The sequence below is a fragment of the Astatotilapia calliptera genome, chromosome 23 (genome assembly GCF_964374335.1).
Source record: "Astatotilapia calliptera chromosome 23, fAstCal68.1, whole genome shotgun sequence".
NCBI lineage: Eukaryota > Metazoa > Chordata > Actinopteri > Cichliformes > Cichlidae > Astatotilapia > Astatotilapia calliptera.
In genome coordinates, this window is record NC_137443.1 from 38,484,139 (window position 1) to 38,628,317 (window position 144,179).

Genomic DNA, 144,179 nt, shown 5'->3' on the forward strand with positions numbered 1-144,179 from the left:
CTAATCCATAGAGAGAAAAAAGATAAAATATCATGGAGTAAGAGATTATTGATTTGGATTTTATGTCATTGTCCTTAAAAAAAGTATAGAATGTGAAGGCATTTCCTACTTGCTGCCATAATCTGATTTTAACATACAGGATTTAGAAGAGAATCCACTGTGAGCTTGTGGCTGTGCTTATCAGAATGAATTCAAGTTGAGAAAATTAGTTGGTCCTTTCCTCTTTAACCTGTTCATTGAAAGCATTACCGGTTTCAGTTTTTAATCATTTGTTTTCTTCCACCTCCTTCCTGCCCTCCAGCATTGTCTTATTAATTCGAGGTAACGGCTGAGTACCATGTCTAGTCCTTGGCTTAAAAGGTGCAGATGAATCTAAAGTGGATTTACAAAGCAGGTTAAAATACTCATCAGTTTTTCTGTGTCTGAGTTCCAGCCGTAGAATGTTATGCCGTCTTAGTCGCAGAATGCAAAAAACTCTTATTTATTTTTACTTCTGTGTGATTGAGGCACAAAGCTTACAGTGTTTGCTTCCTAAAATTCAGAGGTGTTTGTTGGATGGCACAGAGCACATACTGTACAGTATCTCACACAAAAAAATCAAATACTGGAGAAGGAAAAATAACACCAAACTACAGGGCAACCACCCCCACTCAATTTCTCCCTTTCTCACTCTCTGCCTATAACCCTTAAAGTTGCACGTTTTTCTTGATTTGAGTCTGGATAATCCTCCTAAGGGATTTGGTCGGTGATCACTGCGTGGGGTGGGGGTGGTGAGGGGCTGTGCCACATATCTCTCTCTTTCTCTTACCTCTCTGTCTGCTTCATATCGCAGCCCATCCATCCACTTATCCGTGTACTTTACCAGCTTGTAATTTAAACCAGGCACAGGTCCGCTTCGCAGGTGACCTGCACCTTTCAAATTGAAAGTGAGGTTGTTTCTGAGTTTATCAGTGTGTTGACATCTACTTTAAGATGTTTTTTGTTTATCTTAACATGTGATGTTGTGATGTTTTTCTTTTCCCCCTATTTCAGACGTTTAATTTCATCCCGGTCTATTACACATTAGTTATCTGTCAGTGCTTATTTGATAAAAGATACAAGCTCTGAAATGAAATGCTTTAATCAGTCCTGCATTCCGAACAGTGTCTTCTGCAGGGATTCATTTCCTGGTGAACACTAATGTTCTCTTGTGCCGTGATTACCACATTTTCTTTCCCATAATTCCATTCATTTCTCACAGCAGATAATACTGAATGGCTGTAGTGATGCGCGTCAGCTTCCGCCCCTCTTTGACGTGAGCCCCCAAATTCGATCTGTTATGCAAATGAAGTTTAACTCTCTCTCTCTTTTTTTTCAGATTGTAATTTCCCCCGTCTCTGCCTCACAAAAACAAATGGTTTTCAGAGCAAGCAGTTACACTTTTATTTTCAAATCACATTGAAACTGAAAAATAACATGCAGCGCGCATCAGTGACGCAAAAAGTGACGTTTTCATTGAGTTTCGCCCAGAGATGTGCGTCATGCATTTTGCAGATGTGATGCAGAAGCATCTGTTTCTCTTTTAGCTCTTTCATGTGTTATGTGTTCTGCATGGAAGCCTTGATAAGGATGCTTGGCGTGTTATTTAATGACACATGGGCACATAGGTCTCTGCTGTATCAGTGGATAACGGCCTTTTTGCCAGCCTATTTGCTGAGACCACCTTCTCATTTCCCTAACGCCAGTTTGCAATACTCAGGTGATAAGTGAGGTGTGTTAGGTGAATAATAAACTCTTAACCATAGTTAAACATTAGTTAGAAATATGCAAAGATTGGTCATCACAGTTGAAACAGAAATGTGCACAATGATTACACATCTTGGCATTATTTTAAGTGTAGCTATGAAAAACATTTAGCATAAAACCACTCCACATTATCTTAAAATCAGCCTATATGCCAATGATATCTTGTTATATATAGCAAGTCGACCATTTGTATACTACCTAATCATAACAATAACCATACAACCCAATCCATTTATTTATCTCAGAATCTATATTTTAACATGACCAAAAGTAAAAATTTAAACTCAGTTTAACTCAGTTTACTTTACCGTCACTCCCTTTAAACTGACTCCACCGTTTGTTAATCCACCAGGACATAAACTGCATTGAAAAGACAAACAATCTACGATTAAAATAACTACACTCTAAAACAGTATGACACTGAATTTTTACTACTTTCCTGTCCACCAACTTAACTACATTTCCCACTGGATAAACATCTCTATTACTCCTTGGATTGACATTGAACACACCATCTGCAAGTGTCTCTCCATTCAGCATAATGCATTTCTGTATTAATCAATTAACTCCCACAGCTGCTTCAGATTTACACTATAAACACACCCTTCACTGCCTGCTGGAAGCAAATTGCATACTTAACCTGAAAGTATGGCCTTCTACTTATGCTTTCTGTTTAAAATCAATAAAGAGCTCATTAACGTCCCTGCATGGAAATGGAGGGGGGTGACCATTATAGGCCCCCTTTCCAGTGCTAGCTCTGTCGTGACCTTTGACCTTACTTAAGCATGCATACAGCATAGCCCAATATTGTCACTTTTAGATCTACTATTTTAAGAAGAAAATGTGTTTTTTAAATACACTTCTCAGCAAGTCATTTTAACCCTTATAATAAACCCAGATATATTCTGTGAATAGTTCTCAATCTTCAAGCTGATTGGGTTTATTCAGTGGCCATACTGGTTCTTTGTTTCTTCTTCTTTTTCTTCTTTTCTCAGCAGCTTCCTTTCATGGTCACCTGAATCATCTGCCTCCATCTCACCCCATCTCTTGAATCCCTCAGCCATGTGCTCCTTCACTACATCCATGAATCTTCTCTGTGGTCATGCACTTTTCCTTCTTCCTGGGAGCTCCTTTATCCAATATAGCCTTCGTTTGCACATCTGTAAACCACTGGAAACTAAACCATCCTCTTTAGCTTTGTCTCCAAAACAACTCAACCCGAGCTGTCTCTCTGATGTACTGGTTTCTAATCTTGTCCATCCTGCTCACTCCCAATTAAAATCTTAGTGTCTTCAACTTTGTCACCTCCAGCTCAGCTTCCTGTCTTTTTGTCAGTGTAAATCCAACCTATCCACCATAGTGGGTCTCACTACGATCTTTTAAACCATCCCTGCTGCTATCCTGTCACAAATTACTCCCAAAACTCATCCACCCGACTTCCTTGTACAGCACCGCAGTTCATCTCCTGGCACCCCATCATATGCGTTCTCTAGATCCACAAAGACACAAAGCAGCTCCTTCTGACCTTTACCAAACACAAATGAACTCACTTGTACACCTCAGAATTGCTTCTGAGCTTCTGAGCATTTATTCTATTCTTAAGCCTGTGGCCTTTGAACCTACACACACAAAAAAACAGTGTATGCACATTGTGACCATCAGTGCCTCACGCCAACTTGATAATGGCGTGTGTGTCCTTGCATGTCTATGAGAGCAACAGGAATGACTGCTTGCATCACGTAAATACAGATATTGTTCTTCTATAAAAATCTATTTTAAGCTATATAAAACAAAAACTTTGACTAGTATATTTTTGCTTCACTCCTCTCTGACAACCAGAAACTAAAGCAGTCATGAGTCATGTTGTGAGTTGTAAGCTTCTGAGCTTCATAGACCACAGCACTTGTACAGAATGTTCCACTGCAGTGGACTACTGCTACTACTGCTTCCATGCATTCTGGCTCTGCACATGCTTAGTATTCCCCTCTCACCTTCAGTCTTCCTTTCAGTCAATATTTCCTCATTTACAATCCCACAGCATCTACAAATCTTCAACTTCAGCTTCAGCAGTGGCCGAGGGAAAAAACAAACAAACCCCAAAACATATTACTCAACTGGAAAGACAGAACAAAGTTATCTATAAGCTACCGCCCTGATATGTTTACAGGCCGTACACATAGCTCTCGTCAGCTCTAAAGGACAATCTCCCACCTGATCTCCATCCTGGCAGCTGATTTCTCTCCACGCCGCTTCGCTCAGGCAGATACGTCAACTCAAAACAACAAATAATCCCACCTCAGACACACAGATATACACCAGCACACAACACAGTTTTCACAATCTTAATAACTTATCTTTCTGTTCTTTTTCCATAAATTCTCTTTTTGCAAATACATTTTTAAAAAGTAGAACAACACATCCTTTTTTCCGAGCGGACGGTTAATAATTCATCACTTTGGCTTTGGTTTTACTCCGTGCACTGAGCGATTCTGAGGCCCTAGCAGGAAAAGCAAAGTGCAAAACATCTTGTATGTTGCATGTTTTCAAATTCCTGTCTCAGTCAAGCACCGGGAAACAAATAAATCAAACATGACAGCAAAATGTGCACTTGACGAGTGCTTGTCGTTTATCTTTAACGTCAAATGTACAAGTGGGGAAATGTTTTTATGAAGTTACATAAACTTGTTATGCACTTGCATTGAGCGTGTCGTTTCCTATTATGATGAGGGGTTTCCTACGTCAGTGTCACATACTGTAATTTGACTCAATTCGTTCATCTGCTAATTCATTTAGTCAAAGAATCCGATTCAGTGAAGGTTAAATGGAATTTTAAAAAATCCTGTTACAGTCAGTGAGTAAAACAGAAGCTAAAGATAAACCAAACCCTGAGTTCAGCCAGTTGTTTGTTTGCTAATACGTGTGTTTTCAAAAAAGAGGCTAGTGGAAGCATTAGTTCTGCTCCAAATACTGACACATAATACATAAGTGCCAATGTGTACTCTCAGAGCAGCATGGTCACACACACACACACACACACACACACACACACACACACACACACACACACACACACACACACACACACACACACACTAAATGTACTGTAAGCCTGCCGTACAGTTCGCACACATGAGCCCTCACATCACACAGCCTCGTGTGATGGTATAAACACACAGTCCTTTCCCTACTGACTGAGCACCGCTATTATTTCCCCTAATTAGCTTTAAATGAATTGACTAATTGAATTTCAGGTAAATTGAAAAACCGAACCAAACATTTTAATCGTGTCAGTGCGAGGCTGGTTGAAAATGTATCAAAGTTACTGTGGAGTTAAATTTTTTCACGTGTCCCTGCAACAAACTGGAAGCCGAGGAAAACTCCATAATGTTGGGTTCAGAACAGCTGACACGTGAAACCCGAAACAAACCGCAAAGCAAACTCCTAGCAAGGCACTCAATCAAAATCTGTGGTGTTATAAGGTATTACAGACCCTCTTTTACCCCTTTTTATGGGTCAACTATCACAAATGGCAACTGTTATGAAAAATGATTCCACATAAGACCAGACTGGTGCTTCAATTCAGTTTTATTTATATAGAAACCAAATCACAACAACAGTTGCCTCGAGGCGCAAACTGATATTACTGAGTTTATTGTATTTTTTGTTGCTTACACTTCTATGACTTCTGCATATACATTATAAAATACGCACACAGTTTCTGTAGTCATCAGAAATAGTTGTCCAGGCTTCTTGAGGACATTTAAAGCTCTTTTTTAGATGTTGGCTGGCGTTCTCTCTCAAGATGATTCCACACTGCTGCAATAATGTTGACGCCCAAGCTCTTGGGAGCCCAATCCATGACTGATAGTGTTTTTTTCTATCCAGGTATGCTTTAATACATTTTAAGATTATTTTCAGACAGAAAAATTGCTAGATGCTGGATCAATATCTGATGGTACTTTTCTGTGTTCATTATTCCATCCATTTTCATAAGATCCCAAGCACTACTGGCTGAAATGCGGCCCCAAAATGTGTTTCCTTTCTCAAGAATGGCTTCATGACAGCCACCCTTCCACTGAGACATTACTGATGAAGTATAAACAGTAGATGGATCAACTGAAAGGTCACATGTGACACAGATCCTGTGTCAAATCTTTGCTGGATTATTTCCTATTTCTTAAGGAAAGGACTTTCAGGTACTGCTCATCTGCTGTAGATAGCTTTTAGGCCTGTCACTTCTTCTTTTGTCTCTCATTTGTTCAGTGCCCTCAAATTTATTTAAGGGCACACTGCACACAGTGCCGAGATATGCCAAGTTTTCGGCTAGTAGCTCTCTGGGACTCACCTGTCAAACTAGGCTGTCTTTGGCATCAATTAGAAATGGGGAAACATCTGTTCTGTGACAGGCTGATAGTAACAAAGTGTCTAAAGATACAATTTAAAATTGGTTCATTGCTAAGTCGCCTGCTGTGTGTAACCACAACACTGGTTCATCCCTTTAGTTAGGTGGCTTTTTATGCTTGAGTGATTTGTAGGTCAGACATTACAAAGAAAAAACAGTCCTCTGAAAATAGTCAGGTACACGCTGGAGACTGGAAATGAGTTAAACAGAGATCAAGTAGCTTTATCGTCATTTGTGACTTGACATGTCGTCATGTGTGAAATATATAAGTTGCCGTTTCATCAGACAGTCATGTTCTCCAGGTCCTTTGTTCCACCTGGCACAATAATAAGCGCATGGTTTTCTGGGCATTGTGTTCCCAGTTGACCAGAAAAGCATGTAACACTCCAACAGCATCTCGATTTAAGAGAAGAATGAAAGCTCACTGCACCTCATTACACAGCAGATTCTCAATATGTGGAGTTAGAATTCTTTCAACATAGTTTAGCATTAGATCATAAATATAGGGGAGCAACTCTTTTGTCTGTAAAAACTTGTTGCATTTTTGCCATTTTTGTTAAGAAAAGATTTTTGATGGGAGCACTTGTGGCTTCATCACTGTGATGGGATTCATCCGTTACGTTATTATCAACGGCATAAACTACTTGATTGCAGTTTTTATTTTCTGTCTCTGTCTGGGGGTTTTTTTGTGCCTTTTTTTTGTGTAAATACAATCCGAGAGTGGAGAGAGATTTTCTTTCGGAAATTATGATTCAAGAAGCGAGACATGACCATAAGTGTTCCTTATTCATCCTAATGATCCCCATTCTCCCGAGTAATTTTATTTAGGGAGCGTTCGAGGGTATTTTTAGCCTGTGGAATTATGCTTCATTGTTGGGTGCAGATGTTCCAGTCAGATATAATGTTTTGCAGCCCGCGTGTGTTTTGACGTGGACTGAATGCACCCGGTGACGAACGGCTTTGCTCGATCGTATTTAGCGCCGTACATTTGCACATTCTGCAGCTATGGATTCTTTTCACACACGCTCCCTCGCTCGCTCTCCCTCTAACCTTTCCAATTGACTTGAACCAAATAGACGGAGAGTAGTCGAGGCTTTGCATCACGCGAGAGCCGCCAACCAACCAGAAACATAGTGATAGTGAAACTCCCCACAGGCATGGCCTCAGTTAAGAGCATAAAGAGCTCTGACACAGGGCGGAATGGATTTTAAGAAGATCTAGAACAAATACAAATGATTAAAACCAATTTTAGGAAATGCATACTTACAGAAATGATGCAGTTATTACAATTACAGAAACGTACATAATTATTTCATACGTGTGGTTTTCTGAGAATCTAAGAGCAAACCAGTTTCACTTGACTTTTAATTTCCAGAATATTCAATTGTTTTAAATGTGGAGTATTTCTTGAACCTTCTGCCATAGCAAAAAGAAACATTAAAAATGTATTTTTATATATGAGTTTTAAATTGTATCATATTTACAAATTTTTTGCTTAAAAATATATTGTCCAATCTGGGAGGAATCAGACTGGTCATCTAGAAGTCTCAAAAACCGAATAACATTGATATACTAAGGCTTATAAAACATTTCAAGGGCTTTGGTTGTCACAAAGTGTGAAAATAAGCTGACTGGTGAGTATAATTACCTCTGCCCCAGTGTTTAAGCATCTTCTTACTCTTGGTTCGGCAGCCATAAGGGTGCAAACTGCCATCAAAATGCTGAATCTCATTACAGGTTTTGGTTTTCTCTTCTAGCTCAACACATACAGTAAAGTTAAAGCAATTAAAGTTAAATTAAGGCTTTGGCAATTATTCTAACTTCAGACAACACCGGCGCTTTGTGATGTGGAATAAAATCTCTGTAATCATCCTAGTTTTGCCCTCGGTGAGTTCAAGTGATACTCCAGAGGGTGTTTCGGCCAAATGCAGAAATCATTGATCCACCAACGGCAGAAATATCATGTTAAAAACTATCATTTCTAACTTGCTCTGCTACCCTTTTGTATTTTCTGCCCCTTGATTCCACAGAGCTCTACGTGACATTTAGAGAATCAATGAGGTGTTGTGTTGTGGACTCTGTTGTCCAACAGAGACGCACCGCTGTGCCGCAAAGGTTGAAAAGCGACGCTGTAAAGTGTTTTGGGTCTGCTGCTGATACAGAGGACGCTATCTGCGTGCCACACTTTGACACAGTGTAGACACAAGAACAAGCATCACCGTTATCTTGTCCAGAAACAACTTAAGGCATTACACTTGTTCTCTGTTGTCCTTGTAGTTGCTCTGTTTTTGTTCTTCAGACTTATTACTGAAGAACAGTAATAAGTCTTTCCTAATCACAGTTTTACTTATTGACTACTGACTTTATTTGGTCCAGAATGAGTGGTTAATGAATAAAGGGGAACCATCTATATCGGAACATTTGAGGTAATATATGATCTAAAGCTATACTTGTTGCTAAACAGGCATTCAATTCAATTCAATTCAATTTTATTTATATAGCGCCAAATCACAACATAAGTCGCCTCAAGGCGCTTCATAGATACAGAGAAAAACCCAACAATCATATGACCCCCTATGAGCAAGCACTTTGGCAACAGTGGGAAGGAAAAACTCCCTTTTAACAGGAAGAAACCTCCGGCAGAACCAGGCTCAGGGAGGGGCGGGGCCATCTGCTGCGACCGGTTGGGGTGAGAGAAGGAAGACCTCCTGTTGAGCTGTAGGAGTCATGCTGCCTATTGATCTTTGTTTCAGCTCCCATTTTCAACACACTAAGATGACCCTGTTAGCTCATCAAGCTTTGGCTTACACAGAGCCCATAGTGCAGATGCCCTTTTACATTTATATTACTTCGCAAGAATTCAAAATGTATATTTACACAGGTATGGGGTTGGCATGTTAAAACCAAGCAAACTTCATGTTTTATTTACAGCACTTCCTGTGTAAGTGTTGTACATGGAGTAGACGCATTAAAATCCAATAAAAGAATCATTAACACAACGCAAAAATATAAAAATTCTCATGGGACCCTGAGGGGGAACATTATAGGGCATGTTTTGTTAAAACGTAAAGAAAAGCCCAGGTGAGCTTTCAGCCCCTTTTTAGAAACTAAAGCTTTACGTCCTGTCTTATCTTACTTCTGTTTAATAAGACAGCAACTGATTTGTGATTCTCAAGTATTCATTATAGCTCATTGCTGTATTACCACAGATTGCCAACTTTCAGCAGACTGATGGCTCTGAGTTGTTCTCATTTTATCACTACAGTTGGCACACCAACTGCCATCTTCAACCAACAGTTGAAGATGGCAACTGACTGTGAGTGGTTGCAGACTTGGTCCCCATTTTTCAAAACAATCATCTCACTGGAAACAATGTTTCAATTTCAATAATTACTGTGATCATGCTGTGGTCTTCAACCACTGTTGTCCTGAGTGTGACTCTGTCATCAGAGAACTGTTAGGGCAGGATGACAAACCCATTTTACAGCATGGGCCACATACAGCCCACTTTGATCTTAAGTGGGCTGAACGACCAGCAGAACTCCACCTTCCTTGTTTATTCATCATCAACTACTTTGGTATAGTATTAATGACAATGAGTGAGGTCTTTATCAGCAGGAAAAGCTGCAAAACTTGTGAAAATATAGTTAAAAGTCTAAAAATTCTATGCCCTCCTTCACATTTTCGAAAACTGTCCAGTGGGCCAGACTTTGCCAGGTCATTTAAGGACCTTACGTTTGATACTCATATCTAGGACGATGCTAGTAAGGCATCCTCCTAGATATGAGTAACTAAAAAGTGCACATGGGTGTTCACCCACCATATGCTTTCCATCTTAACTCCCTCACTGGGATCTTGAGCTTTCATCAGTGATCTCCTCATGTCTTATAACTGGACACTCCCTTGTAGAAATGTGACATTTCCACAAACTGACGCTTGCCAAATGCTGTAAAATGACATTTGGCAGTGCAGTTAAAGGCAGTCCCTGAGCAGAGATCTGTGTATAAATGCGTGTTTTTTATTGCAGTTAATCTTTACACAGGGAGAGGACGGGGCGTCCTCGCTTTGACTAAAGCTGCAAAGACGCAGAAAAGATAAAGAATGAGCAAACAAATAGCCGTGAAGCCCTTAAAAAGAGTTTACCCAATGTGGCATTTGTTGAGGCTGCTGTCACGCTGTCTGAGGTGATACCCGTGGCCTGCTTTCCAGCACAAGCTTCATTGTTAAATGAGGCTGCAGTGCCCCGAGGTTTCACCGGGCCGGACAGCTGTGATTGATGCAGCTGACTGTGTACATATTGACATAACCCTGACATCTCTGTCTGCTTATACAACGCGTATGTGCATCGACTTGAACGGCGAGCATTCACATTCTGTAGGCACCGTGGAATAAGACGGGAGCTGTCCCTGGTCCTGAAGTTGTCTGAGTGGCAAGCCTGAATAGGAGCAGCTCCCCCGCCTGCCTGCTTTGATGTCTTTGTTTGGAGTAGCATTTTTTTATGGCGAGCTATTAATTGATTCCATCATCACAGGCTGTTGGCATGTTTCCACATCAGTGAGACTAATGAGGGTTTGTAACGAGCCCGGTTTCATCTCCGAAGGACAGAATGATGCGAATCAAACTGATAACTGCAAGTAAAGTTCAGCATTTATTATGATCGGCGGGGACAATTTGTTTGCAGAGGGATGGCTTTATTGTGCACCACTGCGGCACGGCATGGCACCCGAAATCCAATGGTCACCCGCAACCATAAAACAGCAGAAGAGCAGTGACTCACTGCTTCGGCAGTTAGTGCCGCTAGGCTACAGACCGAGCAGCTTGGTTGGCTGACGGGGAAATACAAATGATTGTATCTGGTCGTTTAGAGTCATGGCAGCCTGAGAGGACATGGTCAAAACGAAATAAATCACCTTATTGTTAGAGAAAAAAACATTTTGATAAATGGCTTTAACACCAGCCTCTTCCAGTCCACTGAAAATTGCTGCAGATTATTTTTCGGTGATTTATGTAGCTCTGGTGTTGTTGCTCACAAACAGCAAAACAGTCATATTATAGCTTATTTGTTTGTGTAACTGCAAATTGTGACAGCAGCTTCCTGTTCCAGACACTGGTATGAAAGGTAGTAGCAACCAACGTGTAAAGGTGACAGGTCTAGGCCAGGTTGGGCTGTTCTAAGCGAGATGCACAAAAACATGGTCAGGCTACAGTTTATCTGGGGATAGATGATAAGCATGATTGGGAGGTTGTGATGTTGGATGGTTGTAAAGTTGTTGGTTGGAAGGTAAGCAGGGATCATCTGGATGTATTAATTCATTAACCGTGGAGTTGATGAGTCAATAAAATACTTCTTCCTGCATTCATTGAATTTGCATATGTGTAACTTCTATGAGTTTCCAAAGCCTTTGCTGCAAATTAGCAACTTTGTGAAACTCTTGCAGTGTTTTGTGTGTCTGTGTGCTTTGTTTGTTTTTTTTTTTATTTCTGTTATGCTTGTTTAAGCAAACTCTGAAAGATACTGGGGGAGCTTTCTGAATGGAGATTTAATATTCAACGGCTCACACAAAAAGAAGGCATTTGTGTGCGCACGTGTGTGGAAAATGCGCTGAGAGCCGAAGCATGTCGTGTTCAGATAGTAAAGCTGTATAAAGTGAGAGCACTTCTAGGGCAACTTTTAACAGCGTTCATCAATGTTTCATTTATGAACAGCGGGAAGACCGAATAAGTAGGAGAGATGAGGGGAAAGGCAGCAAATGGAATGAGAGAGGAGAGGGGGGTGAGGACGGCGCGGGAGGACATTCAGGAGCTGGAGTTATCTGGTTAGGACCCGAGACTGTGCAAACTCAGAGTTTTAATGAGTACAATCAGGAAGAGGGAGAAGCCATATTAGCAAGCCAATTAAGAAATTTCAAGTGACAGATCGATGCCAGATCAATGGACGCTCCTGTTTTACTGACAGTAGTGCAAATCCAGTTAATTTAGATGAGATGTTAACTTGACTGCAGTGTGCAAAGCGTGACTGCAGCTAACGATTATTTTGATAGTGGTCTAATCTGCCTAATTTTTCTTCGATTAGTCGATTGGTCAACTATTATTTCAATAACTCTCATCTCCGCTTCCTGTGGGCAAACTTCCTGTTCTAGGCTCCAGCCTGCCCACCTGTGAATATCACCCTGTTACCTCATCCCACACCAAATGAAAATAATAACCCGGGAATTTGAAAATAAGCAAATGCATTTTTAACTTTATTCAATGGGACTGTCAGGATAAAAATGAAACAAGTCAAAATATTAGGTAATACGGTTCAGTTCATGAATCCAAGATTGCAGTGGACATGCTCTGGAGTGAGGCTTGCTCTTATTTTTTGGATGATGATCCCAGCAGCTGGTAGCCATGGTAAAGATGCTCTCTGTCATGACTTCAGCCCTTTGAGAGGTTCATGAGCAGGTCAAACTCATCTATACGCTCATTGTTAACACTAGTAAAACAGAACAAAACAAAATTAGAGAAGACTGTTACTAATCAACTACCTAATGTTAAGTGGCAGAGGTTTACTATTCAGAATAAACACTAATATTAATGCGAGGAAAAAAACACCTAGGAAGCAGTGTAGCTACTCCTCTTTAATGGTTGTAATGGACGTCACAGCTCCAGGGTGCCGGCATTTAAATACTCATGCACTGCAGTAGTGCTGTCGTGGAAGGAAAGCTTCGCCTTACACAGTCTGCATTTAACTTTGTTTGTTTTGTGAGGAATGCTTTTAACAGTTTTTCAAATCTTCATTTCCATATTTTTCCATTCTTCTGTTTTGCCGTTCTCGCTACACTCTGCTTCGTTAGTAGCAGAATGTAGCGAGAGTGCAGTCTTGGTAGACCATATAGGCATTGCTGCCAACATAACTTCCTGTAGTCTGTTGCAGTTTACAAAAACACATTTACGTGACGTGCCGACAATAAAATTCCACATCGACGAATGCGGAATTTTATGAGATGATGTGTTTGCAGCCCTCGTGCAAACACATCATCTTTGATGAGACTGGCAGCTCTCACCAGACTTACACTGTATATTGTGCAATAGCATCTTAGATCAGGAGGTTAATTTTTCTGCTTTGCACTAAAGGTAGATATGATATAATGCAACGAACGAGGGTACAGCTATCGGGGATAAAATGTTACCTGTGGTTCCTCAAATGGCCACTTGAGGCTGCCTTCAAAAGCCACTCAATCCTCATATGCTCCTATGTTGAAATACACATTTTCTAAATTCAAGTTACATGGTTACTGCCTGATTGTCATCTCTGTAGCTATTTCATCTGTTTAGAACAAAAGTATGGGGGGTGAATTTCATGACAACTACCTCATTTAGATGGTTTAAGGCTTAAAAGTAGACCTAACTAATGGAACAACAAGTGGGAGCAGAAACAGGGAGTGATTACTCACAGCTAATTCAAATCACTGACCTGGACCTTTTTCTGTGTTTATGCCTGCTAATTCTACAAACAGACCATCCAAGAAGTGAGAGAAATTCTACCATTTTATTAGTATAGTATGTTGCTTAGTACTAATTAGCAGGTATCTATGTCTCTGAGATGTAATCATACACTATTGATTCACCGTACTAACCTAGCTTGCTAACGTTAACTGATAACTTGGCACGCCACCGTCTTATCCAAATATGGTCAGTTCTGGCTGTGTGCTCTTCTGACATGTTATACATTTAGAGATGCTCTTCTGCATACACTGGTTGTGATGAGTGTTTGTTTGAGTTGCTGTTCCATTAACAGTTGAACAGTTTGATTAATGCTGATTGACATTAAAAACAGACAGATCAACCAAAATGAGCACCGATACACAGCTTATACAGTGGCTTGCAAAAGTATTCGGCCCCCTTGAACTTTTCCACATTTTGTCACATTACAGCCACAAACATGAATCAGTTTTATTGGAATTCCACATGAAATACCAACACAAAGTGGTGTACAGAAGTGGAACGAAAATCATACATGATTCCAAACATTTTTTACAAATAAATAACTGCAAAGTGGGGTGTGTGTAATTATTCAGCCCCCTGAGTCAATACTTTGTAGAACCACCTTTTGCTGCAATTACAGCTGCCAGTCTTTTAGGGTCTGTCTCTACCAGCTTTGCACATCTAGCGACTGAAATTCTTGCCCATTCTTCTTTGCAAAACAGCTCCAGCTCAGTCAGATTAGATGAACAGCAGTTTTCAGATCTTGCCACAGATCCTCGATTGGATTTAGATCTGGACTTTGACTGGGCCATTCTAACACATGGATATGTTTTGTTTTAAACCATCCCATTGTTGCCCTGGCTTTATGTTTAGGGTCGTTGTCCTGCTGGAAGGTGAACCTCCGCCCCAGTCTCAAGTCTTTTGCAGACTTGAAGAGGTTTTCTTCCAAGATTGCCCTGTATTTAGCTCCATCCATCGTCCCATTAACTCTGACCAGCTTCCTGTCCCTGCTGAAGAGAAGCCCCCCCAGAGCATGATGCTGCCACCACCATATTTGACAGTGGCGATGGTGTGTTCAGAGTGATGAGCTGTAGAACTCTGCAGCTCGGCCAGAGTCACCATGGGCCTCTTGGCTGCATTTCTGATCAGCGCTCTCCTTGTTCGGCCTGTGAGTTTAGGTGGACGGCCTTGTCTTGGTAGGTTTACGGTTGTGCCATACTCCTTCCATTTCTGAATGATCGCTTGAACAGTGCTCCGTGGGATGTTCAAGGCTTGGGAAATCTTTTTGCAGCCTAAGCCTGCTTTAAATGTCTCAATAACTTTATCCCTGACCTGTCTGGTGTGTTCTTTGGACTTCATGATGTTGTTGCTCCCAATATTCTCTTAGACAACCTCTGAGGCCGTCACAGAGCAGCTGTATTTCTACTGATATTAGATTACACACAGGTGCACTCTATTTAGTCTATAACACTCATCAGGCAACGTCTATGGGCAACTGACTGCACTCAGACCAAAGGGGGCTGAATAATTATGCACACCCCACTTTGCAGTTATTTATTTGTTTGGAATCATGTATGATTTTTGTTCCACTTCTCACGTGTATACTTTTGCAAGCTACTGTATGTGAATACATATAGTAATGTAGCTGCGATGGTTAAAAGTTCCCTTTTGATAGACTACTGAGCCAAAGGATGATTTAGGATGATGATATTATGATACGTCTCTGTTTGCAATTTTTCTAAGTGATGCTGTCAAGCTCCAATTTCCCAGGCATCCATCACACAATCTGACACGCTCCAAAATTTATAGCACAACACGGCACAGATTGTGACCAAGATTTTATTACACGGTGCTTGCTTGCACAGTGTAAAACGCAACGAACCCACAAGCTGTTATCACAGTCTGTATGGGATTTAAGTCTGCTTCCCGCACTCCTCTTTATTTCTGAAACTTTAAACCAGAAGAAAGACAGCCAGCCTTCATCCCGTGCTTTTCTGCGGGACCTCTAAACCAGAGCCAGGGTGTTGTTAATGGAGCCTCCTGCTGAGTTAAAAGAAGGTGTTCTCGAAACATGCACACCGTTACTTCAGGCTAATTGTGAAGCTTTTGCAAAGGAGCCTTTGCGTGTTTGGTAGTGTGAAATCACAGAAAGTAAAAATACATTCTCTTTGCATGCCATCTCAAGTCCATTCAGGTGAAATACCTACGACCAGATTTTTTCCTAAATCACTTTAATAATTCTCTGTCTATGAAAGATAGATTGTGACGAACAATTTTTATTGAAGACTCGACTGGCATGTTATAACGTGAGGGAACTGAAGATGAAGGGAACTCACAAAGCTCCTCCCAACCACTTGACCTACACATCCTTGTATTCTGAGATGCATCCTGCTTAGCTTGTAAAAGAAAGAAAACAAGTCTCCCACAGAAGTGTGCTTGATCTGAAATTACCCTAGTTGTTCTATAGAGTGTAAAGTGGTGGGAACTGGCAAGGCCACTCAAGATGGGGGAGGTGGATTTTACCCTACTGACTGCAGTAAGTATTGTTATAATGTAGGCTAAAGCATCTTGGGAGAGCTTTGCCTTTGTGCAGTTTCACTCAGTCTGCCTAAAGATCTTGAGGGGATTTGAAAATGTAATATCTCCCCTTGTGGTTGTGCGTGTTGTGTGTCTATAGTCTATTCAAAAAAGGGAGGTCAAACAAAATTATTTTCACTCCATGCAGTAATAAGTAGACAGGCCACTGGCAGAGACGGTCCTTCAAATGGCCTCATTCTTGAGGCTGGATCATTGAAATGTTACAGCATCTTGTTTGAATCATAATTCTGCTGATTCGAAGTCAGAGCTGAAACTGTGTGTCAGTAAAGGCCAATGCAGAAATGGCTCAGTGACTCAGACCCTTCTTTGTACCCCATTTTCCTTCAAAGAGTGTCACATAGAGACCGATAATGTCAGGGTTTAGTGGTTCAAAGCAGACATATAAGGTAAGAGCGAATAGCAGAGAACCCGCTTAGACACGGCACATAAGCATAACGTAATTGAGAATCGAAGAGGACAAAAAAGAAAAGAAAATAACAGTATGGCTGATCTCTGATCTTAAAGTAATGCCTTTAAATGTCTTACGATTCTGTGGACTTAGCTGGTCTTAGCTGTTTCTCTTCATATAATCCCAGACTGCCTTCAGGATGTTAAGATCAGAGCTGTGTGGGGGCCATACCATCTGTTGTAGAATTTCTTGTTCTTTTTGTCGCTGAAATGGTTTTTTATGACTGATTGTTTGGGGTTGCTGTCATGATGCTGGATGAATTTGATGCTGACCAGAGAGCTCTATCATAGCATTGCTTGATGGATAAGAATCAAAACCTTTGAAGCGTCTAAAACTTTGACACAATATTGAATGTCATAAATTTCTTAGACTAGCTCGACTCTAACCCCAAGCCTAAGCCTTCAGTTTCAGGTTACCACTATCACAGATTCCAATAGTCAATAATCATTCAAGCTATTTTCTAGTGATTTTTGATTTGCACGATATTATACGAACTCTTCAACAATCATACTGGAGAAAAAAAAGAAGCATTTTAATCCAATCTGATAGACTACTGTATATAAGGCATACGTGCTGTCTGACCCTTAAGGATTATTTTACTGGACAGTAACAGCCCAAATAATCGCTGCAGGACATAAGAAATGAAACATTTGTTGAGCACAGTGTTTGGGGCTGTGCGTTATTGCTGACTGGAGCATGTGGCCGAGGAGCAAAGTCCGTGCCAGCTGGCTCTACCGTTTTCCGTGGGGGTTTGACATATGATACAGCAAAAAGCAATCTGACCAACCGCAGTCTTTGTTACTTTGCAAGCACAGACATTTATTCACCATGTCTGCAAATATATACAGGTGTAATAAGGTCCCACAAACTGATACTGTGCCTTTGTATATGTACGAGGATATAGACTGAGTCTAATAAATCACTCTTTGTTCTTAGTGTTTAAAACAGGCTAATGTAAAGACTGAGAGGATCGATATCTTTAATGAGAGTCAATGAAAGACCGGCCATAACAAATCACTGGCAGCAGAGATTAACTACAGGAAGAAAGCAAGGGGATTCTAATGCACTCAAAAATACCACCATAATCATGTGTCGATTACTTAATGCCAAATTACAAACAACTAATTAAGAAATATTCTATGTAAAGTCCTTTTAAGTACAGAAGAGTGGGGGCACTTTTAATATTTTTTTAATTTTTTCGTAACTCACAGATGACGTGAACTATATTAGTCATTGATAAAAGTAACATATATATTTACTAACAGCACAAGTTATTAGAACAAAAATACAATGTTCATTTTAGCAAGAGTGTTAAAATTTAAACTGAATGATATATTAATATATATCAATATGTAGGCTGATGTTTTTAATACATAAAAAACACACTGTTTTATTTTCATTTTCAGTGTTATTTTAAATGTAAATGTATTCTTTTTTTTCTAATAGTAAAATATGTTATCAGTAGAGTAAAAGGTAGCTGTAATTCTATACAGTAGAACTCCTGCTAAATATGGCATTCATGTTATCTAGCTAGCAACACTTCATGTGTTATCATGGGTTGTTCATGTTAGTTTTTAACAGATTACCTTGAGATAAAACTGATGTAAGTTAAAACTCACAGTCATCTAAACGTTGGGCAGCAGATGAAAAATATTGTTTTCCTCTGTTAAAATCTGTAGGTTTTGTCTTTCTAGTGTGATTTTTTTAACAGGCAACTAACTTTATAATTTGCCTTAAACTTTACTGATGTTATAAAATTCAGGAGCTTAATATGTAAAAAAAACAAAAAAAAGTTGTTATTTTTAGCATCAAAAGTGGGTTAACCTTCTTGGTAAAATATTTATTTAAGATAAATTGGTTAAATTTGTCACCAAATATGATATTCATAATCTCCCACATGATGGATTTCAAAAACCTTTGTAGGTAACATTTTTCATTGGGTGTTGAAAAAGTCAAAACTTAAAACAAAAACAAAAAAGCTCATGGTTATCAGAAAAGCTAAATGCATTCAGACAGCTAATATTTGTTTCCATTTTGATGTAAATACAAAATTTAGAAAGTGATACATTTCTGAAGAGATTCTCAAATGGAATATCTAGAAAACAAGCTAATTGTAGCATTTAGCTCTAGCATAAAGGTGGTCCATTTATAAACATTTTAATCAGCCTAAAATGATTTAATCAATAAAATATTGTTACAGTTTAATACCGTTTTAATCCATGCTTAATGGTCTTATTGTGATAAAGTCTGAAAGTTATCTTTTCACTCAGTTGTGGCTAACACTCTTTCGCTAAATACAGTTTTTGCCTGTACACATTTTTGAAAGACTGAGAAAGACTTTGATGGAGTTTGTAAAACGACTTTGAGGAGTGGTGTGAATGACTGAGAGAAATCAATCCCTTGGATAAAGTTTTGGAGAGAAACACGAGTTGATCAATTTAAAATAAAAGACACCTTTTTGAAGTCAATACACTGTCCTTTTCAGCAAAGGCAAACCTATGAACAAAGGACCCTGCTGTCTCTTTTGAATGCATATTGGATTGACCGCAGGTTGAAGTAAAACTCTTCAAAGGAGGAAACAGGAATGAGTGGGGGCTTGTGTACACAAACTAAGCTTTACCACTTCAATTAGACAGAGACATGGTGTGGTTTCAGGGTTAATTTTTATGTAAGTTTGTACGTTTCTCCACAGACGTTATTTAGTAAGAAATACCTTCCATTTTGGAAATATTAGGAATTATTGAGAGAAGCAATAAAGAAGCCTGAATCATATGTAGGGATAGAAAACATTTCAGTGCGGTTAATAATAAAAATGTTATCTTAAACATGCTGCTGTAACACTTGTGATGCCGAACAAAGTTACGAATGGTAATTTAGTGATTGAACATAGAATTAAAGGGTTATAATTTTCCATTTTGAAAAATTATTTTGACAGATTTTGATACAGAGCAGCAGAGATGGGCAGTAACGCGTTACGCGTTACTGTAATCTGATTACTTTTTCGAGTAACGAGTAAAGTAAGGGATTACTATTGCAAAAACGGTAATTAGATTACCGTTACTTTCCCCTAGGAACGCTGCGTTACTGCGTTACTAAAACCGTGATTTTTTGCGAGAATGTCTCACGACAGTGACATAAGCGAGTGCGCCGTTAGTGACAACAGCTGTGTGCAGACCAACAATGGATCACATATCGATTGTGGGAGAGAGTATGAGCGAGCGTTTAAAACGTGGAAGTACTGACCTTAGTTTGAGTTTGATTCCATAAAAAGTGACAAAAACATTAGCGTCCATCGTGCGTGGGAAGAAAACTTCTTTTTACAGCGAAAAAACCCCTAAACTTCCGAGCAAGCACCGAGTGCGCAACGACGTAATGGGAAACTCACAGAGAAACTCGCGGATTCTTCAACTGACCGTGGCACACCTGCACCAGGGTAAACCTCCGCCTACCGCAGTCCTGCTTTACAGGTGAAAATAGAGCAACAGGACCGCTGAGTCTTTGACTTTATTTATTTTCTGCTGTGTTTTACTTGCATCTATTTGAAAGAGTGAGTGTAAACACAAAAAATATTTTATTTTATGAGCTGGAATGTGTAGAAAATAGGTTTAAATGTTAAACTAATTTATTCAAGTCAGAGAATGGTGCATATAATTAAATTTTTGCTTGATTGCATAAAGTTAAAAGATTAAAACTGATAAAACAAGTTAAAAAAAGATACTTTTCTATTTGATTACATTTTGTATGATGGATTATGTAGAAAAAGTAGAATTGGGCTGAAAGATCTATCGCTTTATCACCTCGTCAGGTTGTAAATCGTGTTTTTAAAAAGTAACTAAGTAACTAAGTAACTAAGTAATTAATTACTTTTGAAAATAAGTAATCAGTAAAGTAACGGGATTAATTTTTTGGGGAAGTAATCAGTAATTAGTTACTGATTACTTTTTTCAAGTAACTTGACCAACACTGCAGAGCAGTAATGGTCCAGGTGTTACCCAGGCTGGACTGAATAAGATTGCTGGCTTTATTTTCCATGTTAGAGTTTGGTTATAAACCTAAATGTCTACAAAACTGTCTGATATACAGTAACTATGAAGTTTTTTATATTATACAGATATATGGTCCTTAATTTCAGTAACTCTGGCTTTACCTTTCCCAGCAAGTTGACATTTTTCATCTTTGAAGGATCTGAAAGACTCATTTAGCAGCAGTTGACAGTACGTATAATCCCACTTGGACACCTCCTTAGTGATTGTTTTATTTTCATTTTTACCCCCAGGTTAATTGTAGGTGCTATGAACTGCTTGGTTAGCTATAAAACGGTTCATTTGGGTTAGAGTTTCCCTTTCGTGGCATTAAGAATATGTGTTAAAAAATACCCAAATTCCCAAGGGTCATTTATAACTGTCCATGTTGTCCATACGTACAAAGTTAGTTGTAAAGTAACAGTGTAAAATGTAAGTTACTGTAACAGTTACTGAAAAGGTGTCACTAGTGTTGACAAAATTTCAATATTAGGAGGAGTAGAAGGGACAAAAGCTATCCAAACCCACCTAACCCTGTATAAAAAAGCAATTGTCCCCTTTGTGATTGTGGCGTGGGTGTGGTCTCTGGCCAGCTGCAGAAGAGGGGTGATGCAGTGAGCTCCCAGGGCGGCGCAGGGGCGGGGTGAACAGGTGTGCTGGGGACCTGTCACTGATTGTCTCTCTCTATATGTTGGCAGTGACAGTCGGAGAGAAGAGCGGACGTGACAGCAGTGGGAGAGAGCGGGAGTGTCTGTGTCCCGATGCAAAACCACAGTATTGAATAAAAGTTCTGCTGTCGCCATATTCGCCCGGCTTATGTTTCTTGGGTCCGACGTTACAGTGATTAATCAAATTTTTTGGGGAAGCAAAGTTCAGTTTCACCAGCTACACTCAGGCCCTGTTGAATGAAAGAGAAATAAGCTAAAGGATCTCAAAAAGCAACACATCAAGCGACTATCTAAAGAAACAGCTGAGAAACAAAGTCACTGACATCGATCAGTCTGGAAAGGTTTATGAAAAGTAAACAAACAATAAAATAAAGGTTTTGGAGTGGACTATCAAATTACAGACTTAAATCTGAATGAGACGCTTTAGCATGACTTCAAACAGGCTGTTCATGATTTTTAAAAAAGAATAAGCTCCAATGTGGTTGAATTAAAACAATACTTTAAAGAAAAGGGAGCCAAAATTCCTCCACGGTGATGTAAAAGACTCATTGCCAGTTAGAGCAAACACCTGATTGCAGTTCCTCCTGCCAAAGCGCGGCATAACCAGTTATTACGTTTAGAGAGCAATTACTTTTTCACACAGGCCTGGATAGGCTTGGATTAAATGAATGAAATCAGCAGTAAGAAACTGCATTTTGTATCTACTCAGGTTATCTTTGACAAATATTAAAAATATGTTTGATATGACATATCAAAACTACAAGGAATAAGAAATGGGGCAAGTACTCATTCACAGTATGTATGTTTGACATGTTTAATACAACAGGACAGATAATACAGAAATGATACTAGTGGGGTTTTTTTGTTTGTTTTTTTACACATATCACTTTTTGTAAAGCTAATGCTGCTTTTGAGCCATTAAAACTCCTCATGCACCCCCTTAAGTCTTGGCTGTACTTTGGCCACTGTGTATTACCAGAGGTTTGACACTAAGTAATCAAATTACAATTGCTAAATCATTATCTTTTGAGGGGTTGCATGCTAGCATTGTCATTCTAAGCACATTTAACTTCTTATGCTAACACTAGCATTTATTTTATAACTCGCTCATCTTTTTAGTTTTATTGTACGACATTCCTGTCTACTTAGGGAAAGTTCTTGGTTTTTTTTCCCCTTTTCTGCAAAAAGACCAAAAGTGGCAAGTAAAGCAGCGATGGCGTCCAGGTGAACTTTCAGTTTCCTCTTCCTGCTTCCTGCCGTGTGACTCCAGCTCTCAGCTGGAGCGGCGTTTCCATACACGCGGTGCTGGTCTCCCAAAATCCTCTTACTTCCCCCCTCCACACACACACACATCCTCACATAGTTATCTACAGCTGAACACGCTCACACACAGAAACACTCATGCTCACACTCGCAGACACACACAGCGTGGATTTGTTTTCTCTGTGATGAGAGGGATTATGGGATAAAGGAGACGAGGCCACAGCAGTTTAGTTCAGGTTGGACCAAAGCTGCTCTCAGCAGCAGCAGCACCAGCAGCAGCACAAAGACAAATAGATGAATGTCTGGCTGCACACTGGAGATCTGCACAGCCGTTAACGCCATGGCCAGTGTGTCTTCTGGGTGCAAGAGCTTCTGATTGGGATTCTAAAGTGGAGAGTGGATATGTTTTTCTTCCAGATGACTGAAGATCAGCAGAAACAGAAGCATCTAAGCGTAATCCGTGGAAGGAAACCGAATAGAGAGGAGTGGAACTCAAAAGCCGGAAAGTGTTGAAATGGATCTGTTGCTTCTAAGGATAACTCCAAAATCAGCTGTTCATCTTTTTAAGCTCTGCAAAATGTGAAATATTTGTCGGGAGACAGCTGAAACATCCCTTTTAGACTTTATTTAAGGCCAGCATACACTTTGAGTCAAAGGACAGTTTTCTGTTTCATATACAGCACGCTATGATATGACTGACTGATGTATTCAACCCATCAAGAGCACAATATGGGAATGGATTGGCTGGATTCGTACGGCGATGATGTCCTCATCTAGTATGCAATTTCACCTGCTTTAAAAATGTGTGTCAGATAGTGACTGAACAGCTTGCCTCAGTCACTTTTGAGAAAAGCAAGAGCGGGAACATTAAATGTGCAGAAAGCACTGGAGAATCAGCTGTTCGATCAAATACAAGTCTGCATTTTGCCACTGAAATGCCGCTAAGACTAATTCTTACCGTAGCTATGCTCCGGCAGGCATAAACTTCTCCTGGTTTGCGGCAGAGGGAGTAGTCTAAACAAAACAAATCAAACAGTAAAGATGAGCACATGCAGATGCTGCACATTATTTCCGTGGAGAGTTAGGGGATGGGTGCTTAATGATCTGTGTGCGATTAGTCACTGTAGCATGTGAGACTTACTGTAAAGTCACTGAGTCACTAGGATGATACATCCAGTTCTCATCATTTTCTTTTCTGGTATAATTCCCACTGAGGTGCCACAGTGGCTCTTCTCCCATCTCTTCCCCTTTGACTCCGTGGACTCCCACCCTCCTGAAACCCATAATGGCATTGTTAGCTTAATCTGCAATAAGAGAATCAGCTGTCACATCGGTGTGTTCCCTCACCGTGTGCGTACCGTTCTGCTGAGCGACCACCGCGGAGCCGCTCGTGCGTGCAGCCATCGATTGCCTATCTGCGGAGTCGATGAGCTGTTATTTGACTGCGGTCGATTGCACTAAGCAGTGCGATCTCACACCGGGAGAGAAGAAGTCTTACTAATTGGAATGAGCAAAAATCAAACTAGAGGTGCACAAAGTGTCTCTGAGAGTTTATTTTGAATATACTAGTTTTATTTAAATGCTGTATGATGATCGCATTTTCCAAATGGAGTAAAATATGGGTAAAATTGTTACACTGTAGTCTTGAAATCCAGTAATGCTATCCATCTTACCAGGTTTTCACTGTCTTGATTAAAGATGACGGTCGCTGTTTGTCTTTATTACCCAAAACAAAAGGCCAATCGATACTTAATCGAACAGTTATTTTTAGTCTGGAATACATTATTTGCTTTAATTCTCTCTTAAAATGTGCTTGCTTTTCCTTTGCTCCATTTCTTTAGCCATAAGAACAAAACATCAGGCTGGCCGCCTCCTGGCCCAGGCTCCTGGGGAGGACTGCAGGGGCCCCCATACAGTTGGGACAGCATGAACAGCGCCAGGGAGGGACGGGAATGCCTCACCAAGTATGTATGATGATAAGCACTGGCATGCATGTGTTTAAATGTGTGTTGTCATTCTGTTTATGCACAGTTATGCACTCATGCAATAATTGTGCATAAATTATTGCATGAGTGCATCACATGTGGATGCATCATGGAAAAACTACAGTATATGAACCATAAGTGTGAAAAAAGTCATGTTCAGTGAAGTCTAAATGTTTAAGGTTTTTGCAGTGCAATTATCTTTATATGGCTAGTTGCTTTGATGACTTACACTGTGGTTAATGTGATTAGGTTAACAGATGATCCTATGTTGGCCATAGGTGTGAATGTGAATTATGACCTGTCCTGGGTGTACCCCGCCTCTCGCCCTATGGCAGTTGGGATAGGTTTAATTGAATAAGTGGAAATGGATAGTAGGCTACTTTGGTAATGCTGATATACAACATCACAATGTAACAGTTTTAGAGTAGTTTACCAAGAGTTGTGAACAGAATCATTAATATAAAAAAAAACATCCCAATTGTGAGAAAAAAAGACTAGTATGTGGAATTTATAGTACAGGGTGGGCCATTTATATGGATACACCGTAATAAAATGGGAATGGTTGGTGATATTAAAGTCCTGTTTGTGGCACATTAGTATATGTGAGGGGGCAAACTCCTCAAGATGGGTGGTGACCATGGTGGCCATTTAGAAACCGGCCATCTTGGATACAACTTTTGTTTTTTCAATAGGAAGAGGACCATGTGACACATCAAACTGATTGGTAATGTCACAAGAAAAACAATGGTGTGCTTCAACGTAACTTTATTCTTTCATGAGTTATTTACAAGTTTCTGACCATTTAAAAAAAGTATTCAATGTGCTGCCCATTGTGTTGGATTGTCAATGCAACCCTCTTCTCCCACTTTTCACACACTGATAGCAACACCGCAGGAGAAATGCCAGCACAGGCATCCAGTATCCGTAGCTTCAGGTGCTGCACATCTCGTATCTTCACACCATAGACAATTGCTTTCAGATCACCCCAAAGATAAAAGTCTAAGGTGGTCAGATTGGGAGACCTTGGGCGCCATTCAACTGGCCCACGACGACCAATCCACTTTCCAGGAAACTGTTCATCTGAGAATGTTCGGACCTGGCACCCATAATGTGGTGGTGCACCATCTTGCTGGAATAAATCAGGGAACGTGCAAGCTTCAGTGCATAAAGAGGGAAACACATCATCATGTAGCAATTTCAAATATCCAGTAGCCTTGAGGTTTCCATTGATGAAGAATGGGCCCACTATCGTTGTACCCCATATACCACACCAAACCATCACTTTTGTTGTTCTAGCAGTCTTGGAGGGATCCATCCAATGTGGGTTAGTGTCAGACCAATAGCGGTGGTTTTGTTTGTTAACTTCACCATTCACATAAAAGTTTGCCTCATCACTGAACAAGCATTGAAATCTGCTGCAATGACCCGGTTACTGCGTTCACCAGATATCAACACAATTTCGATCCGCTCCTCACATGTTAACCTCTTCAACATGTCAATGGCTGTGAACAAAGAGAAACTTGTAAATAACTCATGAAAGAATAAAGTTACGTTGAAGCACACCATTGTTTTTCTTGTGACATTACCAATAAGTTTGATGTGTCACATGGTCCTCTTCCTATTGAAAAAACAAAAGTTGTATCCAAGATGGCCGACTTCTAAATGGCCACCATGGTCACCACCCATCTTGAGGAGTTTGCACCCTCACATATACTAATGTGCCAAAAACAGGACTTTAATATCACCAACCATTCCCATGTTATTACGGTGTATCCATATAAATGGCCCATCCTGTATATATAAACCATTAGCGTTAACCCGTTAATGGAAATTTGCCGCGTTAATGCGGTTATGGCGTTAACGTCATTTTAACAAGATTAACACTGGCAGCACTAATATATATATATGAACAGTTATATATTTAAATAGCTGTCAAAAAGGAATATAAACAACAGTGGAAATGCAGTATGCATGAAGCAGTGTAACAGTCCCAAAGCAGTGGGGTGGGCATTGTTTCAGCGGCCTACAAAAGTAGCCATTGTTTGAGGTAGTTTGCATTCCATCAGTGCATATGCAGGCTGTTGTCTCTGCAAATTTGTCATGCAGGAAAACACCTCCTGCCATAAGGACATGCTCAACTCACTGGCAGCGAGGTGCTGGCATAAAGAACACTATGCACATGCTCAGCTGCGTGTAGAGTCTGTGGGATTCTGTTAAGATTTCTGATTTCTCTATTAACATGAGACGAGTCCCTTCGGTCTCACAGACCTAGAGACCGGTCTCTGTAACCATCTTTTAACCTCCATTCACTAGGGAAGAATGTATATTTTCCCAACTGGCTAGGGACTGGTTACTGGAGGTTGGTGCCTGTCGCTGGCTGAAATTGGTGGTAAAACGGTGCTTGTGTAGAAGATGTTATCTGCAAATACTTGTCAACTATTCAGTGAATGATAAAAAGTGTGAAGCAAAGCAGAAACAGAAAACACAAGTCTTTCTTCATAGTAAAACTGTGCCTTCTTACTGCTGCCAACACATTTCAAAAGGCCCAGCTTTTACTTTTAAGGTGAACAGTCTCTGTTTGTTGTTTGCATCATACCCTTCACAAATTTACCACCGGTAAGCTAGCAGTTGGCAAGTGTTTGCAGATAACTTGGCGACTTCACAGGCAACCGTGGCAATACATTTTTCCATAGCAACCTGTAGTTCTAGTTTAACAATCAATTTAATCATTGGTTATTATGAATCTTTGGCTCTCTTCTACAGTGTGTCTTATATACTGTCATCTTCCCATCACCCCAGACAGCAGACCTGAGTCTGGATCTATCAGAGGTTCCTTCCTGTTAAAAGGGAGTTCTTCCTTCCCACTGTCACCAAGTTATTGATCAAAGGGGGGTTGTTTGATTTTTGGGGTTTTCTCTGTATTATTTTTGGGTCTTTACTTTCCAGCATTAAGTGCCTCGAGATCACTGCTGTTGACTGCTGTGATTTGACACTATATAAATAAAAATGAATTGATTTGAACTGATAGTTGCCGTGGGATCACTGACTGGTCTCTAGGCCTGTCTTACGAGGGCTTTAGTTTTCAGGATTTTGAAAACTTAGATTATTACAGTTGTTGCCCAAGAACCATTAAATACTATAATATATAAATAGCAAGCTAAACTATTTCTTAATTACATTTCATATTGTTTTTAATCAAATCTTGCCCATCACACTGGCCTTTTGCCCTTTCCTTGATTCATTTATAGTATGAGGCATTGGAAGTAAATTGGAAGTAAGTCAAAAGCTCGCCACAAACTTTGCTTTCATGAAGCGCAGCCTGTCAAGAGAAGAGAAGAGCCATGGCTTGCTCTGAGATGAGCTGCCAAGTTGCAGATATACCCATCACTCACCCATCCCTGCTGTCCTTTCCTTTGTGTTTCCCCAAAACAATTATAAATAATGTCAAAAATCCAAATAACAAATGAGTTTGTCTCTATTAGCCAGTATATACTTGCCATATTTTTGAACTGGTTTTGCGATAGTGTGTATTTTACAAACCATAGCATTTTCTATTAACTTCCAATATTAATTTGCTTTCTTTGGACAAGAGGTTTCTTTTTTTCAGTAATCAATAAGTCATATGTCCAATGACTCGATCCTAATCATTTAAACAGAGCAGAAAAACTGAATCAATAATTACACGTCTTTATAGCAGCATACACCTTTAAACTGTGTGGAACCTGATAGTCAATACTAGGTTAGCTGGGTCTGTTAAGCCTGTTATATAACTCTAATATGCTCTGCTTTGTTCTTGACTGTATTACATTTTTTTGCCCAGTTGTTGGGTATCTATTGAAATTAACTGATGAAAGATGACTCTATTGTTTAAATGCACTCACTTAAATCTGCGCTTGAAAGGAAGAGAGCCAACCATTGCTTCCAGGAATCGTGTTTTATTTTTTAATAAACTTCTTAAATTATTATTATTATTTTTTTGCTCAATCGTTCAGTTATTTCTCTAGCATCTATTACCATGTGTCACACTAGGCTGAGGCCTAGTGGTAGAAACCTCAGTAATGGCTACCGCGCCAGTAAGGCAAGAACCTGGAATTTCTGAAACATTACCAGGATCTGACCTTTTGTTTCCAGCTTTCCCTTGACCCCGTGATGCCCTCGTCTTTCCTTCTGCGGGATTAAATCCCACCGATCCTGACGGGGAATATGAACCGGCATTGCAGATTGGAACATGCTCTGTCACGGACAGATTTACTCTGAGATTTCTGTGCCGAATGTACAATAGAGATCAATGTGATAATGGGCTAGGGAATGAGAATGTGGAATAAATGGCATAAAAGAAGTGGGGCAGAGATTCAGATTGATTGGTCAGAGATGAAGGTATACTGTGGATGCTTGGAACATGTTTCATGCTCTGAGCAGATTTAGGCAAAGCTGTAGATATACTATAATAAATAGATATATTTCACTGGTTCCTAAATAAAAGTCTCAAACCACCTGAGACAGTAAAAGAAATTATTTTTGTGAGTATTCATATAGTTGCACATAAATGTCAGTATGCACGAGGCAGAAATTTCACATGATCTACTGTATGGATTGTAGGCACTGAACAATGGGATGGATGCTGGCCAGGCAACAATAGACACCCTGTACTGGACTTTATGTGCAGACAGGAAGCAGCAGCTGCCAAGGGAGCCTTTTAAGCTGCAAAAGAGAAAGGAAGCTAGGATAGAGACAGAGAGAATGAGTTAACCCCACTGAAAGTGTGTATCAGCTCTTAATTAACAGGCAGTCTGCATTCTCAGTGTCTCAGCTGAGACAGACGTCTGAGGTTCAGCGGGCAAGAAGTAATTTAATACAGTACATTTACATTTTAGTGGTGCTTTCACCCCGAGTGCAATGACTTGCAATAAGACAAAGAAAATGGCGATGTGAAAAATTTAATATTAACCTATATTTAATAGAGGTGACCGCATATAGCCGCCAACAGCAGAGAACTATTGATTCACAGCAAGAAGATCTGGCTGATGCAGGGTGTTTCTATTTGCATGTTCTCGTGCTTCCACTGGATTCCTCTCCAAGCGCCAAAACATGCACTAAAGCCCTCCTTAGAAGTAGTGTTGGTCCTGGGGGGCACGTGGCTGCTGACTGCTGCTAAACACACAGGGCAAGTTTCTTAATAATTTCTCTTTTTTTTCTGGTTGTTTCCATTTTCAAGCTTTTTGGAGAGAATTAAATCCTTTTATTTCACAGTAAATGTGAGAAAGGAGTAAGGGTATGACTAAGTACTCACTTCCAGTACTGAAAAACTAAACCTAATGGCCACATTTTTGTATAGCTTATTTGTTGGGATTTTCTTATGGCTTAAAATCCAGGGTGTTTCTGCCTAATTAACTCATTGAACTGGACCGCTCCATTGAGATTGTGTTGTTGGCATGTTTTAAGAGCATTTTTAATATAATTATCCAATAAAAAATATGCTTTATATGTGGAGCAGACAGTCTAAGAAGTTTGTATGCTAGTTTTGGTGAGTAAAAGCTAGTATTTTATTATCTTCTTAGGAAATATTTTGATGTTAAATACCCATTGGCCCGCTGCCTTTTCTAGATGTCTTGGCACGGTTGAAAGATCCCAAAATAAAAGCTGAACTGACATCGGTTCAAGTTGCTCCTTTAATATCTCCTGGATGTCATTGTTAGCAATAGAAAGCTAACATGCACTGTGTTAAAGAACTGTTTTATGCTATCTCATTACTGATTGGAATAAAATCAAATAAAACATTTCCTGATTAAAAAGAATGAGAAGAAATGAAAATCAGAGTCAAAACTTCAAACTTTTGGGTCCACCACTTATCTTCCTGAGCTAATGACTTTTATCTTTAAACAAAAGCATTTTGAGTTTGTGATGCTAGCATCGCTTACAGATGCTATAATTATAAAAGTCACGCAACAGATGAAATTTACATTTACAAAAAATATAAATAGCTTAAAAGTGTGTTTTTGTAATGCTAGTCGATGATGGGCGATCGTGGCTCAAGAGTTGGGAGTTCGCCTTGTAATCGGAAGGTTACCGGTTTGAGCCCCGGCTTGGACAGTCTCGGTCGTTGTGTCCTTGGGCAAGACACTTCACCCGTTGCCTACTGGTGGTGGTCAGAGGGCCCGGTGGCTCCAGTGTCCGGCAGCCTCGCCTCTGTCAGTGCGCCCCAGGGTGGCTGTGGCTACAATGTAGCCTGCCATCACCGGTGTGTGAATGGGTGGATGACTGGATATGTAAAGCGCTTTGGGGTCCTTAGGGACTAGTAAAGCGCTATATAAATACAGGCCATTTACCATTTTACCATTTAGTCTGTGTATGTGTGGTCACAACCATCTACTAACCACATTAGTTATCGTTGCTTCAAAATAAAACAAAGAAAGATACATTTGATCCCTTCTTTGCAACACTTATATTTCCTTACTTCCAAACAGTTTTCCACCTCAGTTATCTCTTGAGCTGCATCCGTGTGTCCCTGTTGCTTATGTTAGTTTGGAACTGGTGTTTCCCACTCCTCAGAAGGATTCAGGAAGGCTTAGGTCATCTATGAAAGAGATCTGCCAACTGTTCTTATCCTGAACAGCCTGCAGACTTTCATACAGCTTCAAAAGACAAATTGCCTCCAGACTGCAAATCTGAGCGATTAAGTGAACAGAAGACCTGTACTCTCTTCTATAAGTGGCTTTTAAGCATAAAATGTTTGAAACCTGAGCCAGAGCACTGATTTATGACCAGCTGACTGCACAGCTCATATCATTCATTCCAAGTTTAAGGATCTCTGTCTCAGCTAAAATGATTTCTTCTGTACAACTGAAATTTAGTGATTGAATTCTAATGTGCATTTAGTCATATTCTCCTAGAAAACCTTCTTTATCCTGCAGGACAGATTTGATCCCTGTAATAGTCATTGTGCCCATTATGTCATCGAGAAGAGAAACTATTTGGCAACTTATTTTATGTCACTCTTCGTAAGTAGGTCAGCAAATTGTCTGAACTGAAAGTGAATTGAAGCCAAAGTTAAAGGAAAGGCGTCCTTTTTTTTTTTTTTTTGCCTTTTTAAATAGTGTAATTAAATTTGAGATATTGAAAATTATATTATACAAAATGATATTTCTAAGCTTGTGTTTTTTGTGGGGTAGATTTACATAATCCCATCCAATCTTTTTACACCCAAACAACAAACAGTAACCTTCCTTTATTTACTCAATATAATTGCAAAGCAGGCAGCTTCGTGGGTAGCAGAACAATTTCCCCATCGCTTTTTTCTACATGGAATTTCTAATAATGCTGAACATAGAATTGACTGGAGTCTCTTGAATAAATGCTCTATTCTATTATCTCATGCAATGACCAGGGGCAGCTCTAGAATTTTTCCATAGGGTGCCTGGATGGAGGCCACTAAAAATATTGGGGTGGCACACCAAAAACAAAATTTCCAGTTTTATTATGCTGTTGTCAAATATAGGTTACTTGAAAAATATGTGAAGAAAGAGAGAAAGAAAAAATATATGCCTAGTTGATTTCCTGCTATTAATATAAATTGATATCACTGAGAAAATGGTAAATGGCCTGTATTTGTATAGCGCTTTACTAGTCCCTAAGGACCCCAAAGCGCTTTACACACTCAGTCATCCATCCATTCACACACTGTTGAAAAAGTACATATGAAAACCAAATAAGATTTTGAAACCCATAATAATCTATTTTGATTGATTGATTGATTGATTGATTGATTGATTGATTGATTGATTGATTGATTGATTGATTGATTGATTGATTGATTGATTGATTGATTGAAGGTCCCAACCATGCTTTAATGATTCTCAGCAGAGCTGACCAGAAGAAGCCAAAGATTCACTCTCTGAGAATGGAGTTAATGTTAAGAACAAACAAGCTTTCCTGCAACCTGATCAAATAACTATAAATAACATGGCAAACAAATGCTATCAATTACTTAGATCAGTAGTGCTTTCAGTGGAAATAAGACTTTTGAAACTTCAAACAGCACACAGAGACCTTCTTGTGTTTCAAAACCAACCATTTACTGGTTTTGGTATAGTCTTGCGGGGGGGGGGGGGGGGGGGGGGGCAAATTTTGGGGGATGGCCAGTGCCCCCCCCCACCCCCCCCAGCCCCACCTTGGTGACGCCCCTGGCACTGACCATGGCTTCTAACTGTTAGAAAATTTAGAAGTAATGTTTATTATGTCATAATAGCACTTAGTACTAAAATACAGTACCCATGAGCCTTGACTCAATTGGATTTTTTGCTTCTCAGCCTTTAAATCAGGCTGAAAACCAGCCAGCAGCTGTATGTCTGCTATAATTCAGTTCAGTTCACTTTTATTTACTGTATATAGCACCAAATCACAACAACTGTCACCTCAAGGTGCTTTAAATGGTAAGGTAAGAGAGAGAAAACTCCAACAATCAGACCATAGCAACTTCCTTTAAGATAAAATTTCAGTTTTTAGGGCGCTTTTTAACTTTTGCACCATGCAGACATATACCAAGTTTCAGTAAATAGCTCTTTGAAAATACTTTTGTAGATATAAAAATAGTATTTTATGTTTGTCAAACTGCGTTGTTTTTGACATGTTTATAGATTAAACTGAAGAAATGGGAACAAATTGGGAAATGGGAATAGTGAGTTGGAAAGTCCAAAGAAAAACTCTGAAAGACCTTCAGAAAGCTCAAGATCATTTGCACAGTACTATACATCAATCAGAAAACTGTTTATTAGTGTTGGAATTTTACTTGAATTTCCTTGCGCTCTGTATTTTCTAGCCAAGTATCGCAGAGCAGCTCCCTGGAGGAGGTCCACCTAGATGGGGTCCCTCCTGCCCCTCGTCTGGTGGAGATGAGACGGGACCCTGTCCTGGGCTTCGGCTTTGTGGCAGGCAGTGAGAAACCGGTGGTAGTCCGCTCTGTTACACCAGGTGGGTGTCAAGATTGGCTTAAACTAACAATCTTTAAAATGAATACTTTTATTTATTCATTTGGGCAACTGTTATAATTTTATTTAGTTGCAAACTAACTGTACACTTGCCTACCCCTAACACAGTAGTCAGTGATACACCTCTACTACACAAGTACAGCTTTATTCCGTGTGGGAGTTTTGACTCTCTCTCACTTTTTCGGCATGCCTGTCAAATAATCAGAGACAATACGATATGTCTTTTTATTTTGGAATATTTGAGTCAGTTTTGATTGGATTTTACCACTTGTCTCAGCTTAAAGTGTTCTAAATAATTGATTTAATATTATAATAAATAAGAATATAAAAATAAAATCACAATAAAGCATTTAGAGCAACAAAAACTTCATTCACAGTGCAAAGTCAGAAGTCCAGTGATGGAAAGCCAGGAGAGTAGTCCTCAGAGTCACTACTTACTGAAAGCAAATCTGCCTCTGCTAAGATTTGATAAGAAGGCCAATAATATAACTTAGAAACAAAATAGGAAAATGAGCCATCCAGCTAAGCTAGTGTAGTGTGCAGATTGACTTATTTTGTTAGTTCTTTCTCCCCATCTGATTGGTTCTGATCAGCACATCAAATAGCTGCTGCTGTAGGAAACCGTGCGCTCTGTTGGGCTGTGTTTGCCTCAAGTAAGCAGCCACAGGCAAGAAAAAGCATGAACACAAATTCATGTTTGGAAGTCTATTTTCCACTAAAACTTTGATTTGACTGGCAGCTTGCCACATTGCTGCCAAACAAACAGTTCACAAACCCTTATTAAGTGTCAGCTTCATTGGCTGCACGGACACAGACAGTGATTAGGCATCTCAATAATCAATCAGTGCTGAATCCTAAGCAGACAATTGAACTGATGAATATTCTATTTACAATGGTTGGCCAAGGAAGGAAACGCATGTGCTAGCAGAGAGTAGATTAATGCTTACACCTATTACACGTGTCTAGACGAGCACAAACAACAAAGTATTTGCAAATTAGCTGCATATTTCACATCTGCAAAAATCACACACACACTCATTCGCCTTGTCAATTTAGCTGTAATTACTCTTGATTTTATTTGCAGGTAATCTTTGGCTGGCTAGACGACATCTGTCTGCCTGCTGCTTTCATGGAGCGCTTTGATCAGCTGTTGCTTGTTTGCGTGTGTTTGTATGTTGGTAGGTGGTCCATCAGAGGGGAAGCTGCTGCCAGGTGATGAGATCATCATGATAAACGACGAACCCGTCAGTTCGGCTCCTAGAGAACGAGTCATCGATCTCGTCAGGTAGATACAAAATCCAGATTGGTGAAAAATAACATTTAGAGAACACTTTTCCCCCTCACACTTTATCCACTGCTGCTTTCCCTTGCTTCTTCTGATTGGCCGCCCCTCTTAAATGACAAGTCTGAACAGCCAGTGGGTGGGGCTGTTGAGCCCAAAGTTCGAGCCGTTTTCATTGGATGACTTCTCTATTTGACATCACACAGATACACCAGTAGAAAATACTGTCTGAAACCAGTGTTTAGAGTAGACTGGGATGACTTTTTGCGATGTGGGACTTGCTGTTTGAAAAATTGCTCATGTTTTTTGAATAATTTATATGAGCATCAACCAGGGTAATAGTGTATATAGTCTCACCAGCCACTTTGTATGGAAAATAGCTCCAAAAAAGATTAAATATCCAGTGAGCCACAGTTCTGTAGCTCACTGGATATGGCCAGGCTGCTTTGAGCTGACAGGAAGGCAACGGTAACTCCAGCTCTAAGAAGAGCGTCTCTGAACATAAAACATGTTGAACCTTGAAGTAGATGGGCTACAGCAGCAGAAGACCACATCGGGCCCCAGTCAGTGTCAGCTAAGAATAGGAAACTGAAATCTGTACAAGATCACCAAAATTGGAAAATAAATCTCAATTTCTGTGACATTCAGGTTGTAGTGTCAGAATTCAGCATAAACAACATGAAAGCATGGATCCATGTGGGTTTGTGTTAAATATTCAGGCTGCTGCTGGTAGTTTAATGGGGTGGGGATTATTTTCTCGGCAAACTTTGGGTATCTTAGTACCATTTGAGGACCACAAATTGCCTGTTGCTCACCATGTCCATTGTGTTATGACCACCCATCTGCTTCCAGCTGGATAACGCACCATGTCACAAAAGTCAGATCATCTCAAACTGGTATCTGATAACAAGTTAATTAAACTCAAATGGCCTCCACAGTCACCAAATCTCAATCCAGTGTATAGATGGAGGTATGGATGTGCAGTCAACAAATGTGCAGTCTTATGTCAATATGTACATAGACAGATAGATAGATCACATTGTTGGATAAAGTGAGTACAGTATGGGAGAATTTATACTGCAGACATGTGACAGAGTCACACAGAGTAGCGTAACATAATGTCACATTAAGCAACAATCTGTGCACTAGATTGCCCAAAAAAAGTAATTGAAACAAAAAGATAAATAAGCTCCAGGTAAAGTGTTTAGGGTCCCTTTAAATGGCAGGTTGAAAAAACTAAAAAGTTAATTACAAAAACACAACAACATTAGTGAAACGAAAGTCATAATCATTCATTTGCTTTTAAAATTATGAAGTTTATTTCCAAGTGTTAGCGATGCTTTCCACTCGCCTGCTCAGTAGTTAGTTAACTCAGTTCTGCTTGTCACCCCAACATATTCTGAATAAATAACAAGAAAAATGAGAATCCTTTTGAAAACAGTGCGCAACGAAACAAATCGTGTTTCACTTCACAGGAAGTACAACCCCTTTTTTTGTAATTAAATGGGGAAAGTAATGAGTGTCTGTGTGCTTTTGGTTTTAACTGTGTCTGTTGTAAGCAGTGTTTGCCCGAGGCGTTCAATTCCATTTCACCCAGGCTAATCAAGATCGTGTTGTTTATTTGCCGTTATTGTTGAGTGGAATCATTGGGTTTTTGTTGTTGTTTATTTCTTTTTTCATGATTTTGATGACTTTACGGTTTTCTGTCTTCTTGTTCCAGGAGCTGCAAAGAATCCATCATGTTGACTGTTGTCCAACCTTATCCTGTGAGTAGATCTCGCAATATATACAGATACATTTGTCAAAATGTGTTGGGATGATTTATAAATCTAGAAAAATGTTCTGTTTTTGGTGACACATACACAAACCACTTTTTCCATCCATTCGTATTTTAAAAATGTGTTACTTTATCATGTGTTAAATTTTTTTATTGTTTTCATATATATAAATATATATATATATGTATATATATATATATATATATATATATATATATATACAGTATATATATATATATACACACTGTATATGTAATAGTAGAACATGAAATGTGGTTTCTGCATTTTATTTTTGAAGGACTTTTTGTTTACTTTGTTCAACCAAATAAAAAAAATATTTAAAATCACACAAGACATCCTTCTGCAGGCCTCTAAAACTCACCTGCGTTTAAACAATAAGGTGATAGTGATATACAATATTTTTATTGCTGACAACAAATTACATAAAGAGACCAAAATCAACAGTGAAATGACAACACAGTGAAACCAGCTCCTGTATATAATTATAAACACCCATTACAGTATGATTATGAGTAATTTAAGTGCTACTTTAGTGTGTTCCTGATTCAGATGTGTTGTTGCTATGCAAAACAACGCAATGTTGGATGGTACCGGGAGAGAAGATTGGCTGTTATTGGCTCTTTTCCCCATGAAGGTCTCTCTGCTGCCCACTGTGTGTGTGCAGAGCCAAATTAAGAGAGCCATTCTATTTCTTATTCATCCAATTTTACCAAAATTGGCTACAATTCAGCCAAGGGCATAGAAGAGTTGCTCAGAAGATAGTCTTCAATTAATTGGAATGAATGCAGAAAAATGCCTAAAATCGGCAATACTGTGCAAAAGTCTTGAGCCACCCATCATTTCTTTTGATGCAGGGTCATTCTGTCTCAAATCAACCAAACCTTCTGTCTCTAATGTGCATACAAATTTCATGGTAGGAAATCTTTATACTTTTTAAGATATTTTTGAAGTATGGTCCGGTAACACACTTTCAGGACTTTTTCTTCTTTTTTGCACATTGAAATCTGAGGCACTGCTTAAATATGAATATAAGCAGTGAATATAAAACATAAAAGCCTGAAAATTCTTTCTTTCTTACCAACAAAATGAGTCAGAAAATGGAACTTGAAACAGATAGATAGAAATGTTTACGCATCAGCTGGTTAAAATATGAAAGAAAAAAATGTGTCATTCAACTTTCATGCTTGGAGTTCATGAATTGAGCAAATATAACAAGTTGTATTACAGAAAAAAAAAGATTCTACCATCACAGATTCTGACCATTTTTTCCAAAAGAATATATCATGGAAACTATCTGATATATGAAGCTAAAAGTTCACAGCAGATATTATATATAATCAGACTTTGTACCATAACATTTTTGAGACTGAATGATCCTGCACCAGTTTATTCAAACATGCGCTGTCATGAATGCAAGTATAGTTTTTGTCTAACGAGTTACAAAGTCACTATTTGGTATGAGCAACTTTCTTCTTTAACACACCCTCAATTCTTTTAGGACACCCAGATATGCTCTTTCTGGCAAGTTGTCTGATACATGTAGACACAGCATTGTTTCATACTTTGAGTTAAGTGTTTCTTCAGTGATTCATAGGTCAGTGTTACGTAGCTTAAAAGCAAATCAAGAAAAACATTCCTCTGAAAATGTCCAAAGACAAACTTTGATAGACTTTGAGAAAGCCTGGAGAACTATTGCCCAAGACCACTTTAGTTGTTGGAAGCAAACTATAAAGAATTTATCATGGCTCAAATACTGACTACCGCCTTCTAGACTTTTTCCAGAAGGGCTTTGTTCCCTTTAAAGCAATTTATTTTAATTGTCATTGGTAGAAACAGCATCACTGACTCAAACAGGAATGACAAGCGAACTAGCCTGATGTGCTTTTTTCTTCTGGCCCCAGGTCAGTCAAACCTTGTCTTTAACAGTAGAGGTTTCCAGTGTGTTACCTCAGCATAATCAGAAAATGAAGTCATCCCATTTGTCTGTGATTGCTTAGGGCCACATTTACAAATGTCTTGCACCAGCACAAACTGGGCTTTGGTACTAAAAAAAGTTGCTGGTATTTACAAAAAAGATCACAAAGTGCTTCACAAGGAATGACAGAGTATAAAGCAAAAACAGACAAAAGTTAACAAAATGTAAATTCTAAAAAGATGTGTTTTTAGTTGTCTAAAGTGTCACTAGCATTGACAAAATGGTAGTATTTTATAACCAAGTAGAGAAGAGGAGTCGCTCTGCAAGCTAACAGCTTACAAGCTAGCAGTTAAGTAGGCCTATAAAGTTCAGGAGTCTTCCAAGAGGAAATAAAAGTGAGACTTGTGGAAGAAAATCAAATTTTTGTGCGAGATTTTTGCAACTTACCCTGTTCTATGTGTATTTCTGGGAGTTTCTCTTTCAAGATCTAAATCATTTAGAGAATAATTTACTGCTATTTAACGTGGGGTTTTTTTGTTTTGTTTTGTTTTTTGGTGTGCTGGGACTGCACCTGGGTTTAGTGCAACTTTTTTAAAACAGTAAATCTGGCCCATAGTTTTTTAATTCCACTACCTAATGGCAAGAATAAACTTCAGCTTTCAGCCACTATAGAGAAAAAGTCCTGTAAATACAGTGTATGAATGTTTTTGGAAGTAGTTTGTAGTTTGTTTTTAGTTTGAGCTATTTTAGGGGGATATCTGTGTGTGCAGGTGACTATTACTGTGCATAATTATTAGGCAACTTAACAAAAAACAAATATATACCCATTTCAATTATTTATTTTTACCAGTGAAACCAATATAACATCTCCACATTCACAAATATACATTTCTGACATTCAAAAACGAAACAAAAACAAATCAGCGACCAATATAGCCACCTTTCTTTGCAAGGACACTCAAAAGCCTGCCATCCATGGATTCTGTCAGTGTTTTGATCTGTTCACCATCAACATTGCGTGCAGCAGCAACCACAGCCTCCCAGACACTGTTCAGAGAGGTGTACTGTTTTCCCTCCTTGTAAATCTCACATTTGATGATGGACCACAGGTTCTCAATGGGGTTCAGATCAGGTGAACGAGGTGGCCATGTCATTAGTTTTTCTTCTTTTATACCCTTTCTTGCCAGCCACGCTGTGGAGTACTTGGACGCGTGTGATGGAGCATTGTCCTGCATGAAAATCATGTTTTTCTTGAAGGATGCAGACTTCTTCCTGTACCACTGCTTGAAGAAGGTGTCTTCCAGAAACTGGCAGTAGGACTGGGAGTTGAGCTTGACTCCATCCTCAACCCGAAAAGGCCCCACAAGCTCATCTTTGATGATACCAGCCCAAACCAGTACTCCACCTCCACCTTGCTGGCGTCTGAGTCGGACTGGAGCTCTCTGCCCTTTACCAATCCAGCCACGGGCCCATCCATCTGGCCCATCAAGACTCACTCTCATTTCATCAGTCCATAAAACCTTAGAAAAACCAGTCTTGAGATATTTCTTGGCCCAGTCTTGACGTTTCAGCTTGTGTGTCTTGTTCAGTGGTGGTCGTCTTTCAGCCTTTCTTACCTTGGCCATGTCTCTGAGCATTGCACACCTTGTGCTTTTGGGCGCTCCAGTGATGTTGCAGCTCTGAAATATGGCCAAACTGGTGGCAAGTGGCATCTTGGCAGCTGCATGCTTGACTTTTCTCAGTTCATGGGCAGTTATTTTGCACCTTGGTTTTTCCACACGCTTCTTGCGACCCTGTTGACTATTTTGAATGAAACGCTTGATTGTTCGATGATCACGCTTCAGAAGCTTTGCAATTTTGAGACTGCTGCATCCCTCTGCAAGATATCTCACTATTTTTGACTTTTCTGAGCCTGTCAAGTCCTTCTTTTGATCCATTTTGCCAAAGGAAAGGACGTTGCCTAATAATTATGCACACCTGATATAGGGTGTTGATGTCATTAGACCACACCCCTTCTCATTACAGAGATGCACATCACCTAATATGCTTAATTGGTAGTAGGCTTTCGAGCCTATACAGCTTGGAGTAAGACAACATGCATGAAGAGGATGATGTGGACAAAATACTAATTTGCCTAATAATTCTGCACTCCCTGTAGCTCCTAACAGCTGCACCATTTCTTTCTCTTTAAAGAAAACATGTCCTCCTCCTTCCACTGGAGGAAATGTGCTCTAGGTGGAATGCAACAGAAAGGTTATGATGTCAGTGTTTTCATGGCATTTGTTACTGTCACGAACAAAGGAGTTTAAGTTTAATCGTTTAAAGGAGTGGAAGTGATGATCCTGTATTTCCTAACACTTCAGAATTTCCTCCTGGGTTACATTTCTGCTAAATAAAGTATGAAGAGTCTGCTGTAAAAGTGCTGTTTTTGATTGATTTTGGGGGGGGGGGGGAAGAGTCAAACATAGCTCTTATAGTCCATAAACTGGGACTGAAAACAGTTTTTTTTTTTTTGTTTGAACATCGATTTTCCTGTTGATCTCTTTCTCTCCATCTGTTTGTCTCTTTCTTCCCTTCCTCTCCTCTCTTGCTTGCTTTCTCTCTATCACTTTTTGGACGCTTGCCTCCTAGTCCCCTAAATCAGCGTTCATCAGTGCAGCCAAAAAAGCCATGCTCAAGTCCAATCCGGTCAAAGTACGCTTTGCTGAGGAGGTCATTATAAACGGCCAGGTTCCGGTCAGTTCTACCACACAAACACATGCACTCGCGCATACACACGAGCTTGTATGACCTATATAGGCAATGCCAGCTGGTTTCCACTTTAGACAGCGATTTCAATGGATGTAAGACAGTCACATAAATGAGTTACGACATGGCACTTTTATGAATTCCTTCCATGTATTGAACCCACGGCACGTGCACAGAATGAAAAGACTAATCCTGTCCCTCCTTTGCAGAACCCGATGAAGGACAACTCTCTTCTGTTCATGCCAAATGTCCTAAAGGTCTACCTGGAGAACGGGCAGACAAAGTCCTTTCGCTTTGACTGTAGTACCTCCATCAAGGTATGCGTGTGCAACAACTTAAGGCTTACGTCATGAAATAAGCAGCTTCTGCTGCATTTGTAATTACAGTAGGGGGATGTTATCAAGAGTCCAAATTAGTGAGTCTTAACACACGCGCGGACTGTGAAATTCACTTCCATTTGTTTGAGCTCTTTAGTTATTCAGTCAAGGCGACAAAGAGCGTATTCTCATTTTTTGACTTGTTAATTCTTATTCAGCTATGATCCTCTGAAACTCCCAGAGCGAATTCAGAAAGCAAGAGGCATAATGACTTTCTTTTCTCTCAACCTCACAGCAAAGGATGTCATCCTAACCTGGACAGAAATTGCCTTTTATCTTTCTTATTCACCACTCTCCAGTGGGTGGGACAGAAATGACCAGTAGAATAAAGCTGCCAGGTGATGCCAAATGATCAAGTTGGGGTATACAGTGAATAGGAGACAGCATTTACTGACTAAAGAGATTTTCGGGATCAGAATGAGGTGCTGCACCTGGTCAAAGTGGACGATTCTTTGATGAACTCAGTCACAGCTGCTACATTTTCTTTTAACCTGAGCTCACCTATTTGATCGCTGCACACTGCTACTGTTTGAACTGCTGCTGTTGAGGTACACCTCATGCAAATGTGTTACTACCAAAGCTCCAAAAGGAAGCAGTCAGATGAGTGACAGGCCTGCTGGAAGCAAGACACCTTACTTACTAAAACATGCTTTGACCTTTTTATATAAAGTTACCACCAGAATAAGTTATCCTGCACTCCACACCGCTTTGTTGCTTCTGTCATTTAGTTTATGTTACAAACACAGGAAAAATAACAGTTTTGCATAAAATTCAGGCGTAATGCCATCATATCTTCCCTGCATGGAACTGTAGTCATGACCTACTTAAACACTTAGATATGCTTATATTGTAATCCAGTGCAGAATATGTTAAGGAATTAAGAGGGTAATTAGCAGCATAAGTGTTGCTGATCAGATGCTAATCATCACCAAGTATGAGCACTTCTATATATTCACTCCAGAGTCAGGCCTTGCAATGATTCACCATGCACAAGACTTCAACAGCAATTTCCTTCGGACAGATGAGACCAAAATGGAGATGTTTACCATAATGCACAGCATCATGTCTGGTGGAAATCAAACGTAACACATCAGCACAAACACCTCATACCAACTATCAAGCACGGTGGTGGAGTGGTGATGATTTGGGCTTGTTTTGGAACTACAGGACCTGGGTATCTTGCAGTCACTGAGTCAGCCATGAACGTCTCTGTCTACCAAAGTATTTTAGAGTCAAATATGTATCTGTTCAAAAGCTAAAGCTTGGCCAAATTGGGTCATGCAACAGGACAATAAACCCAGGCAAGGCAATAAATCTATAACAGAATTACTGAAGGTTGAAGAGTTTTCTACAGACTTTTCTTCATCACTCAGTTTAAGACTGTTTTTCTTCTTTTGGCTATGTATGATGTCATAGAAAGTAATCTCAATAAGACATAGTTTTGGGTATGAGTGGAACCCTCACCCTTTAAATTGCTTTAAATTGTCTGATTGGCTGACTCTCACAAACAGGCAGCAAATCGGAAGATATTTGTCCTGAAGGGAAGGATGATAAAAAAAAAGACATATTTCAGACTCGCCAAATTAGTGAAACCTCTCTTTCTGTCAGTGTGAAGAAGTTTAACAACACATTTAAATTCTGAAATATAATATAAGAAAAAGAAGTGCAAATTCAATAGTATGTGTAAAACATATGAAAACACAATTAAAAGTCCAACATTTATGAACACCTTTGATCACCTTTGTCATATTTTGCAATACAGTCCAGTGGGTTGGACTGCTGTCTTTGTCTGGCCGATTATGGCCCTCATGCCTTATGTTTGACTGTCATGGGTGAAGCCCATGAGAGTCCCAGTATAAGAGCAGTAGGCTTTTTTGATAGCCAATGAAGAATAAAAAGCTTCAGTAGAACCCTAGACTTAAAATATTAAGTTGGAAATAACCGTAATAGGTCCCTTTTAAGTGTGCTTAAAAGTCTTTTTTATTTTAAAGGTATCCTGAGGAAGGTTTTCAAGAACAGTTAAAATCTGTTATTGTGAGTTTTTCTATTATTCTTTCAGGAAGTTATCCTGACCCTGCAAGAGAAGCTGTCAATCAAATGCATCGAGCACTTCTCCCTGGTGTTGGAACAGAGGACCGAAGGCTCTGAGAGTAAACTGCTTCTCCTGCACGAACAGGAGATGCTTACTCAGGTCGGGGATGTTGCCTTGTTCTTTTCACTTTCTTTGCCTTCTTTTCTGTCTTTCACACACAACAACTGGCACACACACACACACACACACACATTCCTGCTCAGTATTCAAGCAGCATTTAGACCCCAGTGTCATTTATCAGCACTTGCACAGCAGTGGCGACAGCTCACATTACACCTACACAACCACACACACATACACAGTGCCCAGTATATTCTAATAGGGTTCATCACAGGAGGACAATATTAATATTCATGCCACACAGTTCAGATGTGAAGAGCTCTGCACGTGGCACACACAATGGCTGAAGACTCTTTGAGAGTCTGAAAACTATTCTCTATACTGTAATACACCCGAGTGTCACTACTGAGGACAGGTGTGTTTGAGGAAGCTGGTAACTCTTGAAGTGTATAGATTAAAAGAAAAAAAAAACTCTTGCCCTTTCTACACGACGCAATATTAAATAATTTACAAAATATGATCAATATTTAAAAGACGATGCCAGTCTTGTGGTTTTGTCTTGAATGGAGGATGGAAGCAAATGCATGAACAACCACAGCAAGCAAAGTGAGGTTTTTCTAGGTTACTGCTGCTGGATTGCACAAGCATGTCTTTAGGTTGCAAAGTGGTCTTAATACAACTAATATGGCTATGAATATACAAAACAAAACAGTGCCGCTGCTGCTGTCGTTGCTTTTGTACCATTACTAATGTTTCTGCAGCCAATGCTATATATGTTCACCACTGGTCATAAATGTATTCATAAATTTAAGACTTTTACTTGAAGATTCACATTTTTGGCAGTTTGATTTTGCACTGGTTTGACACCCATGATAAGTGGTTATTTTTCAGAGTTTATTTAGTTTAATTGGTTTTTAAAATACGACGCCTGGTAAAAACTAGTTAACTACCCTATAGGTTGTCACAAAATGAACCTGAGCTTTTAAGCTGACATGCAGTCATTATTAATTATTAACTTATTTTCTCATATAACTATTTATTAACTTCATTTCTTTGAATTAGTTTGAGTTAGTTTTTTACATAGACACAAATGCCATTTTTTTACGTTCTGTATGTAGTAGTGACTCGAACAAAAATTTAATCGCAAATACAAATTTTAGTAAATGTGAAGTTTTGAACAGGTGACATAAGTAGGACATTTGAATCATATGGAAAGTAACATAACATTCACTCGGTTATGATGATGAAATAAACTAAAAATCAAAAGGACTGAGATTCATGATAACTCTTTTTTAAGAACATATAGATCTTAGTAATGTATGTGTGATGATGTCTGTGAAAGGCTTGCTTCAGATTGGCCCACCCATACCTACATACATATACAAACACTAAGATAACAGGACGTCCGTGCATTCCCAAAATCCGGGAAGTAGACTTAATTGGAGTGTCATCCTACTTTTTCACTACTTCTCTTTGAAATTGAAAGAATATTTGAGCAGCTTAGGCCCCAGTCACACAGGCCTAGAAACCAATGATTGACCCTTTGAATCTCCTTTTAAAAATGACCCTTCTTCTCACTTGAATGAATACAACAATAAGACTTTTCTTCTTGGGTTTATGATTTTATTTAATAAGACGTGAAGCCAGTCTTATTAAATCAAACTAGCTTCAAGTCTTTTTTTTAATTAAAGGATGATGTTCATCTTTGTCCCATGTAAAAGAAAAAAAAAGGCAATAAAATGGGACATGATTTAGGGTGTTGCACTTACTGAAAAACCCCACATGACCTCTGATAGTGATTGGTACGATGACTCTCAAAGCTCGTAATGATCCAACATGAACTTTTGAACAACTTGAGTTTCTGCATATACTTACACATAGCTTGTTTACTGTGTTTTCACATGTTCACACTTCTCTTTGTCTGTGCTTTTCAACCCCAGGTGACTCAGAGACCCGGCTGTGACAAGATGAAGTGTTTCTTTAGAATCAGCTTTGTTCCCAGGGACCCAGTGGAGCTGCTGCGGAGAGACGCTGTTGCGTTTGAATACCTCTATGTTCAGGTGAGCGGTGGCAACAGTAGCAGCATGAGCACGAGGTGAGACTTGTCGACTGTTAAATATAAATACATCCAAATCCTCTGCTGCCAGATGGTTTGGAAATTATTTTTCATGATCTACAGACTTACTTAGTTTTGTGGAGAATTAATCCTTTCAAGACAAAAATCCTCATTTGCAAATGAAGTCTTTATATCAACTGTTGTATGAACTACTTCCCTCTGAAATAATAAATTGCTTCCTGAGGATTCCTTTGATAATTAGTCAAGTGAAATAGCCTGAGAGAAGCCAAGTTAATCATCTTTTTTTTCTTTCTGTCAGAGTTCACTATTTTGTGTTTCCGAGTCCTTCATCTGGGACTGGAAGCTACAGCGCATCCCTTTGAAGGGATCTCTAGCCACAGAGGTTGTGAACAACTTATTACAGCTCAGTGGGGATGCGCTGGTGCTCGAATAGCTCTTTGTAGAGATGAAATGCGCTTCACAAGCCCCAAAAAACTTAAGGACTCTTACGTAACTTTCTCCTTTACTGCAGAGTTGTAACGATGTGGTCTTAGAGCGGTTTGGCCAGGAGCTCAAGTATGATGCTGCGCTGCGATTGGCTGCATTGCAGATGTACATCCTCACCATGACAACCAGACAGAGTCAGAAGGTCTCCCTGAAATACATCCAGTAAGTGTGCATGTAAATGCAGCTGTGGGTACGAGTGTGTTTTTGACACTCTTGACATGTCTGTAAATGTAAAACTCTTGTACAGGCTGCAGCTCATCATTAATAATAAATAACAGAGTTTTTTTTCTAAAAGTTTTCTGATGGTTTTGCAAAAGTTTATCTGGCATTATTCGAATTCGTTGCCCTTGTTCCCTTCTTGGATGAATGCATCTTTCTGGCTAAACAAAAAAAAATCACATAACAGAAAGAAATGTTTCCTTGAATAGTTTGCTGACACTGTCAGACTGTTGTTAATGGCAACTTGAGAAAATTTATGGCATTCTCAGATGTGCTTACATCAAAACTCATGGCTGATTATTAGTTTGAATATGATACGGGTAAAATAAAACTCCAAATAATACAAAAATATTTTCGAATAATCTTTGTACATGAATATATGACTAGCAGTGAGCACACTGTGTAGGGTTAGAAAATGTTCGCCTATAATGAAGAGACTTGAATTTAAAAGGTAATATTTTCTAGTTTCTTAAATTATGTTTTTTTCAGTATTCTGCAGTTCAGTGTTGAGATATTAACCCACCTCTAAATCGTCATCAGTGATTAAGTGATCAGCATTAATAATCACCATTGATGCAAGTTTTGCTCTAAAAAAGTTATCTTGTAAAAACCTGATACAGTTACAGTTGAGAATTGTAATCGAAGTCCATTCAATTACCAACAATTTGGACCCATTAGAAATACAATAGGAAGATGTAACTTAATAGTAGTCATACCCCATTGTGTATGTGGTACAACCAATATTGTCAGCTATTTATGTTGATTGTTATAGATATCTTTTCTGTTGCATGATCTACCCATAAAACCGTAAGAGCTTAATTACTACTAAATGACTGCTAAATGCATACCTGAAAATGGCATAGATTCTTGAACCTGCCCTAATCATGCAACTTCTATATCCAAATACAGATAAACAGAAACAGTTACTTTTTATGTGAGATAAATACTTTAATCAATCACCATGTTGATGTTATGGGGCGATCGTGGCTCAAGAGTTGGGAGTTCGCCTTGTAATCGGAAGGTTGCCGGTTTGAGCCCTGGCTTGGACAGTCTCGGTCGTTGTGTCCTTGGGCAAGACACTTCACCTGTTGCCTACTGGTGGTGGTCAGAGGGCCTGGTGGCGCCAGTGTCCGGCAGCCTCACCTCTGTCAGTGCGTCCCAGGGTGGCTGTGGCTACAATGTAGCTTGCCATCATCAATGGGTGAATGACTGGTTGTGTAAAGCGCTTTGGGGTACTTAGGGACTAGTAAAGTGCTATACAAATACATGCCATTTACCATTTATGAATCTTGGTACCCAAAGTAGTTTTTAGGCCAAGTTTAATCAAGATTGAGCCAGTTCTGGGAGGTCTGGGAACGATTATACATACATACATTGTAATAGTAGGATGATGATGCATCCAGAGGCACAGGTAAGGAGTGCCAAAGGAACCACGATAGAATAAAGTTTAGTCACCCAACACAAGCAAAGGTAAAAGAAATCAGTGTTCAGTACTCGAAGAGGCGGGGTTACATGGAGTAACTACTGTAACTACTACCCACGTAGACAAATTTTAACACTAAAGACACCTTTTTAAATGGTAAATTTCCTGTTTTTTGACAACAGTTAAACCGTTATTTTTAGTGGTGGATGCTCATATTAAAGATGGCCAAAGGATTAAATAATAAAATCATCATATTGCCCAAATGGGCTGAAGTCAGGTTGCGGCTGGATTTTATATGCCCTTTCACTCTGTTTCACACTTTATTTAATGTCACTCAGTGTGGATATCCCTAATATGAATGTTTTAAGGAAGCCCCACCCATCAATTAGAAAGCCAATTAAGAGAAACCTGGGTTAGAGGCAGGGTGGCCTTAAAGGCCACCAGTGTGTGAATGTGAGAGTGAATGAATAGTGGCATTGTAAAGCACTTTGGGTGCCTTGAAAAGCGCCATATAAATCCAATCCATTATTATTATTATTATTATTATTATTATTATTATTATTATTAAAGGGAGAGGAGCTAAAACAGGAGACAGTGGCTCAGTATGAGAAAAATGAAGAGTACTTCGAATTATGAAATATGCAAAGCTACCCTTGTAGAGTCTAAGTACAAAAAAATAGAGTTGTAAATGAGCATAACCGGTCACCTTTAGAAGAAGCGTGACTTTAGCAAACAGTCAGGATGTTTGTTTGTTTTTTAATCAATTGAGAGTTACAAGAAAATGCTGTTATTGTACTTTTATATGGCAATATAATGTTGACACATCTGTTTCTGTGCAGTCCCAGTGTAAGTAAGGGAATCCGCCTGGCTGCCCTTATTTAACTTGTCCTCCAGCACTGAGTAAAGCACTGTAAATATTAGGGTCTCAGCGCATATAGCTCTCTCACATTTTTAAGGTCCTGTTGAGGAAACACTTTCTCCTTTGACAAAGCTGTCCACCTGAAAGTCAATTCATCGTTTTGTTGTTACTAACAGCTTCCCTCCCAATTTGTAGCTGTTTTTTAACCACTGTGGAAGGATTTTTTTTTCTAAGGGCTGCTTTATGCTGAAATCAATCTTCTCTCGACAGAAAAGAGTGGGGTTTGTCACTGTTTCTGCCTCCTGCTGTGCTGTCCAGCATGAAGGAGAAAAACGTCAAGAAGGCTCTGACACACATCCTCAAAACCAACCAGAACCTCGTGCCTCCAGGGAAAAAAGTAACCAGCTCTCTTTGTCTTTCCTTGCCCTTGTTAATAAGCTGACACACTCTGACACACACACATGCACGCAAACACACTGCCTCTCCGTTTTCTGACGCAATATCCTAAAATAGCATCGTTGCCATACTCCACCTTGTAAAGGTTCTCACCCTTGTCAACCTAAGACCCTTTGTCAAGCTAGACCTTGAATGCTAATGTGAATAACAATGGATTGTCAAACTTTATGCATAATAAGATATTTAAATTTAAAAGCGCACACATGTTCCAGTCAGGGGAAGCTAATCAAACTTGGGCTGAACTTTTTAGCTTTTTAAAAAAACAAACAAACAAACAAAAACTGTTTCAATGATGCAAGCAGCTGCCAGTCTTCTCATTCTCCAGCACCCATATTAACTTTGACAAGTACAAATCAGCAGCCGACCCTTGCAAGAGTTTCAGCGGCACCCAGTGATTTACAATCAGCTGTCATGCAAATTCTGTTAGTGAATCAGAGTTAGATAGAGTGTATTCATGGTAAGCCATCGGCACTTGTTTGTGAGTTCTTGCGGACTTTAATGTCCCATAGAGTCATGGGATAGGCCATGGGCTCACATTTCTGAGCCTCGCTGCGTAAATCAACTCTGGACATGTTGTATTTGATGCATGATGTAGGAAGTAGATATTATTTCTTAAATTCTAAAAAAGCTCCAAAACAATGCTGTGAAACATCAAATTGAGCATGGCATTAGTTCAGACAGACCACCAGCTCAAGTTCAGCCACAATCCCAGCAGATCAGCTGATTTCGATACTAACCCATATCAGGTTATGGCTTCTCTTCTACACATAGAATGGACAAATCTCACATAGTGTGCAGCATTTAAGTTACACTGAACTAGGCCATGCTGTAGCTCATTTCTATAAATAACAAAAGCTAAATGTATTCAATTAAAAACACATGGATGAACCACAGCATTGCACTGATGGAAATTTTCATTTATTGCGATGAACATATATCCCTAATGCTCACAGCTGATCTCACATGCATAGTCGAGTCTCCACAAATGCTCACTGGAGCACCAAACATGTATTCATTCCGACTGAATATTATGTATGCGCAAGTTTCTCCTCGAGGATACACATATTTCATACCATTTTACGACCCCACAAAACAAGTCTCATATTGCAGCCGAGCTCTTGATCATTCATTTCTGTTATTTGCTATGAAATATGATGCATATTTAGAGTCAGATTCTCAGTTTTCTAAACTAATAAATGAAACCATTTGCATCTGACAGACAAATCAAAGCAAAACCTGAGCCTTTGACTCCTATAGGAAGGGGATTTAATGGCTGTCTTGTGCTATGGGATCATTTTGTGCTAACGTTTTAGGCCCAACTGTCATTATCTAAACACAAAGTGAGGCAATACCTAGAAGAATAGTGCGTCATCTGTCTGGATCCGTCATTTAATCCAGGGATGTCAAACTCATTTTACACGATGGGCTGTATGGAGCCCAATGTGATCTCCCATTTTCCAGAAGTTTAACTAAAAAAGTACAATTTTAACAGCATGTCTCAGTTTTTCTACATGATAAAGAAATGCTGTAGTAAATGAAAGCACTCTGACAGCTTTGGGCTTAAAGTGCAATAACTAAATGTGTAAAATTGTAGAAAAGGTCCTGGTACTTTGTTGTAATATGAATGGTGATGTGGGCCACCTTTATCAGCAGGAAATGCTTTAAAACTTCAATTAAGCAAATACAAAAATTTTCCTAAAGCTATCCAGTGGCCTGGATTGGAGTCTTTGCTGGGCTGATTTTAGCCCCTGGGTCATATGTTTACCACCCTTGACCTAATCCATCAAGAACCAACAGTAAGGTGCAAAGGCTATGTCCACCATGATTTTTTTTTTTTTTTCAAATGACCCCCATTCTCCACTCCAGAACACATCATAAGCTCATGTACAACTTCCCGAGCATGTTGAAACATGGGCTGGGTCTCAAAAAGCACCAAGCCAGGCACAGTGCCTGTGCTTATTTGATTTATAACACGTCTGTACATCATAATATACAAAGAGCCACTCTAAAGCAGAAGTGGGCAAAGAACCTGAATGCTGGCGACATCAATTATCAGCAGGCAAACTGATATTACTCCAGTTTAATCAAAGTAATGCAGCTTTATGTTGTAGGTGATGAATGTATATCAGTTGAAACACACCAAAGCTTCAGCCCATGTGCATAAGGCCAAGCGGCTCGATTGGCACTAGCTAATCAAATGTATTCACAGAGATCAGACGTTCCTATTAGCATTTTCTATGTGAGGCTGACTGCACAGTAAAATATTGCTGGACTACACTTTGGAATTAAGAGTGAAGGGATAAAACCTCAGGTCATGAATGAATGAACACTGGAGTAAAATGAAAGCAGCTGTAATGTTTGGCATCTCGAGTTTAAATCACACTCACAGGAGAGGCACAACTCCACAAAAGCAGGGTGTAAAGAGTGGCACTGCTGTGGAGCAGCTCTTTGGAACCTTATCAGATATAAATGACATGATGGGATATAATGGAAAATCAGCGGGCCAGATCAAAATAGTTTTGAGAGTGCTTTACATCCTGACATTAGAAGACAAATTGCATTTGCTTGTGGTGGAAGCTATTTCCTTTTCAGATTCTTACTAATGTCCTTGCTCCTCTCTGCACAGTTGACCGCTTTGCAGGCCAAGGTGCATTACCTGAGGTACCTCAGTGAACTCAGACTCTTTGGAGGGAGGGAGTTCAAATCAATACTGTTGGTAAGCCCATTTGATCCAGGAAGCCTTGTGAAAAATTTGAGAGTAAATGTCAGTTCTTCTTGAGCTTTTCGCTGATTTTAATTTGTTTGTTTGTTTTGAAATCCGTAGCAAGGTGAGAAACAGACAGAGGTGACGCTGTTAGTGGGCCCACGTTACGGCATCAGCCACGTCATCAATGCCCGCACAAACCTGGTGGCCCTATTGGCTGACTTCAGCCATGTGAATCGCATTGAGATCCTCACTGAGGATGAGACCAATGTCCGGCTGGAGCTGCATGTTCTGGACGTCAGGGTGAGAGCAGAGCACAGCTGTCTTTGAAAACAAGTCTCCCCCCACCCCAAAAATGCCTTGCATTAATTTTAGCATCTGTTGTTTTCTTTAACTATTTTTTTTCTGCACATCCTCCCTTTTTTGTTTTCACAGCCCATCACACTGATCATGGAGTCAAGTGATGCAATGAACCTGGCTTGTCTAACAGCAGGATACTATCGCCTCCTAGTGGACTCGAGAAGATCTATTTTCAGCATGGCCCACTGCAATAGCACAGGAGTGGATGACCTTAGTAAGTATGATCCATGTCTGTGTGTAGGGCAGGGCAATATGGCCAAAAATATTTATCACGATATATATTTGAAAATTTGCGATAACTTTATAACTGACGATATAATTGACACTAGACACAATACTTTGCAACTCTGCAACTTTATTAGTGCAAAAAAAAACAACAACAAAAAAAGCAAGCAGCTGTTTTTTAATGTGCATTAAAGCTACATAAAAATTTAACAGTGAAAATGCAAATTCCTTGCTGGCAGTTTAGCCAAAAGGCATTTCCAGTGGAAATTGGCCGACGTATCCTCAGCATAACCATGGATAATATCCACAAAACTTAAAAATGAGGTTATACACACACAATACGGTAATATTGAAGCACAGTACGTATCACTCTGCAAGGTTCCCGACTATGATAGCTGTAATGCTCCGACAATCCATCAAGCGGTGTGGCTTCGTAGCTTAGCAAAGTCGTACTAAAACATTTTTTTACAGATTTTTGAGCGCCGTGTACCACAAATCGGTTCGAGGTCAGTAAGTACAACCATAATTCATACAGAAGAATTATAAGGGGCACTGTCGATTTTTTCAGAAAATCAAAGGATTTTAAGAGCAACTTATTTTCCGAAAAATACGGTAATAACAACCAGTGTTGGGTAAGTTACTTTAAAATAGTAACTTAGTTACATTACTAGTTACTTCTCTCAAAAGTAACTCAGTTACTTCAAGTTACTCGTTACTTTCAAAGTAACTAGTTACTAGGGAAAGTAACTTTGGTTTTACTCAGAATTCTCTTGTTAATGTGTTGCTTCCATAACTTTGCCAGTCTTCTAGCTTGCTTACTTGCCACAAGTGCACTGTGCCACCTACCAATAGAAAGGAAAAGATAATGTGCATATTTCCACGAGAGAAATCCCACGCCTGGACCGTCATTGACTGCTGCCATGATTCTAGCCTACGTCACAGCATCATGTGCGCCTTTTACATCCAACACAAAAACTGCAGTCGTGGTGCTTTCGATTGTACTCAGAACTCGGAAATTCTGCCTTCTGAATAGGAAGATGTAGGTAACACCAGACTGCAGATGAGCTGCATACAGAGCTGGACTGGGACAAAAAAATCGTCCCGGGCATTTTGACTAGAGACCAGCCCACCATTATAGGAAAAATCATAAAGCCTTTGAATGAAAATAAACACTGTTGTGACAGTGATGTACACTGTTTTGATGGTATATACAGTGGGGCAAAAAAGTATTTAGTCAGCCACCGATTGTGCAAGTTCCCCCACTTAAAATGATGACAGAGGTCAGTAATTTGCACCAGAGGTACACTTCAACTGTGAGAGACAGAATGTGAAAAAAAAATCCATGAATCCACATGGTAGGATTTGTAAAGAATTTATTCGTAAATCAGGGTGGAAAATAAGTATTTGGTCAATAACAAAAATACAACTCAATACTTTGTAACATAACCTTTGTTGGCAATAACAGAGGTCAAACGTTTACTATAGGTCTTTACCAGGTTTGCACACACAGTAGCTGGTATTTTGGCCCATTCCTCCATGCAGATCTTCTCGAGAGCAGTGATGTTTTGGGGCTGTCGCCGAGAAACACGGACTTTCAACTCCCGCCACAGATTTTCTATGGGGTTGAGGTCTGGAGACTGGCTAGGCCACTCCAGGACTTTCAAATGCTTCTTACGGAGCCACTCCTTTGTTGCCCGGGCGGTGTGTTTTGGATCATTGTCATGTTGGAAGACCCAGCCTCGTTTCATCTTCAAAGTTCTCACTGATGGAAGGAGGTTTTGGCTCAAAATCTCACGATACATGGCCCCATTCATTCTGTCCTTAACACGGATCAGTCGTCCTGTCCCCTTGGCAGAAAAACAGCCCCATAGCATGATGTTTCCACCCCCATGCTTCACAGTAGGTATGGTGTTCTTGGGATGCAACTCAGTATTCTTCTTCCTCCAAACACGACGAGTTGAGTTTATACCAAAAAGTTCTACTTTGGTTTCATCTGACCACATGACATTCTCCCAATCCTCTGCTGTATCATCCATGTGCTCTCTGGCAAACTTCAGACGGGCCTGGACATGCACTGGCTTCAGCAGCGGAACACGTCTGGCACTGCGGGATTTGATTCCCTGCCGTTGTAGTGTGTTACTGATGGTGACCTTTGTTACTTTGGTCCCAGCTTTCTGCAGGTCATTCACCAGGTCCCCCCGTGTGGTTCTGGGATCTTTGCTCACCGTTCTCATGATCATTTTGACCCCACGGGATGAGATCTTGCGTGGAGCCCCAGATCGAGGGAGATTATCAGTGGTCTTGTATGTCTTCCATTTTCTGATGATTGCTCCCACAGTTGATTTTTTCACACCAAGCTGCTTGCCTATTGTAGATTCACTCTTCCCAGTCTGGTGCAGGTCTACAATACTTTTCCTGGTGTCCTTCTAAAGCTCTTTGGTCTTGGCCATGGCGGAGTTTGGAGTCTGACTGTTTGAGGCTGTGGACAGGTGTCTTTTATACAGATGATGAGTTCAAACAGGTGCCATTCATACAGGTAACGAGTGGGGGACAGAAAAGCTTCTTACAGAAGACGTTACAGGTCTGTGAGAGCCAGAGATTTTCCTTGTTTGAGGTGACCAAATACTTATTTTCCACCCTAATTTACGAATAAATTCTTTACAAATCCTACCATGTGGATTCATGGATTTTTTTTTCACATTCTGTCTCTCACAGTTGAAGTGTACCTCTGGTGCAAATTACTGACCTCTGTCATCATTTTAAGTGGGGGAACTTGCACAATCGGTGGCTGACTAAATACTTTTTTGCCCCACTGTATGCATCAATCTATCAATCGTTTGTTGTAAGATTCAGATAATTATTTTTTAAAAGCTAGACATTTTAAATGAGAATAAGAAAGAAAAGTATTTCTTTGTGCCCCCCTTTCCCCGTTAATGCCCTACCTGCCCCCCTGGCAACACTTCACTAGATCCGCACCTGCACAGTTACCAGCTGTCAGCTACCTAAAAAAGGATCCTGGGGTTATTTGTCTCTCAGAAACAGTTCATAACTTCCCTTCAACTCATTCATGTCACCTAAAAGGTAAACCTGTTTCTCCATCACCTGTTCAGCTCTCATGATTCAGTAAGGACATCTCCTGGTTTCATCTTCATGTTTCCCTCTCACCAGATAACCAAACCATATCATGACCAGCAGCTTTTGTGCAGCTGTTGCTCCAGCAAACATCAGCTGATACTAGAAATTAATATTAAATAAATTCTAACAACAGCTGATCAAGCTTAAACGTGCTGCTGTTGTTTAGCGCGACATCCGCTGGTTTCCTCTTTCGGCGCAAAGTGAGCGATAAACAAACAAGAGAGAAAAGACGATCAGCTGATCATTGATCAGTTTTCATGATTGAAGTAGAAACGGGAGAGGGAGGGGGAGAATGAAAGAAGAGGCAGCTGTGCAGCAAAGACACAGAATAACTGCAGCTTTGTGCCTTTTTCATTGTAGCTGAATTACGGGACAAACTGTTCCTTTTCACCTCAATACGAAACGCGTAATATTTTCTCTGAATACCAGACGGGACGGTTGGCAACTCTAATAACTTATGAACAAAATAAAGTTCAACATCATTAACTTCATAGCACCCACCCAGCTGTATAGAAACTCCGTCATGCTAGCTAGCACGCAGTACGGAAAAAGTCAGAATAACGAAAATAAACTCCACCTAAACTTGGTTTATATCTGACCCAGATAGACTGCAGGTCATAACTTCTTACCTGAAGTTCAGTTCACACTTGGACCGGCGGCCGCCTCGGGTCTCTTTTCCTTCTGCGTCCCCTTTCCTTCATCCACCTGCTGGCCTCCACCACTTGCTAATGTTACTGAATCTGTGGAAGCTCCACGATAGCCACCACATGAAGTAACGAGTAACGACCCTATCTAAATCCCAGTAACGAGTAACGCGTTCCTGGTTTTGGCATAATAACTAGTTACCATGCTCGTTACCACAATAATAACGTAGTTACTGTAACGCGTTACTTAATAACGCGTTAGTCCCAACACTGATAACAACGGCCCGCTTGCATGCGCTACCAAAAATTGTGCTTTGGTGTGTATCTAATGGACGAAAGCCAAACCAGTTCCACACCACTGAAGTTGCACCATTTTAACAAACCAATCCTGGTTCATCTGTTTCGTTCAACAAACCGCTTCTGTCCTTCCCATTCTGAGCGATCGTGGCTCAAGAGTTGGGAGTTCGCCTTGTAATCGGAAGGTTGCCGGTTCTCTTGGACAGTCTCGGTCGTTGTGTCCTTGGGCAAGACACTTCACCTGTTGCCTACTGGTGGTGGTCAGAGGGCCCGGTGGCGCCAGTGTCCGGCAGCCTCGCCTCTGTCAGTGCGCCCCAGGGTGGCTGTGGCTACAATGTAGCTTACCATCACCAGTGTGTGAATGTGTGTGTGAATGGGTGGATGACTGGATATGTAAAGCGCTTTGGGGTCCTTAGGGACTAGTAAAGCGCTATATAAATACAGGCCATTTACCATTCTCCGTTGCCGCCATGCTTTTTCTGCCATGTGCGTCTGAAAACAAAGGCACTGCGCAGGCGCGTTTTAACCATATTCCATTGCGATATTTCATTTTCTTATCGCCTAACATTATACCGGTATTACCGTGAATAGGATATGGTATGGTATGATATGGCCCAGCCCTGTCTGTGTGTATGTGACATAATATGGATTACAAGCCATCTGTTTAGGACAAATTGGTGGATATCTAAAGTTTCACTTGAGTAGTAGATGTTGATGGTCTGGAAAAATACTCCACATGAAACTATGAAAACTTGTTGCGAGGTCACACATTTAAAAATTGAACCCTGCTTTGAAATAGAGTGCTTAACTGAAACAGGTCTTTAAAGTTGAATCAAAATCAAATACAAAACAGGTAAAGCGATAAAATCTTGTGTTCCTTGCAGGTCAGGAACGTGTCCTGGAGTGGCCTTACAGCACATCTTTTGGGGACAATGAGGAGCCTGGTCAAGTAGAGATCTACAGCAGAGACTCTGAGTACTCAGACAATGGGCAAAGGGAAAACAGCATTTCTCCTTACTTCCACGAACCACCAAACCCTGACAGAGACCTTGAGAACCGAAGGAGTCCGTTGCCCCCTCCTCTGCCTCCAGCTACCAGACACAAAACTCAAGACTCACCTCGGAGCGCCAAAGTGTCATTTATTTTTGAGGGGAACCCACCCCTCAATAAATTTAAGAACTTACGCTATGAAAGACTGTTAGAGAGCCCGGAGGTACCCAACTACGGACCGCCCTACTTGCACAACAACACATACTTTCAGCAACAGGACAGAGAGCCATTTCAGCACGTCTATAGTAACATCATAAGCGAGGAAAGTAGTGAGGAGCTAAGGGAACTAGTTTATCGTGGCAATACAAGCGATCCAGACGAGGATTCTTGTGAAGAAGATTCCACTGGGGGGACGCCAGTGGGTGATGAGACACATGATGGTATCCAAGGGGAGGGCCTACCCACAGCAGCCGGCAAAGCTACCTTTCTCACACTTTCCGGTTCTACGGACGACATTATCGACCTGACGTCGCTGCCTCCTCCCGAGGGCGATGATGGTGTTGACGATGATGAAGACGACACCCTGCTGCAGACACTCAACCTTGCGATCGCAGCACCACCACCAGGCTTTCGCGACAGTTTGGATGAGGACGTTGCACCCGAGGGAAGGCCTCTAAGCACACGTGAAAATGACGATATTCCGGTTTCACTAATCGATGCCATTCCAACGCATGGGGAGGGGGAAGGGAGCAGGGGAGGGGAGAGAGGACTGGAAAATGCGGTCATGAATACACTGCAAGCGCTGCAAGCTCTCTCTGTCTCTGAACAGAAGCCTCCACCACCGCCACCACCCAGCGGTAACAATCCAGGTCTGTTGAATACTAATGCAGCAAAGTAATGTTGATGCCTTTATTTAGCACTGATTTTACAGCACTTTAACTTGACTGAGCCAGTGGTTACCAACTTTTCTTTGTCTTAAATTCTCCCTCCCTAGCTCTGTCAAATGGACTTTAAACTCATTTTAAACTAGATCTGAATTGCTTTCAGCTTACAATTTAGTCTTAACAATTACATATTTAGCAGCTATGGTCTGTAAACTGCCTCAATCATTAACCATAACTACTAGCTTGGTCAACATTGAGTAGCAACTAGTGGAGTAATTCAAACATTAATCCACTAGTTTTAGTTACAGTTCCACCCTAACCTTCAACATCCATTTAAGCTGTTAATTATGTTTACTGATACTTTCAAAAGTGTAACTATTACTTGTTGCTAAAAGTTTCATATGTTCATCTTCCGTTTTAGCTCAGTTTCAACTGCTGGCTACACATTTGCTAATTAAGGTTTTGCAGACAAGTGACCACGTGACATTAACTTGCCCACCATTTTGGATGTGTGACAACCATGATGACACTGTGGGATCAAGCATGTAAGACAGTCGCAAAGGTCTAAAGACTGGTCCAACCCTCTGAAAACCACCGATTATGAGGAAAAAGTTTATATTCTCAACTGGTCACAAGGAGCGGCTGGAAGTTAATGGCAGTCTCTGAGAAAATTATTGCTAAAGTACTAGTCACGCAAGCCTAAAGACTGATCAATGACCTCTTGGCATCCACCTGTCACTAAGGAAAAATGCATATTCCCTAACCAGTTGGCAAAAACAAATATCTAGTTATGTCTTTCTAGGTTCCCAGTCATCTAGGGCATAGTAGTCTTGAGAGCTTGAAAAAGAAGACAACTGGACAGTTTCATTAGTTCTTAAAAATGATGGAGTGTCAACCTTCAGCGACCCCAATATGTTGCCTCAGTGATCTCCATAGGCCACATGATGGATTGGGGCAAGGTCTTGCAGTGGTTTCACCCATAACCCCATGTGATGATACTCATGCCCTTTTTCATACCTCAGCTCATGTGATGACTCATATGATCTACAGTGCTCAGGACTACTTCCAAAGGGGACAACTCCCACTAGGGGTTAAATACCTGAGACTCTACACCATTTTATAGAACTCAGAAAGGTTCTGGGATGAGAGGTGAAACATCTTGTAGAAGTACACTTGCCTTCTTTTTCAAGCTCTCAAGACTTTTAGCTAGGAATTTCGACAGTTAGCCATACCTTGGCTTAAAAATTAAAAATCAATCATATTCCTATTTTCAGACATCTATGTCAATTTCTTGTATATTTAGCTTGCATTTTATTTTTTTAACTATACTTTTAGCTACTACATCAAACTACTTCAACCATTTTCCTTACTTTTTGACCACTATGTATCTATTTACATCATATATCAGTGCAAACTATTTTAAATGTTTTACCATTTGCTTGCTTTTTTTTTCTTTCATATTTAGATTTACGACAATTAATTGCTAACTTTTAATGCTACCTGCCAGTCAGGGCCTTTGTTTAGGAGTCTATGGAGCAGAGTTAGCTGTTAGCCATATCAGGTACATGTGTTGTGCATTGTGCCTGCTAAATAGAATTAACAATATGTTTAGCTTGGTTCTCTGTCACTACTGTCTAAGATTTCATATTAACTGCTACTTCTGCACAAAATTGTTTTGGTGTAGATTCACAAGTTCATTTGGGATTCACTATAAGCTATGGAAAAAAAACCCAAAGATGTTCAGAGTTCTAACTGTCAAAGCTTTCAGCAGCAGATAAATTGAGATTGAATGATCTACATTTAACTTTGTATCTCTTATCACCTAGGTGTTTATATATCTCATGGCTTTAGTCCAGAGTCATCCTCAGACTCTGGTAATGAGACCAACTCCTCAGAGATGACTGAGATCTCTGAACTAGCTGCTACTCACCGACTGAGCGAGAGCCACATGCGTCTTCTGGTGGCCACAAGGGAAGGATACCAACCTTTAATTGAAGAAAAAACTGAATTTCCTGTCTCCCCCAGTACCGGAGGAACAATACAAAAGAAACCTCGCAGTCCAACACGACACCTTCATCCTCCAGCAGTTCCTCCAAGACGGAGCCCTCAATTAAGCACCACATCATCACGGCCGGACAGCTCAGAAGTAAGGCCCCAGACTAATCTCTCAGCCACTCTTCAGCGCCCAAGCTCCACCACACCAGGAGGCAAGCACCATAAAAAATCAGCAGACTCCAGCGGAAAGTATAACACCTTCAGCACAAGGGAAGGATATCGAGGAGAGAGCATTGGGAGCCGCAGCCATCTTGACTTGGACCAGCGCACCTCATTCTGCGAACGAGAAGACAGCCAAAGAAGGCAGGATTCTTTTTTAGCAGAAAACTCTGTAGCCGAGAGCCATGGAGTCAACAGCCTCCCTCGTGATCATCATAGAAGTCCCCGCCCTTCCTCCGTTATCTCTGACCGCTTCTCAGATGTTGTCAACTTGGGGGGCTGTGATGCAGATAACGGAGCTTCAGCTGCTGAGCAAGATGAACATCTAGTTGTAGCATCGTTGCTATCCCCAACCAAAAAATCTAGATCAGGGGGATCAGACCAGGGATCAGACCTACAGAGTGACCATCAGCCCATTTCGAGACAACAGAGTGTGGCCCGGCTGTGTGAATACCATCTAGCAAAAAGGATTTCAAATCTGCAAGGAGAAGCACACAGTTCACTGCAGGGCTCTCTGTGCTCATCACTGGATGCTGGTGGCAGCACGAACAGTAGCGTTTGTGCTACCCCAAATGATTCACCCCTTGGCCCTGGTGCCATTGAATCAAAACACCACCATCTGCAAAGGCACCCGCTTTCTAGTTCCTCCTCCTCGTTACTCAGGGTGTTAAACTATGAAGATAACAAACCCGGAACCCCCTTTGGCACCCCTGCCCAGAGTACTCAGGGAAAAGACCTCCACCCTCATGCAGATCCTGCCCTCCTTCGGAAAATGCTGCCCAATATTCACCAACCTTCCCCTGGGTCAGAACCGGGCCGGCCGTCCTCAGCCACACCATCTAAGCATAAAGACCCTTTAGGAAACAAGCGACTCCAGAATGATCAGCATGCTAAACAACAGGCCTGTCTGAAAGGGCTGAACCAGAAGGAAGGCAGCGAGGCCTACAGGCAATTGATTAACTATCTAACAGTCAGCCAGATGCATCAGGGAGGGAAGTTGCAGAGTGCGGGCATGGGAGGAGGAGTTAAAAAGGACACAAGGCGTTTTATTACTAGCAACCCCCAGCTTGTTGAAATGGTTAAAAATAGGGGAAACACCATCGCTCGCTGCCCGTGTATGCCTTCATCCATATCATCTCCATTCCTCAGCCCAAATGTAGTTAACCCTAATGCTGCTGCCATGCAGGCAGCAAACAAAAATGCACGGTCATACTATTCTGCAACACTTCCTACCAAACTCAAGAGAAGTCCTGATATGCATGCTCAGAGAAGGAATGAGACTTTAGATTTCAGGAAAGCTACTTCTGAGAGGAGGAGCTCCTTTTCTGGCCTAGAAAGTGAGCTAGAGAGGAGTGGTCTGGACCCAGAGCACTTTCTGTCCCTCTATAAGAGAGAGGGCTGTAACAGCCGCGACGGAGGACTTGCTACAGGCGGAAACCGTGAGGGGGGAGGTACCACTAGCCGTCATCCACCTCGATCAAGAAGCCAAGTTAGCAGCAAAGAGGAATGGTTCAGATCAGACCTGAAGTCAAAGCATGCAGTTCGTCAGTCCCGCCCTAACGATTCTCTTTGTTTCTCTGCTGCCCCCGGTGGTCAAAGAGCAGACCTCAACACTATCTCACTAGGAAGGGGAGACCACCCTTCTGCTTTTGTCAGGCAGGCATCAGCTGGTCCAAGAGCTTGCATTACATCTCCAACACCCAATCCTCAGAATCCACCTCCCCCACCACCTCCCCCACCACCTCCTTCTTTTTCCCAGCCTGTTCAAGTCAACACTAGTTCCAGCAATTCAGGATGCACACAGGACCCCAATCATTCTGTCCAGTCCCGGCCGAGTCAGAACCACATTCAGGCTGTCACCCCGACGCTACCACACACAGATCCCTTCAGTAGCCTGCAACGGGGCCGGGAGCTTAAACGGAGCTCTAGCAATGTAACTGCAAGTTCTGGTAGTGTTGAAGCTCTATTTGAGAAGCCCACCCGAAGCCGGAGCCAGCAGCCCCTGTCACTGTCTCTGCCCCCGCAAGGTGACACCAAAGTCCAGCGGAGACCAACTAGGAAGAGGCTCTCCAAGAGCTACTCCCAAGGCTCTGTGTCTTCCCACACCACGTGCTGGTCCACAGGCAGTAGGGTAGACAGTAGAAGGGCATCTGTGGCTTTTCCATTGCAGAAAGATGCGAAACAAATGAAGGGCTCTCAAAAACTGGACACAAGTCCCTGGAGATGTAATGGGCCCTTTAGTTACTGTTTCTTTAAACGTAAGAGTGAGGGCGAAGAGGATGAGATCGAATGGGAGAGGCCCAGACGAAGTCGCAGTGGACCTGATTTCGAGGATAACGGTGCTGCTTCAGCCATATTCCCCTGCGGTTCCGCACTGGACGCTGCTGGCGAGCAGCTGTATGGCGAGGTCCTTAATAACATGAGCTTCAGTGACCGACTGGCACGAATCAACGCCCTCAAAGACCACATGTACGGTTTCCCTTCCGGCTTCACTGATGCCCGCCGTGATGCCAGCGAGCTCATCGCATTAGTGAGATCCAGCATAGGTCGCTGTGAGCGCGGCATCCAGATGCCTAACCAGGATGTATCACAGTATAAACAGCTCCTCTCCGTTGAGTCAAAAGAATTAGGCCGGGCGTGCCGGAGGATGGCACAGGCCCACAGCAGTCCAGAGGAAATGCTGCTAGCCGTGACTTGTAGCTTTCAGGTGCTTTGTTGTCTCTGCGAAGCTTGCATGTGTCTGGTTAGGGGACTCGGAGCCTCAGCCTCACACCAACAGAGAGAAGTCGTGGCAAAGGTTGACGAGGTTGTTATGAACTATATCTGTTTGCTCAAAGCAGCTGAGGCTGCCACTGTTGGAGCGCCAGGGGAGCACAGCATGAAAGCCCTGGTCCGCCACTCTAGTACCATGTCAGCCATTGCTAACGCACTCACCCGCTCCCTTAAAACGCTGCTTAGCAAGTAGAGGCTACTCCTTATAATTTATAGTGTGGCCTCTGCTGTCAGCGGGAGTATGTCTTTAAGCGTCTTGTCGTCTTTGAGTCAGCTGTAAGAGTCATGTATTTTTCATAAAGGTTTAGAGCTGTCTCCATATCAAAGTTTAAAAAGCAAAAGGCAGGAGTTAGACTAAACATTAAAGTTACATAACATTTACAATGAATAGATGTATAAGATGCTTAAAGAGTCCTCTGACTGCACTTGCTTTTTTTCTGATGACAATATTGTAATGCATATTTACAAAGCCATACTGTCACAGACCTTTGTAATATGATATGTACCTAATAGAAATTATACCCTTTTAAGTGTGCATTATGTAAGTTATTTAGAAAATGTGTATATAATGTACATAATTAATTATCAAATTTACTGTAGCAGTTTCAAGAAGCCATCGAGTATTCAGTTTAACCCTCTCAGGCTCAGATTAAACTTTTTGTTGCTAATGCACAACCAAGTCCTGCAGTGGTACATCTGAGTAAAAAAAACCTCATAAAATATGTATGTGGGGTAATCAGGTTGTTAGTTTTTAAATGTTGCAAATCAGCAACGCCTGCCTGGAGAGGGTTAATTTGCTTTGATACTGTGCAGGGCTAGGGGTGACTTCACTTTCAGTTCAATCAGTTCACGAGCAGCAGTTTTACAATAACTGTATTTATTTTAAAAGAAAATGTACCTCTAGACATGTAAGTAAAAAAACAAGTTTCATTGTCAGTCCAGTGAGGAAGCGGTATAGTTATATTTAAATGCTCTAAAATGACTGTGTAACAGTGAGCTGATTTTAACAGATTACATTATGATGCTTGTTTTTCTTTCTTTGGTTTTTGTTTATTTTACAAGATGACTGGAAAATTCAGTAAAAGTGTTGAACATACAGGTTACACTAAACATTGCACTTCATTCACACAACCACTTTGTATTGTACCACTAATCTACTACCACTTAGATTATTTTGCTATATATATATTTAAAAAAAGAAATATATAATTTCCCCCAACATCAAATATAAACTTTGCTAAACTTTTGCTAACTTAGCAAAAGTTTAGCAAAGTTTATATTTGATGTTGGGGGAACATCAACATCAACATACATATATATATATATATATATATATATATATATATATATAACTTAGCAAAGTTTAAAGGCATATTTCAGATTGAACACACTGTGTGGATTATATCCGATTACTTTTTTAGTTTGTTTTTTTATTACCATCGCTTTTGGAATGAGTTTTGTGCGTGAATGATTTACTAAACCACGCTGTGTATCAAGATGTGGTTATGTCTCTCAACAAAGAAGAAATCACTGCTTTTTTTCAGCAACCCACCAACCAACCTATTAAAAGATATTTTGCAGAAAAACTTGTCTTATTCCATGCAGCTTTGGTTTGAATGAGTTACTACAACATGCAATCATGCTGTGATTTGTTTTGTAAAGTTTGCCATCCTAAAATCAACAGCCATTTATTTTAATGTCTGTTTCATAAAAGGTACTGTCTGTCAGTTTACATGCGATTTATTGGGGGATATATTAAAATACCCCCCTTTTTAAACTGACAGTGAAATGTGAATCTATTTAAACTAATGTCTAGTGTAAAACTACTCATTTTCCTGATATTTCTCTCACACAGTGGAAATTTTAAGTTGTCTTTTCACAGTAATATTTCAGTCTTTATATCAGTTGAGGAGGTATGGATTGGGTGTTAAAGCACATTGCTATATATTACAGGTAATTTGACATACATGCATCAACAATCAACTGGTACAGACAGGAGAGGATGCTAGGGATAGGGTGAATGGATGCAGATGGCTTGCTGTGTTTACCCTTAAGGGGAGGAGCCAAAAGAAGAAGAGGAGTGTTATCTTAATGCATGCTCAATCATCCAGGTAAGTAAATCTCCAAAAGTTGATTCTGTTCCAGGTAGGAACGCTGGTTTGAGCAGGGAGTCAAGGAGGCCATTTACGTGAAAAGGGAAAGACCATCTCTGAATCGAGGAGGGGGCTTAAGAGTACATCTTTTGCCATCTTGCAATGCTGTGATTGCAGCAATTCCCCCACTCTCTGTGAATGGTATTCATGGCCATTGATCAGTGGGCTTTGATCAGTGGGCTTTGATCAGTGGTTGTTTATCAATGGTCATGAGAATTTGCCCATTGTTCCTTCAGTGGTGCTAGTTTCAGTCATTATGCAAATGTACTGTTTATAAGATTGGGGAAACCTGCAGTCAGCTGAGACTGACGAAGTCACTTGGATGAGTGACGAAACGTTTCTCCCACTGAAAACACTACATCCAGATGAATAGAATCAACTCGGGAGAAGAGGAGAGATAGTGTCATCCTGCTGAGACAGACGGACCTTCCAGCAGAGAACCCAGGTTAATGTGCCTGCAGTATCCTTCTAGTCCACTTTGACTTTGGTCAAAAGCAGCCTAGTAGCATTAAAATGAAAAGATATCCAAGTATAGTTTAGCTAGTTTTAAAACTACAAATCTGGCGATTTGTAACTGTAACTGTAAGGTAAGAAATTAAGTATCTAACTACTTCTGACAATCATACACAATCCTAAATGAAGAGACCTCTGCTAACCAAGTGTCTCTATTAGAACCCCATAGCAGCAGCTGGTGTTATCGGTACTGACCCATAAATGGAAATTAAAAAGTAAAGAAGAGACAGGAGATACACCCGTCAAACTTATGGTGAGCGTTGACCCCAATTGTTGCATAGTTTGTCCACCAGAGGTCACTCTGCAACTTCCTAGTTGGTAATACAAGTTTGTAATACTACAAAAACAACAACCAGGCGATCAGTATGTAAATAACTACAGATAAAGAACAGTCGGGAAATCTACTTGTGTTTTGTGTATTGGAAAGAAAAAGAAAATCGGCCAATATATGGGAGTATCCAATTTTTAAATCACCAAATATCGGCATTGATGTCAGCCTTAAAAACCCTATTTTGTTTGTACTATAGTCTCTGTAACCCTATGTCTGTGTGTAAGAGAAGAGATATGACATTTAAAAATACCAATAATAATAATAACCAAATGGAAGTTCGGGGTCGCCATGCAAAACTATCCCCATATCAAATGTTCGAATCTGCAAGATTCTTACAGGCCTACAAGTAAGCATTGCCTCACATATGCTATATGTACTGCACTTCCTCTCTCCGTCCATGGCAGAGATGTATCATGCACGCGGGTCTCAAGCCATGCAGTTTACTACCTAAAGGGCTCTGGGTTCAGCCACAGCTGGCTGTTCGTTCACGTGATGTTTTCCCCAAGAGCCAAAGAGAAGTAGAGAAGAGTACGTGCAGGACGGAGAAGTATGTTTAATTTGCATACTGGGCGCCTGTTCTGAGCATGTCGTGACGTCTAACCAATCAGGTCAGCGAATCCCACAAACCACGCCCGCGCGGTAACTCGTGTCGCGCGCTTCACAATCAGCATTGTACTAGTGTGCAAGTGAAAGAACCAAAAGTTACAAGCGTCTTTTTGTCACCGTTTCAGCAGGTTTACCTGACAGGAGGACTTTTTGTGTAGCAAGTTAAACTCAGGCAGAGCTCAAAGAACTGCGAGGACGTCTTCGGAACAAGCTCGTGGCTGCCGAGTTTAAACTGCTACCAGCGTGGAGAAGTTATTGTTCGCCACTCCGTGGGGTTTAAATTTCGGCTAACAGAAGCGCCCCAGGCCGAAGCAGGTTGTAAGCCCCGAGTGTTATAAACCGTAAGTTAAGTCGCAATGGCAGCTGTGTGCCAGCCACGACGGGCCTTGGCGGAAATACCTGCTCCACAGCCCAAAATTGCCGGTGAGTTTTTAGCTTTTCATTTAACATGTGTAACTTGTTGTTTGGAGAGAGGCGCCACCCTGCTCGAGCTATCGAGGCGCTCGCGCCCACTACATGTCGATAACAGCGCCAAATTTGAAAAAACAATTAAAAGTATTTCTGGTAGTTTCGTATCATGCTGTGAGTGTAAAATTATGTTAAATATTTTAACAATGCAACTTTTAAAAATATTAAATTCTTTACAGCTCGAATGAGGAGGTCCTACTTGGAAATATTAAGTTCACGTATGGTCCCGACCCCGTCCCCACTTCCAAGAGGAAGAAACACAGCCGCAAGCACAAAGCGTATGCAGTCATGTAAGTTACGCTGTTAACCTTAAGTTAATTGTAGCTATACTTGCTGAGCTGATATGCGGTTGATTTTGTGATCTGACCTTATTGGAAGCTACATGGCAAAAAACAAAACGCGCTTGATATTAGAAAGGGAGTTAAGGGCTAACTTTGCTTGGTGTTCCCTGGTTTTGCAGTGGACTTGGCAGTTGGTGGCGCGTGGAGAGGAAGGCTAGAGGAGCAGTGTGAGAAGATGGATGAGCACCACACACCGCTCTCCAAACAGCAGCTTGTGCAGCTCATTAGATCCCTCATCTTGGTCGAACAGGTATTCATCAGTGGACAATTGAGCTTATAGTAAAGCTAATGCGGCAGTGTTTTTGAAGAAACGCTGCGATTGACATAATTTAACAAGGCGTGCATTCCTGTTGTACCCTAGAGCCAAGAGCCCAGGGTCATGGCATCAGACCTGAAGTATCTACAGGAAGACCTGCAGCTAAAGAAGGCCAATGTTTACAGGTCCATACCTTACTCACGGTTTGGATCCAACAGGGACGCTCACTGTTACAGAAAGGCATACCCTCACCTGGTGGCATTCAAAGTGAGTCTTTGTCATGCACAGTTGTGTTTTTAGGCCTTTAAAAGTAGGTTCTTTAAGGCTGCTATTTGTGTCCAGTGGAGATCTCCTTTTGCTATTCTTAAGTAAATTTATGTCACATTAAACACCTCCTCGTCTTCCACCTCAGGTTTCGTGTCAGGAGTGGGGCCAAGTTCTGCTGAGGAACAAAGATTGGGACGCCGTGTTGGAGCACTCACTGATGGCGTGGCGTTACACCAGTGAGCTGCCGCAGTGGGACACTGCGAGCCACAACGCCCTTCGAGAGCAGTGTTACAGCATCCTGGTGGCTCACAGCCTCACCGCTCTCCAGCACTATTCCCCCGAACCCAACAGAGGACGCGAGCTGCTCAGAAGGTAACACTCATTTTGCTCTGATGCGGGATGCCACGGCACCCACCCGCCCCCTTCCTTGTAGTGAGGTTTAGGCAGAGGATTGCACTATAAACACCTCAGTTTGGTTAGAACATAATACTTGTACATGCATGTGGGTGGTGTTTATATACACCAACGGCTTTCCGCAACCTCTCTGCTGATGGGCTGGCAACAAACTATTGACTTGAATATCAAGTTTAAGCAAAGCATCATGGACATCCTACTGAAGTCTGTCACCTGTTGAGTGCAAGTTTACACACCTTTCAACACCGATTCACAGATCACGAATGTGTTTGCCTCTCCACTTTCTTCCATGCGCCTGTCAGTCATTTTAGCAGCTAAAGTGAATTGAGCTTCACTTTGTGTTCTGAGGTTGTTGCTAACATTTGCTAATGTTCTGTTGGCACTGTGTAGACTCTAAATAAACTTGGTGCAAAAAAGCTTTTATTTATAGATTTAAGATTATTTAAGAGCAAAAAATAATATATAACAGGGAGTTATTAGTGCAAGTGTGACTAGATGTTTTTCAATCAACCCTAACAGATGGCTCTAATCTTTTTGTCTCTAGAATGAAGATGGCTCAGCTGTATAGCCAGTCAATTGTTCCCTGCATACAGGAGTTGCAGAGGATAATGGAATGTCTCGATGACTCATCCATGGATACAAAATGAAAGGAGAAACCGGCAAAAGAGTGCAAACTGTGGATGACCAAAAAAAAAAAAAGTGCTTTATGTGTGGTGATGGGCCAGAAACATTGAACACATTAGTGTTTGTGTTAAACCACTACAATGTTCTTCCAAAGGGCACGGTGGCAAGTGCAAAATGAACAAAATGAATAATGCCGGTTTCAAAGGGTAATAAATAATACTTCCTAAATGGCTGAAAATGGCATTTTAACAGCATGTGGAAAGTGTTATTTTAAGAGTTGTTGCACTGCACAATGGCAGAGTATTAATTAATGTAACAGTTTGTTCATACATTACCAGCCTATATGAAAATGGAGAAGGAGCATTTACATCCACTTGGTGCTTACTGTTAAAATGTTTGTATACTTTTAGACATATAGTTTCATCTGTGTCGAGGGCTGAAATATAAAAAGTATGAAATTTCCCCTGCTTGTTGTTTTTGCAGGGTAGTGTATATATGTTCTTGTTACTGTTTACATTACTTGAAGCTGTGGCCTTTGTCTTAGACTATAGTAATCTATCTTGTGTGTACAGATACTCATCTGTCAATGATTGCACTGTTGTTTGTCCTGAAAACTTGAACAATTTTGATAAGACTCCTAATTTAATTAAAGACGTTCTTTAAACTGCACTCATGTGTCTTTGTTTTGTGCGAGTGCTTTGCATGCATGCCAAGCACTGTGAACCTAGACGATCTGAGGACAGTGCTGTTTTCATGTAGTAACTCTAAAGTTTCTAAGTGTGGTGTGTTTTGTTTTTTTGTTTCTTTTGGTTTTTTTTGTTTTGTTTTGGGGGTTCCCCCCCCCCCAACCTCTCTGTTTCTATGCCCACAGTTTTATCTGAAATGGATCATAGGCTGTGGCTTGTAGGCTCCGAGAGTTGATTTGTATTGTTCAGTTTGTAAAGTTGATTGGAAACAGTTTCTCAAAGATAGGCCATTATAGAATTAATTGACCAATAAGTTGATCGTAAGTCTATCTTGGCAGTGTCAGAGTTGTCGTGCTCTTTGAGTTCCCATTTTGTACCACTAGGTGGAGCCCATGTAGCACGATTCTCCACAGGTGTTTGTGTTTCCAGAGTCAGGCTTGTGACTTCAGAGGAGAGGCAATTTTAATGCCACTGGAGAAACAGCTGTTGCCATGGCACTCTGTAAAGTGAATATTAAATAATTTTAAATGCTATTTACGGTTTGAGATAATGAATGGGCGGATGATAGGGTGAGAGGCTGCTGGATGACAAGCAGACTTCCTGCTGCAGCAATGTTATTTCTGTTTGGAGAGTTGGATCTCCTGTTATAGCTTCAGCTTTTGTAAGAGGATATCACAAAATCCAAGATTAATACAATTATTTGTCTCCATGGTGTTGCAGAGTGGAACCTATTAATATTACTGCCTATGGCAACTCATGCAAATGTGGCTAACCCACTCACGTAACTTTGGTGTTAATTTATTATCCGTAGGCTGGAAGTGAAATGGCTAGGCTCACGATAGTCCTGGTTCTGTTAACATAGCCCACATACAGACCTCCAACCTACAAAACAAATAATACCAAAGAAGAGAACAGTGCCATCCCAACAATTTAGCTTTCAGAGACTGCACTGATAGAAAAAAGAAAAGCTTAGCAGTAATACAGAAATTTCATGTTGTGCATTTTGTTCAATCTGTAAGCGTTGAGCTTTTTCACAAATACCCTAAAGGCATGATGGGGTTCTCACCTTTCACTAGCACTACAAGAAAATGGGTCTCAAAGGATCTCTGGAGAAGCCACCATGAAATCCTTAGCAAGATCAGAAACTTGGAATCAAATGCACAATGTTGAATGTGTGTAATATTCTGTGATCTTGTAGAGGAAATATTGTTTAAAGAAGTCCACACCGATGCAGTGCACACACACACAAAAACAACTATCAGTGCATTACAGCTCCCCTGTGCCTTGGATGTGTTTTTGAGGTTGTCTTCACTACAGTGCCAGCATCACAGAGGTTTGAGCTACAAAGAAAGACCTCCCTGTTTGCTTGCCTCTCTGCATAGCAGTAAATTCTGTATTTTATCTCCACACTATAAACACCCCAAACAGTGCCCGCTTATATCCCCAATAGATTCTGTCACTCGAGGTTAGTCCGAGAGGGAATGAAAGAATATTTCACATTTTCAATTATTGCCTTCGAATTCGGGCTTAAGGAGCCGCATTACTCTACGGAGCTAAGATTTTTATGTTTATGTTGAACTGTTTCCAGTGTGTCTCTTATATCAAATTGGAAATGCAGAGTACTTTGTTTTCCACAGCAAAGGAAACATCCACCCTGAAACACTATCTGTACCTAGTCTTCATGGTTCTGGTGTCTCATCTTACAAAAGATAATAAAGCTAAAACAAAACAGTGAAATATTGAAATATCTGTCTTAAAAGAAGCACAAATTAGTGTATAAATTTATTTCTACACATGCATGGGTGTCTTTTAAACAGGAAGTTTTCCTTTAAAAAAAACCCCATCTTCATCCATAATGATGTCAAGAACTTGACAAAGAAAAGTCTTTTATTCCTAACTGTACAGAAATGTTTCCATGTAAAACACACAGAAAAGCTAAGCTAACAAAAATACCCATGTATGTGTGTACAGGCCATCAGGTAACAGGAGTTAAGATGTGCAGTTATATTTTAAAATAAAAAAACGTTTATGGAGGCTACAGTAGCAACACTAAAGTAGGAGTAGCACTGCTAACAAACAGCTAACAGTATTGTACAACAGAGTACTGTAACTGTTTTAACATTAAAAAGATGTAATGTTGTAATTTAACACAGAAAATTCTTACAGTACCTGCTCAAACATAATAGAGCCATAATAAACAGTGTGTCTGCTTATGAGATGGAAGAGGCAGTTCCTCCAGTATTGCTGCTACTTTTGTTCTTTCCACCTGCACATTCAAACCAAAGCTGTGAGGCTCCAGGTCTCCGAGTGGCATAAACGTGTTATCCTGGATGGCAGGTACTAGCACAATTTGTTATTTAAATTGGAAGGCTTGTTGTTTATACTAGCACATACTTGTAGCCAATCTGGAAATAAGATACCCATATGCTATTTAAATTTTTAGATAGCAACATTTACCTGAACTGACCTTTAAATACGGACCATTCATTAGCTTAAGGATTAGGGATGGGTACCGGTGTCCGGTGCCATGATGGCACCGGTTCTGACATAAACGGTAGTAACCAGACCGAAAAGCAGCGCACATTTCGGTGCTTTATTTCGGTGCTTTTTTTTCCTGAGCTGTGATACACTTCTAGCCAATCATTTTACGTTTCCCAGGATAGTAGGCGGGGCCAGGTACGTACGTTCTGTTAGAGCAGAGCTACAGATTAAAAATGTCCAAGGCGAAGCGGTCAAAAGTCTGGCTGTACTTCATAGCAAAATATGCAAACTCAGCAGCCTGCAACAAGTGCTTTAAGCTGATACTGTGATACTGTCAAAGGAGGTAACACCTCAAATCCGATGAAACACCTGGCGACGCATAGCGTTTTTTTTAAAAGCCGAGAAATGCGCCGTATTTGATAGCTTGCTGCGAGACCTCACACTGTGCACGTTGGGTGGGTTGCCAGTTATCGGACCCGGAGCAACATCCCCCAAAAACCCGAAGAATAGAGTCCTGGTCCCTAGCCCTGCCAGTGTAGCAGAAATGATGAGGATATTGATGCAGCAGCAGCCGTTCTTCTCTGCGTGAGTCGCTTAATGTTGTTCGAGTGTAATTTACGTTGAGTAGGCTAACCACGTTATTACATTAATGCATGTAAGGTGAACTAGCAAACATCATCATAGTTACATGCGGCTGTCCTCTTGTTTGATGGCAGATACTCCCTTCACCCTGGACAAAAAGGCTAAAATGACCAAAGAAAAAGTGGGAAACAGCTGAACATGAGAGGTTTTTGGACAAAGTTTGTGTTTTTTCCATTGTTTAAGCACTGCTTCCAGCCAAGAGTGATACCATATATGCCCCATAGCTGCAGAAAAGGCTAACATTGTTATCTTTTTACAAAAAACAAACAAACAGCTGAACATGAGAGGTTTTTGGACAAAGTTTGTGTTCTCCATTCTTTAAGCACCGGTTCGAGCACCGTTTAAGCACCGGCACCGTTTCAAAAGTACCGATTTGGCACCGGTATCGGATAAAACCTAAACGATATCCATCCCTATTAAGGATTAACACCTTTTTGCTATATGTAGCGCCTGAATTAGAAAAACAAGTAGCAAATTTGTAAACCATAAAAAGAAATGCAGCATAAAATAAATACGCAGGATAAAGAAAACTGAATGTACCAAAAGAAAAAAAAGCTACAACACTTCATCCTAAAATAGCTCCTGCAATGCCCTGGACATCACAGATGGATTGTGCACCCAAGGAATGACTAATTCCCGCTGCTAGAATGTCAGGTTTGCATTGGTGGGTTTTATCTTCTTGCAGAGCTTCTTTTCATTCCTCTCTAGCCGTCTAATATGGGACTGATTTACACCTGGGATGCCAGGTGAGTGTAATTAACAGTAATTAACTAGCTGTGAGGATGGAAAACCAACACCCGTGAGTCCCAAGGACTTACAGAAGGGGCTCAGAATGAGCGAACACAGTGACAGAGTGTTTGCACATGACTTCAATAGTCCTAACATAGCTAAATTCCTCTCATAGACATCTGCACTCGCATTCAAACATCTGTCACTTCAGCTTGGGCAAATAGAGCTGGAAGGGGGGGAGAAAGAGCACTTTGGATTTATCATTATAATTCCAGCTACATGGCTTCAAAGACCTGAGCAGGTACCAAGGACGGTGATAAGAAAAGCAAGGACAAAACCTGCTGCCTCAGTCCTAGAGATGCCCTTTACAGTCTTACACCGTTCAACTTTAATAATGCTGTATAAGTGTAGTCTCCTTCAAAACAATAAACATTGTCTTTTTTTCTCTTCGTGCTAGCAGAGCTATGAGCTAGTTTTTCCTGTTGCTAGTAATCTCTGAAAGGGATAAAAGTTAATAACTCAATGGGTAAAAAAGAAAAAAAGGAAGGAACACCATGTACAATTTTGAGAACCCTATGAGAATTGAGCTTTAAGATAAGTTTTCAGACCCTAATTAGCCTGTTAGGGCTATGGCTTGTTAACAATCATTATAAGGAAAGGCCAAGCTATGAAAGTTTCAAAGCAAGTGGTGCCGAATGTCACGAAAAGATTATCTTTCCTAGGTTTAAGCATGGGGTTGAATCAGTCGGGCTGCTGGCTTGAGTTGCAGCCTGTGGCAATGGTAGAGAGAAGGATAGATTCAGTTAAAAACCAGCAAAATTCTGGAAGGATCTCATTGTGATAATGATCCAAAACAGAGCCAGGAATCTTCCATGGGCTACCTCAAAACATGCAAGATCAAGGTTTTATCATGGCCGGCAGGGGCAGTCAATTCTTTCTCTTAGTTTTTTTGAAACTATGAGTTGTTGCTTTAACTATTTAAAAAGTCATCTGGCATTGTATAATACAGATCGCCGCTAATTACTGTTTGCAGGGGAATATTATTGATTGTCGGAATTTTAATGAAATTCTTACTGAATGTTGATTTGGATTTGAAGCTAATCATTTCTGTCTGATAAGATTTAAAGCGCTGAGGCTGCAGCGCTCACAGGCAAAGGTGTTTGAAATAGAACAAAAATAAGCGAAACCGTTTTCTATAAATGGCGTGAACTCTGAATCCTGACACCTGAAACATTTATTTTTTCATCTTTGGTCTAAATTATCTGGTAAACCTTTCTCCCAGCAAATATTTTGACATGTCACAGCAGGAGAACGTGCAGGTAACAACAACAGGGTTTCATTCCATTGAAGTTACCCAGGAAGCTAATTGTGCTTTTTCAGCAATGTTAAGTCTTTTTTAAGACAATGCCTGCTGTGTTACTCTGATTTCATATGACATATTGTTGTGTTGCATAACACATAATTCTAAATGGGGTTCTGATATATATTAAAAATATCTATAGTCTTTAACCTTGGCTCCTCCACGAGAGGCCCGTGGAGGGTCCTGTGAAGTATCTTAGCTGTTTCTAGGACTGAGCTCTTCTGGACAGAGATCTTGGATGTTGTTCCTGGAATCTGCTGGAGCCACTCGCCCAGCTTAGGAGCCCTGAGTACTCTGACTACTCTAATTACCATTGTTGCCTCCAGCCTATACATCTTCTCTAGCTCCTCTCTCAACCCTTGGTATCTCTAAAGCTTCTCATGTTCCTACTTCTTAATGTATCTGGTTGGTTAGCCATCACCAGTTTGTCCGTCTGTATCTCGAAGTCCCACAGGATCTTAACTTCCAGGCCATACTCGGTACAAATGTTCCTGTACACTATGCCAGCTGCTTGGTTATGGCGTTCCCTGCCTGCTAGCATCTTGCACCCTGTTGTTATGTCCGGACTGTCTCAGAGGGATCTTTGCACAGCCTGCATCTGAGATCTAGACCCCGTGTCTATCGAACTTGTGTTTGGACCTTGATCCTTTGCTGCCACGTTTGGGGCCTTTGTTCTGGCTTTCAGTCCAGTTTTGCCAAGCCACTAGTAGGATTTTTCAACATCACCCACTCCTTTTATCTGCCAGTGGTACATGATGTCTGTGTGTGCACACAAAATAAAAAAATGAAATTCTGTATGAGAATTAGTGAGCTTATTACAGTTGCCAGTAGGTTTTGCTACCTTTGGAGTCAAGCTTGTATTGATTTTCTTACCTTGTCAGTTTGTGTGTGTGTGCTTTGGTGGTAAGTAGCTTAGAATTAAACTACATACAAGTGCATCAAAAACTAACCTGATAGTAAAAACGTGCCCTTTCTGGTCTAAGAGAAACATCAAGTCTGACAGGTGAAGAATTTGCTTGCAGACTTAAGCAGTTTCATACACTGCTGTGTGTGTGTGCGTGTATATGTGTGAGCATAGCAAAAACTGAGCACACCTACTGTAGGGGAACTACATCAAAGGTGGTTGTTGGTGGAGTTCTTCGGCACGTGTTTGTAGCTATCAGAGATTTAGGCAGTGAATATCTCTTGGGCGATTGTCCATTTTTAGACATCTCGTAATGTTTGTAAAATATCCTTCACAACTAACAATCTCTGATGTACCTTACCCTCAGCTTCATCTCAGTTTTCATAAAAAGCATAATAATATGATCAATAATTGTTTGAAGAAAACAACATCCTTGATTGTTGACCTATTGCCATTGCTGTCAACAGCAACCTTTTTTGATGCTAGACAGAGCATTGCTGTCGCAAAGCTTTCTACTAGGTGTAACTTCAGTCGGAGAGTATAGCAACGGTTAAGGATACAGTCATGAAACTTTACAGGTAGCTGAGATCAGACTTAATGAGTCACTTCTTTACAACATACGGGATCAATCTCCCACTATAACACCCCTTCGGATTCCATTATCCCGCACCATGCTCAACCCTGGGGCATAAATGAGCACCACATAGTCAAACCAACTGACAAGGCACATTTACATATAGGATGTCCTTTAGCGTGTGTGCCGTCATGCCCTGGATTATGATATAAAGCTGAATTTATCATTATGAGATGTGCCTTCACACAAGTGGCTGACACTGTTGCCAGCATTCACACGATGTGCGCCTCTGTTGTTCATTAATTTTGTTGCCAAAACACTAGTTGTTGGTAGATTTTGTCTGCTTGAGTTAATTTATTCTCTTCCAGTCAATTAGAAACATGGAGTCAGAAGAATCAGTCAGCTTGGTGTGAGCTGTGTTGATGCAATGTGTAGTTACAGAAGGTAAAAAAAAGTATTGAACACGTCACCAAATTTCTAAGTAAATATATATTTTAAAGGCAACGTTGGTAACAGCCCATCCAATCCACACATGCAAAAAAAATAAATAAATAATCAAACCATAAATGTCTATAAGGGAAATAGTATAGAACACGCTTACTGAGATTTATTTATTACTTAGTACAAAAGCCTTTGCTGATGACAGCTTTGAGAATGCTGAATGCATTGTTCAGTAGGGCTGCTCAATTAATCGAATTTTAATCACGATTACGATCTGGGCTTTCAACGATCATTAAAAATGACTGAGCCGATTATTAGCCCCTCCCTCATTTATCCGCGACACCTTAAAGGCCGGTCCGTGAAAATATTGTCGGGCATAAACCGGTCCGTGGCGCAAAAAAGGTTGGAGACCGCTGATTAAGGGGACCCGAGGGAAGCTCGGAAAGCTAAGCAGAAGTTATTTGGAGAGTGACTGCCGTTGGTTGAAAAGAGTTTAAAAAAAAAAAACTTCAGTGGTGTTGCACACTATTTTATATTATTTTTTAAAAGTCATCGTTAACCCTTTAAAGCCGGTCAGAGCAGCACGCTCCGTTTTGCGTAACTATTTTTAAATCCCTGTAGAATCTGAACCGTGTAAGCTAGCGCAATAATTTCTTTGGCATATGAAACCGGAGGAGTTGTACTTACATCTGATGCCATCAGCTTGTCCTCGGTCACGGTTTCGTTCCACATATAGCTTTGCAAAAATTGCATAAAAAGTGCTTGCAGGAACAAAAACATAATATTCCAGAAACACGCTTTGCCGTTCCTATCAGCTGTTCGTAACACTTCCCACAGTGAAATGATGCACATGCTGTTTTCTTTGCAAATTTGCATCATAGGATTGTTTTTTGTTTTTCCTGCAGTATATAAAAATTGCTGTATCTCCAAAATAAAACTATGAAGACACTCAAAATAAATTTCCTGTGGTGGGAAACTATTTTTTGCAACTTTTTTTGTATTTAAAGTTTTGAGGGATAAACCTCTTAAACTTCTCCAAGTAGAAATATATGTAAACAAAACAAAAGCGATTTTCAATTTTTTTTTGTAGTTTATTGCACTTTTTTGCAATTTATGTAATTACTATGCACTTAATGCATACATATTATTAAAATATGGGCTATAACAGTTGTATTGATGTATAGCAACTTGAAATGCTCCCACAAATGGCACTACAGCATGTAAAAAAAATAAATAAAAATAATATAAGCTCTGGTGGACTTGGTTCTATAGTAGGTCTTAAAGGGTTAAATAAATATCGTCAAATAATCGTGATCTCAATTTCAGTGAAAATAATCGTGATTATCATTTTTGCCATAATCGAGCAGCCCTATTGTTCAGGTGTTCTTCCACACAAACAGTCTTTCATTGGTCCCTTTTGTGAACTCTGAGCTTTAGTTCCTTCTGTAGCTCGTTGGCTGGATTCTGGTCAGATGATTGGCCCGGCCAGCTTTATTTTTTATCTGAAACTAGTTGAGTTTCCTTGGCTGTGTTCAGGATCGTCTTCTCGCTGAAACGTCCACTCTCATTTCATCTTCATCATCCTAGTTGATGGAAGCAGCTTTTATATTTGGTGTGGTGCTTTTGGAGTGACAGGCAGTGCCTTTTGACCTCCAAACACGGTGTGTATTATGGCATCAAAGAGGTCGATTTCCAGAGTTTCTAGTACTCTTGCCAGGACTGACTTCCCTGCCCCCCAGGTTGCAGTCATTTCAGATCAGTTAGAATCTGCAAATGATGACTTTCAAACTGTGGTTAAATTAATCAAGCTCACATAAACTAGGGAAACACTGAATGCGTTAAGGTCGCTACACAAGACAGCCCCTTTATTTACACGTCCTTGCTAAGATAAGCTATCCAGCTTTGTGTCTGGCTAAACACACACATAATAATGGAATCAGTCTCCTCGTTTAACTCATGACAGGAGAGTGAACAAGCATTTTTTTCTTTAAAATGAATGAAACTCCCTCTTTAATCAAGTCAGAATTACCATAGAATGACAATATCATGACTTCACGTTTAAAAAAAAAGATATCATCATTTTTTTATCTTTTCCAATGGTACTGCAGTGTGGTGTCCAAACATTGAGATTAACATGCAAATGTAATCAGCAGCCTCTCTGTCAACTGCACTTCAAAGCACAATGGAGCACTTGAATCACTCTTTTTTTTAATCAATACGCTAATTTTGATTTTATTGTTGTTGAAGTGTTTGGTGTCAAATTTTTTGTTCTTTTTTTTCTTCTCACATGTACAAAGCATTCAATTTATTTTATTTCCAGATAGTAAACCCAGTATTTATGCGATTCGATTTTTTTTTAGAGAAGAATTTTTTTGTGGCAAAAGGTCAAAAGAAATTAGTCTACTTGGAATGAAAGAATGTGCAATAATATGTAGCTTCACAAAGAGATCTGCTGCTGTGTTTTACATTGTTTTTCTGACATTTCTTCTTTTAAAGAGTCTGCACAGCAGAGAGAAGCAGACCAAAAAAAAGGAGGATGAAGAATGTAACAAAGGTCAAAAGTCTTGTTTGTAGTAAGGCTCAGGCTCAGGCTTACTTGGCTTATATGTAAGACTCGGATGGTTACGTGACTCGAACACTAAGCATATTAAAATGTCTTTGACTACTGACAAAGAGTGAGCATCATTTGGCAGGATGTGTTTCAGAGAGCATAAATGACCACGTAATGGCACTGTCAAAACGAATCATGTCAAGCTGTTTTAGATCTCTAAAATGTTTGACTCCCGCATCTAGTCTCTCGACTGCAAATGTTTAAAATGCAGGTTGATTCTGCGCAGCCCTCAGGTCAAAGGAAGCAGGTGCTCATGAATAAAGAGGATGGTAAATATGCGTGAAGTTATTAATTACAAGCCTGATATTTTTACAAGGCGTCTCTGTATTTTCACCTGGGCCAGTCGGGCACGGTTGTCAATACAGTTCTTCTTCTCGTGCCTTTTGTGTGGCTTGTCTTCCTCCCTCACCTTTTCTTTTTGAAGCTGGTTACAGCCTGCTGTCAGGTCTACAAAGATGCAATGTCCCAGTGCTAAAGTGGCACTCAGACTTTTCCTTTGGCACAAACTGTGATTATTTTTGTAAAATCTGTTTTAGCTTATTCCTGTTTTATGCAGCGCCGGTCAGTGAGGAGCATTTGTTTAGTGCCTGAAGCTAAAATGATAAGATGAGGATGCAAATGCACCACGACACATTCAAAACAGCTGCACCAAGGATTGTCAGGGTTTTCTTTACTGACCTTTGTTTAAGACATTGAACAAAGTTTCTCGCATTTCCTCTGTTTAGCCGACATTTATGTCCATGATTTACTGGATAAGTGAGTATATTTTGCTGCATGTCTCAGTCACAATTATCAGTACTGACCTAAAGAGTCAATGCTCACTTTCAATGAAGGATGACAATAATGCTAATCATTGGTGTGGTGTTGCTGTAGCGCACTACAAAAATGCTCCACCATTTTTTTCTCAAGAAATGGAATATTCACTCAATAAAAGGTTAATGTGGTTTAAATTCATTCACCACCACAGCAACTAAATGGAATGATCAAAGCTGATGATTTTTAAGGTGTTTTGATTGATTAACAACCCCAACTCCTGCACTGAGTAAAACAAAAGAAGACATTCCACCTTAAAAGCTACACCTTGCTTTTTTAAAATCTCTTGCCTATATGTTAATTTTGAAAGATAAAAAGGCGTCAAAAGAGGGGAGAGAACATGTAACTATCCCAGTGGAACAGAAGAAGGCAGGACACTGGGATTTGAAGGTGGTGTGACAGCAGAGATAGAGATGTGGCCAGAAAGACAAAGAACTTTCTGAACTATTCAAAGTCTGTCTAACATTTCATCGTGTGGTCAGCTATAGTTGACTAATAAATGTGAGGCTGGGTTGCTGTCCTAAGTTGCGTTAGATGTGGCTGTAATGATAATACTGAATAATTGTAACGACATGAGCACAAAACACAACACACCAGGATGCTGATTTCATTTCCATAGAAAATATCCTGATAATAGCATTTAGATTGATGTTGTTGCTTTTGGAATATTTTAAATCAGAAGTGTCGAACATAAGGCCTGGAGGCCAGAACTGGCCCACAGAAGGAAAATTCAGTTTTACTTATATAGCACCAAATCACAATAACAGTCACCTCGTGGTACTTTCAATTATAAGGCAAAGACACAACAATCAGACACTCGCATGAGCAATGTTCCCTCTAATTTTTCATGTGTCTGAGCAAACACACAAACTCCCTGAGCGATCTCATGGACCACTGTGAGCGACATCAGACGTGTGCACTGTGGTCACACGTCTGACGAAGTTACATGGTTTATTAAAATAATCAAATTACAGCATTTACATTTATGTTAGACTACTTTTAATTAACTGCTTTAGCCCACTTACAATAAAAAATTTAAAATCTTGTTCATGACCTGTGTAGTATGTCAACACTATTGGAAGTAAAAAAAACTTGAACTCCAAATTTTTTTTAAATAAAACTGACTTGTATTATGAGTCTGTGGTCTGGGAGAGAGTCCTGTAACATAAATGTATGTTATGCCTTGTATGCAGACTATACGTTTCTCTGTCTACAAAATACAGTATATAATGACCAATGTTAGGCAATTAATTCTATAGTTACTCAAAAAAGTTACTGAGTTATGCAAACAACAAAGTTTTCTGCAGCTGTTTACCTAAAAATGCAGCCAAGGCGTTTTTAAATAAACATTTCAAACTATTTACAGAACAATCAGCTGTTCTGCATCAAATCTGATGCCACACAAATTATTTGTGCCACTCCAAAAAATAATTTCTGTCCACTATGAGATGAAGGAGAACAACAGCCTGATACATGCAGGCCTGACAACAGGAGATGTATCACTGCTGTATCACTGCTGTATCACCTGTAACATTCAGCAGTGACACACACAACAAAACTATTGACTACACTACACACTAACTACACAAGATTTGCGCTAAACGTTGTAAATCTCTCACATCTCAAAACACCGCCGTCACTCCTAAAACTTCCTCCCGTTTCTTAACAACTAAATGCCATGTGTTGATTGGTCGACATGGTACATTTTTTTCGACCAATGGGAAAGTGTGGTGGGTTTTTTTGTTTTCGTCTTTGCTCACAGGCGGAGAGTGCTTTTGAGCGTTTTCCTTATAAAACACAGTTATTACCGTTTCTTCCCGCAGTAAATATGAACAACAATAGTATTCAGGAAGAAAACCAAACATTGCAAATATTTTTATCATAACTCTGGTTTTTGGTGGCCTATCAACACAATTTAAAAACTGGTATGAAGTCCACACTTGTTCCGTCTGTCCTGCTCACATCTCCAGTGGTTGTACATGTTGTCATTAACGTGGCTTCACTCCACATCAGCCATGCCGCTTTGCTAGCTAAATCACTGGTGTCAGCACATATTTACTTTAATTTCAATTCAGGTTAGATTTTTTTGTTGTGTGCCCAACGCAGAATCTCTCTGCGCAGAGACCGTGCTAACAGTGCGCAATTGCGCACGTGTGCAGCTTAGAGGGAACATTGCCCATGAGCACATGGCAACAGTGGAAAAGAAAAACTCCCTTTTAACAGGAAGAAACCACCACAATCAAGCTCAGCCACGGGCAGTCTACTGCGACTGATTAGGGGCAACAGGAGGGAGACAGGACAAAAGACACTACGGAAGACAGCTGTGGATGAATAATAACTAATGATTAAATGGGTACATTAAATGGCTCATTGGATACATGCACTTCTTTCTTCTTTTTCAGTCTTTTTAATGTAAAAAAAATCGACCACATCTGTTACAGTCACATATCATGTGGTGCTTGATTCAGCACGGTCAGACCTTTCCAGCAAATCTAGGTTGGTGCTTCTGGGAAAATCTCTGCAAAAAACTGTCAAAAGTATATGAATCAATTCATCACTCATTCACATAGTATTTGAAATGTTAGCCTATTGTACATGTGTGTTTGTAGAGCTGTATTTCCTCAATACATCAAGATAGTGACATTCTGTTTTTTCAGACATGTAGAGGAGTCCACTGTCCTCTGTCTCACCTGGTTTGGAATGAATCAGAGCTTCCATTATTAAATTACACGAATTCAGGTGTAGCATCTCCCATTGGGTTTGTCTTTATTTTGTGTTTTTTTTTATTTACAGTGGGGCAAAAAAGTATTTAGTCAGCCACCGATTGTGCAAGTTCCCCTACCTAAAATGATGACAGAGGTCAGTAATTTGCACCAGAGGTACACTTCAACTGTGAGAGACAGAATGTGAAAAATAAATCCATGAATCCACATGGTAGGATTTGTAAAGAATTTATTCGTAAATCAGGGTGGAAAATAAGTATTTGGTCATTAACAAAAATACAACTCAATACTTTGTAACATAACCTTTGTTGGCAATAACAGAGGTCAAACGTTTACTATAGGTCTTTACCAGGTTTGCACACACAGTAGCTGGTATTTTTGCCCATTCCTCCATGCAGATCTTCTCGAGAGCAGTGATGTTTTGGGGCTGTCGCTGAGCAACACGGACTTTCAACTCCCGCCACAGATTTTCTATGGGGTTGAGGTCTGGAGACTGGCTAGGCCACTCCAGGACTTTCAAATGCTTCTTACGGAGCCACTCCTTTGTTGCCCGGGCGGTGTGTTTTGGATCATTGTCATGTTGGAAGACCCAGCCTCGTTTCATCTTCAAAGTTCTCACTGATGGAAGGAGGTTTTGGCTCAAAATCTCACGATACATGGCCCCATTCATTCTGTCCTTAACACGGATCAGTCGTCCTGTCCCCTTGGCAGAAAAACAGCCCCATAGCATGATGTTTCCACCCCCATGCTTCACAGTAGGTATGGTGTTCTTGGGATGCAACTCAGTATTCTTCTTCCTCCAAACACGACGAGTTGAGTTTATACCAAAAAGTTCTACTTTGGTTTCATCTGACCACATGACATTCTCCCAATCCTCTGCTGTATCATCCATGTGCTCTCTGGCAAACTTCAGACGGGCCTGGACATGCACTGGCTTCAGCAGCGGAACACGTCTGGCACTGCGGGATTTGATTCCCTGCCGTTGTAGTGTGTTACTGATGGTGACCTTTGTTACTTTGGTCCCAGCTCTCTGCGGGTCATTCACCAGGTCCCCCCGTGTGGTTCTGGGATCTTTGCTCACCGTTCTCATGATCATTTTGACCCCACGGGATGAGATCTTGCGTGGAGCCCCAGATCGAGGGAGATTATCAGTGGTCTTGTATGTCTTCCATTTTCTGATGATTGCTCCCACAGTTGATTTTTTCACACCAAGCTGCTTGCCTATTGTAGATTCACTCTTCCCAGTCTGGTGCAGGTCTACAATACTTTTCCTGGTGTCCTTCTAAAGCTCTTTGGTCTTGGCCATGGCGGAGTTTGGAGTCTGACTGTTTGAGGCTGTGGACAGGTGTCTTTTATACAAATGATGAGTTCAAACAGGTGCCATTCATACAGGTAACGAGTGGGGGACAGAAAAGCTTCTTACAGAAGACGTTACAGGTCTGTGAGAGCCAGAGATTTTCCATGTTTGAGGTGACCAAATACTTATTTTCCACCCTAATTTACGAATAAATTCTTTACAAATCCTACCATGTGAATTCATGGATTTTTTTTTCACATTCTGTCTCTCACAGTTGAAGTGTACCTCTGGTGCAAATTACTGACCTCTGTCATCATTTTAAGTGGGGGAACTTGCACAATCGGTGGCTGACTAAATACTTTTTTGCCCCACTGTATTGGCTGAAAACTATTCAGCCTTACCTTTTCTCAGTGGTTCCTGACTTTCCATGTTTGTCTCCCTAATAATAATTTCCTGTTTCACTTTGTTTTTCCTTATCTTTGTCTGTTGATTGCATATAAAAGATGGATGGATAGCCTCCAGGTCTGAACAGTGAAGCCAGTTTGTTGTGTTGAAGTTCAAGTGCTTGTCACCTTTGTAGGTGATGGTCTCAGCCATTAGTTTTAAACCACATTAAATATAACGAGATGGTTATTTTGTAAATAAGAGTGAAAAGTGAGCATAAATGTATGTTATGCCTTGTATGCAGACTATATGTTTCCAGTGTTTGGGATTACAGGACCCAGTCTCATGATTTCAGCTCTGTTGCTTGTGTATTTCTAGTCTGTCGATTTACTCATCCATTCTCCTCGTGTTCCTCATGCCTAAACTCGCCTTGTGTTTCAAAGTTTAATCAGCATTATATTAAAGCTGAACCCAACTCCTACTTTGTGTCCTGCATCTGGGTCCCCATTTTGAACACGCCTCACACGGAGGTTGTTAAAATTCAGCTGCAGCGGTTACCGTCTAATTGCCCTTTTAAATGAAGTCAAATCAAATTTTTGGTGTGCGATAAATGAGAAAAGTTTGAACTCCGCCTACTTTCCAGAGAAACTGTAAGCATGATTAAAGAGCGAAATCAGAAAACCCATCAAAAATCCTAAAAACTCTGACAACACGTTATCCAGAGCAGTGCTCTAATAGCAGCAGCTAGACAGGTGAGCACCTGGGTTCACCGAGGTAATGCTGTGTGTGTGACAGAGTGAGCGAGAGGCAACTGCGATGGAAAGTATAATGGTGGGTGGTGGGGTCTTAAAATGACAGAGACGAGCTGCTGATCAACCCCGAGGGGTCCCATCCTGGGGTCATGTGTCATTAGCTCAGTCTGAATTGGTGGCAGACTACGGGACAGCCAAGCAGCGGGGACGGCGATGCTGTTTTCATGGCTGAGTGGAAAGCGCTCGCGGCCATCGCCTGTCCTCACTTTGCCTCTTTCCAAGGGAATAAGCTCCACGCAGGCAGTGTCAGGCGAGCAGAAGATTCCTCCCACTCCCTCAGCTGCACTGCCAGATGCATATTACGAGTGCATATTACCTTATTTTGACAATTTCATGTTGTTGTGTGGAAAACTGGCAGCGGTAATTTAATTTTCAGGCATAAAAACAATCAGTGTTTACATTAATCTGCTCCTATTAGAGTTCGTTCAACATATCTAAGCAAATTGTGCACTGGTAGCCTGGAGCTACTGTACATCAGCAGCACAAAGGCTGAAGACGGCTGAACCGATTTGTAAATAAAGAGCACAATCGGAGATGGAGTTTACATCTGCTGTCCGTCTTTTCTCAGTCGTAGCGACGATACTGTTTAAATTTAGATCATGAGTCACGCTGATAGGCGTGCAAGATCTGGAGTGAAAGCTAAATTACTGCCACAGAACCTGAACACAGAAGTGTTGATGGTGCTGAAAGTGGAACACAAAAGTAGAGAGCTGCCAAGCTATAAAATTACACAGCAAGCTGGGTGAAAAGATGATTACGGGCAATTATGCAGCCGCAAATGCCCTCCAAGGGGAGACCTTCCGCATTTCAAAGGTTGGATGGGATGGACATACAAACAGCAATACAGCTGAGCGTCTGCTGTGTTTGTTCATGACAACTGTGCGGTCTCATGTGTGTGAATGCAATTGCATGTCAGTTGCTCACTGAGGGCATTAAGCTTAAAATGGACCAATTAAATATTTTCATGTGTGTGCTAGCAGAGTGGTTATATATGAATGCATCATGTTGATCACTTTATTATATCAGGAAAAATTATGAACAAAGATTAATCTGTAGGTAGTTGTTTATTTACTCGTTTACCCGACTTCACTTGGATGTATGTGCTATCCTGGTATCCTTCTTTAAAATCCTACCTCATATCATTGTACAAAAATAGCTTTTATGTTAGTAATCAACTGGGAATTTTTCATAGATATGTTAAGAAAAAAGGCCAAAAATGAACAAATGAAATCAGTAAACAATAAAAAGGGATGAAGGACAGGGTTATATGCTGGAGAAGTGTTATAGCTTTGTTTGTTGCTAGTTTTGTTAGCTGTATTATCATATACAGTTTCATGAAAATGTGTTCAGGAAAGTTCCTTTCCTGATTTCTTTGTTATATTTGGATATTTGTCACACTTACATGTTTTAAATCATCAAAGAAATTTTATTTTTAGTCAAAGATAACCTGAGTAAATATAAAATGCAGTCCAGTGTTCATACAAACCTTCCTGGTCATCAAAGGAGCTTGCAAAGAAAAGCGTCTGGACTTCTTTAAGTTGCTTGAAGACGTTTCACCTTTCATCCGAGAAGCTTCTTCAGAACTGAAGAACTTTCATTCAATCTTTCACTGTGGAGGAATTCTGACCCACTCTTTTTTATAGAGGCATTTTAATTCAGACACACTGGAGGGGTTTCAAGCATGAACAGGCTGTTTAAGGTCATGCCATCAGATTTAAGTCTGGACTTTGCCAAGGCCACTCCAAAACCTTTAGTGTTTTTTTCTAATAAGCAAGTCCACCTTCTAATCAGAGGTGGACTAGCTGCTGTGTTTTGGATCTGTTTCATCATAATTAAAAGCGCTCTTGAGCTTCACGACATGAACTGATGGTCGTACGTTCTCCTTCAGGATTTTGCAGTAGAGAGCAGAATTCATGGTTCCATCAATCACAGCAGCAACACAGCCCCAGAGCATCACACTACCACCACCATGTTTGCCTGTTGCTATGATGATCTTTTTATAAAATGTTGTTAGTTTTACATCAGATGTAACAGGACTCAAACCTTCCAAAAAGTTCAACTTTTGTCTCGTCATTCCACAGCATATATTCCCAAACGTCTTGGGGATCATCAAGATGTTTTTTTACCCAAGTGGGACGAGCCTCCTAGAGTGCTCTCACTGTGGTTCACTGGAGTCTTAAATTCTTAAAAATGGCTTTGTGAGTCTTTCCAGACTGATAAATGTCAGTGACTTTCTTTAGATCATTGCGTGATGCTTTTTGAGATTTTCTTTTTTCAAATCTTACTGCACTTTGTGAAAAAGCAACTGCCCCCCTTGTTAAATCATGAATTAACTGTGATTAAGCACATTTTTGATAAAGGGCCAAGTAGGTTTACATGGTGTTTTTGCCTCTTAATAAATGAAATCATCATTTGAAAACTGCATTTTGTATTCTTATGGGTTATCTTTGTCTAATGTTAAAGTTTGGTTGGTGATCAGAAACATTTAAGTGTGACAAATATACAAAAAACGAAGAAATCTGGAAAATAAATTCTCTATATAGCTTCAACATGAGCAGTGGCACTCTCATTTAATTGTAGGCGGTGTACAATTTTTATTACATATTATATACTTGGATGAGAAATGTGTATAATATTTTGATCAAAATGTACTTGGCAAACACAGACTAATCATAATTAAAATGTGCTATAATTGTGGGGGGTTTTCAGCATTGCTATGCTTGCATATTTTATATTAGCAGCAGCCAGCGCTTTAGCTACAGAATTACTTTAACATTGTTTGTCCATTAGGAGTATAATGTGAAACATTTTGGCTGTATTGTCCCGGCGATAACTCATTCCTTTTATCAGCATCCTCCCCTTTTTAAACTTTCAGCAGCTCACTCTGACAAATTTGTCCATTTTTACTTCAAAGAGCCACAGTGACAGGACTTTTACCACCTAAAAAAGCATGAACATTCACTGTTTTGCCACTTCCAACCACACCTTTCATGTTTTCAAACGGACTGTGTTTTTCAGCCCTCCCTACACGCCAGTCTTCCTTCCCAGACAGGAAGTCATTACAGGGGCTCTCACCCCGTCACAGATGGCCATTTAACACTTCGCTGGCAACTGCAAATGAACCAGGAGTAGCAGCCGCTTGACTAGACCCGGCCGACTTTGCACAAATGTTTCTCTCTCACTCACCTGCTGTGCGGGGATTGGTGGTGCACTTCAACCTTGGCTCGAGTTTTACTTTATTTATATAGTTCTGTTTGCTCGTCACAGGGAGCTCTCACTTTTAAATTTGCTTTCTAGCATCTTGGGAATGCTCGATGATACTTTTTATTTTACACACTTTTCTGAGAGACACTATGAAACATTATGAAACATTGCAGACAGCAACCTGTCCTTTGTTTAGTGTCTGTTTTGAATTTTACTGTATTTCTTTGAAAGAACAGTTGTTTGGTGCCCCCCCCCCCCCCCTCCCCCTTCCTCCGTCCCATTGAAATTTGTAATAGCCATATTTGCTCTGTCAAGCTGCCTTAGCCTTTTGGTGCATTTGGAGTTCCACTGGCGATAAAACAGATAAAGCCTTCCTGACAAGTTAAAAATGAGAAAGCAATTGTGGCTGACACCCTGGAGACAGCCATCCTCTCTCTCCCTCTCTCTGTCTCTTCCTCGCTCGCTCTCTCTCCCTCTCTCGACATGTCCTGTTTGCTCGCGCTCTCTGGAAGTGCCTTGCTTGTTATTTACTATCTCTACTGAGTAAAATATTAACGAAGATACCTCTTGAGGATGTTTGCAAGTGCTGAGCGGTACAACTGTTGCTAGGCTATTAAGGGAGTGAGAGCCTAAGCTTGGAGGGATGTAAACACAGGGCCTATTCATTAGGCCCTTCCTATCATTCCTCCACTTTGAATTTAATACGGTATATCCGTGTTTCCTATCTGTGAAAAGATGTAGTAGACGTACATGCTGTAACCACCTATCTGTCTACAGGTATGGAAACACAGGAAGGGCTGCTAATTGTCTGTTTTCGCGCATTTGGTAAACTTTGTGCAAGTCAGGCAATGGAGGATTGTAAAGACAGAGTGCCTTGCGTGTGAAAAATTCACATGAGAGACCGGGGGGGGGGGGGGGGTTGATAGAGCAGTGCTGGCAAGGCTGAGCGTCTAAATCACGGTTTGGAATGGACCCTCGGTGTGGCGATTGGCTGTCACAGCCACAGATGGAGGACGGCGCCCACAGGAAAAGGATAAACTGTCTGATAAGCGCACGGTGAGGTACAGGGCTTCTGCTGGCAGGCGGGCTCTTGAGAGAGAAGGGGGGGACTGGGGGCTGGGGAGAAGATGGGAACAGAAAAGGAAAACGAGTCAAGAGGGAACAGGCAACAGATGAATCTCCATCTGTGTTCAGAGGCAAACAGGAATGGCAGTGAAAAAACAAGCCAAATGACCACTGAGGTGCAGCTTTGGTCTCATACCTCTTGTGGGTTTACCTCTCCGAAGGAACGCCAACGAGCAGTTTGATATTTACCCCTTCAGCAGAGGAGAGCATACTCCTGTAATAATGAGCTGGGATCAGCGCACTCGCTCAGCTGTTGAGAATTCGAGACCAATGACAGCAACTGCGGTCGTAGAACCGGTTTGGAAAGTGTATATTTAATCAATAAAATAAATTTAAAAAATCAGTCATTGACTCATTGAAAAGCCAGTAAAACTGCAGCTGCTACTAGATAATCATATATATTACTGAAGACAGACATTGCCCAGAAAATAGCCTCATGAGCTTTTATTGTTACAGCCGGATATCAAAATGATTGAACTGTGTGAATAAGTTCAAATCTTGAAATTTACAATGCCGTTGTTACCTTAAGAACTGGCAAATCTTGGCACACAGGAAACCTCATGTTTGCTGGTGCCCAGTGTACAGCTGGTTTAATTCATTTTTCATTTAAAAAAAAATAGGAAAATAATGATGCTGGTGCCAAGAACGACTTCCAATATGCAATTATACCAACTTACTGATCCTAAGACTTAGACCACTTATGTTAGTGTTTATGGATGGAGCTTCCTTCCAAAAGTTATGGATAATTTATAGCTGCAGCTTTGAGAGCAAATGGCCCCAACCTTTGCAAACACTAGTAACTCTACATATGCATATCTATATCTGTCTACATATGGATGTAACTTTGAGTTCTCAAATTTGCCTGAATGTAGGCTGGTTCTCAAAAGACTTCCAGGGAAAAGCACTTCAGAATTGGACACCAGTAGTGGAACAACATCATTGCAAAAGACATATGTGAGAATTGAATGGTCTGACATGTGTTCAACGTTGTAAAAGTGTATTTAAACCTGAAAAATGACTTTGAGTATAATGGTGGAAGAACAGAATATATCCTCATGTCATCATCCCTGGCACCAGAAAGTATACATTCCACTTATATGTAGTGCCATGTAATTTGTTTTTCAAAGTCCGAGTGGGCAAACCCTCAGGAATCCACCCACTATTGTAAAAATCTCAATTCTGCTGTTGGGAATGGCAGGTTTTCTCTGCATCTATCTCTGACACAGTGTTACAAATTTGTATGTATTTCCATTATCTGGCGTAACTATAGCAATTACTCTTGTGCTTTCAAGATCCAGTAGCTTTACCTCAGCCTGTGTACATGCTGCATTAGGGAATCTCAAGCTTCTGATGTCTGAAGACACTTCTGCTAATACTCCTGACCATCCTTTTAATCTTCTAAAACACTTTGGTCTAATGCAAGTTCGACTGACAGAGTGCCCCACGCTCCATCTTGCGGTGTGTATCAAGAGATAGGTAGTGCAGTAAAACTGGTCTTTAAGCAAACGTAATAAAATCCCTCCAGTAATACAAAGGGATCCGTGAATGAATCCAAATACAAATACCTCCCAGATTGACAGAGCCCTATCTGTTATTCCCACAGCCTGTTTTGGGTTAAGTGGCTTTTCTGCCTAAGACCAAGCTGGAGATGGAATTGGCTCATGAAAAATGGTGCTTATACAGTGATGTGGGTGTTTGTTTGTAATATAATATGAATTATAGAACCACCTATTATTACTGTATTGGACCTGGAGTGTTATTGCCTCCCCAAAGCAAAAACAAAGAAGAAATAATAAAAGAAATAGCGCGAGCTGCTACCTACTCTAAAATTACAAGTCAATATTTATGCTTTATTCTTGGCCTTTTTAGACAGTATTTACCAGGCTTTTATATGGGTTGCTTCATATGAAATGGAGCAATAGAATTTGTTTTTTTAAAGGCGAGTTTTAGTGTAAAATGTAATATACCTTAACCTGAAACAATTGTTTTATGACATCTGAGGCAAAATAACAAAGGCCCAGACTTTTTTCTGTTTCTTATGCTCTACATATGACTTCCCATTGCTGTTAATATTAAATCAACACGAAGACTGAACCAAGACTTAGCTGTGCATAATGTGATTTATACTTCATTGCATTCACATCACAGAAAAGACCATGTAAAAGAATATTGTAACTGACTGAATTCATTATAACTTAAGAGTGCAACTAGAAAATAAAAAAGTAACCAGCTAAAAATAAAAAGAAGCCCTGTCCACACTGGTGAGCAGAGATTTTTGCAAATATATACATTGCAATATGGTAAGAGAAGTCATCATCAAACGGAAAGGTTTGAGGGTGGGGGACATTTCCTACAAGACTAGAGCAGCACAGGCAGTAGCTAATAGTCTAAGGCAACATCTGAGACTTTATTCTATTAAGATGAAGGCCATCCTATTTTAATCAGCATGACCTAGCCCAGAAAAAAGTCAAAGTTATTTAAAGCGTGATCCTAATATCTGCACAGCAGCAAGTCCGAGTCAGAGATGTAGAATTAACAAACTCTCCACCGTCTCTCTGCTCCTGTGCAAGTGGAAAAAAGTCAGAATATGGGTTTCTGAACGTGGTGAAGAGAAGGAGTGTGTCAGGGTTTTTGTAAATTTAGCAATTTTTGTCAAAAGTTTCATTTGGTAGGATTGTTTCCTTAGTGTCTCCTGTGCTTCCTTGTTTGTTTCTCCCTCTGTATATCTAGCTATGCTTTTTGTGTTTTATTTTGGTAATTGTTTTCATTGTACTGTTTTTGTTGTTTCTTTACTTCCTGTCTTTGTCTTTTTCCTGTCCTTTTCCACCTATGTTCTATTAGGCATTTAGTTTTCAGTGTGTTTTTAGTCCGGTCTTTTATTTTCTTGTCAGGTAACATTCTGTTCATAAGTCCAGTTTTATTTTCTGAGTTTTAGTTTCTCCGGTCGGATTCTTATGGGACGTATCCTGTCTTAGCGTATGGTGGCCCTGATAGGTCAAACAAGCTGTGACTTAAGAAAACACCAACAAATAGAAAAACACAGCAAAAGCACAGAAAACGCAATAGATGTTAAATAAATCCAACAGAAGAAAAAATAAAACAAAATTTCACAAAACGCAACTGACATTTTTTTGGAGAGAAGATAATGTACGGAAACAAGTAACAGAAACCAAAACCGAGGATTTCACTGAGACACACTCAGAAGAAGCGTAGGATCCATCTGTGTTATGATGGAGAAAATGATGTAAGGTAAGGAGAGTTTTAATCGCATATTTCATGTTATAAAAGCTAAAAGTAGCCTTTGACTGTTAGTTTGTCACAGCTAGCTAGTCTGTCACGTTATTGTGTTATATGTTTCTCCTCTCATCCAAAAAGCTTCTTCAGTTCTAAGAGCAATTGGTGGAGAGTCCCAGATTTTTAAGCCCTATTGGGAGTGTCACTAAGAGGGTTGTGTTCCCCCTATTGTTCCTCTGCCTAATAACACGAGTCAAGGTGTGAAAAGGAGTTATTTTGTGAGCTTATCTGATATTGTTTCTATTTTTATTGTTTCATTCAACTTTCTTTTGCTGGTGGTTAGCTTTGTGTGCTTTTGGAGCATTTTCCTGTTTGCTTGTATTTCTTAAGTTGCAGTGTATTTGACCTCTCAGGGCTACCATAGTAATGCCTGATTTTTTTGTACTTGCAGTTTGGAGATATTGTGAATTCATGCCAGATACAGTATGTCTCAAAAACAAAACTGAATGGCTTTTTCCTCCGCCTCATTAGCAAAGGAAAAAGCCATTCATTGTATAAGAGGACTGTTTATAACCCTTTAAAGGACTGTGTATGATGTAAGGGACAAATAAGGACCCACATATAAAAAAATAATTAATAAACATAAAACTTGTTGACATCTTTGACATTACGGGTGTGCAACTCCAGGCCTCTAGTGCCGGTATCCTGCAAGTTGATGGATCAAGGACACATCTAAAACCTGCGGGACACCGGCACTCGAGGCCTGGAGTTGCCTACCCCTGAATGCGGTAGTTTCAGTCTTGGAAGCAGTTTGTGCCCTACCATTGTGCTTTTGTCCTTTTGTGCATTTTTTTCAAAGTATGTTGATGTTCATAAAAAGTTGTAGACCAGTACAACATTTTCCTCCTCTTGCACATAAACTGAAATCAGCAGACTGCAGCGCAAGTGTACAGGAAGGCAAAAAGTGTGATCGTTTGATGACTAAATTTAGTACTGTAACGTGTTACACCCAACTCTGTTTAAAACTAGATAATTTATACAAATGGAAAGAATCTGAAATCAGGCATCCAGGCTTCCAGTTTATTCCTTGAATTGAGTAGAGATAGTGGAGAACAGTGGAATCATGGGTAATTAGGCGTTTGGACCCAGTTGCTGTGCCAAATCAGGGATTTTCCAGGTTCAGTATGGAAACTCAGGGATGACTATGTACTTTACGTGCCTTGTACAATAAAGTCAAAAACTAGGTGTTTGGCAGAAATCTATGTATTTTTTTCCCTTTAAGTTCTTAAACAAATGTCTGTTATTCTTACATAAATGAAACCTGCATTAAAACAACTAAAAATAACATCACAGTTCTTTAGTAGCTTTCTACTATTCCTTTACATGCTCTGTAAAATTGAGATTTTAAGCTAGCATATCCGTAAGATATGTATTGGTAACTTTAATATACTTTTAAAATAAGCTCCTCCATTCAAGTGGGAAGCTATGAATTCCATTCATCTTTTCTTTCTTTCTTTTTTAGATGAGCTGATACTCTAATGATATGGCCACTCTTTGATGCTGGAGAACAAGTTGGAAATAAAAGAAGTAAAACTAGCTACCAGTCATTCCTATATCCCTATGCATAGCTGATTTTATGAACATGAAAAAATGCTGGCAGCTTCTTCTGGGTTGCAATCTTTCATTTTTACAAAATACCAGCACGGCATCCATCCCCTGCTTTATTGTCAAGGGATGAAGGGTTTTCTTCTGCCTTTTTTAACGCCAGCTGTACATATTGATAGCAGACAGTTAGATGCTGCTCACAGTGCCACAGTCTGGACACTTATTCCAGCATCCCTTGGCTATATTGTACGTCAGAAGATAGGATGTGCAATATTCTCAGACCAAGAAATGAATCCACCGAGATTTTCTTTGTGGCTTGTCCAGATAATCCTTTTGGTCAAAGAAAAAGAAACCTTCTGCTTTTCGCTCGAGGCGTGTGGGTAGAGGGGGATTCACGAAGGAGGCGGTTTTCATTTCAATTGTGGCCTATACTCGTGGCGTCTGTTTACCGCGCCGCGATCCAGTTTACAGATATGCGATGAACGGCTGGGGAGCTCAAGTAGAGAAGGCACTTGAGGTAAATCTGCGGAAATGATATTCAAGGATGAACTTTCTTCTCTTTTAATTCGTTTAATTGATGAACGGAAAAGGAAAGCAACCCTGTGTCAAACATTCCCTCTGCAGTTTACTGTCCAGGGATGAGAAAATATCTCTCTTTCATCATTCAAGTTCCCTCAGGCTATCAGCATCCAAATCACTAAGATTTAAACTAAAAAAAAGATGTCTGATGTGCTCTGAATGCAGACTAAAACTGCAACAATATCAGAGATGTTTGCATGTTGAGATAATCCATGTGTGTTTGTGCTTATGGGCACGCACACAGGCGCGTTTGTGTGTGACACGGCACTGAGTTGCTCCCATTCCTCGAAGCTCCCCCAGGCGCCAGGGAGCATCTGCAGCCCTCTCTTTTCCATATGCCCCGCGCCTCTCAGTCTCACTCAATCATTAATTCAGGGTGATTATGAATTAACAAGCCACCATCACTCTTTTGCTTGTCAAATCAGCCTGATTTTTTTCCATCTGTTTTTATGATTTCATCACTCAAAGTAAGCGTCTAATTTTGCAGGCCAAGCGGCCTCAGGTGGATCATTTGGGCGTGACGATGCTGGTGCAGTTTCACGTGATGATAGCAGAAAGAAAATTGGGGCTAATTAGTCACCAAATGTCACACAATAAAAGTTTATTTGTTGGTGACGTTTTTAGCATATGGTACAACCCCCTGACTAGTCTGCATATATTGAGATTTTCCTGCATGGTGTTTACAGAAAATGCTGCACATAATCTACATTCCAGCTCATTTCCTCAAAGTTAGCAAGACTCTGATGGAAATTCTCCCCAGGTGGTAACGACAACAGACCTCTCCTTGAGCTTGCTGGGGAGGGGGGGTGTTCGCCGTGTCGTTCAGACACACGCGCGAGCACAAAAGTGGGACAGATGCTTGCCAACATGAGGGCCTGAGCACAGCATCCACCACTTCTTAATCACCATGACGCCCCGCTGCTCTATTGTTTTGGCAAAACAATGCAGAGACAAACAGACAGAGCAAACTTGATTAGATATGTTCTGTTGGGAGCTAGATATACCAGCTTCACGCTGCTTTTTCGGGGTGTCTGATTATGACACTAGATCACTGAGAATTGCATAACAGTAAAGATCCTCTCCAAATTAGGCTGTGTTTTGAGTACACGCCACATTTAATGATTACTCTGACATCTGCCTTCGTCGAATGTGGTGGAATCTGCTGCGGCATAAAACAGAGAAACTGATAAAATTAGTACTCAAAGTGAAAGATTTTTCCCCCAGGTGTTTTTATTATTACAGTTATTATAGGAGAAAGGTACAAGCTGGACTACTCTACTACTATTATTAAACCCAAAAGAGTTTATTTATGTGTACCATGAATTTTAGAAGATCTGAACTTACTATGGGTAGACCTATAGACCTATAATCTGCAGGAAAAATACATTTGTTAATGAAACTTTCCACACAGTAGTTTACATTGCCAGGTTTAGGCCTGTGACATGTGCTAGATAAGACATTTACACATATATAGTCTATATATATTCAAGAGTTGTTTTACAATAGTTGTTGTCAACTGTACATTGTTGTTTTCTGTTGCCAGCTTCAGCCTTCAGAAAAACTGTAATCAGACTAGATTGGATTCTTCTCTAAATGTTATTAAGGCTAGTTGTACACTAGTTTGGGATGAAATTATGCACCTCATTTTAAATTTTGCATAAAGCTCAACAAGGGGGTTGGTTTTTCATAATTAATTGCGAAAGTGTTTGTTATAGTTATAATCTACATGTAAGTTTTCAGTTTTTGGACTGCAGCTATAATCTTGTACACGCTGAAGAGCTAAAAAGCAAAACCATCTGGCTGTAAAAGGGAGCCAGTCCCTATAGATTCCAACGTTAAAATGCAGAACACATAGCTGGAGGACAGAGTTACTTCCACTAAAGTAACTGAAATTAAAAAAAAATTAAGGTAATGTGTTTATTGGATGTTATTTCCAAACGGCTCATATTTTCTTTGAATGTACAAGTAAGAAGAAAAAACCATTTTGTACTGTTTATTTTGTATATATTTAATGCTAACTCTAAAAGGAGCATTAGCAGGCTAATGTGTCACGACATTTTCCATCAGTTTTGAAGGAAACGACATACTGTGATGGAAATGACAGTGCCAGTGTTGTAAATGCTTTTCACTCATATGACTGAAAATATTGTATAATAAATTAACTGTTTATGATCGACGGGAGCGCCCACACTTCCATTTGCATATCTATTTTTAAATGGCGGTAGAATTCCAACCAAGCAAAGATAGAGCAATAACTCTTTTTGTATAGAAAATCGGAGGAGTTATACTTACTTATCATGCAATCAACATGTCCCAGAACATGCTATCCGATCGGATCAGCCTGATTACACACATGTTAATAAAATTTGGGCTATAAAGGTTGTATTAATGCACAGGAAGTTAAAATACTCCAAAAAGTTGCAATACAGCATGTAAAACTGAAAAATTTCCAATTTTCTTGTGGACTTTTTCTATGGCTGGTAAAAAAAGGGATAAAAACTTCACACATTACTTTGTCACCTAACTTATATCATATTTAATTTATATCCAGTGAACTCAGAATTTTCTATTACAGGAGTTAAGAGTTACACCCTCCCTTCTTTTATAAGTAGCACTCAAGGCAATAAAATTTAATTTCAAACACACTGAAATGTTAGATTTTAGTGTGTTTGTTATTAATTTCAAGCTGTATAAATACAATTGATTAAATCCCGAGTTAAACTGCTGTACTCTGATTGCTTGTTAAATAGCACATCCAACGATACCAGGAACATGCTAAATACTATTTTCGATACCACGAGGGAAAAAAAATGACCAAAAATAAAGAGAAATTATGATAAACGTCAATGGCAACACTGTTTTATACATCAGAAGTAGTGTAAAAAACCCAACTATATGACAAATGTTTTAAAATTTTCTTGGATATGGCAAAAAAATAAAAAAGACAACAGGTTTTTTTAGGTTGCCTGAGGTGGTGCTGTGCTTCTTGTGCTTCTTCATAATTTCTTTACCGATCAGTTTGAGTTGGTAATGTACGCTGTTACTGTTTCTGTCTAGTTGTTGGTAGACTTCTCTCCACGCAGTGTTTAATAAAAAAAAATCACCACTTTGTGGTGTGATGGAAATGATTATCCTCTGAATGTTAGAATAAAATGTCAATAATTGTATATTATTTCATTCATTTCATGAAAGACGCAATTGGGGAGTGCTACACAAGATGTGTACACAAGATGGAGAAATAAAACAATTATTTCTATCAATATCTCTAATTGTGTGTTAGATGATCTTCTAAATGCTGGATTGAATGACCCATAGCAGAAGAATAGCTCAGATAATGACTAAAACCTTGGCCCTGAGAAAGAGTGGAGCTATTTATGAAAAGGCCCTGCACACAAGCAGGGGTTTTGACATATTCCAGTTTAATAGACTGCTGGAAAACAACTTGTTCCAGACAATTTTGTGACGAGCTTAAATTATCCGATCCTGGCAGGTTTGCCAAAGAAGAATACACGTTGATGTCGTCCGGAGAAGTGTTTCCAACAGGTGAAACAAATCAATATCGGGGGGTCCACATCTTTAATTTCAGTAAATATTATGTCACCTGTCCACTGTGTGCCCTCATTGACTTTATATTTGCACATCATGAATGGCACCTGCCTCCACAGCTGTTCCTCATTTGCTCTTTAGCTTCACTAGTAGATGGAGAGCTCTACAGAACTCTTATCAGACAGCTGAACCACCTCTTTTACCTTGAAGGGCTGTTTACCAGCTTATTTCCGATGGTGCATCTGCCTTCTCGTTTGTCTGACAACAGCCTGTCTGATCCCGCACTCATGTTGCCAGCTGTAAGCTTACCTAATGATCAGGTAAGCAGTCTTTTAACGTTTTATTCTGTCTCTCAAGCTAACTGTTATAAATACTTGCAAACATCAACTGTAAGTCTAAAATAAATGTTAAAAGTGTACTTTGTGAATACTATGAGCTATGTTTGTCGGCGAGGCATTTACAAATGGCATTTGGATGCTTTTGCGGTTCACATTACACAGATTTTTACCAACATCTGTTGCTGGTCTGATGGAGGGGAAAAGCCAGCCTGCCGTGTGCAGATCTCTATTAATGGGTTAGGCTATAATAATCAGAATATGGGTTAAATGTGTATGTGTGTGTAGATGGTTACATTTTTGGCTGTTCAAGCAGTCCGGTATCTAAAAGGCAAGATTTTAAAATGGAAACATGGACTACAATATATATCCTGTGGTATTTTTAATGGAGCTGTTCAGAAAATATGAAGAAAAGGCATTAAGACAAGCATAGCATTAATTATACTCTTCTTGTCCATCTCAGGGAATAGAAATGATGATGGTGCAGGCAAGGAAAGAAGACTCTCTCCACCTCTGCTGTTTCAGCATTTCACCTGAGGGAACGATGTGCAGCCAGTGAGTCCCAAACTCACTTGAAGCTCCCATGGGGCTATATTAGTCAGATGGGTATATAGAGGTAATCTAATGAAATGGATGTAGAACGTGGGAGATGGGGTATGAGTGATCAAAGTCCCAAAGGACCCAAAAGAAAGGCATGTTCAGTTCTCTGGATCTCTGTATTGACTCAAGTGTATTTTCAGGTGACATTTTTTTAAAACAAAAGGCCAATTTTAAAGAATGAGTTACAGCAGTCTGAGTCAGTGGACAAACTACAGTGGTCTGGTGTGCCATAATGAGCTGCGGGGTTTGACTTGACTTGCTGAGCTTGCAGCGGTTGTCTAACTCAAATGACAAACCGCTGGGCTCTGGCAGAGGTGGCCTTCAAATACATTGTCTTCTTCTACCAACTCTTCCCACTCGTCAGGTTAAATCTCCCTTGATGTCATTGCTCTGTGGCATCCACTCTCATCTTTGGCATCAGACGGCTCATACAATGTCATCCTGAAAAAATGCAAAAATTGTAAAAGCTGATGTTTGAAACAGAGAGGAAGAGCTATATTGAAGTTTAACTTTAATAAAGTGGCGCCAATGAAGTGTGGGCTATATCCAGGCTCCATCAGCGGGGCAAAATGTAAATGTCAGGCACATTGTTATCACACAATAGGAAAAAGGACAGAAGCATGAATGACGATAGAACCAGAGGCAGCCAGAAAGCAACACCAAGGCCACACAAGGTTATATACATATAAAAATCTCTCATATCGCCCAATTTAAAATGAGCCCACAGATTTAAACTGATCCTTCCTTTATACAGCTCAAGCCCTGCTTGAAAATAAGTTGTAAGGTCAGTGTCCCAGACAGTCTGCCGCCTGATCTTGGGTCATATATTGAAGAGCTTAGTAGTTCTCAGGAAAGCGACTTCTAATATTAGCAATAAATGCATACTTTAGAGTCATGGTAAAAGAAAAAGTGCACCCTTTTATGTATTGGTTCATAATAAAAATATTCTGGTCCTTAGCGGTTCTTAAAATTACGTAAACACAACCTCAGATAAACAATAACCGTGTCATATTACCACTGTTTAATTATTTATTTAACAAAAACGGAGCCAAAATGAACAATCAGTGTGAGGAAAACTAAGGATATCTTTACTGCTTCCATATAAATTAACAGGGTACGTAGCAACAATCTGCTGCAAATCAAATAGTGATGAGTCAAAGGTTGATTGAGCCTAAAGTCTAAATTGTTTGGAAAAGGTCTTACAATCTCCAAACTGCCAAAAGTTAGAAATATTATTCAGAAGTGGAAAACATTCAAGACAGTTGCCAGTCTTCCCGGGAGTGGACATCCCCAGTAAATTCACCCCAAGATTAGATTGAGCAATGCTAAGAGAAACTGTAAAATAAACCCCCCCAGGAGCTACAGCCTCAGTCAGCATGTTAAATGTTTAAATTCATGACAGTACAATTAGAAAAAGACAATCAAATGTGGCCTGCCAGGACAAAGCCTTTTCTCTCTAAAAGTTACACGGCAGTATAGCTTCGGTTTGCAAGTCAGATCTGAACAATGTCCTTCCAATAATGAAAATGGAAATGTTTGACCATAATTCACGGCGCCATGCTGGTGAAAAGCAATCACAGCCTCATACCACCTGTTAAGAGCTGTGTTGTAGGGATGACGACTTGGTTCTTGTTTTGGAGCCTCAGAATCTGGCCACCTCACAGTCACTGAGTCAACCAAAGTATGCTAGGGTAAAATGTGAGCCCTTGTTTTTGACAGCTAAAGCCTGGATAGAATTAGGTCACGCAAAAGGACAAAGATCCAAAGCACCGCAGCCAGTCTTTACCAGAATGGCTGAAAAAAGAAAAGAATCGAGGTTTTGTAATGGCCTAGACAAAGTCCAGACCTCAACCAAATTGAAATGTGCATAAACTGATACCCACAAATCTGCAAAGAATGGACCAACATTCCACTGCAATGAAGTGACAGATTGATAAAGTCATACAGAAAACAATTATTTCAAGTTATTGCTGATAACTATGCTGATGTGTATGACAGTGTGTACTTAAACACACTGCTTCTGCATTTTGGCTTAGGTTTTCTTGAATAATGACACACTTACGGCTGCCACGATTAGTCGACTAGTCACGATTACGTTGACTATCAAAATCGTTGACGACTGATTTAATAGTCTATGCGTCGTTTGAAGCTTTGTAAGATCACAAAAGACGCAGGAATAAGTAGTAGGATTTAAGAGTGTAATAACGGACTGAAACAGAAGATGGCAGCACTGCATGTACAAGGATGCCAGCTGCCGTTAAACCCCGAAGAAGAAGTAGCTCTGTCTCAGAATTCATAGCGCAGCCCAGCTCAGTTTCCAACAATGGCGGCAGCTAGTTAGTTTTAATGTTACCCGTATTATTCTTTCTGGGTCACAAAATAAACATTTAACATATGTTCAGGTGAGAATGTAACCGTGTAAACCTCAAATATCTGCTCAGTTTATCAAGACACCACATATTTTCAAAAGCGCTCCGACTTTTTCGGAGACGTCTGTTACCCACTAGCACGATAGCTAGCCGGGGGCAAGGCTCACTAGAGCCCGTGAGAACACCGGACTCCCGGCAAATCATTTTCAAACCCACCGCCGTCTTTCGCTACTCAGGTTAAACATGTATTAGTCACTTAGATAACTTACAAATGTTATTGTTTGTTTGTTTTTTTTTTGTATTTTAATTGTTCCTGAGTAAATCGGTTTGGCTGAGATCAAAGTTATAGTTTTTACACAGCTGAATAAACGTCAAGCAGACAGCTGATTATCAGAAGTGTGAGATGCTCGAGAATTTACTCCGGTGTCCCGTTATATTTTAGATAGCAAGGAGTTTATTAAACTTCACTGAAACAATTTGCAAATTTCATTAAAATGTAATAAACTATCATCTTGTCTTTATTTTTAGTTAGCACATACCTGAAACACTTAAAGCTGTAAGCTAATGATAGTTAGAGATGCATGCTGGTGCAATAAACTGTACGTTTTACATCCAATGGATGCATGATCTGATTAGTCGACTAATCACAAAATTAATCGGTGACTAGTCAACTATCAAAATAATCGTTTGTGGCAGCCCTAGACACACTGCATTATTTTTTTTAATAGTACATCTGAGGTTGTAGTTCCCTAATTTCTAGAGCTACTAAGGACCAAATGACTAAGAAGCTTGGAACTGAAAGAGGGGGCACTTTCTTTTTACAATGACTGTATATATTTCTAAAACATTCTGAGTTAAATCTCTGGCTTTAGTGGCTTGAGTATATTTACACTAAATTCCAAATGAAAACAACTAAACATTGGACTCTTTAAATTAGAATGTTAGTTGATGTTAAAAATGAGTGTTAGCACTTCAAACTGGAGGCATTGGGTAACAGTTTAAGGTCAGAAATTCTTGAGGGGTCTCAATATAAAACCTGACAACTTTCCTGCCCTTGCTCAGCACTACAACATGATAAGAGGTCATTACAGGTCTTAGCTTAATTCTAATACAAGCTAAACCAATGACAACCGTTGGGATCTGGATTGAGCAGGTAACCTGACCACTCTACAGTAAGTAACCCCAGTATACAGAGCAGAGCAGGCATCAGTGAAAGTAGCATGTGGACGTGGGTTGCAAAGCAGCTTTAAGAAGCATCATTAAATGTAGGCAGGTTAAAGCAGCTTAAAGTGCATCCTATATACAAACTGGTAGGAAGGTCAGCTGATTTGGGCTGGTATAGATATCAGCAGTGTTTAGCTGATGTGATGGGAGTGCAGGCTGATCATGAGTTTGTGGCCTGCCTGAACTAATACTTTTGTATCCTCTTGAGGGACAATCTCAGTGTTTCCTCAAATTTAGCGAAGTTTCTCACCAAACCAGTAGCTTGTGAAACTGAATTCAGCTTTTTCTTTTTCATCCACTTGTCTGTTAATGCAAAACTCCAGTAGAAAACCGGGGTTCTGCCAACTCCTAATAGAACATAGCAATACTTTATGCTTAAGAGAGTCCGCTGCAGGTGGATTTTTGTGCCTTTGTGTGTGTATGTGCCATAAAAGGCTTTTTTTAACCTGCTTTAGCAGGTTAAAAAAAAAACGGAATTCACATTAACAAAAGCATATTTCCATATGGTTTGTGTAGATGTTAGTTATGCAACTCACAACTGCTGAAATTCACTTTCGGCTGCCCAGAAAACCAGCATTAGTTGGTCATCCTACTCTCTAAAGGCCCTCTGGCTGTTAATATGTTGAATCAATGTGTTTTAGTCACTATCTGGCTTCAACCTCGTCTGTGCCTGTATTAGATAAGAATAACTGAATTTTAATTTATGCAACATTAAGGTTTAAGTGATGTAATTTTCACTCGCATTAATAGTCGGGATTATTTGTGCCCACGACACATGGACGTATAACCCACTTGGTTTTTTTCTTTCTTAGAAACTGCCTGTTATGGTGACGTGTTTCTGTATCCCCCTATTTATGTGTTTAATTTATGCAGTTTGAAAGGACATGAAGGTGAAGCATCAGCTGTAGTGAAATTATGAAGTTACATAATAGTACTGGTGTTACAACCATCTAAGCACATGATGTCCTTGCGATGAAAAAAAGCACTGCTGAGTGAGCGCTGCTGACCTTGGATTTGATGGACTGTCATTCATTTCCGAGAGCTTATAATAATTAATGCCCCTGCCCATGGTTTGTGAATGGGGCCATGTATCTTGGACTTTTTTTCCCTCCCCTTCTCCAGTTCCCTCCCACAATTCCTCAATGGGAGTTAAAATCGCTCTTGCTCAGAGCACGTCTGCACATAGTTGGATTCAGACAAGGGGAAAGCATTAGGAGCACTGTAATGCAGCTTTTGGCAAGATGGAGACCTGTGCATTCATTATATTGGTCCCTCTTTATTTAGTAGCAACTTCATCAGCATAGCCTTGTCATTTAAGGGCACAAAAGTATTTTTTTCCCTCTTAAATTTTATTTGCTTTTTAAAGACTAGTTGCCAGCAGGAGATAAACTGAGCAACATCTGAAGTTTGCCGTCTTCGTCACTGTGGTTTCAGTCATGATATATTAAGAAACAGTCCACAAATTGCCTTTTTTCCCCCCTTCTTCCTTTGGCTTGTATCCCCTTTTGTAAAATGAATTGGGTTCAGCCCTGAATTATGCATTTAATTTCTCGCTCAATAGAATTACAGTCATAAAACACAGTGCTGAAGTGAAGATTTTTAACATGCCAAATGCAGCCCAGCTGCAAGAAAATTGATTGCCGAAACCAAATACAGGAAAGCAAAAATTCATCTGCGTTATCGCCACTTATCTTTGAATATGTGAGTGCCTTTACAACTTCAGATTTAAAGGAGTAGCCTTTATTTTTAGTCTTCGGGAGAGCGCCGTTAGCTGCGAACTAAAGTGTCTGACACCGCTGATACACGGTATTCTTCTGTTGACATGAAAATAAACTCTTCGCAGCAAATGAGTATCCGTATTCCTCTCCCCACACTCTCCACTCACTCTGCGTGCTTTCTTGTGAAATTGCTGCTCGCTCGTAGCAGCTTCTCTTATGACGTGATCTGATAATCCATCTTCAAAGCTTCTCCCCCCTCCTCTCTCGCTCTCCTGGGTTATCGTGGGTGGATGCGCTGTAGCCCGAATATCATATGCATGAAAAATTTGCCATCCCTGCACTTTTTTGCCTCGTATGTTGCGGCACAGCAGTTGATGGATAGAATGTGTCACCTAGTGCATTGCTCAGGGCAAGAGGCAAGCTTTTGAAGGTGGAGGGGGGCAGAGTTTGTCCCTGAGAGTCAGGAGACCGGAAAGCAAAGGCCAAAGACCTGGCCGCTTTGTTCGCGTTAACTACCATGACTTGACAGGGGCACACAACTCGCACAACTGAATCTGCACATGTTTGTAGATTATCTCGAATGAGGTCCCAAAAAGCTCACCTGAGTGGAAAATGCAAGGACCAGAGATGAGGCCTTCGCTTTGTGGCTGATTGATGGTAAAGTGTTTATGCTAAGCTTCAGCAGTTCAGTTGTAAAATTAAAAATCTTTTTTTTTGTCTGCACAGGTGCTGCTTTTATGGGGTTTATTTGAGATATTTAAGGGGCCGTATTAAACCATTAGCATATTATATTCACTACAATGGCGTGTTTGATGGTGTGTGACCAGCTTGGGGTTTTTTTTCTTTTAATGTTTCTGCACAAATATGACCTAAAATATCAGGTTTTCACAGAAATCTGCCAAAAAGTACACAAGGATAACCCATGTTTAATTATCCAGTAGGAAAATTACCCATTATTGCATGCGTGTAGGTCAGCCACGTCTCATGACAGTTCATGAAATACGAAAAATTTGCCACTTAGCCATTGCAAGGAATGCATTTAAACAGGAAACATCTTGTGTCAAACGTACAAACAAAAGTTTTAAAAGATGTGACAATTGCTGTATTTTAAACAAAATCCTATATTTTATAAAGCTGAGCCAGTCATTTTTAATACCTGAAGAAGAGGTGTGTTGGAAGTAAAAATATTGTATCGATACTAGAACAGTAGGGTGAATACTTTTCTAAGAATGGTTTAAAAATGCATGAAACACTTAAAGGTGTTTTTGTTGTATTAACTAATTATAATAAATAAATCACATGAGTAAAACTCTGTGATTTAGTAGTCGTTAGAATAAAAGTGCTCAGAATTTGCAAATTGGTGATTATTCATCTCGTCGTATTGGTATTGACAGTAATGGTCCTGTATTTACTTGCTATAGGATCGATGCATTTGACTCGAAGTGGGTCTCTGAGATGAAAGTCAAGACGAGTTACTCCTCCACGATCTCTTCATCCAACAAGTGCAACCTTTTTGGTTTTTAATAATGAGTAGACTACGCATGAGAGCAGCAGAGGTAAAAGCACTAATTCAAGTTCTTTACTTAAGTAAGAGTGGAAAAAGTAGCACTCCTCAGAGTATAAAGTTAAAATGTAGCTCTTTGGAAGACATTTCTACCTGCTATTTTTATGCAAAGGAAACTGAACCCCATGCAATGTTAACAATGTAATAATAAAATAGTGTTATTACAAGAGAATACAAGTTTAAATTTAGTTTAAATTCTCATTCTAATGAATGTGTTCAGCCTAAATATCTGTTATTGATGAATTCAAGCTGTCTGCTATCCTTGACTTAACCTAGCATTGAACTATGAGCACCACAGCCAGTCTGCACTAGTCCAACACAGTGCATCACTGTAAACTTCATCACAGTACCGCAGACTAACCACTAAACTACACGGTATTATGATATTAATAATCTATCCTTCATTTCGTGTCCTTTCCTAGATTTTTCCTCCATCTCTTTTTTTCGTGTTGGGGAACATAAAGAAATAGGAAATTCGTGATCACACAATTTAATAGACTAAAGGTCGTGACTATACCACAAGCTGCTCTGACACTGGATAGTGTAGATAAGGAAAAAATATGTACATGAGTGGTGAGTGATACCCCTCTTTTCACTTCACATTTGACGAAGTGAATCAGTGCGTGAAAAAAGGGACACTTGAGGTCCTGAGACAAGAGTTGTTGATGTTCATCAAGCTGGAAAAGATTACATTACCATCTCTAAAGATTACACCAATCCACGGTCAAATAAACTGTGAACAAATGGAAGAAATCCAGAAATTATGTTTACCCTCTACCTTACCTGATCAATCAACAAAGATGACTCCAGGAGTTAGAGGTGAGAAAGAAGCCCTGGCGACATGGGATTTAAATCTATACTATAGGTGTGTTGCAAATCCTCCTGAAAGCCTACCCATATGGAAAAGATGTATATAAATCTTATAAAGTTTGTATTGTCTTGTGTGAAACTTGTATGAAAAGCATACAAGAGTGGAAAAAGATATAAGATCCCTGGAAAAATTATATAAATGAAACTTGTATGTTTTGGATACTCACTAAAACAATATATAAAAGTGGCCACTTTCATGAGTATCATACAAGCCTTATATGATTCACTATATGAAGTAGGCCACATCTGATGCAAGTCTTTTATAATTTTTTTTCTATTTCTTTTCCATGTGGGTATGCTTTGTACCTGATGTACACCTCCCAAGAGGTAAATGTGTAAATGCAATTACATAATTGGCCTCTTCAGAAGAGTAAAGTCCTCCTGTGCATTTCCAGCTACTTTTTCATATCAGTTTTTAAATGAATCAGTAAGAGAATAACAACGTTAGCCTCAATTTAAGGACTCACAGATGTTAGCAATAGTCCTGCTGAAACTATTAGAATGGATTTGTGGTAATAAAATGAGAATGAGGAGGGGAAAAAAGGCTCGTCATTTTATCTGTTTCTATCAAAGCTGGCACTGACGACAACGTGGTAATTAACACATACTGTAAGGCAGCGGTCCCCAACCCCCGAGCCTCGGACCGGTACCGGTCCGTGAGTCGTTTGGTACCGGGCCACGAGAGTTGAGGCTCAGGTGTGAAATGTATAATTTTCAGGGTTTTTATCGGTTTTCAGCGTTATTTTGTTATCGTTTTTATCGTTAACTCGGTTTTCCTGGGTCTTTTCACGTGTGCGAATAAATCTTCGTATTTTCGGTACCGGTACTAGTTTTATTTTGTTGTATTTATCCGCGACACCTTACAGGCCGGTCCGTGAAAATATTGTCGGGCATAAACCGGTCCGTGGCGCAAAAAAGGTTGGGGACCGCTGCTGTAAGGCACTAAGCAGGAATAAGCAGGAATGCTGGCAGAGGCATGATAAGCTTTACAGACATTCACTGTAGAAGTCTACATCATCTGTAAAGAACTAAACCACACTGTAAAAAAAATAAATAAAAAAAGTTGTAGAATTTACGGTGAATTACTGGCCGCTGTGGTTGCCGTGAAAAATAAACTGTAAATGTAGAACACAAAACAGTATACTATTTTGGTAACCATAAATTTCACAGTAAATAATTTTTTACAGTAAATGACTATGAATTCAAAAATAAATTGTAAAATTGTTTATGGGTAATTCATGTGAAAACAACAGACATTCCGTTAACCTGATTACAGTCTTACTTTGTTAAATATAGTGAAACTGTATAAAATAATACGGTATCATAGTAAAAAGTTGAATATTACGGTAAAGTACTGGCAGCTGTGATTGCCAGAATTTCACCGTGGAAAATATAGTGATAATGCAGAAAACATAACGGTATACTTTGTTGAGAAATGTAAAATTACAGTAAACTTTGGTTTTTGCACAATAGTTACATTGAAATAAAAAACTAATATAATCTAAACCTGTTAAAATACATTTTTAATAAGCTTGATTATCGTCTCCTATTGACAAACCACAGAAGAGATGTGTAATACAAAACATGTTGTTTTTTTTTATTCAAAAGTTCATATTTACAGTAAATTATTGGCAGCTGTCCCTATTGCCAGTCTTGGCAGCTGGGGGTCAGTCTGCCAGGGCCTCCGCTCCTGGCCGCCACCCGGCACACAATGCACCCAACCCCTATGGCGCCTCCTGCGGGTGGTGGGCCTGCGGGAGGATGGGCCCATGTCTCCTCTTCGGGCTGTGCCCGGCCGGGCCCCATGGACTAAGGCCCGGCCATCAGATGCTCGCCCTCGGGCACCCTCCCCGGGCCTGGCTCCAGGGCGGGGCCCCGGTAACCCTATTCCGGGCAGGGTAAACTGTTCCCTCGATATTCTTTTCATAAGGGTCTTCTGAATCGCTCTTTGTCTGGTCCCTCACCCAGGACCAATTTGCCACGGGAGACCCTACCAGGGGGCAAAAGCCCCCAGACAACATAGCCCCTGGAATCCCTGGGACACACAAACCCCTCCACCACGATAAGGTAGTGATTCAAGGAGGAGAGGGCCTCTTTGCTTAGGCTGCTGCCCCCGCGACCCGGCCTCGGATAAAGCGGATGAAGATGGATGGTTGGATGGATATTGGCAGCTGTTTTAGCCAGAATGTCGTCTAAAAAATTAAGCTCCAACAAATGAGGCAATAAACCTCATAAGGCCAATTGGCATAAAATTTACATTCTATGACTTTTTGTTATAATTTGCTAGAAACATTAATGAAAAACCAGTAGAGACAATGATTAAATTATTAAATAACCAAATTAATGACTAAAAAGGCACTGATCTAATTAATATTAAACTTAATACAACCAAAAACAAATAAGTACATAATAAACAGTCAAACAAAATTTCAGTTCAGTTCATTTTTATTTCAAACATTTCAAACATGTGCCTTCACAATCATTACAAAATATCATTCCATTTGTTTGAAAATGAGTAGGCAGAAGTATTTACTTATTTGTCCCTACCCCCTCAAATTTAAAACACTTGATACTTGCAGTGGATGACAAAGTTTCTTTTTATCCAGACTTGATAGTAGAGGGCTTTCAAAACGGTGTATGATGGTGTCTGAGGAACTGGAACAGGTCTTGGATCCAATGTGTTGAGGACTTGCATGTTGTTCTTCAGATGCTCGGTGTAGATTAGTGTTCTTTCCTTGCAGTCTGAAAGCAAATACAAAGCACAATAAAGCAAACTGCCCATTTCCAAAACAAATGGACATGTATCAAGCAAATATACAATCTTACATTTAATAGAGCTGACACAATTAATCGTATAATGATTTACAATTGTGATGCATTGCAGTGCAGACATAAAGCATTTTTAATCCATTCAGAAGAAACTAATCTATTATTAATACAGTCCCGATCAAAAGTTATGACCACTTGAAAAATGTCAAAAAATCATCTTTTGCATGGTTGGTTCTTAACAAGGTTCCAACAACATGCAACAAGCAAAAATGGGAGGTAGACAACATTTAACTTACATTTGACAAACTTAAACTGAGACAGGCTGTTTTACAGCTGATCAAAAGTTTAGGACCACATGCCTTTAAAAGGCCTAATCTGTGCAAAAATGTGGATTCATTGTCATTTTCTGTCAGGTAGTCACACTGTCATGACGTTCTGATGGCAGAAGCAAAAAAAAAACCGTTCCTTTTTGAACGTGGTCGGCTTGTTGAACTGCATACGCACGGTCTCTCACAGCGTGCCATCGCTGCTGAGGTGGGACGCAGTAAGACAGTCATTTGGAGTTTCTTAAATGATTCTGAGGGTTATGGAACAAAAAAGTCAAGTGGAAGACCCCAAAAAATCCTCAACCTAAAGGGATTCAAAAACAAATTCTCTGATGAGGAAAAAAATGTAACCTTGATGGTCCTGATGGTTTCCAACGTTACTGGCATGACAAGCAGATCCCACCTGAGATGTTGTCTGCGCGCCACAGTGGAGGGGGCACCATAATGGTCTGGGGTGCTTTTTCCTTCAGTGGAACAATGGAGCTTCAAGAGGTGCAGGGGCGTCAAACGGCTGCTGGCTATGTCCAAATGATGCAGAGAGCATCCCTCATGACTGAGGGCCCTCTTCTGTGTGGTAACGACTGGGTTTTTCAACAGGACAATGCTACAGTACACAATGACCGTACGACAAAGGACTTCTTCCAGGAGAATAACATCACTCTTTTGGACCAAACTGTGTCTTTCCCTGATCTAAATCCAACTGAGAATGGACAACAGTTCCAAACAGTAGACGCCCTTCGTGTGGCCATCTTCACCACTTGGAGAAATGTTCCCACTCACCTCATGGAAGCGTTCGCATGAAGTGATCAATAATAACAGTGAACCTATTCATTACTGAGTTCAAGTTTGGAACTTTGATTTCTGTTTTTTGGAGGTGTGGTCCTAAACTTTTGATCAGCTGTAAAACAGCCTGTTTCAGTTTAATCTTTCTTTTTAATAAATTACATACTCAAAAAATTTTTTTGCCTCACTCCCATTTCTTCTTGTTGCCTCTTGAAGCTCTACTTGGAACCTTGTTAAGATCCAACCATGCAAAATATGTTTGGTTTTTTTTTTTGCCATTTTTCAAATGGTCTTAAACTTTTGATCAGGACTGTAAAACCTAAAAATAACAGCAATTTGTTTTCCTCAGCGACATACGTCACAGTGGACCAACAAGTGCAGCCTGTGTTCAGGCAAGTTTTGAGCAATAAAAAAAGTAGCTTATATGTAACCTCCTTTATTTGTTGATGAAAACAAACAAACTGAAATGAAGTTAGCGTGATGTATTGGGATATTGAATTGTATCGTTGACATGAAAATTGCAATTGAATGCAAGTAGGGCTGGGTACCAAAACACGATACCTTTTTAGTACCGACTGAAAACATTCAGTAGGTATCGATACAGAAAAAAATAATATTTTTTGGAGCAAAATTTCTGTACTTTTCTAATTAAATCTCCTCACAGGTCCTTTTCTTCTGTGCGATTCATTTGCAGTCTGGATGCAGTGGGGTAAAAATCATCTGTTCCATCTTTGAGAGGCAATTATGAGAGGCAACAGCCTTAAAAAGTTCCAGTTTTGTATTAACTGTCCTGAGAGTTTGTTTGAGGACTGACCTCACATAGCTTTGAAGAGGTATCAGAGTCAGAGTATTTAAACTGTTTAATGCTCCGATTCAGAATGGAGTAGGTGAACCATTCTTTTTTTTTTTTTTTTTTTTTCCACAAAAAATTTAAGAAACAGCGCAACATCATATGACAAAATGCCCTAAAAATGTTGTGTCCTAATCAAAATGGTTTGACCTGACTGACAGATGTGAAAATATTTTAAACAGTTGAAAACTGACTCAAACTTTACTCCTCCTATATCTGGTGTACCTTCAGTCTTGAGGTGTTCAACAGTAGTAGTACATCTCTATGGTGCATTCTGCTCCACACTGATTGGGATCACCACCCTGAAAAACAGATTGCGTCATTAAACAGTATCTACAGAAATGATGTGTACGACTAAAGCAGAAGCCACCAGTGCAATGTGAGCCCAAATTATCTCCAGCATGCAAAACAAGCTTCCTTTAACTACAGTTTTATCTATTTATTTCCATAACCTAAAGGATTAACAACTTCAAAGGCATCTTGGTATAGCAGTAGTTTGAAACATGATGGATTTTGATTAAAAAAAAAAAAAGTACAACTTTTGAATATCTTACCATCACTAATGTCACAGTACATCTGATGAAGACTCAGCCGATTGCTCACCTGTTACACAACTCTGAAATATTTGTTAGACTCTGATTTGTGGCAAAGTCTCTCTTAGAGGTACATAGTATGCAAACTGATCTGTTCTATTCTTACTTTGTTCTAAAAACATTTCCTTGGGCTCCACATAGTTCAACATGTGTATGAAGAACTTTGTTCTGGAGTATTTTGTCCTCACTGGCCCTTTATGACATGCAGAAAACTGCCTGGACCCCTTGACTGCCTCACAAAGCTTGGCAATACCCTTATCAGATAATGCTGTTTCAGTTTTTAGGAGTGTAGTGAGCTTATTCAGAATATATGACTGACCCAACTCATGTATTTTTTTTATATTTCCTCTACAATGGTAAGGATGGCAGAAGCAGGTCGCAATGAAATAATAACCCTAAATAAATCAAAAAGGAACATTGTCTTTAGCTGCTCCTGGTAAATTAAACTGGCTTTTGTTTCACAGTAAAGCTAGCTAAAATCTTCAACCTGCTGCATTAGCATGAACTTTCCAGAAAACTAAACAGGACTGAAGGCAAAGCCTGTGACAGAGGAACGCTTTCAACGCAACAAGAAAACTGCCCAAGCGAACTATGGTTATAGCTGATATGTTTCATGTCTAATGATATACTTACATTGAAATATAAGGTTGTTGGTTCAGTGCAGGGTGCTGCTGGCACTCCCTTGCTGAGCTGAGTAAGTCTGGATAGTGGTGGGCGGATCGATCCAAATATCGATAGTATAGGGTTAGGGGTAGATGTAGATGCAGTGAAGGTGAGTCCATCTCATCTGCAGCAGCATCGCAGACCAGGCCCGCCACAATAATAAAGCAGTTTTTATTTAATTATAAATAAATTATTTCTCCTAATTATGTCCTGGGTTTTAAGTAATTAATAATACAAAAGGAAAAATCACAAAAAACAATTAAGGTCATGAAAATTAATTGCGATTTAGCAATTCAATGAGGCATCCACCTTATTTATTGAAAGGTATCGGTATCTGCGATACTGGCCCGTATTTACTTGGTATCGGATCAATACCAAAATATGCAGTATCGCACACCACTAGAAGTGGCCCTATCTTCTTCTTCGTTGGTTTGGCGGACTACACGCCACCAAGGAGTATTGGTGCCCTCTTGCAGTACCTCACAGTCAGACTGCTATCTGTCTCGTCTAAGTTTTGTTTGTTTGGTTTTTTTTGTTTTGTTTTTTTTTTGTAATATAGAGGTAACGGTTTAGACACGTGATGCAATCTCTCCAAAACGTGCATATAAATGAGACTTTTTAAAGAAACTGATTGTTACAGCTTTTATAATACATTCTTTGACTGCAAGCTGACCTTGCAAGCTACACCAATTATTTTATTAACAATATTTCATTATTTTTTTGGGTATTTCATTTTTATCAATTAATTTTAATTTCAGCAGGTGGTATCACACTCAAACAGATTGAACAGTGGTAAATCCATGATTTAAATCTCCTGTTCCACCACATCCCAAAGGTGCCCTTGGTTTGGGATCTGGTGAATGTGGAGGTTGATGGAGTTAAGTCATTGTGATGTTTAACATGATCACAGTTTCGTGATATGGTGCATCATCCCTCTGGAAGTAGTCATCAGAAGATGGGTACACAGTGGTCATAAACGGATAGACATGAATGGTGGAAGTTCGAGGAGAAGAGTAAGCAATTAACTAATAAGAAAAATTATGTTTAATGATCAAACCAAGTTAACTGATGAATCCCTGAGATTCTAAATTTGAATGTAATTTTTTACAATGATATGGAAGGTTAAGATTTTAGGGTAATTGGTTCTCCAATAGAAAATGGCCTTTTGCCATTAATTATGCCACAAAATATTTTTTCATTGTAAATAGCTGTCTTATATACTTGGTGAGACTGGAGAACTTAAAGAAATAAGCATATTTTTTATTTTTAGTAATTGCTTGTATTTACTGTTAAGATATAATGTTTTATCAAACAGTCTGAGCTTGTTAATATTTTAAAAAAATTCACTGTAATTTTCACAATAATTCTAACAATGTTTTGACATTTTGTTAAATTTAAAAGAACGGTATGTTTTGAGTAATTAATATACAGTTGTAAATTGTAAATTCAAATGAAAAAAGCAGGAAAGATTGTCATTCATACAGAATTATGTACATTTTAGAGTGATTAATTGTAGATATTTTTACAGATTCATCACTCTAAAATGTACATAATAATTCTGTATGAATGACAATGTGCCATATTACTGTAAATTTATATATTTTCAACGTATTAGCAGTGTAAAAATAAAAGCAAATCACCGTTTGTCAATATACAGAAATTTAATATAGATATTACAATCATTTACTCTTTTTGATTTAATGGTAATTTACCGTTGCCATTTTACAGTTATTTAGGGTAATTTTTACGTACATTTCTTACAGTGCAGTCTCAAGAGGACACCAACAGTGTGCATTTCAAAGTTGTGTTGTTAGTGATTTAAATTACAAGAGTAGGGCTTTAGGGCTAGTGTATGAATGATGTGATGTAGGTTATATTAATGCTGAAATTTAGAAAAAAAAAAAGGTTACCTATTTATATTAATTCATATATGTTGTAAAGCTAAAAACCTTTCCAAGAAAATCAGGGTTCAGTTTAAAGACATTTGGTTCTGTTTCTCAGAAACTGCTTATCTTCTCACACAAGAAGCCGAAACTGTCATTTCTGTTTGAATAAAAGTAAATAGTCAAATTCATTTCACGTTCTGTGGCCCAAGCTACAAATGGTACATTGATCAGTGTAAATCTGTAGTGTAAAGTCACATTGATGTTAACCGCTTTTTCACAATGTGAAGTTCACATGGTAAAATGTAGGCGGTAGTGGTGTGCAATACTGCAAATTTCCATTGATCCCATACCAAGCATATAATATAGCCAGCATCACCGATATGAAAACCAGTGCTGATACTCATAACTTATAAAGGCAGGTTATATAGGGGAGAGATTTATGAGATGACTCTTCGTCAGTTTGCAAATTCTCAACACATTTTAATAACTACTAAATCACTGAATTTTATTGTGATTGATTTGTACTTTCAATAATAATTAGTTAACACGAGAAAACGCAGGTTTCAGCTTTTCATATACCCCATTTTTTTGGATTATAAGTCACATAAAGCCAAACAAAACAGATAAGTCAAACTTTATTAAACTCATTCACAATAACTTCGCAGGTCATCTTCTTGCTTCCTCCATTTCCGTACCATTAATGTTGAATTCTCTCGCAGCTGCTCTATTCCCATGTTCTACTGATAGCCTTGAGTTTGAAATCCGCTTCGTAAGCATGTCTCTTAACAGGTGCCATTTTTGGGGTCCTTATACACACCCATAATATTATGTTGAAGCACAGTACGTATTACTCCACAATGCTCCTGACTACGGTAGCCATAATGCTCCGACAATCCGGCTTTGTAGCTTACCAAAGTATTACTAAAACATTTTGACAGATTTTTGAGCGCATACCAAATAAAATTGGTTGGAGGCCAGTAAGCACAACCAGAATTAATAAATAGGGTGCACTGGATTATAAGGTGCACTGTTGATTTTTGAGAAAATTAAAGGAGAAAATTATGCTGCAGAAAATACGGTATTTGAAATAGATTTTCTTTCTTTTTTTCTTTTTTTAGAGACCTGGAGCATTAATGTGTTAATGTGTTTGTCTCTAAAGCACTTTGGGTCATTAAATAAACCTGACAGTAACACAAAGCATTTTTCATCATTCATGTTTCTGGTATATTTTTTCATGTTACTAACAACAATTCAGTGTTCTGAATATTTTTATTTTAATGTCTATATATAATCTATAATATATACTGAATATAGTACATATTCAGTCTGTGAGTCATAGATCAATAACACTTTTACAGGAGCAACGTACTGAATTTGGAGGATAGAAATAACTGAGGTGTTGATTCTACTGAGCTACTATTACAACACCAGTGTCGGTATCAGTATTGTCAATTTGGATCAATCTGCCCACCTCTATCTGTGTTCAGACAGCAGTACCTTGTGAAGGCTTTATGCCACCATGATACATTGAATATCCCCTTAAAGCTTGTCTTCTCTTCTCCTCGAAACCATTAGAATTTCGTCTCTAGCACAAATGGTAACACAGTTAAAAGGCACTTGTAAAAAAAAAAAAAAAACAGAGTTAAGTTTTGCAGTGCATGTCTCAAATAGTTTTGCCATATTCTCCTCATGAGTGGATTCAGTCTTAGAGCTGACAGGACAGATTCATAGTGTGCCTATGGCTTGCTATTCTGAGCAGGCAATGGGCAAGGCGGCCTTCAGCACTTACAGGTCCTGATGACATTATTTCAACAGGCCCTCAATGGCGTGGAGAGTCATTGCAGTGGTCGAGAGCTAATGGGCCAGATGTAAGAGCCACCTGGCCTGCGCCAGGTCTCCGTATGCTGCAGTTGACAGAGCCAGTCATGCAGAGCAGAGGCTCGGCTGTCTGCCGCTCGCTGTTTCTCAGACACGAGGCTTAGTGCAGCTCATTTGTGAGAGCAACTGTGCTCATCGCAGTGACATTCTTTAGCAACTTTTCCTGTGCACTCAAGTGTGGAATCTGCGCTGGCATTTAAAGGTAATCCTTTTGGTAATTATAACTTAAAGCTGGTATTAATAATTTTTCTTATTATCATGACATTACCACAGCTTGACCTTTAAAAATAGAGGTCACAGTGTGCAGCTGTGAGACCAAAATCCATCACCTGGAACCCGCCGCAGGCAAAAGCGCCCTCCAAATTTCTTTCTATACATACCCAAGACCCGGACATGCTGCTATATCTGGTATGTGAAATGAGCAGCACTTTTGGCAGCCCGCCCATTTAATTCATTTAACATTGAAAAAAACAGAGCACCCCTGGCAAACAGGGCAGCGGAAAATAGAGCCGTGAATCTTGATTGTGGAGGTAAATGAACAGATAGGTCTGGAGGTGTGTCATCTGTCTGCGAGCAGAGATGCATTAGTGTGGATACACCCCGTCACTTCTGTGTCCCCAGTAACCTCACAGAGAAAATGGCATTAAGTGCACATGCAGGTGTGTCTTTTGGTTATGCTCTATATTGTCAGTACGCGGGGGGCAAAAATGTGCCTGGAATGTAGAGAAAATATAAATAAAAGCTGTCCAGCGTTGCTAGTCTTTAGACAAAAAGGTGTAATTCAGATACAACTGCAGGCAAGCAATGATATTGCAGACAAATGTATAGCAGTGTGGTATGTACACTTGTTTAAATATTCATGGAGAGAGTGCAGGAGTGGTGTGTGTTTTTGTGTGTGTGTGTGTGTGTGTGTGTGTGTGTGTGTGTGTGTGTGTGTGTGGCGAGAGCGTGATTTACACCAGCAATAAGTTTGTGTCAGCGCAGAGGTCGACAATACCCCCGAGCAAACTTACAGAGCCGTGAATAGGAGATGATAGCCACCCACCAGCGATGACCTCTTAAACTGTGCAGCGATTCAGAATTCTGTAACCAGAAAGTCAAAGCTTTAACCAAAATCACACAAGTTTATTAATATTCATGTGGGTAGAATATTCTACTCGTCTGGATCGATATCTATAGTCTGCAAAGCCAAGGGGGAATGGATGAACTTTTATGTGACAGCATCCTTTCTGCTTCTAGGGTCAAGAGGAAAATGCTATGTTCACAAATATCTGCTGTAATTTTTTATCAGATTAAATTTGCTGGATTGTAAACTCTGCAGTTCTTGTTTTATTCACAACATTGTGATCATTGATCACTCCTGTACTTAAATTTTATGTTTCCAAGGATAGTGACCTGTTGTGGTTGCTTGAATAATGACTGTTCTCTCCAAGGCTACAAGCCCAATCATCTTTATTGGCCAAGCCCCTGCAATATCTACCTGATAGGTTGTGGACTCTGATTTATCAGTTTGACTGTTGCTGTTCTGTTTGTTTTATAGCCGGGAGTTATATATTTGGATAAGTGCGGCGTGCAAAGTTATGAGCCATCACTAGGAGGCTTAGTTAGCGAGACGTAGCCATAGACTGTGAGGGAGAATCTTACAATCATACTTGCTAATCAGTACTAAGTAGCTTATAAATACGGTACTAGAATTTCACTCAGCATCATCTGTATTATTTATCAGATAATTCCATTCAAATACTCTAGAAAGCACAGAGATTAAACACTTCACAGGTCCAGCTCAGTGACTTGATTTAGCAGAGGTGAAACCTAGCAGGCAGCCTTTGCAATAGCCTTAATACAATTTAAAGCGATCAATTGTAAAACTGTACCTCCTATAAATGATCATAAAACGGGATATTGGGTTTCAAGACAAAAACTGTTTTATTTGAGAGATACTAAGTCAGACATATTTATTTCAGCTCTAAAGGTGGGAATTTTAACATAGCAGTCTAAATGCAGACTCACTTTTAGAGTACAACTCTAGTTTGAGGAACTTGTTTTTTTGGCACTTTATCATTAGCTATGCTTCCAGCCCTGGAGGTTGGAGTATTTTGGTCTCTATGCAGCGATCAACACTAGTGATGCACAGAGTGCAATTTTCTTGGCACTTAAGCAACTTTTAAAAAAGTGCTTTGCTACTTAACATCATTGTTTGTACTTTATAGATACAAACAATGTATCTGTTCATAAATTGACCAGATAACAAAACATCCTAACGTCTCCATAGTGTTTCTCATGCCTACTTTGATCCTTTGCTCATACTGAGGCTTTCGGTTTTTTTAGTTTCTTTAGAAAGTTCAGCTGGGTGGAGGTGTTTTGGTTTTCAGATTAGGTTTTTTGTTATGAACGTTTCTGCTGTGGTCCCATTGCAGTTTACTTTGTAGTGATGGGTCGTTCGCGAACGAAATGGCTCTTAGAGCCGGTTCTTTGACGTGAACGACGCGAGCCGGCTCCTTATCGCGAGCCGTCACGTGTTTTTTTTCTTCTTCTTTCTCTCAGCCTCTCTCTCTTTCTCTCTGGTCGTGTCCAAATTCATGGGCTGCATCCTCCTGAGGACCCGGCCTTCGCGGTCTACGTGGGCCGGGTCCTCAGAAGGTCGGGTAGGCCGGAAGTAAACGGCCGTGAAATTGGACGGTCTAGCCTTCTGATTAGCGTCACCGCTGTCTCGGTGGAGTTTAATAAACTCAGCCGTCTGCTCCTTGCTATCTAAAATATAACGGGACACTGGCGTAAATTCTCGACTGTCTCATACTTCTGTTTAATCAGTTTTCTGTTTGACGTTTAGTCAGCTGTGTAAAAACCAAGGAGGAACCCACCCGGGGGATTAATAAAGTTTTATTTTATCTAATCTTATCTAATAACTTTAATCTCAGCCAAACCGATTTACTCACGAACAAACAAAACACTGAAAAAAGCCCAACAATAACATTTTTAGGTTGTCTAAGTGACTTATATATTACGTTTAACCCGAGCAGCGAAAGTCCGCGGTGATCTGAAAATGATGTGCCGGGAGTTGTGCCGGGAGTTGTGCCGTTCTCGGCCGCATCAGTAACCCTCGAGCTCCCGGCTAGCTATCGAGCTGGTGGGTAGCAGACGCCTCCGAAAACGTCGAAGCACTTTTGCAAATATGGGATATCTTGATAAACCGAGCAGATATTTGATGTTTACACAACTACTTCCTCGCCTGAAAATATGTTAAAAGTTTATTTTGTGACCCAGAAAGATTAGTATGAGTAATTTTAAAACTTAGTAGCGGCCGCCATTGTTGGAAACTGGAGTTTGGCTGGGCCGCGCTATGAATTCTGGGATATGGTAGGCCACAAAGGACACACCCGACCCATCCTTAAAATTCGGGGAAAAGGAGGACGCATTTGTAGGCTACATTCGGAGGAGTCTATGAATTTGGACAGCCTTCGGCGCGTCGCTGTGACGTAATCGGTCTACAAATGCGGCCTCAGGAGGATGCAGCCCATGAATTTGGACACGACATCTCTCTCTCCCTCTCTCACACTTTTTTTCTGCTTCACTCAGCATGCGAGCCTTGTGCTTTACGCTGGGCAGAGGGGGGAGGGGCGATAGTTACACTCAGCAGCACAGGAACAGAGTGGGAGAGAGAAAGAGAGCCAGGGACAACAACGGCACATTAGAAAGGTATAGTAATCATCCACAACTATTTTCACTTGCAGATGATAAAGGATTCAGAAAGTTTATTCATGCAGGTCCATATGACAGAGAATGTGCATGTTCTTTTTGTTTTCATATTATAATTTATATTTAATTGTTTTGTGGTTTGCAGTGTTTTGTGTTGTTTCACTTTAAAATTGTGAAAGGAAAAAGCTGAAAATTTAAATAGTTAAAAGTTGAAATGTGAATAGTTGATTTTTGTATTATATGATTTATTTATTACATTTTATGTGGAGTGAATAAATAAAAGTATATTTACGGTGGCCCCTACAGACAAAGCACATACAAACTTCAAATCACGTAAAAACACGTACAAACTCCAAAAGACGTACAAACTCCAAAAGACGTAAAAACTCCAAAGGACGTAAAAACTCCAAAACACGTACAAACTCCGAAGCATGTACAAACTCAAAAACGTACAAACTCCGAAGCACGTAAAAACTCAGAAGCACATAAAAACTCAAAACACGTACAAAAGACAACATTTTTCGACACATTTAATCGACACTTTTTCTAATGCCTACGCTTTCTTGAACTCAAATTCAAATTTTATTTGTCACGTACACAGTCATACACAGTACGATATGTAGTGAAATGCTTGGACAACTGCTCGTGACCTAAAGAAAACAAAAAAGGAAAAGGCTATGAATAAGATAGGAAATAAATATGAAAAATTAAAAAGGGTAAATTTAACTAGGAAGGAATAAAATATAAATTAAGGTTAAAAATGAAATAACTGTACAACACAAATTAGAATGAAGGGTAAATTTAACTGGGAAAGAATAAGATAAAATATATAAATTAAAGTTGAAAATAAAATAACTGTACAACAAAATACACAATATAGAACTATATAAGAATGTATGAAGAAATATAAATAAATATATACACAATAACAGCAGCTGTACAAGTATTAACTGGAAATGAAGAATATAATGTCCAGTGTTGTGCAATCCACATTATGTCTTGTGCAGTGCAAATGTGCTTAAAGTGATTTAAGTGATGAAGTGAAAACAATGTCCAGAATGTCCAGTGTGTGTGTAAGAACTGTATGTGTGGGTCAGTACTGTGTGGTGGTGTGATTGAGAGACCGTATCGCCTGCGGGAAGAAGCTCCTCCTCAGTCTCTCTGTGTTGGTCTTCAGGGAGCGGAATCGCTTTCCTGACCTCAACAGAGAGAACAGTCTGTTGTTGGGATGGCTGAGGTCCTTCACGATCTTCCTGGCCTTGGTCCAGCACCGCCTGCTGTAGATTGAGTGCAGGTCAGGGAGCTCGGAGCGGATGGTGCGCTCAGCTGACCGCACAACCCTCTGTAGAGCTCGTCTGTCCTGCATGGTGCTGTTCCCGAACCAGGTTAAGATGTTTCCCGTCAGGATGCTCTCTATGGTGCAGGAGTAAAAGTTCCTGAGCACCTTGGAGGGCAGTTGGAAGTCTCTCAAGCGTCTGAGGTGGTAGAGACGCTGACGGGCCTTTTTCACCACGGTGTTGATGTGACAGGACCATGACAGGTCCTGCGTGATGTGAACTCCGAGGTATTTGAAGCTGTCCACTCTCTCCACTGGGCACTCATTGATGACGGGGGTCTGGTAGTTCCTCTCCTGCTTAGTGCTGAAGTCCACTATCAGTTCCTTTGTCTTACTGACGTTTAGAAGGAGGTTGTTCCTCTGGCACCAGTTCTCCAGATTCCTAATCTCCTTCAGGTAGGCCGTCTCGTTGTTATCAGAGATCAGGCCCACCACGACGGTGTCGTCAGCAAACTTGATGATGGTGGTGGAGCTGGTAGTGGCCACACAGTCATATGTGTACAAAGAGTACAGCAGGGGGCTCAGAACACACCCCTGGGGGGCTCCAGTGCTGAGAGTGGTGGAGGCTGAGACATGTCCGCCCATCCTTACTGCCTGTGGTCTGCCAGTTAGGAAGTTGGAGATCCACTGACACATAGATGAGCTGAGTCCCAGATGCTCCAGCTTGGTGGTGAGTGTGGAGGGAATTATGGTGTTAAATGCAGAGCTGTAGTCTATAAAGAGCATTTTAACATAATTCCCCCTTCTAGTGTCCAAGTGAGTAAGTGATGTGTGGAGGAGATGAGAGATGGCATCGTCTGTGGAACGATTTGGACAGTAAGCGAACTGTAGTGGGTCCAGTGTGTCTGGTAGTGAAGAAATGATGAAGTCTCTGACCAGGCGTTCAAAGCACTTCATCACTACTGAGGTGAGGGCTACAGGGCGGTAGTCATTGAGAGAAGCAGGGTGGGACTCTTTGAAGCATGTGGGGATCACCGACTGAGATAAAGAGATGTTGAATATCTCAGTGAACACAGGAGCTAGCTGGTATGCGCAGTCTCTTAGGATACGACCTGGGATGCCGTCTGGTCCTGCTGCTTTCCTGGTGTTCACTCTTTTGAAGGCTCAAGGTTCAAGGTTCTTTATTTGTCACATGCATAGTTATACAAGTATAACACAAAGTGAAATGTAGCCTGACACGCTCCTCGACATGTGCAAAAAAATTGGGGGGGGGGGGGCGTAGAGGAAGAACATTATATATATGTATGTATATGTATGTATGTATGTATGTATGTATGTATGTATATATATATATATATATATATATATATATATATATATATATATATATATATATACACACACACACACATATGTGTATATATATATGTAGTATATACATTGGGTGAATGTGCAGTAGTAGCAGCAAGCAGGTTAATTCTGTACATTAATATGAATAGACATCTGACTATTTTACAGGATAGACAATATAAACATATTTAAAATTAAAAGAATTGAAATGTACATTGTGCCTTGGTTTAGTGTCTGGAAGAGTCCTGTCTCAGTCAATTATAGATGATGTGAGAGGGCGGGTGTGTGTGTTTAGGGCACGGATGGCTTGGGGATAGAAGCTCCTCTTGAGTCTCTCTGTCCTTGCCCGGAAGATGCGGAACCTTCTACCAGATTGCAGAAGTTGGAACAGTTTGTTGCCAGGATGGGAACTCTCCTTACAGTGGGGCAAAAAAGTATTTAGTCAGCCACCGATTGTGCAAGTTCCCCCACTTAAAATGATGACAGAGGTCAGTAATTTGCACCAGAGGTACACGTCAACTGTGAGAGACAGAATGTGAAAAAAAAATCCATGAATTCACATGGTAGGATTTGTAAAGAATTTATTCATAAATTAGGGTGGAAAATAAGTATTTGGTCACCTCAAACAAGGAAAATCTCTGGCTCTCACAGACCTGTAACGTCTTCTGTAAGAAGCTTTTCTGTCCCCCACTCGTTACCTGTATGAATGGCACCTGTTTGAACTCATCATCTGTATAAAAGACACCTGTCCACAGCCTCAAACAGTCAGACTCCAAACTCCGCCATGGCCAAGACCAAAGAGCTTTCGAAGGACACCAGGAAAAGTATTGTAGACCTGCACCAGACTGGGAAGAGTGAATCTACAATAGGCAAGCAGCTTGGTGTGAAAAAATCAACTGTGGGAGCAATCATCAGAAAATGGAAGACATACAAGACCACTGATAATCTCCCTCGATCTGGGGCTCCACGCAAGATCTCATCCCGTGGGGTCAAAATGATCATGAGAACGGTGAGCAAAGATCCCAGAACCACACGGGGGGACCTGGTGAATGACCTGCAGAGAGCTGGGACCAAAGTAACAAAGGTCACCATCAGTAACACACTACAACGGCAGGGAATCAAATCCCGCAGTGCCAGACGTGTTCCGCTGCTGAAGCCAGTGCATGTCCAGGCCCGTCTGAAGTTTGCCAGAGAGCACATGGATGATACAGCAGAGGATTGGGAGAATGTCATGTGGTCAGATGAAACCAAAGTAGAACTTTTTGGTATAAACTCAACTCGTCGTGTTTGGAGGAAGAAGAATACTGAGTTGCATCCCAAGAACACCATACCTACTGTGAAGCATGGGGGTGGAAACATCATGCTATGGGGCTGTTTTTCTGCCAAGGGGACAGGACGACTGATCCGTGTTAAGGACAGAATGAATGGGGCCGTGTATCGTGAGATTTTGAGCCAAAACCTCCTTCCATCAGTGAGAACTTTGAAGATGAAACGAGGCTGGGTCTTCCAACATGACAATGATCCAAAACACACCGCCCGGGCAACAAAGGAGTGGCTCCGTAAGAAGCATTTGAAAGTCCTGGAGTGGCCTAGCCAGTCTCCAGACCTCAACCCCATAGAAAATCTGTGGCGGGAGTTGAAAGTCCGTGTTTCTCGGCGACAGCCCCCCAAAACATCACTGCTCTCGAGAAGATCTGCATGGAGGAATGGGCCAAAATACCAGCTACTGTGTGTGCAAACCTGGTAAAGACCTATAGTAAACGTTTGACCTCTGTTATTGCCAACAAAGGTTATGTTACAAAGTATTGAGTTGTATTTTTGTTATTGACCAAATACTTATTTTCCACCCTGATTTACGAATAAGTTCTTTACAAATCCTACCATGTGGATTCATGGATTTATTTTTCACATTCTGTCTCTCACAGTTGAAGTGTACCTCTGGTGCAAATTACTGACCTCTGTCATCATTTTAGGTGGGGGAACTTGCACAATCGGTGGCTGACTAAATACTTTTTTGCCCCACTGTACTTCATGCTCGGAGACGACGAGCATAGAAAGTGTTCAGGTCGTCTTCCAGAGTCACGGCCGTGTTCGTCATACCGGTTGTTGGTGCTTTATAGTCCGTTATTGTCCTTAGTCCCCGCCACAGGCTCCTAGAGTCACTCTGTTGGAGTTTCGCCTCTTTCACCGCCCTCCGCACGTTATATGACGCGGCTTTGTACGGGTCCATGTCCCCCGTCGTGAGTCCCGTGTTGTAGGCAGCGGTGCGGGATCTCAGAGCGTCGCGGATGGTTTTATCCACCCACGGCTTCTGGTTGGGAAACGTTGTGATAGTCTTTGTCTCCACGGTATTATCCGCTAGTTTCCCGATGAATCCCACAACCGCTTCCGTAAACACGTTGACATCATCATCGGAGCTGTTTCTGAACATGCCCCAGTCTGCGTCATCGAGTGCGTCCTGTAACGCGGCCACCAATTGATCCGTCCAGCGCGTGACCTTCCTCTGAACCGGAACTTCCTGTTTCAGCCTTTGTTTGTATTTTGGCATGAGGAAGATGGCGGCTTGATCAGACTTGCCAAACGGAGGGCGGGATTGTGCCTTGTAGCCGTCCTTGACCGTAGTGTAGCAGTGGTCCAGTGTCCTTTCACCTCTGGTGGGGCAGGTGATGTGTTGATAAAAGTTCGGCGCTGCGCGTTTGAGGTTGGCGCTATTAAAGTCCCCCGTCACAATAAGCGCAGCGTCCCGGTGTTGTGTCTGGTGCTGTGTGAGTGCCTCATGCAGCTCGCATAAGGCGGTGACCGTGTCCGCTTGTGGTGGAATATAAACGGCACTTACAATGACCGATGTAAATTCCCGAGGTAGATAAAAAGGACGGCACATGATGGACAGTAGTTCCAGATTTGGTGTGCAGGAGCGTGTGAGAGGAACAACGTTCGCACTGTTGCACCAGTTGTTGGTCACCATTAAACACACGCCGCCTCCCCTTGACTTCCCCGAGTCCCGTGTCCTGTCCATGCGGTGAACCGAGAAGAACTCGGCCGGCTGGATGGCGTGGTCCGGCACCGCTGGGTTCAGCCATGTCTCGGTGAAGCAGAGGAGATTGCAGTCCCGAATGTCTCTCTGGAACTTTACCCTGGCCCTGAGGTCGTCAAGCTTGTTCTCCAGTGACTGGACGTTGGCGAGCAGGATGCTAGGCAGAGGTGTGCGGTGTGCACGAGCTCTCAGCCTGTTCCTGACGCTGGCTCGCTTCCCTCTAGGCCGCCGCCGCTTCCCTTTGTTCTCCCTCAAGATCTCACTCGGCCAGCTTGGATCCGGAGTTAAAAACTTCGAATTGTGAGTACATTGTATACCAATAGAAACAAGAGTGTCACTGTCATACCTAATGTACCCAATGGTGATGATTTTGCCGATTTAGAAATGCTGAAAACTAACTTAAAAAACAAAGACAAAGAAAAAGTGGTCGGAGCAGTTGTGACTAGCGATGGGTCGTTCGCGAACGAAATGGCTCTTAGAGCCGGCTCTTTGACGTGAACGACGCGAGCCGGCTTCTTATCGCGAGCCGTCACGTGGGGGTTTTTTTTTTTCTCTCTCACCCTCTCTCTCTCTCTCGCACTTTTTTTCCGCTTCACTCTGCACGTGAGCCTTGTGCTTTACGCTGGGCAGAGGGGGGAGGGGCGGTAGTTATACTCAGTAGCACAGGAACAGAGCCAGAGGGAGAGAGAGAGAAAGAGAGCCAGGGACAACAACATCACATTAGAAAGGTATAGTAATCATCCACAACTATTTTCGGTTGCAGATGATAAAGGATTCAGAAAGTTTATTCGTGCGGGCCCATATGACAGAGAATATGCATCTTCTTTATGTTTTCATATTTTAATTTATATTTAATTGTGTTGTGGTTTGCAGTGTTTTGTGTTGTTTTCACTTTAAATTTGTAAAAGGAAAAAGCTGAAAATTTAAATCGTTAAAAGTTGAAATGTGAATAGTTGATTTTTGTATTATATGATTTATTTATTACATTTTATGTGGAGTGAATAAATAAAAGTATATTTATGGTGGCCCCTAGAGACGAAGCACATATAAACTTCAAATCACGTACGAACTCTGAAGCATGTACAAACTCCAAAAGACGTAAAAACACGTACAAACTCCAAAACACGTAAAAACTCATAAGCACGTAAAAACTCATAAGCACGTAAAAACTTAGAAGCATATAAAAACTCAAAACACATACAAAAGACAACAGAAGTGCTCCAGGATGCTGGGCGCAGTGTTGAGCTTTTGTTATCTTGTGGCTACACAAGCCAGCAAGTACCAACGACCGGATTTGATGTGTGGTAGTAACAGGTAAATGAACTTTTTTTTAAATTATTTGAATATATATGAGTGCTTGTGTATGAATACACAAACAATACACACATGCTTTCAATTGTGTAATTTAAGTGATCTAGTAGCTTTGCTTTGGAAGTTCAGTTCATGCTAGAAATGTGTTTTGGAGTTTGTACGTGTTTTGTCTCTAGGTGCCACCGCATATATTTATATATAAACATATATAAATAAAACCACTTTTTGTACGTTAGTAATTCCTTTTGTGCATAATTTTATATTATTGTTAATAATAAATTAATTAAAGCAACAAAACAATCTGAAGAGCCGGTTCGGAGCCGAAAGAGCCGGCTCTTTTTAGTGAGCCGAACCGAAAGAGCCGGATCTCCAAAAAGAGCCGGAAATCCCATCACTAGTTGTGACGGCAGCCGACCTCACCGGCGCCATCTTAATCTTAGAAGTAGTTTCGTTACTCTGGGCCAGATTCGCTAAACAGGGCAAAATGGCACAACAACTCCAAAGGGTTAGTTTTAAAAAGTTTTTTTTTTTTAAACACAGACACAGGTTGTTTTTTTTTCAATATCAAGCACAAAAATATAAAGTATAGGCTACAGTTCTTTGCCATTAAATATGAATCCATTTAGCAAATGTTCGTAAATGACTTTGGAAAGGGACTCCCATAAATAAAAAGCAGGGTCACCTCTTACACACAATTTGTCATTATTATCTCATGTAAACACTGACAGTACTTTAAAAAATGAAAAATTAAATTAGTTGACATAAATCAGTTTGCACTGGTAGAACTTGTTAGTAAATCTGGCCTTAAAATTTAACATTGGTGTGATCGGTCTGAAAACAGTTTTAATGTTTTAAGGTAAAGACTGGTAACCCCACAATCTGACTAGATTGTATGACTAACACTGAAATAAAAAACAGCGAAAGTGTGTCATAGTTGAAGGTAATGGCAACTTATTGATTAGATCAAAGCATTCATTACATAATCATTATTTCCGGATTTGTGGACTGTAAAGAAAAAAGTCCATCAGTGAAGGTGACACTAAAGGGAAATACTAGTAACATACTGACATTTTTAAAGTGTAAACAAGTGTGAAATACCACACTCTATGCTAATTTTATGAATTTATGAATAAATATGCTGCTTTGCATTAGCAGAACAAAGGCGGCTCTTTCATCACTTAGTCAGGGTATTTAAGGTTTTAGCTTCTCCGAGAGGAGACTTGAGGTCCAGCCTGAGAAGAGGTGCAGGGTAGATTCTGTTTATCTAACTCAGCAGGTGAAGATAGGTGCCCTCGTTAAATAATCATGACCTTTAGGACATGATTTAATATTAATTGCATTAAAAATGAATAGGCTTTGCCTGAAATCTGAAAATGTCTGCACTTTACAATCCATCTCTGAGTGAGGGGGGAAAAGGCTTTAAAGAAAGTCTGAAAGCGCCAATGCCCTTCTCACCCCAGGCCCTTAAAAGTGCCTCAGTCAAGAGAACAAACTGCTCTTCTGAGACGTAAACACCAAGGTACATCGGCCCTGTTTGCATCTGCGGCACTCCATCACCCATCACTGTCTGGGCCTTCCCTTCAGTCTTTAAATCTGGAGCGACAGGGTGTCACAGGAAAAACCCATTGAGCACGCTGCGGGATGATGGCTTCATGCCCTTCTCCATCACACCTTTGTTCCATCCTCTTCTTCGAGCCATGACAAGGTAGGGGACGAGTTATCACACCCGTCAGCTTTATGAGTCCCTGTCTGCCAGTGCCGCGGTAATAAAGTCAGTGTGCTGCTTCTTCAAAATGGGGTGAGTCAGAGCAAGTGATGGGAAATTGGTCAGCGGAGTGTCGTTGAGGGGCAAAAAAAAAGTACATTCTGTGCCATTGGCTTCTTTGGATGCATTGTTGGTTTGATTAATAATATGAGGGAAAAAAACCATCATTCCTTCAGAGTATTTTCTACCTGAGAACCCAGCCATAAAAGGCCCAAAATAGCCCCGAACCCTCCAAAGCTCAATGAGAAGAGAATTTATACTTATTAAAGCAAAAACTGCTGCAGAAATCTAGTGTTTGCACCTGGATAATAACACATCAACAAACTCTACGTTTTACAGTGACTCTAAAATAGATCCACAAGCACGTACCTGTCAGTCATAGACCAAAATCTCCATGCTGGCTCGTCTAGGATCAAAGTTCACGGACGTTATTTTTCATTTTGACAGCTTAAAATGGCCCCAAAGAGAATCCCTTCATTTCAGCAGCACTTTTTTTTGCCTTCTTTTTTTGAGAGACATGTTAGACTCTACACGCCCGCTGTGCACCGCGAGGAGTAGTAATTGCGTGAGCAGTAATTGCGCTCTCTGCATCTGTTAGGGAGAATAAGGGCCATCCCTGGGTCGGATGCATTTAGCCAGGGAGAGCACACGTGAACACCAGGTTCAATGGATGTATACAACATATAGAGGGTATGAGAAACACAAAGCAGACTAAATCTTTCATACTGATATTAAGTCAGTAATTATCGGTGATAACTGGGGTTTTTTACGGCTCTGTAAGTTGCTTCTGACAGTGCTCCCAATGTATTGAATGGCCAATTTGGGTTTTTTGGGGGTTTTTTTGCCTTTTAGCCCACCTCTGCCAAGAGTTCATTGAGAGGGTAGTTTGTCAAAAGCATTGCATTAATTGTTAAACTTGCAGGGGGGTTGTGCACCTGGAAATGAGGTCATTTATATTACCCGTCATTCTACTTTTTGAAGAAAAAAAAGGAAAGATAAAGCTGGCTCGGAAATTACTGCAGTGCAGTGATATTACATCACATAGCAACAAGAGCTATTCCAGGTTTCATTTACTTTTCAAATTTCTCTTTTCACTTCAGTTTGGTTTTAGTTTCCAGACAGGGTTTGCTTATTTTTGTTTTAATTTAGTTTGTGTGGATTAAAAATGCTTAGTTTCTAACTTTTAATTACTTTCACTGCTTTGATAGCTAATAATATGGGTGATATTTTGAAGAGAAAGATTTAAGATGTTCAGAACAAATAATAAAATACAAACACTTACTTTGCACTCATAAAAACATCCCAGTGTCAGACCAATATGTATGCACCGATGCCATTTCATGCTTGTTTCTCACAGATCATAGGAGATAAAGTCAAAACATTAACCCAGTTTTTCTATTATCTTCCACTTCCATCAGAGACACTGGACAGGATGTTGTCTATCACAAGTCTGACACAGATGTCTTTGGACTGTGGGAGGAAGTCAAAGTACCTGGTGATAACTCAGGTAGACATGAGGAGAATACAAAACGGTTGGTGGATTCAAATCCAGGACCGTTTTAAGCTGACCACTGTGCTGCCCAGAGAACGCTATTTATTCAAGTCACTGAAGTGAATCTCTCTACCTTATTTGTGGGTGGGTGCTTTTCTTGTGTGATTATTGTATAGCAGCCTACCAATAACGTGTAGTTCCTGGCTGCCTGTGAAGTTGGTTGCTAAAGTCCTACTCATGGAAACCTAAAGAGCAGTCAGTGATCTGGCTAGCAACCACTGGTCACTTGGGAAAAACAATTGTCCTCCTCTACTATTTGGCAAGCAGGAGGCTGTGGCTCCTGGCAGTTTCTTGGTAAAACCGCTCGTAAAGACGTCCTTGCAGTTACTTTGGTACACTAGCATTTCCATTTTCGCCTACAGTTACTAATTACACTCTTTTGTGGACGCAGACAGTTTAAGGCATGACAGCTGAGTACTTATTCCTGTTATACTTCTTTGAAGTCAGTTCCCGGTGGTGCGTGCATCACTCTATTACAATTCTTTGCAGTTACAAGAAACTGGCAGTTTTGCAAGTGTCCACCAACTGCTCATTGAGAGGTAGTGAAACTGTGAAAAGTGTGATGCAAAAGAAAAGCATTCTCCCACTTGTCTGCAAACACTTGCCAAGTATTTGACAAGTTGGTGTCTCCTATGCAAACTGTAGGCAACCGAGCCAATCTGCTCTGACAAAAGCAATTGCAAGAAGACCTTTGGTGCAGCACCCTCATTGTGAAAGCTTTACCTCGTGACAACCAGCACACTCCAAGAACCAATCACTTACTCATTTCTGTCAAGGAGTTGCCAACTGGTTGCTAGGTCCTAACAAAGCTAACTAGAGTTAAAATTACCCAGAGAACAGCTTTGCACTCTACCCTCTTGTGCAGAAATTGTCATATTTTTGGCTCTAACTAAACCAAGATAGCTGGCACCAAAATGCTCTTCCACAAACCAACAGATTTTTTTGACTGGAAAAAGCAGATCTAAGATGTTACCTATAAATCTTGCTCATGTTTAGATTAAATGTGAGCAATTAATCGACAGATGAATGAATGATAAGAATAATAACCTCTTGCACCCTGAAACCACTAAATAAGAAGTCTGTTCTATCAAACTCTCCAAGCTTAAATAAAAATATGCTCTAAAACGTAATCTTTCTCCAGCTGCAAGACAGTTCAGTGTTTCTGACAGTTGAATCTCTCTCCCCAAAATAGAAGGCTCAAGTCTGTCATGCTGTCAAAATATCCATCCTGCCAGAGTGTTACTGACAGATTAGGACGCTGCATTTACATAACTGTCACCTTCTGTGTCCAGGAAAGAAGGGGGAAAAAAACCACAAATTCCTCACTCGCTGTTTCACTATGAGTTTCTAATTTATTCGATCGGGCAATTGCATTTATATAGTTTTTTAAGAAAAACAGAATCATTACGGCAAGCCACAATAATGGCACGCATATTGTCTTTGATATTGTTACAGTATGATTCATCTATTGTGAAAGGTGAATGGATTCCAAATGCCACGGGCAGTGCATGCTACATTTGAGGGAACTGGAACAGCATCTAACACAATGGACCCAGCTGACTGGATCGGTTAGTCCATATCAGTTTTTGATGAAGCGAGACTGAAAAGCCACTGGTGGTCATTTATGTTAGTTTGCTTTTGGAAGGGGGGGTTTAGTATTTGGAAGCAATCTTTTTTTACTTCTTTCTTTCTTGTGCTGAGTTGAGATTGAAGAGGCCACAGTTGGTTTCGGTACCGACTGCAGAATTTCAGTAGGATGTATATTTCAACCCGATTTGTCAAAGCAAGCAGACAGAGGTGCAGTTTGTACTTAAGTGACTTAATGTCAGTGCTTTGACATCTCTCCTTACTTTCTTTGAATCCTCTTTGCCTGTTCAAAGAAACTAAGGCTGCACGCTGAGCGGGAACCTGCTGGACTGATGCTCAAACTCTTCCACTATTTCCACTTCACAGTAAGATATCGTACATTAGTGATAACAGCCAACCGGGGCAGCTGTCCCTTCGATAGTAGCACCCCGGGGTAGCTTTGACGAGTGAGGGTGACCACTAAGGTCAATAGAAATGGCACATGTTGCTGGAAATGGTCCATGAAAGCTCTTTCTGACATGACAGGGTAGCCCTCCATTCTTGCCAACAGACGTTTTTTTGCTTTCATAGCGCTTCCCCGTGGTGCCTGTCACAGACGAGGTCAATACACTCCGCTTTAGTAAAAGCAGAACTCTAAAATGATACGCGATCTGGATAGGTTACAAAAATGCCATCTCCAATTTTGGCTTATCTTTTGACAAATCTAATCTGGAACTGCCTAACGCACAAGTAAAAACTGCTTTATAAAAAAGCAAAAGACACACACGCACAGAAAACCCAAACTTTAGGTTAATCGACTTCATTACAGACAATGTCCATATTTGGTGTTGCATTGGAAACAAGGCTACTGCGATCTGGCACGTCTCCATGCCCCTTCCTTGCACTCCTTCAAGGAGGAGTATAGCACATATGGCCCCCTGGGCGGTATGGATGGGTCGCTGCAATCAGAGTGGGAGGACATGAGCAAAAGAAGTATCCCATCTGTCATGATGTCCTCTCTCTAAAATGGATTAATAACGGTCGAGAGGAGAAAAGCGGGCAGAATAAAAGCATCAAAATTATCTCCCACTGAGTGCGGGAATTCACAGTGTGCATGATAGTTTCAGATATCCTTTTTTTTTTTTTTTCATAGTGTGGCAGTCAGTGCTTCGTTTTGTAAAACTTGTTTGTAATCTTTTAAATGCATAACTAGGCATTAGTCAGCCAGGAGGGTCCGACAGGCCGCAGTGGGAAATGATTGTGAAATACAGTCTCGTACCGACACTGCAACACAGCACGATGATATCATTTGATGGCCTCGTGATGTGTGAAGCACACACCTGAGTCTTGTCCAAGTCATGCCAGGATGTTTTAAAGGCAGGAAGCCTTCACTGCAGATTCCCATCACTGTAAGTCCAGCCTTGTATGACAGCAGACATCATATTAGAATCTAATAACAAACTGCAGTACTGCTTGGACTCCACTTGAATGATTCACAGTTCATTTAAAGTGTAAAGAACTAATACATTTAATTTTTTAACAGCAGAAACAGTCTGGCTGAATTTCAGTCCTGACTTGAGTGTTTAGGCTAAAAATGTGTCAAATGCAGCTTTAATATTGTATCATGTGTAGTGAATGTTGTTGTTTTTTGGTTTTTATCTCATTTTGGTTTCAGGAAAAGTTTGTCGCTTGTCAAAAGATGGGTGCATATCAGACTTTTAGATGAGCTATCTAAAATTTATATGACTGCTGCAATTCAAACCTGCATCTGAGAAAAGATACCAGTGGCTTCAGAGCTGATGATACACAACTCTTAGATTTTCGTTTTAAAAACGTGCTATTGGACTCCAGCCCTAATTTGCATTTGAACATCTTATGCTCATCTCCAACACACCCCTGCAAACATGGAGCTTTCCAACAACTTTGGCCTCTTCCATCCATATTTGTTATGGCCAAAGCAAAGTTTCAACACACTAAGACAATGTATGCGTTATATTTTTCAATTTATGTTACATTACAGTATGTCAATCAAATTGTATGTTTGGGTGTTATGTAATCTTGCTGTATTATTAAGAAAAATGCTATTTTATCTTTGGGATTGTTGAATCAACTAAGGAAATGGGAGAAGTCGCTGAACTCAAATTGAGTGAAAAAGCAGCCAATGTCCAAAGAAAAGTTTTGAAGATGTTTCAGAAAGCCTGTAAAACAGTTGCTCAAGAGTATGGCTCCCTGAAAGCAAAAAATAAAGAAATCAGGGGTGGCTCAAGACTTATGCACACTGTACGAGGTTTAAATCATACTAATTAGATTTTTTTCTTAAAGTGAAAAGTAGGTTGGTGGCACAATTAAAGTTTATAAGAATAGAAAGAAGTAGAAACGTATGTTTAAAGCAGTTATAGTTATGCTGATAAGGACATTTTTTACAAAGTAATGAAAATGTGTAGTAAGAGATTGGAAAGAAAAACACTTAAGTGGAGCGCTAAAGCACTCACACAGCTCTTCAGGGATCTGCTGCTGTTGTTGTTGTTGTTGTCATGTACAAAAAAGTATCTCCAACAGTAAAAGCCATACAGAGAAAGTAAACCGGTGGCTCCAAAGTGCATGAAAAAATTAAATGAGTACAGAAATCTTGTACCTCCTTGACCTTTTGGAACTTTATAAAACTGGCCTGGCAAATAGTGCTGCAGAAGTGTAAAAGAAATATTTTCCATACCGAGCATTAAAATGAACTTGTGCATGCAACAGTTTCCAAAAAGAAAAAAGAAATGAAAGAGAGGACAAGGGCAACATGAGATTTAAAAGGTTGGGTAGTGCTCAAAGGAACATCTGGTAGAACAGCTTACAATTAGTTAGATTAGTCAGAAACATGATTGGATATAAAGAAGAGAATCCCAAAGAGTAAAAACATTTGGCACATTGTGAATTAAAAAGAAATACGACAAAGTAAGCTCAAAGCTGTTAAGCAGATGAAATTCTTGCCAAACAAAAATGAGAAAACTTTTTATACTTCACCAGTGGGTCTCGTCCTCATGCTCAGTGTTGGTAAAAGTGGTGATGCAACATGGTGGTGAACATCAATCCTCCGACTTGTTTGCAACTTGGCTCTGGAATTATTTCAAAGTGAGCTTTTTTTTCTCTCTGAAAAGACAACAAAGTGTATCAGCTTTAACTTTTAATCAGTTGTTAAACCATATATTTTAAATGTTTTTAAAGGATCTGCATAACAGTAACCCCAAAATGCCTTTTTGGAATTGCGCTGTTGTGTTCAGGTGACTAATTCTGAGAATCTGAACAGGTGAGTCTGACGTCAAAAAGCAAACCTCAACAGCTACAGTTGGGTCGATAAGTTTTTGGATGATCACATCATTTTTGTGGTTTTGCCACAAAAATCGTTTAAACCAAACAATCAAGACTTTCACTTTTAATTCAAGGGGTTTCACAAAAGTATTGCATGAAGTGTTAACTGACTGAAATACCTTAGAGCCAGTTTTATACACAGTTCCCCCATTGCAGTCGCTCAAAAGTAACTGCACAAGCTACCATAATATCTAATATACTTACCCAAGTATCATACAGACCACCTGGAGTTATTTTGTAATTTTGGCTTTCAACTTACAAATGAAATCTTTTGGGAACCAACTGAATTTTCACTCTTGCCCTGAATGGTTTAGGAGTTACGGTAATGTGAAGGAGACATGGTAACATCTAGCAGAGCTGATTTTACTGTGTTCGGTTTGTTCACTGTACACCAACTAACCCAGTAAAGCTCTTCTTCTCTTTAAAACCATTTAAAATTTGTCTCTACCACAAACTGTAACTGAGTTCCGGTCATTGAAATGGCACTTGTATAATGGGTCCACCATCCAGGCTGATGGTTAAAAAGTAAAAGTTTTTTCTTCAGTAACTGAAAAGCATGCTCTGTTGGATAAAGATGACTGACTGACTTGGCCATTGAAAAGTCTGCCACTTCTTTGCCTTGAGAAACTCTTGGCTCTTTGCAGTATGCTTTGGATGATTATGCATTTGCACTGAATGCATTTGCACTAATGAAGGGCTGTTGGTTCGTCTGATCATGTTTGGGGCATTTGGCTATAACCCTGCATAGTTCAGTATTCATCCTGTTCTTTCTATCAGCAGTCACACCATCAATAAACCCTAGTGGCCCAGTTTAACCGGCAGCCATTTATGCCCATCCCCTAACATTGCTTCTGTCATGTTTGAATAATGATTGTGTGCTATGGTTCAGATCCGTTACTTTTTCATTTTGGTGTCATCCGTTCAGAGAACGTTTCTCCAGAACTGTGCAGGCTCTTTTGGATGTTTTCTGGAAAGCTCTGCAAAAGCCATCTTGTTCTGGAGTGTAACCAGTGGTTTGCGCCTTGCTTTAAATCCTTTGTAAATACATTCATGCATGATCTTTCTTTAACAATGATTTGCCTAACTCCTCTGGAGTGTTCTTGACTTGGTTAGATAATATGAAGGGATGTGTTAACTAGAAGAAGACCTCAGTGGGGGTTCAGATTACATTAAGTACATTTCAGGCAATTTGAAATATATGAACTGTAAAAAGACAGAGCTCTGTTTTCATTAATTAGCCAATAAATGCATTGATCTTCAATAGTTTTTATAATGAAGTGTATGCACATGTATTTATCTGAAGTAAGTAATCTGAATATTAACACTTTCCACAGAATGAGACTCAGAGTTAACTATCAGTGAAATCAAAGTGTGTTTGCTCACTTCATAGTTAAAACAAGAACTATTCAACATTTCTTGTTTTAACTATTATTGTCGGGGGGCGCTAGTGAGCAGCGGTAGGATGTAGACGTGCTTTTCGGAGCTCTCCACCAAAACTCAGATTTTTACTGAACACCACCATAAATTCTTACACAGGCGGATATTTTCTGTGGGTGAACGTGTCCAGGCTGATCTACGCTGTCCATTTTTGCGCAATGAGACCGAAAACGAACCCTCCGAGCAAGAATAAAACCATCGAGGGCTATGTTAGCAACACCGCTAGCGGGGCTAATGCTAGCACCAGTAGCCCTACCGAACCAGAGGCTGGCCCCCACGAGGACAGAACCTACACCCTATGCAAGGAGATGTGTCGAGAAATGGCCACTTCTATAATGGGGAAGATTGATGAGCGGTTTGATACTTTTGAGGCTAGATTTCAGTCGCTCCTTTCGGAGCAGAAAGAGATGAAAAGCCGCATGGAAAGTCAAGAACAAGCGACATGTGCCTTGGACGAACGTGTAGAAGTGCTAGAAGCCAAATGTTCGGACCTAACTCAGCACGCCAACCAACTCAAAAGCAAACTCCAGGACTTAGAGGCCCGCTCTCGCAGACACAATATCAAAATTGTCGGCATACCCGAGGACGAGGAAAAAGGTATGCCCACTGACTTTGTTTCTAGGCTTATCCCGGAGTTGCTGGGAAAGGAGCACTTTCCACATCCGATAAAAGTTGATCGTTCACACCGCGCACTACAAGCGAAACCACCTGCTGGTGCTAAACCACGCACTATCCTGGCCCGCATTCATCATTTTCAGGAGAAGGAGCTGATCCTGCGTCGCTGCAGGATGCAAAAAGGCTGCGAGTATAAAGGAAACAGGGTGATGATATTTCCGGACTACACCAACGAAGTGATGAACCAGCGTCGCGCTTTTAATGGTGTGATGCAAACCCTGATGGAATCAAGCACACACTACGTTACCCGGCAAGGCTCTATGTATACTGGCGTGATGGGCAAGCACCGTCAATCTTCAACGACGCAGATGAGGCGGCACGTTGCATTAAAGGACACGGGTCGACTATGAGAAATTAAGGTCTCAGTGTAAGGTAACTGTAGTGGTTCTGACTGCAGGAATGCCTGAGCAATATTAAGACTTCTAACTTTAAAAGACACCATGCTGAGAACTGGCTTTGGACTTTCAAGTACAACATTATACCAACAACCTTAGATGAGACATGCTTACTGGTGTAACATTTTCTCAGTGAATGATGTTTGCTTTTTCTATTACATGGTGGTGGTAATTCACAGCACTTTTATGTTTTTATTCTGAGTGGTGGGCGTGAAGATATCTTGCCATTTGCCCGGCAGCTCCCTTCGAAGTGAAGAGGGGATGTTATGCGTCAGGTTCCGGGGGACGCGTTTTTTGGAGAGAGGGTGGGTTATGTTTTGATTTGTTCTTGTTCTACAGCTCAGGTGCACTAGTTTCATTACTGCCAGTTTACGACTTTCTGTCATTTTGTATGAACAATGTCACTCCTTATCATTTTTCTTTTTTTCATTTTTCCCCACTATAATGGCTAGATCACAGGCTAGTATACAAATGGGAAACAGGGATTTGCAGCTTGTATCATGGAATGTTAGAGGGCTTGGTTCAGTTGTCAAAAGGGGCAAAGTATTTAAACATTTGAAATCTCTTTGTGCAGATGTAATTTTTCTGCAAGAAACCCATATAAAATCTACAATGCGGCATGTTTTAAAATGTAACTGGATATCTCAAATATATCAGTCACCCTTTACATCACATGCCAAGGGGGTAGCTATACTATTTAAGAAAAATGTCCCATTTCAACTAAAATATGTAATCAACGATCCTCAGGGACGATGCATAATGGTTTCAGGGATGATGGCTTCTCTCCCGTTAATCCTACTAAATATTTACGGTCCAAATACAGATGAGCCTATGTTTTTCAGAAAGGTGTTTGACTTTCTACCGGATGATACTGACTCAAATATAGTAATAGCAGGAGATTGGAACTGCTATTTAGACCCTTACCTTGATCGGCTGTCAACTCGTCCTCCCCCAGAGATTGCCTCTGTGCGGCTTCTGAATAATCTTTCTAAAGCTAGAAATTTAGTGGACATTTGGAGACTTCAACATCCCACTGATAAAGATTACTCCTTTTACTCTGGCGTCCATAAATCCTACAGTCGAATTGATTATTTTTTGGTCAGTTCAAGCCTTATTTCTCAAATTTCGAATTCCAGATATCATAATATTTTGATTTCTGATCACAGTCCCACATCTATATCACTGAGTCTTAGTTTGCCTAAAGTGAACTATTCCTGGCGTTTCAATCCAACCCTTCTCAGTGACGAAAAGTTTATTAAATAAATTGCACCCAAACTCAAGGACTTTCTTGACTCAAATGACAACAGAGAGGTCTCTGATTCAACACTGTCGGAAACATTAAAAGTCGTAATGCGTGGCGAAATTATTTCCTATAGCTCAGGCCTCAAAAAGGAGAAGATGAAGCGACTTTCTGAAATTAATAGTGCCATTCCTCGTCTAGAAAGGGCTTACCAGAATTCTAAATCACCTGAGGATTACAGAGAAATATTAAAACTCAAATACGAATACAATGCAATTATGAGTGACCAGGTTACCAATCTACTACTGAAGCTGAAACATAAACATTTTGAGATAGGAGACAAACCCAGTAAATTGCTAGCGCAACAACTAAAAGGAACACAAGCTTCAAGAGCAATTCACAAAATAAGATCTAAATCTGGTGCTTTTCTAACAAACCCTATAGAAATTAATAAGCGCTTCAGAGAGTTCTATCAGGAATTGTACTCTTCCCAGCTGAATGTAACACAGTCTGCCTTAAATGACTTTTTTGATTCTCTCAGTCTGCCTAGGCTAGATGAAGCTGCCAGAGATCAACTTGATTCGGACTTTACATTGCAAGAAGTGGTAGTTGCTATTAAGTCATTTGCATCTGGGAAGGCTTCAGGCCCTGATGGTTTTGGCATAGAATTTTATAAGAAATTTTGTGATGGTCTTGCTCCATTCTTGCTTAGGATGATGCGTGATTCTAAAAACAGGGGCGTACTACCCCAAACTCTGTATGAAGCAAATATTTCGTTAATCTTGAAGAAAGGCAGAGATGACTCAGATCCTGCTATCTTCAGGCCAATTGCTCTTCAAAATTTTGATCGAAAGGTGATAACCAAAATTTTAGCAACTAGACTGAACAAGTACTTGACCTCCATTATTCACCCCGATCAAACGGGATTTATCCCTGGCAGACTTTCTTTTTTCAATGTTAGACGTCTTCTCAACACCATTTATTCTGACCATGGTAGTTCGGGAGGAGCAGCAATTTTAGCTCTTGATGCACACAAAGCCTTTGATCCGGTTGAGTGGTTTTATATGTTCGAGTCATTACGGAAGTTTGGGTTTGGTGAAATATTTATATCTTGGATAAAATTAGTATACGCAAATCCAATCTGTTCAGTTCTCACAAACGGAGAGAGGTCGGCGCCATTTCTTTTGCAGCGCTCTGTTCAGCAGGGCTGCCCCCTGTCCCCTGCTCTATTTGCTCTGGCATTAGAGCCCCTTGCGATTAAGATAAGAGCACATCCAAAAATACAAGGGCTCTTGGTCGGAGGGGTTGAAACTGTTATTAGTTTGTACGCAGACGACGTACTGTTATACCTGCGTAATGCAGAAGACTCTGTACCATCCCTTCTTAATCTGGTCACCTCATTTGGCAAAATTTCAGGATATACAATTAACTGGGTTAAAAGTGAACTTATGCCTTAATCTAAAACCGGTTCGTCGAGTTTTCTTTGTAACGTTCCATTCAAAATAGTTAACGACCATCTCACATACCTTGGATTAACTGTTCCTAAAGATCCCAAATTAATTTTTAGCTTGAACTTTGCTGAATTCTTGTCAACATTAAAGCATAACATCGAGTCATGGAAAATTCTTCCCCTATGGTTGGTCGTATAAATTCCATAAAAATGGTCTCTCTTCCTAGATTTCTGTATCTTTGCCAAAATCTTCCTATTTATCTCACTTCCTCTTTCTTTAAAGAGTTGGACTCAATTATTACTTCTTACATATGGAACAAGAAGAATCTTAGGATTTCAAAACTACATCTACAAAAATCCAAATTGGACGGAGGTCTGAGTTTACCAATATTTAAACATTATTACTGGGCTGCAAATCTAAGAGTCTTGACCTTCTGGCAGCAGACATCCTCAGATCTTGGTGATTTCAACATCCCCCTTTGGGTTAAAATGGAGGCTGGCATTGTAAGGGACTCCTCTCTAGAGGCCCTGCTTCTCTCAAAAGTAGGGAGGGCTAAGAGTCTTAAGAAACTGGGGTTTGTTCCGAAACAATCTGTGCGGATTTTAAACCAAGTTAGAGGTTTTTTGAACTGCCAAACTCTGTGCAGGCACCAATATGTGATAACCATGCCTTTTTGCCTCCTTGGGATGATAGATCCTACTATGTTTGGAAGGAGAAGGGCTTACTCAAATTCAAAGATCTTTATATAGATGGAAAATTTGCATCATTTAATCAACTTAAGCAAAAATTCGATTTATCGCATTCACATTTTTACCGTTACCTACAAGTCAGATGTGAGTGAAGTTGGCCCCCCCACCTTCTTCAAATCCAACAAAAGTGGTATCAAACGTTTGTGCTACGTTTGTGCTGGTTTGTGCTTCTAAAATTTCCGTTTGTGCTGCTTCTGTTTTAAAGATATTAATGAAAATGTAAAGGTCAAAAGGTCAACTAGCCCCCCCACATTACCCAAATCAAACAAAATTGATGTCAAACGTTTGTGCTACGTTTGTGTTGGTTTGTGCTGCAAAAATTTTCGTTTGTGCTGCTATCATTTTAAAGATATTAATAAAAATTTCTAGAGGTCATCAGAGGTCAACCAGCCCCCCCACATTACCCAAATCCAACAAAAGTGGTATCAAACGTTTGTGCTACGTTTGTGCTGGTTTGTGCTGCTAAAATTTTCGTTTGTGCTGCTATCATTTTAAAGATATTAATAAAAATTTCTAGAGGTCATCAGAGGTCAACCAGCCCCCCCACATTACCCAAATCCAACAAAATTGGTATCAATCAACTGTGCTATGTTTGTGCTGGTTTGTGCTGCTAAAATTTTCATTTGTGCTGCCTCTGTTTTAAAGATATTAATGAAAAGGTAAAGGTCAAAAGGTTAACCAGCCCCCCCCCACATTACCCAAATCCAACAAAATTGATGTCAAACGTCAAAGAAATTTTTGTTTGTGCCGCTATTATTTTAAAGATATTAACAAAAATTTCTAGAGGTCAACCAGCCCCCCCATATTAATGGAATCAAACAAAATTGATGTCAAACGTTTGTGCTGGTTTGTGCTGCAAAAATGTTTGTTTGTGCTGCTAACATTTTAAAAATTTTAATAAAATAACGTCTTGATGTGTGCTTAATCATCCAGGTAAGTAAATCCCAAAATGTTGATTCTGTTCATCTGGACATTTTCAGTTGGAGAAACGTTTCGTCACTCATCCAAGTGACTTCTTCAGTCTCAGCTGACTGCAGGTTTCCCCAACCTTATAAACACACGTGAGTGAAGTTGCCCCCCCTACCTTCTTCAAATCGAACAAAATTGATGTCAAACATTTGTCCTGCAAATTATTTTGTTTGTGCAGGTTATGTTTCCCTAATTTTATAAACAGTACATGTACAGTGAGAGAGAGATGTTACATCTGTCTTCACTTGCATCCCAGTCATAGAAGCGTTGGAGGTCGTTCATAAGAGATTACAGGATCATCCCAACCTCAGCAACAGGACCACTCTCAGCACTGATCAGTTGTGTTTGCTTTTGGAACTGTGTCTTAATTCCACCTATTTTGCATAAGGGTCAGTACAGGCAGAAATCTAGGTGTGCCATGGGTTCCCACAGGCCCCTGGTCAAAGTCACCAAACCAGTTCGTAAGCAGGTACAGGTGTGGCCAGAAGGGTCCTCAGAGGCACTGCTTTTAAACAACAGGCTGCCACACACGACAACACCACAGACTTTCAGGAATATACAGAAA

General features: G+C 40.2%; 2 protein-coding genes across 2 annotated transcripts; both read left to right on the forward strand.

The window, feature by feature from the left end:
- The first annotated feature begins 22,861 nt into the window (after window positions 1–22,861).
- On the forward strand, window positions 22,862–64,736 carry LOC113016550 (FERM and PDZ domain-containing protein 4-like). The gene is made up of 16 exons (XM_080297008.1): window positions 22,862–23,429; window positions 24,495–24,617; window positions 33,454–33,605; window positions 34,805–34,907; window positions 36,625–36,670; window positions 41,250–41,354; window positions 41,576–41,683; window positions 43,803–43,934; window positions 45,836–45,955; window positions 46,484–46,620; window positions 49,230–49,356; window positions 52,042–52,131; window positions 52,240–52,422; window positions 52,555–52,693; window positions 57,665–58,639; window positions 60,481–64,736. Exons 1-16 carry the CDS (start codon window positions 23,356–23,358, stop codon window positions 63,831–63,833), a joined length of 5,967 nt encoding a protein of 1,988 aa, XP_080153134.1. The 5' UTR covers window positions 22,862–23,355; the 3' UTR covers window positions 63,834–64,736.
- Window positions 64,737–67,288: 2,552 nt separating this feature from the next.
- LOC113016316 (uncharacterized) lies at window positions 67,289–70,282 on the forward strand. The gene is made up of 6 exons (XM_026159058.2): window positions 67,289–67,666; window positions 67,891–68,001; window positions 68,172–68,302; window positions 68,414–68,575; window positions 68,721–68,947; window positions 69,534–70,282. The coding sequence occupies exons 1-6, from the start codon at window positions 67,600–67,602 to the stop codon at window positions 69,634–69,636; spliced, it is 801 nt and encodes a 266-aa protein (XP_026014843.1). The 5' UTR covers window positions 67,289–67,599; the 3' UTR covers window positions 69,637–70,282.
- The last annotated feature ends 73,897 nt before the right edge of the window (window positions 70,283–144,179 follow it).

Excerpts from the sequence above, each read along its gene's own strand:
- LOC113016316 (XM_026159058.2), top strand. The coding sequence starts at position 67,600 with ATGGCAGCTGTGTGCCAGCCACGACGGGCCTTGGCGGAAATACCTGCT. Across the intron at positions 67,667-67,890 it reads TCCACAGCCCAAAATTGCCG|CTCGAATGAGGAGGTCCTAC; the intron begins GTGAGTTTTTAG and ends AATTCTTTACAG. Across the intron at positions 68,576-68,720 it reads CTCACCTGGTGGCATTCAAA|GTTTCGTGTCAGGAGTGGGG; the intron begins GTGAGTCTTTGT and ends CTTCCACCTCAG.
- LOC113016550 (XM_080297008.1), top strand. The coding sequence starts at position 23,356 with ATGTATTCAACCCATCAAGAGCACAATATGGGAATGGATTGGCTGGAT. Across the intron at positions 41,684-43,802 it reads ACTGTAGTACCTCCATCAAG|GAAGTTATCCTGACCCTGCA; the intron begins GTATGCGTGTGC and ends TTATTCTTTCAG. Across the intron at positions 58,640-60,480 it reads ACCCAGCGGTAACAATCCAG|GTGTTTATATATCTCATGGC; the intron begins GTCTGTTGAATA and ends CTTATCACCTAG.